The sequence below is a fragment of the Eretmochelys imbricata genome, chromosome 9, assembly GCF_965152235.1.
Source record: "Eretmochelys imbricata isolate rEreImb1 chromosome 9, rEreImb1.hap1, whole genome shotgun sequence".
Taxonomy (NCBI): Eukaryota; Metazoa; Chordata; order Testudines; family Cheloniidae; genus Eretmochelys; species Eretmochelys imbricata.
The window spans coordinates 53,819,377-53,963,096 of record NC_135580.1 but is presented as its reverse complement, the minus strand read 5'-3'; the positions used below and the strand labels follow the sequence as shown (position 1 = coordinate 53,963,096).

General features: G+C 48.4%; 1 protein-coding gene across 1 annotated transcript; it reads left to right on the top strand.

The window, feature by feature from the left end:
- The first annotated feature begins 68,185 nt into the window (after positions 1-68,185).
- On the top strand, positions 68,186-142,446 carry LOC144269736 (ovotransferrin-like). Its single transcript, XM_077825534.1, has 25 exons — positions 68,186-68,316; positions 72,436-72,599; positions 72,859-72,967; positions 80,380-80,565; positions 81,165-81,294; positions 83,452-83,507; positions 84,599-84,771; positions 84,915-85,086; positions 87,319-87,479; positions 87,885-87,978; positions 88,835-88,873; positions 91,025-91,183; positions 92,218-92,368; positions 94,004-94,068; positions 95,206-95,390; positions 97,603-97,789; positions 98,781-98,804; positions 104,095-104,156; positions 104,960-105,092; positions 106,133-106,227; positions 108,166-108,243; positions 110,310-110,392; positions 123,436-123,572; positions 124,965-125,019; positions 135,942-142,446. The coding sequence occupies exons 1-25, from the start codon at positions 68,274-68,276 to the stop codon at positions 136,156-136,158; spliced, it is 2,958 nt and encodes a 985-aa protein (XP_077681660.1). The 5' UTR covers positions 68,186-68,273; the 3' UTR covers positions 136,159-142,446.
- Positions 142,447-143,720: the final 1,274 nt, after the last annotated feature.

The following is a 143,720-nucleotide window of genomic DNA, read 5'->3' as shown; positions in this document are numbered from 1 at the left end:
CTCATCATCATAGCAAATCCCAAATTGTAGCATTCTTGTGCTCCGGGGTCAGTCCCATCATGTTGTGAGGGTGTTTCTATGCCATCCCATCTCCTGTGACAATCTGGTAAATTATCCTTGTAGCCGAAGGGTTTCTCTGGAGCTAAGGCAAAAATACTCAACAAAAACTTGCAAAAGAGCCATTCTGGTAACTGGCATGTTGGTGGCAAATGTCAAATTGGTGCTTGGAATGTTTGAACATTGTCCAAAACAACCCAAGATGTCCTCCTCGTCAAGCAGGGAAAACCCCAAATATTGATATCTTTACCTTCTGTAAAGTGCTTCGGGCAGGAAGCAGCGAACAGAAAGTTAAAGCCCATATATTTTCCGTTCTCAGGCTAACCTGACAGACTCCTTCAGCAAGGGGTGACCGTTGTATTTCACTCAGTGCCTGATGGGCATTGCAGGGTTGGCAGGTGGTTAATAAGTGGCTGATAAGTGTCTGCTTCCATACTGGCTGTGGCCATCTTATCATCATTGCACTGTATGGTCAGGATATGTGTCTGCAGACAATTTTTATCAGCAACTTCAATCAGTCCTTAATGAAGAGAAGTCACCATGATCCCCGGCAACTTTAATGTGCAGGTAGGAAAGGCTAATGACATCTGGGCAAATATGCTTGGGAAGTTTGGGAGTTGGGTAGAAGAACAGGAATGAGGAGAAACTGCTGGAATTTGTGGCTTCCAATGATATGGTGATTGCTGATTTGCTCTCCAGTCACCCACAAGCAGAGCTGGTTTGGCTCAGATATTTCACTAGGGCTGTTATTGATCATGTTCGCGGATGACACAAAGCCGGGGGGGGGGGGGAAGGTATATACGTTGAGGGTAGGGATAGGGTCCAGAGTGACTTAGACAAATTAGAGGACTGGGCCAAAAGAAATCTGATGAGGTTCAACAAGGACAAGTGAAGAGTCCTGCACTTAGGACGGAAGAATCCCACTCACCGCTACAGGGTAGGGACCGAATGGCTAAGCAGCAGTTCTGCAGAAAAGGACCTGGGAATTACAGTGGATGAGATGCTGAATATGAGTCAACAGTGTGCCCTTGTTGCCAAGAAGGCTAACGGCATACTGGGCTGTATTAGTAGGAGCGTTGCCAGCAGATTGAGGGAAGTGATTATTCCCCTCTATTCGGCACTGATGAGGCCACATCTGGAGTATTGCGTCCAGTTTTGGGCCCCCCACTACAGAAAGGATGTGGACAAATTAGAGAGAGTCCAGCGGAGGGCAACGAAAGTGATCAGGGGGTTGGGGCACATGACTTACGAGGAGTGGCTGAGGGAACTGGGCTTGTTTAGTCTGCAGAAGAGAAGAGTGAGGGGGGATTTGATAGCAGCCTTCAATTACCTGAAGGGGGGTTCCAAAGAGGATGGAGCTTGGCTGTTCTCAGTGGTGGCAGATGACAGAACAAAGACCAATGGTCTCAAGTTGATGTGGGGGAGGTCTAGGTTGGATATTAGGAAACACTATTTCACTAGGAGGGTGGTGAAGCACTGGAATGGGTTACCTAGGGAGGTGGTGGAATCTCCATCCTGAGAAGTTTTTAAGGCCTGGCTTGACAAAGCCATGGCTGGGATGATTTAGTTGGCGTTGGCCCTGCTTTAAGCAGGGGGTTGGACTAGATGACCTCCTGAGGACTCTTCCAACCCTAATCTTCTATGATTCTATGTCTCATTTACTGTTATTGGCAGCCAGCAGTCATGAATATGAGTTTGAAGAAGGACTGAACTTGTTGCTGACCATTGGCTTCTGCTGACAAAAGTGCACTTCCAATTTTAAAGACAGACAGTTAATGGGCCAAAATTAGCCCAATTCAACCAGAGACTCTGATTGCAACCACACTGTCCGATGGCTTTCTGTTCTGAACTGCTGAAGGCAATCAGTGCATTAGAGACAGAAGTCTCACTCCTTCTGTCATCTGATGAGGAATGGTAGTATTTCACCAGTGCTGAGCACTGTCAGCTCAGTGCTGGGGCCTCAGCCCTTTGAACCCCATCCATGGATCACTGAGATGTTCCCAGCAGTTGGAGCTAAGTAGAAAGAGACGCTACAATATGAATCTTCAGACATGTTGGTTGAGAGCAAAAGCAAAAGGTAAACGGGTTTGACTGCACTGAGTCATTGTGTAAAGAAGATAAGGAATCCTGGTGGTCACCTTGGGCGGCCAGTTGAGAACATGCTGCCACCAGGCACGATCTGCACAGCCTCTACTCAACTTTGTGGTGCTTGAGAGGAAAGATGGCACCAGCTGGTCCAATAAAGAATTGGGATGACAGCTTCTGTCAGAGGCTGCAGGACCAGTTGCATCTATGGGATGATCATTTTCATCATCATCATGGCAAGGATCTCTGGCAAGGAGCTTACGGCAGCCTGGTTGTATATTCAGTTTGTCCATCACTAGCAAGCTTGTCGCACCTCCAAATCTTTTGACACCGATGTGATCACCAGCCATACAGCAGCATTCCTTGGTACACATGCTTCTGAGTTTGTTGATCTTCCATTCTAATATGTCTACACCAAGAAAGCCACCGAAACTGAACCAGTGCTGATGGAGGTGGTTTCTGGACTCAGCTTCACATATTCTCATTTCTGGTCTTGTCCCTCTGCTTAATATGGAGCAGCTGATGAAGACTATGAGAATCGAAAATGTCAATCCAGTGCTCCTCAGCCTTCCTCAGTACCACGTTTCACTAACAGCAGAGTTAGTATAACTGTGGTTCTATAGAGCCACAGCTTCATAGCAGGCTTGATGTCTTGATGTCCCCACAGAGGCTGTTGAAGGGCCTGAAACATGGCAGCAGCTACTGCTATTTAAGCGTCCTCCAGCACTGTCTATGATCCTATCCAAATATTTGACAGCTGCCAGCTGCTTGACGTACCATCTGGACAGATTAATGGTGAGCTGGTTGTAATCTGAAGCTGGAGGCTACTTGATGGTGATGGTCAGGGCTTCATTTTATTGAGATTAAGAACCAGATTGATATTCTCAGCTTCTTGCCTGACCAGATCAGCCATCAGTTGCAGTGATTCACCAAACTGAGCCAAAAAGACCTCAGATGCACTGATGATGCTATCACAAAGCAGAATGGTGTTCAGCTCAATGCTACTGATAGCTGCCTCCTCACGCTTACCCATCAGCCAATCTGCTGGTATTGAACAGCGATGGTGACAGAACACAGCCTTGCCAAACTCTCATGGAGATAGGAAACCATGCCGTGTATCTGCCACATACTCGACCACAGCTTTCTGTTCCATTATAGAGCTCTTCCATCACTGAGCCTATCTTCCCAGGGACTCCTCATCAGATCCCACTCAAAACACCAAATCACAGAATCATACAATATCAGGGTTGGAAGGAATCTCTGGGGGTCATCTAGTCCAACCCCCTGCTCAAAGGAGGACCAATCCCCAACTAAATCAACCATCTTCTCAAAAAACTGTCTCTAGGTAAAGATCTGGTCAACAGTAGATGACCAGGTCTAAAGCCATACTGAGCATCCCAGTCTTTGCCACAAAGGGCAGTTGATTTAAGACATTAGCATGGAAGTGAAGGCTTCTCCAGGGACTGACAATAGCATAACACCTTTGCAGTTGTTACTCTGCCTTATCACCCCTTTTGAACAGAGGCAAAGTAACTCCCTTCTTCCAGTCATCTTGGATGGTATTTGTGCACCAGATTGTCTGGAAGAGCCTATGCTCAAAAAAGAGTGCCACAAAAAGTGGAAACTAGGTCTAATTACAAAGGATGAATGTAAACAAATAGCACAAGTATATAGGGACAAAATTAGAAAGGCCAAGGCACAAAATGAGATTAAATATCTAGAGACATAAAGGGTAACAAGAAAACACTCTACAAATACATTAGAAGCAAGAGGAAGTCCAAGGACAGGGTAGGCCCATTACTCCAAGGGGAAAAAACAATAATAGCAAATGTGGAAATGGCAGAAGTGCTAAGTGACTGATTTTTGTTTTGGTTTTCACCAAAAAGGTTAGTAGTGATTGGACTGCTAACATAGTGAATGCCAGTGAAAATGAGGTAGGATCAGAGACTAAAATAGGGAAAGAATGAGTTTAAAATTAGAAAAGTTATATGTCTTCAAGTCACCAAGACCTGATGAAGTGCATCCTAGAATACTCAAGGAGCTGACTGAGGAGATATCTGAGTTATTAGTGATTATCTGTGGAAAGTCATGGAAGACAGGAGAGATTCCAGAGGACTTGAAAAGGCCAAATACAGTGCCAATCTATAAAATGGGAAATAAGGACAACCCGGGGAATCACAGACCAGTCAGCTTAAATTCAGTACCCAGAAAGATAATAGAGCAAACAATTACACAATCAAGTTGCAAACACCTAGAAGATAAGGTGAAAAGTAACAGTCAGCTTGGATTTGTCAAGAACAAATCACGTCAAACCAACCCAATAGCTTTCTTTGACAGGGTACTGAGTCTGGTGGACAGGGGGAAGAGGTAGATGTGGTATATCTTGACTTTAGCAAGGCTTTTTATACTATCTCGCATGACCTTCTCATAAACTAGGGAAATACAACATAGATGAAGCTACTATGAGGTGGGTGCATAACTGATTGGAAAACCTTTCACAGAGAGTTATCGGTGGTTCACAGTCAAGCTGGAAGGGCATATCAAGCAGGGTCCCACAGGGATCAGTTCTGGGTGAAGTCCTGTTCAATATCTTCATCAATGATTTAGATAATGGCAGAGAGAGTACACTTATAAAGTTTGCAGATGATACCAAGCTGGGAGGGGTTGCAAGTGCTTCGGAGGATAGGATTAAAATTCAAAATGATCTGGACAAACTGGAGAAAAGATCTGAAGTAAGTAGGATGAAATTCAATAAGGACAAACGCAAAGTACTCCACTTAGGAAGGACCAATCAATTGCCCATATTCAAAATGAGAAATGACTGCCTAGGAAGGAATACTGCAGAACGGGATCTAGGGGTCACAGTGAATCACAAGGTAAATATGAGTCAACAGTTACAAAAAAAAAAAAAAAAAAGGGGGGGGGGGACATCATTCTGGGATGGATTAGCAGGAGTGTTGTAAGCGAGACATGAGAAGTAATTCTTCTGATCTATTCTGTGCTGATTAGGTCTCAGCTGGAGTATTGTGCCCGTTCTGGGAGCCACATTTCAGGAGGGCTGTGGACAAATTGGAGAAAGTCCAGAGAAGAGCAACAAAAATGATTAAAGGTCTAGAAAACATGACCTATGAGAGAAGATTGAAAAAACTGGGTTTGTTTAGTCTGGAGAAGAGAAGACAGAGGGAACATAACAGTTTTCAAGTACATAAAATGTTGTTACAAGGAGGAGGGAGAAAAACTGTTCTCTTTCACCTCTGGGGATAGACAAGAAACAATGGGATTAAATTGCAGCAAGGGTGGTTTAGGTTGGACATTAGGAAATGCTTCCTGTCGGGGGGGTTAAGCACTGGAATAAATTGCCCAGGGAGGTTGTGGAATCTCCATCACTGGAGATTTTTTAAGAGCTGGTTAGACAAACACCTGACAAGGATGGTCTAGATCAGGGGTGGGCAAACTTTTTGGCCCTAGGGCCACATCGGGTATAGAAATTGTATAGAGAGCTGGGTAGGGAAGGCTGGGGGAGACTATGCCTCCCAAAACAGTGAGGCGTGGCCTGGCCCCCACCCCCATTCCAGCCCCCCAGAACTCCCACCCCCATCCAACCCCCCCGCTCCACACCTCTGACTGCCCCCTGGGACTCCTGCATCCGATCCGAACACCCCTGCTCTCTGCCCTCTGACCATCCTGCAGGGACGCCTGTCCCCTATCCAATCTCCCCTGCTCCCCACCCCTGACTGCCCTCCTAGGGCAGCCCTGCCCCCATCCAACCCTCCCTGCTCTCCCCGCCCCACGTTACCTGTGGGGTGAGGGAAAGGGGCTCAGTCCTTTCCCTGTGCATTTCCCCTGCTCGTTTGGCTGCTCTCTCTGGCACTCAAGCAGGCCTCACTCCCTGTCTGGGCTTTGCTGCTGGGGACAGGGGCCAACCATGCTGGAGGTGGAGGGGGGCCCTGGCTTGCTCTGCCCCTGTCCCTGGCAGCAGGGCACAGTCCTCTTGACTGCCCTGCAACCCCCCCGTTCCTTGCCTCCTCCCCCCCTCCCCGAACTCCCCCTGACTGCGCCACCCTGGAGCACCAGGTCTGGCAGCGCTATAGCTGTGCTGCCCGGCCGGAGTTGCAGCCACGCTGCCCGGGTGTTGGGGGAACTGTGACTGAGAGGGAGGGAGGCAGAGAGGAAGGGGAGCAGAAGGAGAGGGGCCAGGGGCTAGCCTCTGCCCCACTCACCACGCTGCCGGGGAGTTGGGCTGGCTCCTCTGCAAGCCTGTCCTGACCCCGCTCTCTGGCAGGAGCTCGGGGGCCAGACGGAAGGGTCCTGCGGGCCAGCTGTGGCCTGTGGGCCATAGTTTGCCCCCCTCTGGTCTAGATAATACTTAGTCCTGACACTAGTGCAGAGGACTGGACTAAATGACCTCTCAAGGTCCCTTCCAGTCCTATGATTCCATGCAGCCTTGGTACAAGAATGCTCTGACTTGTCTTCAGCAACCCATGGGTGACGTTACAAACCCTGGTGCCTTCCCATACTTCAGCTTATGGACTGCTATCCAGGTCTTGTCTTGGTTGAAGGAAGGTGGCTCTACTGCAACTTCCTGTCCCTCTTCAGTCAGAAGAGGGGCTGCAGGTGACAGACAACTGAGCAGTATCTTGACATGGTCTTCCCATAGCTACTACTGATGCTGGTATCCCAATTCTTTACTGGACAAGCGGGTGCCACCTTCCCCAATCAACGCCTGAAGCTGAGTAGAGGCTATGGAGGTTGTATCTGGTGGCAGCTGTTATAAACGGCCACCGGAGTTGAACCACAAAGATTCCATATCTTCCTTACATGATGACTTGACGACACATTGAAGTTGAACCCATTTACCCTTTACTGTTTCTCTCAGCAAACATATCTTTGAAGCCTCAAACTGGAGCCTCACTTTGAGGCTCCAACTGCTGAGAGCATCTCCTCAGTGATCTACGGATGGGGTTTGAAGGGCTGAGGCCCCAGTACCGAGCTGACAGCAGTCAGCACTGATGAAATAACACCATTGCTGATTGCCACAAGCAGTTCCAAACAGAAAAGGTCTGATAGCTTGGTGATAATCAGAGTCTGATAATTGAACTAATTTCAGCCAATTAACTGTCTCTGAAATCAGAGGTGCAGATTTTTCAGCAGAAGCTGATGGTCAGTGTCAAGTTCAGCACCTCTTCAAACTCGTACATGCATGTCCACTGGCCCCCAATGACTGTTAATTAGGACTGTTCCTGACCATGTCCTTGTGAAATGTTCTGGGCTGTACCAGATCTCGTTGTGAAATCCTGGCTGACAGAAAAGTGAATCAGTGACCTCCAACTCATTGGCAGCCACAAATTCCAGCAGTTGCTCCCCATTCCTGTTTTTTGGCTTGATACCAAACTTCCCAATTGTGATTGCCCATGTAGTATTGTCCTTTCCCATCTAAGCATTAAAGTCACCCATGATTATGATGACATCTCTGTGATGGTGCCTCCCACCAGGCTTTATGGAAATATGCTTATTAATATATATCTGATATAAATGGAATATGTTTATTGCTACATCTGCCATATAACATATCTATGTAAAGGTTATGATCTATTAATCCTATTTGTATGCATGTATCATTTTTGTATTCAAAGTTATGAATATTGGCTGTGTACTGGCTTGATTTCTGAATAACCTTAGTAGAGCAGTTGGTCAGTTCCTTGAGAAAGGAATGTGCAAATTAGGCACCCAATCAAGAAACACTTGAAGGACAATGAATCTTGTAAGGCTGCAATCCACATAAGAAGTCTACCTGAGGACATTCAAGGAAGCATGTGAACCATGGCTGCCACCTCTAAGTTCTGAGTCATGCGTGGACTTGTGACTTGCCCATGTGACTCCAAAACTCCATTTTGGAGCTGGACTTTGCATAGGAGAGAGGGGGGGTCTCCACCCACAAGATAAAGTCTATTTAAGCCCCTGGGAGACCCCTCCATTTTGTGTTCAGCTGGCTAAACAGCAGTGTGCACACATGGCTACGGGTTGGTGATAATTTTATGGTACAGCGCCCCCTACTGTGTGAAGTTCTATCTGCATGTATCATTACACTCTAGGAGCGCTGCAAGGGAGAGGGGGCAGACACGTGAATAGCGTTTGGGGGTGGAACCAGCTGTGGGACCATCAAAGGGCAGTAAGAAGGACAAGGTGGACATGAGCTTCTGGTGTGGAAAAAAATAGCAAATTTCAGCAACACTGACTGAGGCTACTTACATGGTCTTCACCACCATAGCATGTGAGTACTTCAGAAATGCCTTCATGTCACTCCTGTGAGGCAAGGAGGTATCATCCTCCCTTTTACAGGCAGGGAACTAAGGCACAGAGAGAGTGTGGCTTGCCCAAGGTCACACACAGTCTGTGGCAGAGCTAGGAATTGAATCTAGGCCTCCTGAGTACTAATTGAGTGCCTTAACCACAAGGCCACCCGCTTGCCATGATCCCACCCCACAGCCCCTCCTCTTCTCACACAACACAACTCCATCCTTCAAGGTGTAGAGACCCCACCAGCTCCTGAGAATCAACCTGACCCCTCCCGAGCAAGTGCCTTAGGGCCCTGCCCCAGGCACTCCAGTGGGCATCAGCCCCTCTCCCTTTCTCAAGTGTGCAGAAATCTGCAAATGGTGCTTTCCTACACATCTTATTTTGGCCCAGAGCCCTGTAAACTCAAGGGCTGGCCCTGCTCCATCTAAAATATCTACCCATTAAAAATGGTAGTAAATCTCTGACCTTCATGTAGTTAATCCTACACTTCACTGCACTGGCTAGTGGTGACAGAGGTTCCCATTCTCCCAGGCTGGCTGCTTTTAAACCTTCAGCTCAGGTGGACACAGATTGCAGAAATGCAAACCAGCTCCTCTCTGACACAAGAGTATACACTGATTATTTTTATTGTTATCATAGAGCCTAGGCCTGGCCCAGGACCCCACTATGCTGGGTGCTGTACATACACAGAGCAAAAGGACAGTTCTTGCCCCAAAGAGCTTACAATCTAAGACAAGACACAACAGCTGGATACAGACAGGGGAGTACAAGGACACAATGAGACTATTCAGCAGCAGGACAGGTTGGCACGGCAGGCCAATTGAAGCTAAGCACAGGCAGTGAGAGATGAGAGGCAGGGTGGGAATTGACTGGGACGGGCCTTGCAAGTGAAGACAAGTAGCGTACGTTTGATGTGCTAGAGAGGGGGGAGCCAGTGGAGGGATGCAGAGAGAGGGTGATGTGGGCAAAGTGACGGGCTAGGCTGCTGCATTCTGAATGCCCTGTCCAGGCACTATACAGAGGACCCTGCTGTGGCTGTTGTGCTATAGCGCCACCTAGTGGGGGTCATTACTGTGCTTTTTCAAATGTAAAAAACCCTAAAAATTCAACTTCTCCCTTTGTAAAGTGTAGCGAGATCTGTGTGTTGCCAGCTGTTTATTCACTGTCATGAAACGTCACACCGAAAACACTGAACTGGCCAAGGAATGTCAGTGTAACAAACAAAAAATGCCAAGATGTAATTTCTGGATAAATGAGCGAGACCTCTCCCGTCAGGTCTAGATACCTGGACTCTCAGTGGGGACTGGAGGAACCCAAAGTTCCTTACTGGTAAAGTCCTCACATGCCTGCTGTCAGCAGCCTAGCCTGAGGTCTTTGTGTAGCTTCTCTTTCCTGCCAGGTGAGCTTATTGCTCTGAGTGCCAGCTAGACCTGAAGAGAGCCCAGGTAGCCATTAGCACCAAAGCCCACTGTACTGAGTGGGAAGATTTATTTTTGACTTCCATGGACTCTAGCTCAGATCCTTAGGATCGGCATAAAGTGTGATGTGATGTACTGAAACCAGGGCCATGTTAACAAAGGGGGGGTGCTGAATGAGACCGAAGCATTGCAATGCCGTTGGAGTGCCTCTCCACTTGGCCCTGTTCCCAGCAAGCCCACTTTTGCAGTTCACCCAGCATCGTGGCTTTCCAAGAACAGGTTTTACCCTCTGCTTCTGGAACCAAGAAGGGACAAGATCAGTCAGAAAAGTGTTACAAGTGATGGAGGTCTCTGCAAGGTGCACCAGGGAGACCCTCTGCAGGAGGGGAAGGGAGTGTGGGTAGAGCACCAGAAGTTGAGCTGTAAGAGCTCCTGGGGAGAGACTCCAGGTGCAGCATGGTGCAGACTCTTGGGGAAGGAAGAGTCATGTTGAGGTCCAGAGTTTCAAGAAGATGAGCATAGAGCAGTGTAGAGGCCAGCAATTCTAAATGTAACTTGTGTAACCCTTCTCCCAGTCAGAGTTGGCAGCAACAAGGGCCGGGTTCACTATCTAGGGGTTCTTTTTCAACAATACAACACAAAACCGGCTTGAGCACCCCCACCCAGGGACCTGGGACAATTACACACCAGCCCCTAGGCGCCTCTAAAGAGGCAATACTTCCCCTCTCGCAAGCACAGAGTCTGAGCATAGCAAAAAACTTTTAATAAAAGGAAGGAAGTAACTTGGCATTAATTTGGGAAAACACCGCAAACAGGGTTCATAAACATAAACCATGAGCAAAAGACCCACTCCCAAGTAAGTTGGGCAGTGCCCTTTTCCCCTCAGGTTCTTAAGTCCAGAAGTCCCTTTAATGTGCCCTTTAATGTGCCCATCCCTGCAACCCACTCACAGTTGCTGTCCTTGGTCAGTGCAGCCCCAGAGTTCAGAGGTGCACCTACAGAGGTCACCTCCCACCCTGGGTGGAGGGGGTGGTAAGGAGGCACCTTGCTCAGTCCGCTGTTCAGGCACTCACTCACTGCCCCTCTCTGCTAGCCTCCCTGCAGGGCTCTGCTCTGGCCGTCTCCACCAGCCATCCTACTGGCCGCTCCCCACATCTTTCCGCCAGCTACCCTGCTGGCTGCGCCTCTCCACCAGCTTGCGAAGATGTCTTCACGTTCCACCACTTAACACAGCTGTCAATGATTTCAGCTGTTAGTGGAAAAGCTTTGCTGCTAGTGCAGACTGGGCAGTCTCTTGCATCAGAGACATGGTTCTAAAGTAAATCTAATACTTAGACCTAGGCATCAGTGACTTCAGCTCTGCAGCATTTAACAAGACTCTCAATAGAGTCTAAGGGTATGGCTACACTACGAAATTTAGGTCGAATTTATAGAAGTTAAATTTTTAGAAAGCGATTTTATACCCCTGATTGTGTGTGTCCCCACTTAAAACCATTAAGACCATTAAGTCGTCAGAGCGCGTCCACAGTACCGAGGCTAGGGTTGACTTCTGGAGCATTGTACGGTGGGTGGCTATCCCACAGTTCCCGCAGTCTCCGCCACCCATTGGAATTCTGGGTTGAGATCCCAATACCTGATGGGGCAGAAAACATTGTTGTGGGTGGTTCTGGGTATATGTCATCAGGCCCCCCATTCCCTCCCTCCCTCCGTGAAAGCAACGGCAGACGATCGTTTCGCGCCTTTTTTCCTGGGTTACCCGTGCAGACACCATACCACGGCAAGCATGGAGCCCGCTCAGCTCACCGTCACCGTATGTCTCCTGGTTGCTGGCAGATGTGAGCCTGCACTGCTACACAGCAGCAGGTCATTGCTCTGTGGCAGCAGATGGTGCAGTATGACTGGTATCTGTCCTCATCGTCTCCTGGGTGCTCTAACTGGCCTTGGTCAGGTCGGTTGGGGTGCCTGGTCGGACATGGGTGCTCCTGGCAGACCTCGGTAAAGTCTGTCAGGGGCGCCTGCACATAAGTGGGAGTGACTCAGGTCATTCTCTTCTTTAAGCTTTGTCTAATGGAGATTCAGTCCTGCCTGGAATATTGGCAGAGGAATAGCTTTCCCAGCCAGCAGCACCATCTGCTACCAGCCTCCCTGCCCTCCCTCTGTGATAGCAATGGGCAACAATCTTTTCATGCCTTTTTCCATGTGGGTGCCATATTGCTGTCAGCATCATCATCCACCCGCCGCTTCCACTGCCACTCTGCTCTCCTGCTCACGCCATACCATGGCAAGCATGGAGCTCTCTCAGATCACTGCAGCAGTTGTGACTGTTCTAGACATCATGCGCATTATCATGCAGTATATGCAGAGCCAGAACCTGCAAAAGCAGGCGAGGAGGCGATGGCAGTGCGGTGAGGAGAGTGATGAGGACATGGACACAGACTTCTCTCAAAGTATGGGCCCCGGCAATTTGGACATCCTGGTGGCAATGGGGCAGGCTCATGCTGTGGAACGCCGATTCTGGGCCCAGGAAACAAGCACAGACTGGTGGGCCCACATAGTGTTGCAGGTCTGGGACAATTCCCATTGGCTGCGAAACTTTCATATGCGTAAGGGCACTTTCATGGAACTTTGTGACTTGCTTTCACCTGCTTTGAAGCACAAGAATACCAAGATGAGAGCAGCCCTCACAGTTCACAAGCGAGTGGCGATAGCCCTGTGGAAGCTTGCAACGCCAGACAGCTACTGGTCAGTTGGGAATCAATTTGGAGTGGGCAAATATACTGTGGCGGCTGCTGTGATCCAAGTAGCCGACACAGTCACTGAGCTGCTGCTATCAAGGGTAGTGACTCTGGGAAATGTGCAGGTCATAGTGGATGGCTTTGCTGCAATGGGATTCCCTAACTGTGGTGGGGCGATAGACGGAACGCATATCCTTACCTTGGGACCGGACCACCAAGGCCGCCAGTACATAAACCGAAAGGGATACTTTTCAATCATGCTGTAAGCACTGGTGGATCACAAGGGACGTTTCACCAACATCAACGTGGGATGGCCGGGAAAGGTACATGACGCTCGCATCTTTAGGAACTCTGGTCTGCAGGAACAGCTGCAGCAATCGACTTTCTTCCCAGACCAGAAAATAACCGTTGGGGATGTTGAAATGCCTATAGTTATCCTTGGGGACCCAGCCTACCTCTTAATGCCAGGGCAGTTAGAAGAGCACAGCAGGGCACGCTGCACATCAGAGAAGCTTTGAAAACCAGTTTCATGACTGGCCAGTGTGAAAGTTCTGTTTGTTTCTTGATGAAAACCCCCCCCTTGGTTCACTCTACTTCCCTGTAAGCCAACCGCCCTCCTGTCCTGCCTTTGATCACCTCTTGCAGAGGCAATAAAGTCATTGTTATTTCAAATTCATGCATTCTTTATTAATTCATCACACAAAAATGGGGGGATAACTGCCAAGGTAGCCCAGGAGGGGAGGGGGAAGAGGGAAGCACTGGGTGGGGTGGGGGAGGAGGGGAGGAAAGAAGGACAAGAACCAAAGAAGCACACTACACTTCAAAACTTATTGAATGCCAGCTTTCAGTTGCTTGGGCAGTCCTCTGAGGTGGAGTGGTTGAGTGCCCGGAGGCCCCCCCACCACATTCTTGGGCATCTGGGGGAGGAGGCTATGGAACTTGGGGAGGAGGGCGGTTGGTTACACAGGGGTTGTAGCGGCGGGCTGTGCTCCTGCTGCCTTTCCTGCACCTCAACCATAAGCCGGAGCATATCAGTTTGATCCTCCAGTAGGCTCAGCATTGCATCCTGCCTCCTTCTAATCACGCTGACGTCCCCTCTCCTCTCGCTCATCCCTCCACTCCTCTCGCTCCTCCCTCCTGTCCTCGTGTCATTTTGTGCTTTCCTGGACTCTGACATTGTCTCCCTCCACACATTGTGCTGGGCTCTTTCAGGGTAGGAGGCCTGCATGAGCTCAGAGAACTTTCATCGCAAGTGCATTTTTTTCGGCTTCTAATCTTTGATAGCCCCTGGGACGGAGATGATAGGGGGAGCGTTGAAACATTTGCAGCTGCGGGATGGAAAAAAAGGAGATTAGTCTTTAAAAAGAGACATTTTAGAGAACAATGGGTACACTCTTTCATGGTGAACCAAGCTGTTAACATTACATAGCACGTGTGGTTTCTTTAAAAATTCGCATTTTGCCTCTTATATCGAGGTATGGTGTGAGGGCCGGCAGGCAACAGAATTCGGCTTACAGGCAGACATGGTAAGCCACAGTCTTTTGGCTTCTTTAACCTATGTGATAGACCCAGGCCAGTTGGGTACAGCAGAGTAGCCATTTTGGGATCCAGAAAGTGGAACACTGCTAAAGGATCCCTCCCCAGCCTAAGGGGGGGGGGGGGTCCACAGGACATGGAAAACCAAATAATTAAGGGGGACAACTAATGAATAACAGGGACAGGAGTGCGGTCAAAGGGTCAAACGAAGGGAACCGGACGGGGGACACTGAGCAGAGAAACCCAGACAGCGCCCACTGCTCCTCAACGGCGTCAAGGGAGTCAGTGGATGCCGCCCAGAGGAACTCTGCCCAGAGACATGAATGGACGGAGGATCGGAAATAGGCCCCACAGTCACTGGAGACTCCATCGGCCAACCTCCTCACCCTGGTTTTATAGATGGCCACTTTAGCCAGGGCCAGGAGGAGGTTGACCAGGAGGTCCTGTGACTTAGTGGGGCCACGGACAGTGAGTGCATAGATAAGGAGGTGAGGGGAAAAGTGCAACCAAAACCTTAACAAAATATTCGTGAGGAGCCGGAATAGGGGCTGCAACCTGGCGCACTCCAGGTAGACGTGCGCCAGGGTTTCCCTCACACCGCAAAAGGGGCAGGTGTCCGGGATTGGGGTGAACTGTGCCAAGTACACGCCTGTGCTCACGGCCCCGTGAAGGAGCCGCCAACTGATATGCCCGGCAGGCCTCGGGACTAAGGTGGAATATAGGCTGGCCCACCGGGATTCCGCACCCTCTAGAGGTGGCAGAAGGTCCTGCCACTTTGTGTCAGGGCGGGGTGTGAGGGTGAGGACATGAAGGGTGTGGAGCACGAGTGTGTAGAGATGTTTCCTTGGCGCGGTCTGGAACCGGACCGGCTGCAGCTCGTGTAGCCGGCTCACGGTGAAGGGGCGGGGGGGGTCAGTTGGGTCCACGGGGCAGGGGACCGATGAAAAGGTCCGGAGGGCCTGGGGTGGAGGGTGGGCAGGGCATGCCCTCTCTTAGGACCCGGTCGAGGTAAACCCAAGCAGCGGGTGGCAAAGCGGCCCTCACCTCCTGAAGTACGCGCAGGGGAGTACGAGGTCTGGAGAGCCCCATGCGCTGAGCGAGTGTCAGGGGATCCAGCCAGTCTACCCCATCGTAGTCCAGGAGGTCTCTGACTCTGGTAACTTCTGCCAGGACCAACCTCTGGCGCACCGAGGGGGACTCTGCCACCTGCACACGAAGCTGGGGGTTGTGTAGCAGGGGCTCCACAAGGAGATCTTCTCCCACGGAGGCCACCACAGACCTGGTGGCTGTGAACAGTTTCCAGGTCTGGAGGAGGTCCTGGTAGAAGACCGGCAGCCCGGAGAGGTCTCGCAGAAGACCTCTCAGATGGAGGTAAAGGAGCTGCCGGTCATATCGGAGCCCTCGGAAGCGGAGCAGGAAGGCGTGTGCCAGTATGCTCCACGCCGGACTACCTGCACCATAAAGGAGCCTCTGCAGGTCCTGGAGGTGGAAGACATGGACCTGAGTGTGCAGACACTTCAGGCCCTACCCTCCCTCCTCCAGGGGTAGACGGAGAACCCCTGCAGAGACCCAGTGCAGTCCTGACCAGAAGAAGTCCAGAATCAACGTCCGGAGGTTGGCCAGGAAATCCGGGACCGGGACCAGGGTGTTGAGCCGGTACCAGAGCATGGACAGGACTAGCTGATTAAGCACCAGTGCCCTCCCTCGAAGGGAGAGACACTGGAGTAGTCCTGTCCATCTCCGGAGCCACTCTACCACCCTGCCCTCTAAACCATGCCATTTCTCCGGCGGAGATGGCTCCGTGGCAGAAAGGTAAACGCCGAGATGGAGCAGCGGACCCGCGCTCCACCGGATGGCTTGAAGCATGGGTGGGAGGGAGCTTGCCTGCCGCCAGTCCCCTACCACCAAGCCAGAGCTTTTGACCCAGTTGACCCGGGTGGAGGAGGCTGCCGAGTAAACGGCCCGGCAAGCCTCCACCCGCGCCAAGTCGCCCGGGTCCTGGACCACGAGGAGCACATCATCGGCGTATGCCGACAGCTCCAGCTCCCTTAGCGCCAACCCTGTGAACCTCCTGCTTAGGAGACAGAGGAAGGGCTCGATCGCCAGAGCGTATAGCTGGCTCGAGAGGGGACACCCCTGCTATACTCCTCACCCAAAACTGACCGGTTCAGTCAGGGTCCAGTTGAGCCTGACCAGACACTCTGCGGAGGTGTACAGCACCTGGACAAAATCCACAAACTGGGGTCCGAAGCCAAACGCTCACAGAGTGTTCAGGAGATACCCGTGATCCACCCTGTCGAACGCCTTCTCCTGATCCAGGGACAGGAAGGCGAATGACAGACCGTCCCTACACCTGAGTTCCAAGAGGTCCCGGACTAGATATAGGTTGTTGAATATGGTGCGGCCCGGGACGGTATAGGTCTGGTCTGGGTGGATCACATCTGCCAGCACGGACCCTAGCCGCAGCGAGATGGCTTTCGCTACGACCTTGTAGTCCGTGCTGAGGAGCAAGTCGGGACGCCAATTTCGTAAATCGCAGAGGTCCCCCTTCTTTGGCAATAAGGCGAGCACGGCTCACCTGCACGAAAGAGGGAGGACCCCGCTCTGCAAAGACTCGACCCAGACGGTGACTAGGTCTGGGCTGAGGACGTCCCAGAACACGTGGTAGAACTCCATGGTCAGCCCGTCCATGCCCAGAGATTTATTGGTGGGCATGCGGCGGAGGGCTTCCAAGAACTCGGCCAGAGTGAGTCTCGGTCTCGGTCGCTCGTGCTGATCGTCGGGAGTTCGTCCCAGAGCACTCTGCAAGCGTTAGGATCGGTCGGATCTGGGGAGAAAAGGCCTGCGTAGAAGGCCCTGGCCCTCCCGCACATCTCCACCGGATCCATGAGGGGGGTGCCATCCTCTGCGAGGAGGCAGGTGATGTGCTTCTTGGCCCCCCTCTTTATCTCCAGGGCATAGAAGAAGCGGGAGCCGCAATCCATCTCCCGAAGGAGGCAGACGCGGGATCGAACAAAAGCACCCTGGGCCCGATGGTCCTCGAGGGCCCGGAGCTCCTCCCGCTTCTCCCGGCACACCCCGCAGAGGGATGGATCCTCGGGGCTGGCAGCCAGACACCTCTCCAGCTCTAAGACCTCCCGTTCCAACTGCCCTATCGCCACATCCCTCCGTCGGCTCGCGCCCCGGGTGTAGTCATGGCAGAAGAGCCGGGTGCGCACCTTCCCCAGGTCCCACCACCACCGCACTGAGGGAAAGGTACGCCGCTGCCCTCGCCAGGCCAGCCAGAACTCCCGGAAGGACGCCACGAAGCCCACATCCTCCAACAAGCTGTTATTAAAATGCCAATAGGCCGGCCCTGGCCTCTCTGCGCAGAGAGAGACCGTCACGGTGGCTAAGTGATGATCAGAGAATGGGGCCGGCCAGATGCTGGAGTAGTGGGCCTGTGAAAGATGGAAACATGATAAATAGATGCGGTCCAACCGGGAGTGGCACGACCGATGGGCCTCCACCCGGACAAAAGTGAACATCGAGACGTCATCCGGGTGGTGGTCGTGCCAGACGTCCACCAGGGAGTGATGGTCGACTATCTCCTGGAGGATGTCTGTGGCGGCCGGGCACTGCTCGGTCCCCGAGCGGTCCTGCTCCTCGAGGGTTGTATTAAAGTCCCGGCCCAGGACCAGGCACTCGCGAGGATCCAAGGTGCCGAGGAAGGCGGACGTCTGCTGAAAGAAACACAGCCGCTCCGGGCCCAATGTTGGGGCATAGACATTGATGAGATTGACCATGAGCCCCTCCATACGGATCCGGAGGTGCAGCAGGCAGCCTGGCACAGCCTCGGCGACCCCCAGCACCTCGGGCCGTAGGTCGGGGGAGAACAGGGTCGCCACTCCAGCCGTACAAACTGTAAGGTGGCTAAAGTAGACCCTGTCCCCCTGTTCCAGCTGCCAGCTATCTTCGGTGGCCGGATCCGTATGGGTCTCCTGCAGGAAAACCACATAGTACCGCCCCCTCCCGAAGGAAGCAGAGCACCTGGCACCTGCGGAGACCCATCCAACAGCCCCGGGTGTTTAACGTGGTGATGGTGAGACGTGCCATGAGGAGGGCTGGGGGGGATCCTCGCCTGCAGGGATGCTCGCGGTTCACAACGGGCCGCGCAACAATCTGTGACCTACCCCGTAGGTAAGTAGGGAGTCACGGAAGAGGTGGACCTGCTGCTAGGCCGCGGTGGCCTGCTTCCCGGTCCTTTTACCCTCCCCTATGAGGGCCCTCATGGCCCGGAGGATTTGATGGAAGTCCCCCCGTCACTGCAGGGCAAGCTGCACCTTGTTACAGGAACCCCAGACATCCTCAAGGAACTCCCGCAGCTCCTCTTGCAGCGTATGCGGGGCTGGGGTCACTAGCCCCAGGCACACAGCCCCATGGCCACCGAAACAGGCAGGCAAGGGGCAGACCCCCGACGTGGAGCCCGATGGGCTGGCACCACGCAGCCCCCCGCAAACCCTGGCTTGATTGGGGGCGGCGGAGGGAAGGTAGCAGCTCCTAGTGAGTTGGGACTGGGAAATACAGAAGCCGCTCCCTGGGGGCTATCCTCTAAGAACGAGGAGATGACGGCCCCAGGGGCAGCAATGATATCACGGGAGGTGGAGGGGGCAGGGGCAGGGTTGACATCAGGGGCAGGGCAGGCACCCAGAGTAGGAGTAAGGCAGGGGTTGGGTGCAGAGTCAGGGAGAAGGGCAAAGGCAGGATCCTGGGCCCCAGGAGCCAAGCCTTTGGGAAATGGCCCCTCTCGATCGGGCTCTGGGAGCTGGGGGCAGGGCAGGGGGCCCTCCGTGACGCTGGGCTCTGGCACCACGGCTGGCATAATAGCCACAGCATCTTCAGTGGGGTCCCCACCCGGGAAGGAGGTCGATCGCCCCATGCCCTCGAGGGGCAGCCTGTGGGGCTCAGGTCCCAGCCACACAGCACCGGCGGTCGCCTCGCTGGGCTCGGCGGCCAACAGCACAGTGCCACCTGCAGCCGGGCAGATGGAGGAGCCTGGGGAACCCTCGGAGGCGGGAGCAGAAACAGCGGTTAGGGGAAAGGAGCATGGGGAAGGCGGGGCCAGGGTGAGGCCTCTCAGATCGAGGCCTGCTAGCAGAGGGTCATCCTCCCCCTGGGTGACTGGGGTCAGACCCAGAGCCTTGATCTCCTTGTAAATGGAGGGGAGCTCTCCTTCCGCCACCCCGGAGGTCTCCCTGCCAGTGCCGAAGCGACGCTTGTCCCGGGGCTCACGGGGGTTCTGGATGGTAACAGGGCAGGTGGGGCTCCATCAGGGGCCTTGGAGGGAAGGGACTCCAACGGTGGGACGGTACTGCCCTCCCGTGCTGCCACGTTTTCCCCAGCCAGCACCAGGGGGTGGCACGCGCCTGCGGGCAAGGCAGAGGGCTCGTCATCAGTGCCCCCCTTTCTGGTCTTCTGGGGGGCTTCCGCATCGGTGGAAAGGAGTGGAGCTCGAGCCCTCCACTTGCCCTGCTTCCCCTGAACTAGGGCCCAGCTCTCCATGGCATCATCGGGGGGTCGGCTAACAGGGGTCGGGTCAGGGGGCAAGGACGATGGCTCAAGGACCGTGGGAGGTAGTGGTGGGGTGGAATGAGGGAGGGAAGATTCCCCCTGGAGCGGGCCCTCTCCCATGCTCGGCGATATCCCTGCCACACCCTCCTCTAGGGGCCCCGCCGGATTGTAGGCAGCAGAGGCGGGGCTTTCCCGCTCGTCTGGGCTATTGCCACTCGCTTCTCAACTGTGAGGGCTGCTCTCATCTTGGTCTTCGTGCGCCTCAGGGCAGGGGAAAGCAAGTCACAAAGTTCCATGAAAGTGCCCTTAAGCATGTGAAAGTTTCGCAACCACTGGGAATCATCCCAGACCTGCAACACTATGCGGTCCCACCAGTCTGTGCTTGTTTCCCAAGCCCAGAATCGGCGTTCCACCGCATGAACCTGGCCCATTAGCACCATGATGCCCACATTGCCAGGGCCCCTGCTTTGAGAGAAGTCTGTGTCCATGTCCTCATCACTCACATTACCACGCTGCCGTCGCCTACTTTCCTGGTATCGCTTTGCCATGTTCCAGTGCTGCATATACTGTTGGATAATGCGCGTGGTGTTTAATGTGCTCCTAAATGTCAAAGTGATCTGAGCCGGCTCCATGCTTGCCGTGGTATGGCGTCTGCACAGAAAAAAGGCGCGGAACGATTGTCTGCCGTTGCCCTGATGGAGGGAGGGGCGACTGACGACATGGCTTACCGGGTTGGCTTACAGGGAATTAAAATCAACAAAGGGGGTGGCTTTGTGAGAAACTGAATGTCCCCCTCAAGGATAGAACTCAAAACTTCAAGGATAGAACTCAAAACTGGGTTTGGCAGGCCGTTGATTTCACAGAGGGAAGGAGGAGAAAATGAATACAAAACAAATCTGGTCTATTTCTTGTTTTGAGCCACTTCATCTACCTTTATACATCTTGCTGGCAGCAGACTGTGCAGTACGACTGCTAGCCGTCATCATCTCCTGGGTGCTCGGCAGAAGATGGTGTAGTATGACGACTAGCCATCTTCTTCTGCTGGCTGGAGGTTAAAAAACAGTGCACTGCCAGTAGGACTGAATTGCTACAAGACGAAACTTAAAAGGGAAATGACCTGGCTGAGTCACTCCCATGTTTGCCCAGGTGCCCGATTAAAAGAGCACCCAGGACTACGTCGATGATGGTTACCAGTCATACTGCACTGTCTGCTGCCAAAAGGCAATTAACTGCTGCTGTCTAGCAATGCAGTACCACGTCTGCCAGCACCAGGAGACATACGGTGACGGTTAGCTGAGCGGGCTCCATGCTTGCCGTGGTATGGCGTCTGCACAGGTAACTCAAGAAAAAAGGCACAAAATGATTTTCTGCCCTTGCTTTCATGGAAGGAAGGAGGGAAGGGGGGCCTGATGATATGTACCCAGAACCACCCGCGACAATGTTTTAGCCCCATCAGGCACTGGGATTTCTACCCAGAATTCAAATGGGCGGCGGAGACTGCGGGAACTGTGGGATAGCTACCCATAGTGCAATGCTCTGGAAGTCGACGGTTGCCTCGGTACTGTGGACACACTCCACCCACTACATGCACTTAGAGCACTTGTGTGGGGACACACACAATCAACGGTATAAAACCGCTTTCTACAAAACCGACTTCTATAAATTCGACCTAATTTCATAGTGTAGACATACCCAGAGACTGTGGGAATTCTCTCAGCAACCTCCATTGCTGGCTTATGATGAAAAGGGCTCAGTAGACTGTATCCCTGCCCTTAGACAGAGAAGGGCTAGGTGGAGGGTTGCAGTGAGCCTCTGAAGCTAGCATAAACCACCTGGAAGTGCGGGACCCAGGGGGACAAGGTCGGAGCTCTGCCACAACTGGTGTCAGCAGTCGGATATAGGTGGAGGGTTGCAGTGAGCCTCTGAAGCTAGCATAAACCGCCTGGAAGTGCGGGACCCATGGGGACAAGGTTGGAGCTCTGCCACAACTGGTGTCAGCAGTCGGATACATGATTGTTCACAGCGTGGCGGAACAAAGAGGTTTTTTAAAAAAAGTGCGCTAGGGTTTTTGGTGTTGGGTTTTTGTTTGTACCACAATGGAGGAGGTGGTGAGAGCGCTGGTGCAAGCCATGGCAGCCCAGCAGGAGGCAACCCGGGCTCAGGCGATGGCGCAACGGGAGTGCATGAGGCTACAGCAGGAAACCAACCAATTATTAATGAGCCAGGCGACCCAAGATCGAGCCCTCCTGCGTGAGGTAATGGACCAGCTGAAGATCCTCACCACCCAGGCCAGGGAGCCTATGGGACCGAACCCTGAGGGCCACCAGTTGTCTGCCAAAGATGACAGCAGAGGATGACGTAGAGGCATATCTCCTCTAATTTGAAAGGTCTGCTCAGCGTGAGGCATGGCCCCATGAGCAGTGGACCAGCATTCTTGCCCCTTTTTTGTGAGGAGAGGCCCAGAAAGCCTACTTTGATCTGCCCACCGAGGATGCCGCTGATTATTCCTGGCTGAGGGCAGAGATCCTAGCATGATCAGGGGTGACAGCAGTGGTATGGGCCCAGAGGTTAAAGGAGTGGAAATACAGGGAGAATAAATCTCTGAGGTCCCAACTATTCGACCTCATACACCTCGTTTGGAAGTGGCTACGGCCCGAGGCATGCAGCCCAGAGGAGATTTTGGAGACTTTGGTAATGGACCATTACATGCGGGGACTGCCTCCAGATCTCCGCAAATGGGTATGCCAGAATGATCCATCCACTTACAATGAAATGATCACATTGGTGGAAAGACGGATGACAGCCAGGGAATTGACCCAACTCCCCAAGGAAGGCCCCTCATGAAGCAGACACTCGACCCTGACCCTGGAGGGTTGGGCGACTAAATCCCCAGGGAGTCCTAGGTGGAAGAAGAGGGGGACCGAAAACCAGCAGGGAACCCAGAAGGAAGGAAAAGGCCTGAGTGGGGGGGGAACCTGGGACTAAACCTCCTAACCCATGTGATAAGGGAGTGACTAGAAGTTATTATAAGTGTTACGGGTGCGGGGAGTTGGGGCACATAGCGGCCCAGTGCCCCAATGTCGTAGAGCCCATGCAGTGTAATCTTGGGGACAGGGCAGACCCATGCAGTGTACTCAATATTGTAGGGTTGCAGTTACCCCACATAAATATACAAGGCACGTAAAGTTGAATGGGGTAGAAACCATGGCACTTGTAGACTCGGGGAGTGCTATCACCCTAATTTCGGGTAAATTAGTGAAGAGTAGCCAATTAATGCAGACTACGCATATGGGGGTAACCTGTGTCCATGGGACTGTTAGTTATTTACCCATCATACCAGTGAAAATTGAAATTCAGGGAAATGTCACTGGGTGAAAGCAGGGGTACTCCCAAACCTCCCAGACCCCGTGCTCATAGGTAGAGATTTCCCTGTGTTTGGAAACTTGCTCCCACTGGAGGAATTGGAGGGAGAGGAGCTCCCTGAACTTCAGGAGGCTTCCACAGCAGAATGTCACCTCCCATTTTTCGCGGAAATGTCCCAGGAGCTATTTCCTGTCCCGGGGAAAGGCAGGAAGACCAAGAGAGAAAGAAGGGCAGCCAAGGCCTTGGGTACACGAATCCTGATACAAGGACAGGGGCCACCTGTGTAGGCAGACGTACACGGGCAACCGAAGGGGAGGGCCCCGAGACGGAGGAGGGGTCAGAGGCCGCTTCCAATCCCCAATCTCACGGAGCCAGCTGAGAGGGCAGAGACGGATCCCTCAGAGTTCGGACTGATAAGCCCCGGGAGAGAGACTTTTGGATGGGACCAGGTGGAAGACCCAAGGTATGAGAATGCCAGGAAGGAGGTGGCTGAGATAGATGGGGTACCTATAGAGGGAAAGGCCTGGGGCCCAGGGCCTTATTTTGTGATCAAGAGGAATCTCCTATACTGGGTCGTGCAAATGCAGGAGGAAGAGGTACACCAGCTCCTAGTACCCCGGAAACACCAGAAGACAATATTAAGCCTCGCTCACAGTCACCTTTTTAGAGGGCACCTGGGACTGGAGAAAACCCAGGTGCAAATCTTATGCAGGTTCTTCTGGCCGGAGGTACATGAAGATGTCTGGCAGTACTGTGCCTCTTGCCCTGAATGCCAACTGCACAGTCCTCGTCCACATCTAAGAGCTCCTTTGGTACCCTTGCCAATCATCAAAGTTCCTTTTGAATGGATTGCCCTGGATCTTGTGGGGCCGCTAGAGAAAACATTCCGAGGCCACCAGTATGTGCTTGTCATCCTAGACTATGCAACCTGGTACCCAGAAGCTGTCCCCTTAAGAAACACAGCTTCCAAGAGCATTGCCAAAGAATTAGTGGCAATCTTTGCCCAGGTAGGGCTACCAAAAGAAATCCTCACAGACCAGGGAACACCATTCACGTCCAAGTTGATGAAGGACCTGTGTTCCCTGCTCCATGTCCAGACCCTGCGGACCTCGGTTTACCATCCAGAAACCGATGGTCTGGTGGAAAGATTTAACCGGACCCTCAAGACCATGATAAGAAAGGTGGCAAGCAAGGATGGGAAAGATTGGGACAACCTACTATTGTATCTCGTGTTCGCCATCCGTGAGGTTCCCCCAAGCTTCCACCGGATTCTCCCCCTTTGAGCTGTGTATGGACGCAACCCCTGAGGCATCCTGGACATAGCCAAGGAAATTTGGGAGGAGGAACCCAGTGAGGGGAAGAACGTAATAGATCATGTGCTATGGATGAGGGACCGGATAGCCCGGGTCACTCCCATAGTGAGGGAGCACCTAGAGAAGGCCCAAGAGTCCCAGAGAACCTATTACAACCATCAAGCCAAGGTTTGTCAGTTTCAACCCGGTGACCGAGTAATGGTACAAAATAGTCGAACCTGTAGGGGAAGTAAATTACAAGGTGCGACAACTGGGATGTCGAAAACTAGAGCAGAGGGTGTCTCCTTATCTAACGACAGCCCAGAAGAAAGAGGTAACTGAGATGATCGCCCAATATCAAGACGTATTCTTGACACAGCCGGGTCGCACAACTGGGACATATCACCACATCATCACGAACCCCACTACTGTATTAATGTAGACACAAGAACTCATCAGCACAAACCCAACTAACCTCCCCGCTCACACACACCCAATTCTCTGGGATGATCGCTTCACCCCTTCCCCCACCACATGGGTAACAGCAGGAAAGATTTCTGTTCAGCCACAGGCAAACAGCCCAGCAGGAACGGCCACCTCTGATTGTCCCCTTAATAAAATTCCCCTATTTCAACCAGGTGATCATGAATGATATCACTCTCTTGAGGATAATACAGAGAGATAAAGAATGGGTGTTGCTTGAATGCCAGCAAACACTGGGACCATACGCTGCCATGCTTTATTATGCAATGATTCCAGACTACGTGCTGCTAGCCTGCCGCAGTAAAGTGTCCTACCATGGAGGACAGAATAAGGCTGCCCTCCCCAGAAACCTTTTGCAAAGGCTTTGGGAGTACATCCAGAAGAGCTTCACTGAGATGTCCCTGGAGGATTTCCGCTCCATCCCCAGACACGTTAACAGACTTTTCCAGTAGCTGTACTGGCCGCAAATGCATCCCAAGTCTTCAGGGCTAATTAATCATTAAACACACTTGCTTTTAAACTGTGTATTATATTTACAAAGGTACACTCACCAGAAGTCCCTTCTCTGCCTTCTAGGTCCAGGAGCCCATCTTCGGTGGGTTGGGAGGGTACTAGATCCAGGGTGAGAAACAGTTCCTCTCTGTTGGGGAAAACGCTTTCTCCGCTTGCTTGCTGTGCTTCAACCTCCTCCTCCTCTTCCTCATCCCCAAAATCTGCAGTCCTGCTGCGTGAGAGTCCATGATGGTAGTTGTAGGGGCACCCCCTAGAATGGCATGCAGCTCATCACAGAAGCAGCATGTCTGGAGCTCTGACCTGGAGCGGTCATTTGCCTCTCTGGTTTTTTGGTAGGCTTGCTTGAGCTCCTTAAGTTTCATGCAGCACTGCTGCGAGTCCCTGTTATAGCCTCTGTCCTTCATGCCCTTGGAGATTTTTTCAAATATTTTGGCATTTCGTCTTTTGGAATGGAGTTCTGACAGCACAGATTCACCTTCCCATTCAGCAATTAGATCCAGTACCTCCCGTTCGGTCCATGCTGGAGCTTTTTTGTGATTCTGGGACTGCATGGTCACTCTGCTGATGAGCTCTGCATGGTCACCTGTGCTGATCAGCTCACCACGGTAGCCAAACAGGAAACGAAATTCAAAAGTTCACAGGGCTTTTCCTGTCTACCTGACCAATGCATCTGAGTTGAGAGTGCTGTCCAGAGCAGTCATAATGGAGCACTCTGGGATAGCTCCCAGAGGCCAATACCGTCGAATTGCGTCCACACTACTACAAACTTGACCTAGTGAGGTCGATTTCAGTGCTAATCCACTTGTTGGGGAGGAGTACAGAAACCAGTTTTTAGAGCCCTTAAAGTCAGAAAAAATGGCTTCATAGTGTGGACGCGTGCAGGGCTAAACCAATCTAACACTGCTAAATCCAACCTAAACTCATTGCATAGACCAAGGCTGTCAAGGTTCCTCCCCCACTCTGAACTCTAGGGTACAGATGTGGGGACCTGCATGAAAAACCTCCTAAGCTTATCTTTACCAGCTTAGGTCAAAAACTTCCCCAAGGTACAAAATATTCCCCCCGTTGTCCTTGGACTGGCCGCTACCACCACCAAACTAATACTGGTTACTGGGGAAGAGCTGTTTGGACATGTCCTTCCCCCCAAAATACTTCCCAAAACCTTGCACCCCACTTCCTGGACAAGGTTTGGTAAAAAGCCTCACCAATTTGCCTAGGTGACTACAGACCCAGACCCTTGGATCTTAAGAACAATGAACAATCCTCCCAACACTTGCACCCCTCCTTTCCTGGGAAATGTTGGATAAAAAGCCTCACCAATTTGCATAGGTGACCACAGACCCAAACCCTTGGATCTGAGAACAATGAAAAAGCATTCAGTTTTTTACAAGAAGACTTTTAATAAAAAATAGAAGTAAATAGAAATAAAGAATCCCCCCTGTAAAATCAGGATGGTAGATATCTTACAGGGTAATTAGATTCAAAAACATAGAGAACCCCTCTAGGCAAAACCTTAAGTTACAAAAAAGATACACAGACAGAAATAGTTATTCTATTCAGCACAATTCTTTTCTCAGCCATTTAAAGAAATCATAATCTAAGACATACCTAGCTAGATTACTTACTAAAAGTTCTAAGACTCCATTCCTGTTCTGTCCCTGGCAAAAGCAGCATACAGACAGACACAGACCCTTTGTTTCTCTCCCTCCTCCCAGCTTTTGAAAGTATCTTGTCTCCTCATTGGTCATTTTGGTCAGATGCCAGCGAGGTTACCTTTAGCTTCTTAACCCTTTACAGGTGAGAGGAGCTTTCCCCTGGCCAGGAGGAATTTCAAAGGGGTTTACCCTTCCCTTTATATTTATGACAAAGGCTAAATTAGCTCTTTTATTACACTGGTGGTGAACAAGATAAAGGATCAAACAGTATTTACAGCCCTTAATCAGAGCCCACACAACCAGATGTAAACTATATAATTTTTTCACTTCAAGGTCTAAAAGACACAGACAAGGTTTTCATCTCAAGGCCAAAACACTTGATCACAGCCTTGGATAGACCAAGAGACTACTTACACTTGCTCTTAGCCCACAGAGCCAAGATACCTATTCCCCCACCCTATCTCAGCCCACTAGGCCTCTGGAACCCATGTGCCCTGACTAGCGAGTGTCACCTACCTGAGGGCGAGTCCCTCCATCAGGGTATGCCAGGCACAGTTCCGCTGCCATCGATTCACACAGCAAGAACAACAACCATTCACTACTCCTGCCCAACAACAAGGAGACTGGGAATCCAACACCAGCCAGAAGTGATCATTTGTGCAAGCAATCCTATCATGCTGAGCATGTAGGCAGGGTGGGTGTGCCCATGCAAACGAGATCAGCTCCTGAAGTCCTCTTCCACAGCTCATCACTAGATGTCAGGGAAGAGCTCATTCAGACTCTGCTTATGCTTGTTTTAAGGCAGGCGTTCTCAACCTTTTTCTTTCTGAGGCCCCGCCCAACACCCTATAAAAACTCCACAGCCCTTTGTGCCATAACAACTGTTTTTCTGCATATAAAAGCCAGGGCCAGCATTGGAGGTAGCAAGCTGGGCAACTGCCTGGGGCCCCACGCCACAGAGGGCCCTATGTAGCTAAGTTGCTCAGGCTTCAGCTTCAGCCCAGGGTGGTGAGGCTAAGGGCCCTGGGCTTCAGCCCCAGGCAGTGGGGCTTTGGCTTTCTGCCCTGGGCCCCAGCAAGTCTAATGCTGGCCATGCTTGGGGGACACCCTGAAACCTGCTCATGGCCCTGTCCGAGTGGCAGGTGAGAGACAAACTCAGCAGAGCTGGCCCCTTCCTCAGGTCCCTCACTGCTTAATGGTTTGGTGTACAGGTGTTTCTGATATGTACAGCAAACTTCTCTGGATGGAGTATGTTGGAAAATGGAACCCCCCAGAGAGGGAGACAATCAAGGGACCAAGGACAGAGCCTGGAGGGACCCAGAGGAAGAGCAGGGAGGATGAAGAGCCACCTAAGGGGGAAATGCAGGAGGAGAAATGTAGATGTGTTGACACTGGAACTCCACTCTGGGTGCACTAGCACCCCTTGCACATTTGAGCAGAGATTTCTCATAACGGTGTCTCTTCAGACAGTGCATGTGTTCTAGACAGCCTCAGGCCCCATGCCGTTGTTCTTCAGGTCCCTCTCAGCTGCCTTGGCCTGAGGCAGCTGTCCCCTGGAGATTGTCTCAGCTGTGTCCTGGTTTCTTAGTATTCGAGTAATTAGTTAGGAAGTAACAGTAACTTTAGCTTCCTAGTTTAAAAAATAAAATGCATTTTAAAAAGTCTGATATCTTATATTTAGACAGATATTAGTTAGTACATAGGTGAGTTCTTGTTCATGGGGAGGTTATGCCCAGTTCTCCCGGTTTCAAACAGTGTATCTCGTGCCGGGAGGCAATCCTGGTAAATGACAGGCACTCCCACTGCATCCGTTGCCTTGGGGAATCGCACATTGCACAGAAGTGTAACTTCTGTCTGGGGCTGAAATCTAGAGCCAGAAAAAACAGGCAGATCAAACTATGCCTGGCTTCTGACCCAGGTCAAAGGAAGCCCCTTTATACACCAGTCTGAGCAAATCTGCTGCTTTCCTTTAGGGGATCTAAGAGGAATATGCAAGATTCATCTCATAAGTCCTCCAATGACCGTGCCCCAAGTTCACTAGGTAGGGTGAAAAAAGCAGTTCTAGGATCTGGTCAAGAGAATTGCTGATTCCTTGCAGATCCCTCTCAAGGAGGTTAAAGAACCTCATTGTATGCTGCTTGATGTCCTGCCCCATCTGATGGGTCCAAACTGCTTGTGGATAGCACAGACTCCAGAGCTACTTTGTGTATTCTTGGGATCTATATGCCTGCCTACAATAGAAAGTTTAGCACACCCCAGATGGCTCAGAGATCTTGTCCTGTTCAATTCCTGACCTCACAGGGACCACATGAGTTGTATCAAAAGAGACAGAAATTCCAGAGAAGGAAACCGTCCACCTCTCAGCCTTCTACCTTCAAGCAGCAATTTTGACAGGCTGGCTGAGGGCTTGAATTACCATCCTCATCCTTACCAGCTGCACCAGTTCACCTGCCTTCCTCCCGTCAGTGACAGACTTTACCCCTTGGGAGTCGATTACTACAGACAGGTGGGGTTTTTGTAATTATCTCCATAGGGTACTCCATCTGCTTTACTATGCTTTTATTGACCAGCCCCACCTTCTTCATCCCTCTTAAGGGACCCCTCTCATGAGAGCTTGCTTCATCAAGAAATAGACTGTCCCCTAGGTGCAGTAGCATAGCACCAATAGGGACATACATCTCAAAGACCCACAGTTACTGCACAGGGTGAGTGACCATTTCTTTTTGTGGGAAAAGAAGGGTTTTGATTATTTTTTCCTACTCCAAAAGTTTTGAGAAAATGTAGAAATAGGCTATGTTTTCTTGTGACACTTTCTCAATGAAAAATTCTGGTTTTCTATTTCAAAACAACTTTTTGTTTAAGAGTTAAGTTAATTATAGTAAAAAATAAATAAAAAATGTTCAGAATTAAAATGAAATATTTAGATTGACCCAACCAAAAAGTAGTTAGAAATATTGGTTTATGAAAATTTTTGAGGCTTTGGCTTTTTGTCTTGAGAACTTTTACAGGACACGAAAACTGTTTGCTGCCCAGCTCCAGCCCTGGAAGCCAGCAGAGGAGCTGGAGTCACTTTTTGGGACATGTCAATAGCTCCCTCCGGTTCTAATGCAGACAGAAGACACTCCCTTTTCCTATGTACACACTGGTGTGTCCAGGCCTTGCTCCTCCCACATTCAGACCCCCTTCATCAGTCTTCTGCCCCAAAGGATTTTCCAGGAGAACCATAAAAAAGAAGAGCTCAGTTTAAAGCCCAGATTTTTCCTGACTGAAGCATCGCTCAGTGGTGACCACCCTAGGGAGCCATGACTTCACTTCTTATTAATATGGATGGAGGGAGCCAGAGACCAAAGTCTCCTGTTCTGCAGGGCTGGGACATGCGAGTTACAGAACAAGAACAAACAAATCCAAAATATAATTCTCCAAAAGCCAAATAGGATAAAAGCCTCACACCAATTGTCAGTTGTCAAAAGTTGTCCATGCAAACATTCATTGGATGACCCCAGAGTTGTACCTTGCAAAGGGAATTAAAACCAATAGTAAAAGGGTCTTTAGTCATACAAATAAAGAGAAAACAAGGAAAGAAGTGGTACTATTAAGCACTGAGGATGGGGTGGAGATTAAAGATAATCTAGGCATGGCCCAACACCTAAATAAATACTTTGCCTTGGTTTATAATAAGGAGCTAAGAGGTAGTGGCAGGGTGGCTAATGGAAATGAGGATTATGGAGGTAGAAATGACCACATCCGAAGTGGAAGTCAAACCCAAAAATTCAATGGGACTAAAGCGGGGGGTCCAGATAATCTCCATCCAAGAATATTCAAGGGACTGGCACATGAAATTGCAAGCCCAAAAGGATTTTTAATGAATCTGTAAACTCGAGGGTCATACCCTATGACTGGAGAATTGATAATATAGTTCCTATTTTTAAGAAATGGGGGGAAAGTGATCTGGGAAACTACAGGCCTGTTAGTTGGACCTCAGTTGTATGTAAGGTCTTTGAACAAATTTTGAAAGAGAAAGTAGGTAAGAGGTAAATGATAATTGGGATAAAATACAAGGTTTTGCAAAAAGTAGATCGCACCAAACCAACCTGATATTCTTCTTCTTTGAGAAGATAACTGATTTTTAAACAAAGGAAATGCAGTAGAATTAATCTTCCTGGATTTCAGTAAGGCATTTGATACAGTTCCACCTGGGAAACTATTAGTTAAATTGAAGAAGATGGGGATTAATAGGAGAATTGAAACATGGATAAGGAACTGGTTAAAGGGAAGACTACAATGAGGCATACTGAAAGGTGAACTGTCAGGCTGGAGGGAGGTTATTAGTGGAGTTCCTCAAGGATTGATCTGGGGACCAATCTTATTTAACATTTTTATTACGGATCTTGGCACAAAAAGTGAGTGTGGTAATAAAATTGGTGGATGACACAAAGTTGGAGTTATTGCCAAATACAAAGGAGGACCGGAATATCACACAAGAAGATACGAATGACCTTGTAAATTGGAGTAATAGAAATGGAATGAAATTTAACAGTGCAAAGTGCAAGGTCATGCATTTAGCGACTGACAAAAAGAATTTCTCTTGTAAGCTGGGGACTTATCAGTTGGGAGGAACAGACGAGGAGAAAGACGTGGGTTTATTGGTTGATCAAAGGATGACTATGAGCAGCCAATTTGATGCAGAAGTGAAAAAGGCTAGTGCAGACCTAGAATGTATCTGGAAAGATATTTCCAGTAGAGGCAGGGAAGTGTTAGTACCATTATATAAGGCACTGGTGAGACCTCATCTAGAATACTGTGTGCAATTCTGGTCACCCATGTGTAAGAAAGATTAATTCAAAATGGAACAGGTGCAGAGAAGGGCTACTAGGATGATGCGAGGAATGGAAAACCTACCTTACGAGAGGAGACTCAAAAAGCATGGCTTGTTTAGCCTAGCCAAAAGAAGGCTGAGGGGAGATATGATTGCTCTCTATAAATCCATCAGAAGAATAAATACCAGGGAGGGAGAGCAATTAAGTGCCAATGTTGACACAAGAACAAATGGATATAAACTGGCCACCCACAAGTTTAGACTTGAAATGAGATGAAGCTTTCTAAGCATCAGAGGAGTGAAGTTCTGGAACAGCTTTCCAAGGAGAGCAGAGGGGACAAAACCCTAACTTGGCTCAAGACTGAATTTGATAAGTTTATGGAGGGGAAATGGCATATGGCCCATCCGCGACTGCTTTTAACAAATATCGCCAATGGTGGGAGATGGGACACTAGATGGGGAGGACTCTGAGTTATTACAGAGAATTCGTTCCCAGGTGTCTAGCTGATGGGTCTTCCTGAAATGCTCAGGGTTCAATTGACCGCCATCTTTGGGGTTGGATTGGCAGAGACCCTGTGGGTTTTTCATTTTCCTCTCCAGCTTGGGGCACAGGTCACTTGCATGTGTAAATGGTGGATTCTCTGTAACGTGAAGTCTTTAAATGAAGATTTGAGGACTTCAGAAACTCAGCCAGAGGTTAGGGGGTCTATTACAGGAGTGGGTGGGTGAGGTTCCGTGGCCTGCGATGTGCAGAAGGTCAGACTAGATGATCATGATGGTCCCTTTTGGCCTTAGAGTCTATGAGACCTGAACGGAAACCGTTTTTAAAAAATGTTTTTGGTTCACCAAAAAGTTCAAAACAATTCAGTTTTAGGTCAACCTGAAATGAAAAAATCCATTATTCCCACAATGATCTTAGTGGAGGCTAGTCCCAAACGGTCACTGGTCTGCTCAGCTGAAATACAAGAGAAATCTGCCATGTTAAACCAAGCACAAAGTGGTGCAAACACTCCCAGAGTCCAGAAATGTCACAAAGGGCCCAGCACACAGCTTTAGAGTCACCTGCCCAATCCCTAGAGGTAGCGCCTCCTACTGGAGTGCTAGTGAATGCCCTCTTTCTAAATCATTGGGAGTAGGCTGAGCGACACCTGCTGAGCTCTCTGCCCTGATACCTTGGGTTCTGCTACTATCTATTTTGTGAATGAATCAGGGTCACATTTCACCAACATTCAGTGAAGTTTTGCAGTGCTGGTTAGAGGTGATTAGGGGCCAAAGCACCAGCTGAGTTACTCATAGTCGCCCACAGGCCTCAAGACCCAGATCCACAAAGGTCTTTAGGCTCCTAATTTCCATGGATTTCAATAAAGACAAGGTGGGTGAGGTAATATCTTTTATTGGACCACCTTCTGTTGCTGTAAGGGACAAGCTTTCAAGAATCAAGGAGCTCTTCTTCAGGTCTGGGAAAGGTGTCTGAGCTAAATATAAGTTGGGACATAAGGGGTTAACACATTAGGAATAACTGTTTCACTAGGAGGGTGGTGAAGAACTGGAATGGGTTACCTGGAGATGTGATGGAATCTCCATCCTTAGAGATTTTTAAGGCCCGGCTTGACAAAGCCCTGGCTGGGATGATTTAGTTGAGGTTGGTCCTGCTTTGAGCAGGGGATTGGACTAGATGACCTCCTGAGGTCTCTTCCAACTCTAATCTTCTATGATTCTATGCTGTAGGAGGCAGCAGGATGTGTTACAAATGTTGTAATGGGCTGTAAGACCAGTGCCTCTGTTTAATCCATGGGTTTTAGTCTTTAGCAGAATTATGAATTTAAGCTCCCAGGCTCATCTTCTGAAGGTGTTGTGCAGGTTTCCTTTGAGGACAAGGACTGATAAGTTAGATACGGAATGACTGCATTGTGAGAAGTTTTCACCCACAGGTGACAGGGTGTTTTTGTCTTTTGTTCTGTGTGAGTGCATTCGAGAGCATAGTGATTGTCTGCTTTCACCTACATAGTTGTTGTTGGGACATGTTGTGATAGGCATGTGTAGGCCCCATGGATCTTGAAAGGTGTGTTGTGAGGGTACCAATCATTGTAGCAGTGGAGATATGTCTGCAGGTTTTTCTGGAAGGGTCTGGTGCCGCTTTGAATTGGTGTGTCCTGGTCTGTGGGAACTTGCTTCTGATGATGAGTTTAGCGAGGTTGGGGGGTTGTTTGAATGCCAGAAGTGGGAGTTCAGGAAAGATTCCTTTCAGGATGTGATCCCCATGAAGTATGGGTTTGATGTTACCCTGTAGGGGTGACAGTTGGAGGGATAGGTGACAGCTAGGGTGTGCAGTCACTGGGGGGTTTTCCATTGAAATCAGAACGCAGGTTCTGATTTCAATGGATGACAGGAGCCCAAATACCTTTGTGGATCTGGGTGAGGATACTAGTCCCAGTAATGATTATTTGTCAGACCTACCTACCCCATCTGATTGCATTAATTTTCTTGAGTTTCATGTTGACCCCTCACTTATCACTTCCCTGCGTTGATGATTCACTAGGGGAGAAAAGCTAACAACTGGTCTTGTTCTGGAGGGCACCGGGAGAGGCAGAGAGAATTGGTTGCAAAATGAATGACTGTAGCCCTCTGTCATGAAACAATGAACAATGCTGCATGGGTGAGTTCCTGGGTGCCATCCCAGGGTCTGCAGGCACACAAAGCAACAGAGCATTTTGCAAATGAGATCTTTTGCTTCCTTTGCAGAGTGCCGCGCATGCGACAGAACAAACTCCGGCCATGGTGTTTGATCAAGGACTGTGCAAATGGCACTAAATCCTGGGTCAAGGCTGGGATTTCAGCCTACTGAGTGCAGCAGGTCAGCAGTTCAGAAGGAAACAGGACTGAGGTCCAAAGTACGTGCACACCAGCTATCTCTGGGGTGCACACCAGGGCTGCTGGCAGGCTGGGAACATAAAGGCCCCAGGGCCAGTGCTAAGCAGGGAGAGCATGAGGCTGGACCAGAGGGATGGGACTGGCAGAGGGTGAGGTAGGCTCTCAGGTGCCTCACTGAGGAAGGAGAGTGAGCTAGTCAAAACCCTGCACATCAAACCCTGACTCCAATGGCACCATGGTGACTTATAGCAGCTGGGGATCTGGCCCATTGACTCCAATTTTTTCCAGGATGTGTTGACAAAAATCTGCCCAAGCAACACTCAGAAATCTGGCCCAAAATAGCAGCTGTTAATTGGACGCTCCCCCTGGAAAAACAATAATCACAACCAATGAGAGTGCTTGGAGCAAATCATTGAACCTCTCTGCCCAGGTAGGCAGACTCACACTAGTTTAGCATGCTAAAAATAGCAGTGTGAATGCTGAGGCATGGCCAAGCCCACCCAACCCCGTGGGTTCGAGCTTGAGTGGCTGGCCCGAGCCGCCACCCAGGCTGCAATAGCCACACTGCTACTTTTAGCTTGCTAGCTCAGGAGAAGTTAGCATGTCTGTCTACCCCAGCTGGCAGGCAGCTCCCAGCTGCAGTATGTACAGTCCCTGTTTGGCCTCCAGCGTTGTGACCCTAGACTCAGAGCCCAAAGCTCTGGATTACATATTTCTATGGTTCTATAGATGCAGGTGACAGCAACCCCAAACCCCACAACTCACCTAAACTTGCCCAAATAGCAGCTCTGCACAGCTGCTTCAGCAGCCCACCTCCTTTTAGGGTTACCAAAGTATGCCCAGGGCTGTGGGAAGCTCAGGGCCATGGCAGCTGTGTTTGCTTAGCAAGCAGCCAGCTGTTTGCAGAGCGGGGGATTGATTCAGTTGCATTTTAATTGACCTTTGCTCTCGGGAATTTGCAATGTAATTCATCCTCCTGCTACATCTGCCTCAGAACCCTTTCTGTGCAGGGGTCTATGTGTTAAATCAACCAGTCCCACTCCTTACCATTTCCTGGTTTTGCCTCTTCCACTGGGATACAAATCTCTTCTTGCTTCTTCTACGTCTGTCCAGCCCCTGGGCTGTTGGCAGGACACAGGGCTCTGGGCGAACTATGCCTTACCAGCATATGTTCTCCTCACAGGGTAGTGTGAGGAGTCAGGTCTCTGATGTTCTTAGCTCATCACCCCTTCTGTTGAGGTCAGGGCACAAGGTTCAGATGTCCCTGGCTCACTCCAGCCCTACCTGGGTGCAGGGCTGATGTCAGCACATAACCCTCAACCGTCTGACAGGGGTGTAAGGACACAGGACTTCTCTGCACTGTAGGACTGTCAGGACTCAGGCCTTTCTGAGGGTAACATGGGGGCTCAAACCAGTGTTGATGTTGAGGTACAGGCCTCTGTGAGCTCTATGTCCCACGCACCCCTAAGGTACTGCAAGGCAGAGGTCATGCTATAAGTTTCTGAGAGTTGCTTCCTTCTGAGCTAGTGTCTATTTCCTGCCTTAGCTGATCCTATTCTGCAACTCTGGATAGACTGTTATCCACAATGTGCGTGATTCTCTCAACTTTCCCTGTCTGATGTCAGAACGCTGGCCCCTGACATTTCTTCCTCACTTGCCTCTGCCTTTCTGGAAAACTGATGTGAAGGCAGAACTCTGTGAGGGCCCAACCTCATGCCCCTATCCATAGCCACAGAGGAAATGAAGCAGGAAGAAGGTGGTGGTGAGAGTATGGTTAAATGGCAAAGCTCAAGAAGCCAAATATGTATACTCCAGAAATGGAAATCCAGTCAACAGAGAGTAAAGTCAATAGAAAAAGCACATAGGATGGGGCATGGGAAGTGAAAGCTGGAAGTTATGAAGGGTAAGAAAGAACATGAAGAGGACCAGAGGGTATCAAATATTGTACCTGGCCGTCAGAGGTGCTTAGACCAGCTGCTGAAGCAGTAATTAGCACTGGAATTACCAAACTCCTAAAGCATATAACACATTTGTACTTTCAGAGAGCTTTGGATAAAGTTCCTCTTAAGATGCTGTTAAAGGAAACTGAATAGCTCAGGTGTTACACAAATTGCTGCCATGGATCAGGACCTGGGCAAGAGAGAGAAACAAGGGGGAGGAGTAAGTCGTCCGTGTTCAGCACGGCAAAGGTTTAACAGCAGGGTGCCCCGAAGTTCCATACCAAAACCAGGATTTAACTAATCAATTTTAGGGAGGAGAAATGGTGATCAGTGAGGTGCTAAACTTGTAGAAAACAATGTTTAGGTTGGTCAAAAACTAGAGAAGCCTGTGAGGAACTTCAGAGGGATGCATGCATGGGCAACGCGGCGTTGTCTGTGACGTTTACTGTACACATACAGCAAATGGGGTGAGGTGGTACAAGGATAAATTATGCCTTCCCCCTCCCCCACCCCATCCCCTTGCACAGGCTGAACTCAGTCGCAGTGCTGGCTCTCCCGTGAGCACATGGCTAGCATGGCTAACCCATCACAAAGGCAGCAGGCAGGGATAAGGAGAAAGGCAAGCTGTGGCCCTGCACCCATAGCCAGCTAGTAGAATTGGCCATTCATAGGAAGGAGCTCAGGCATTCAGGGCCAGAAGCTCAGCTGGTGTAAAGCAACATACATTGACATCAGTGGAGCTGTTTACATCTGCTGACTACCTGGCTCCAGACATACATCACACATTCCCTTTGGCATAAGCTTCTTCACCATAGCTGCGAGATGAGGCAGCTGCCCAAGTCTTTCCCCGGAGCAGATGAAGTGATCATGGAATCCACGAAGGTGCCCAAGTAGTTCTAATTATTCCTTCTTAGGTGCAGAACTTGCATTTCTCAGTGCTGAACGTCATCTACCATCATGCTGCCCTCTCATCTAGCTTTGCTGCATCACAAGGGCCCCATGACCCTGTCTTCATTCCCTTCTCTGTACAGCCCGGCCTGGTGAAGGCAGAAGACTTTATTTCACAAGACTGTGTCAAGGCACCCAGCCTTTGTGCTGCCTGCCAGAGCGTTCAGTCTTCATTGCAGCCAGGTGACTTGGAATGCCTTGGTAAACACAGAACTAGGAAGTTGCACTGCGCCAACAACAGCCTGTTGCACAAGGATGGGCTATTGATACATATGTTTTTATTTAAAGACGAGAACTCACCGGGGCAGCTCCTGGGCCCTGCCTGAGCTCTTCTCTTCACAGCTGTGGAGGGTGTCAATGCACAGGTGACTTTAAGCCACTTTTACACACCCTTCAATCTTAGCCCATCTCACTGCTGGATCAATCTCTGGGTCTTATCTAGAGCCTCTGGGGAGGCTCTAAATTGCATGTGGTTGCTCATGGCCTAATCCTGAAGCTGAGGATTGCAGGGGTGCTGTGGCCAGGCATTCAGGTGGGGCAGGGTGGTATGATGGTGTAGGTGTAGCTATGTTGGACCTGCACCACCCAGGCGTTCTCCTTATGCAATTGGCTTGCTGGCATGGGGGACAGCATGAGTGAAGCTGAGAGTGGAAGGGACGAAAGAAGCAGTAAGGTGAGAGGGTTGGGAAGATCAGAGGTAGTGAGAAGGGGAGCACGGCAGGAGGAAACGAAGGCAGAGAGGTGGGTGGGGAAAGATAACGTAGGGCCATGTGGAGCTTTCATTTCACGTGGTGAGAGATGGGCAGCCAATGAAGGAATTTCTGGTGTGGGGCACAGGGCCGTGCTCAGAGCACTGGGAGAAGATGAGATCAGAGGCCGCATTTGGACAGGCTGTCAGGGAAGGAGTAGTTGTGGGAGCAGAGGGAGAACAGATGCACACAATGTGCTTCAGCAAAAATCTAGAGAAGGACCTCTGACCCAGAAGTCCCTCAGTTTATGACGGTTCTCCTTCTTCCCCCAACCCGTAGAGCAGCCTGCTCCTCTCCAGGAAATGGAGGACTAAGAACTCGGTCTTTAACTTCATGGAAGTGAGAAGCAGGTAGGCCAGAAAATAATAAATAATAATAATGAATAGTATAATAAATACTTAAATCACCTGCAGCTCTCAGAGGAGAACACTACTAAAGCCAAGACAAAAGAGGACTGAGGGGTGGTCAAGGGCTCTAGCCGTGGGGACTGGAAGAAAAGGGCAAGTTTGGGAGATGCTATAGGGGAGGAAGGTTAAGGATGGAGGTCCCAGTCCTGCAGTGGGCTCCTCATAGGTGAGCCTCCCATGCAGGCTTAAGGGTCCATCTCTCCTGGAGCCCACAGCAGGACTGGTGCCTTAATGAGAGACTGGATGGAAGGGGAGGGGGGGGAGAGAGTGAGAAGAATCAAAGGTGACACTGAGGGTGAGAAAAATAGTGGCTCTGTCCCTGGAAACATCGGTGAGTTCAGGAGGAAATATGGGGAGTTAGTCTATGGAGACTGATCTTGAGATGGAAGCTGGACATCCAGGAGATGTTTGAAATGCAGCTGGAGATGCCAAAGTTGGGAGGAGATGGGCAGATGTGTTTATCCGTCATAGGAAGGCTGTAAGTGAACCATAGATGTAGCAGCAGAAGCTGGTGCAGGTCAGGAATGTGTTGTACTGTAAGAGCTGTTTGATACAGGCTCACAGCCCCTATGCCAGCTCTCCTGGTTTTAGGCAACACTGCCAGTCCCTCTGTGTCATGAGCACAGAAATTCATCCCAAACTCAACTTAAAATAACATGGAAATTCCTCTCCACAGCAGAAGCAGCTCAAAGGGGACACAGGCTCCCTCTCCCCAGATTTCATAGAGTGCTTTATATAAAATGGAGCCCAGTTCTTTAGATTCCCCACAGTCACAATACCCACCTCTCTGATTAGACTAGAATAAATACATACTGAAATGAGAAACAGTCCAAAGCTGCTAACCGGAACTTCTCTCCTGAGGACATAGTTTATAACTCAGCAGGCCCTTCGTTAAGAAGCTAATTTACTTGTGTAACTTGCACTGAAGAAATCAGATCAATCCTCCTGTTGACTGACTGATTCCAGGACTGGTTTAACATAAAGCTGCCCCAGAGAAGTGAAGTCTCTTCTGGATTTTGCCGCAGCAATGGGTTGTGATCTGAATCATATCTTAACTGAGTGGAATGGAGCTGTGTTGTACCTTCGTTTAGGAGATGGAATCAATAATGCTGGGCCTTCAAAAGTATAGCTGCTAGCTACCATCTTTTTGTGCTCTGTTTGTACAGCACCTAACACAATAAGTGATAGACTTTTATAGTGATAGACTCTAAGAGCTCAAACTATTTAACTTAACAAAGAGAAGCTTAAGGGATGACATGATCTGTAAGTAGCTACATGGAGAACAAATATTTAACAATGGAATCTTCTATCTAGCAGAGAAAGGGTTAACGCGACCCAAGGGCTGGAAGTTGAAGCTAGACACATTCAGACTGGGAATAAGGTGTACGATTTTAACAGTGAGAGTGGTTAACCACTGGAACAACTTACCAAGGGTTGTGGGGGATTCTCCATCACTGACAACTTTTAATTTAGGTTGGATGTTTTTCTGAAAGCTCTGCTTTATGAATTATTGTGGGGGAGTTATCTGGCCTGTGTTATACAGGATGTCAGACTAGATGATCACGATGGCCCCTTCTGGCCTATGAATCTGTGAAACAACAGAGTCCTGGTCTGTAGCTAGGGCTCCTGGGCCCTACACGAACACAAATAATAATAATAATAGTGCCAATCTACAACATGGCAATGGGCTGCTGCTTAGGAATTGTCACAGCACCAGAGAGTCTGGAGCAAGATGGCCAATGGGAGGGGAGGTTAACAGCACAAGTAAGTGAGGGACCTGGTTCGCTGTCCCACCTTCTGATTTCAGCATCCTACGCTGAGTCGCCAATGCATGAACATGCCTGATAGATTCTGACAGCTTTGATAGGTACAATTTCCAGGGTCCTCCCCCAGTCTCAGGAACCCATCACTCTGTATCTCAGAGCTTCAGAAACCCCTCCCAGGGTCAATACAATTCAGACTCACTCTGCTCCTTCCTTCGAGTAAGCTCTTGCATTGGACTAGAATTCATGCATTCAGACTCTGCCAAGTACATTCTATGTGATCTGAATCTCTGCCTGTTTCAGTTCTCAGTGTGTAAAATAGGGACTGCAATATTTTGTGTGATTTGTGAATCTTCAGTCTCTGTTGGGTCCTCTAGCTGCTACTGAAATACCAATAATCATTCATATTTTATGTGTATCTCTGAAAAATGAGTTTAATGAGCTCTGTTCTGGATTGAAACATGTAACTGATGATTGCTAAGATTCTTGCATATGCCTAAAGGTGCTTATCTCTGTATCCAACACATCTCTCCCGTCCTGGATGATGGAGCCAGGACCGGAGATGTGCTTTGGCCAAAGAGAGATGTTTGCACTATGATTCTTGCAGTTTCTCCCTACTGACCACGAGAGCGCTTTATCATCACACACAAATCGTACACTGCTGGCTGGAGGGCAAAACTGTTCTGTTGCTGTAGATTTCCCATTCAAACGGAATGTACTAAAGGAGAGACGTTCTGTTTGTATTAAGATTACTGGATCTAAAATACATCCTTCCCATCATCTCTTGCATACCTATCTATATATAGCAAGTTTATTGGCTATGATAATGGGGCCCACGCTGTGCTGCAGGGCAACATGGTGGAGTTCTTTTAAGAGTGAGCTCTCATAAGGCACCACAATAGAGACATGTTGTACCAATTACAAGGGAGGTATTTATTGCTCCATGTAATATACTATACAGATGAGTAAACTGAGCTGTGACCAGATTCAGGTATTTTACCCATGGCCCACGAGTGAGTCAGTGGCAGTCTCCTGATACCTGTTCTAATTACTAGACAACACTCAGCATTGCTACTCACCACTTGGCATTTCCGGATATCTGTAATTTACAGCACTGGAAAATGAGCTAACAGCAAGGCTCGTCTCAGGTGCTAGTAAGTTTGGTTTAAAATGATGGGTGCTCCTGGTAATGAGGTACAGTTGATAGGGGTGATCAACTGAATTTTAAAGCCCTCAGATCAAGGGACAGTACTGTGCAAATTTAGTGAGCAGAACCTCGGTCGGGGATGGGAAATCCTGCAGACTGTGTGTTCAGGGATCACCCAGCTTTTCAGAGGCTTTTATTCACTGCTCAGGTACCTGAGCTAGCTAGATTAAAGCTAGCTTAGGTACGTCTACATGAGCAGCAATCACACCCCATGACTGCAGTGTTAGCCAGATCCTATGTCTAGGAAGCTCAGCCCTTAAAGGCACAGTCCCTGGTACCATATGGACTTCTGTTGCAAAAGAAATAATCAAATGAAAGATGGAGGAGACTGGATCCCTAATGAGCCATTAGAACAATGCCTGCTTACTTGCAATACAAATGCAATACAAACAAACAAGGCTCCTCAGTATCCACTAGAACACAAATGAGGCCGGTGCAGTTAGAAGATGAGTGGCATAGAGCCATTTTCTCTCCACCAAGAATACAATTTTCCCTCTGTAACATGCTCCAATCACACCACACACGGGACGAAAACAAGCTCACTCTCCTTGCATCATTTTTTGTAAGGTATCTGAGGCAAGAAACTCTTTTGTTCCTTCCTTATTTGTATGACACAACTCGTTTTCAGAAGCTAGTTCAGGCCATGTCAGATGATACCGGAGCTTTCTTTAAATCCCTCTCTCATGCTGAGAAGCAAAGCACATGGCTTCCCTTGTTGCAAGATGTGCTACAGAACTATGTGGTTGAAAATGGCAGCCGTTTTCTGCAAAAGAAAACCAAAGGAAAAGAAACAATTTTTGTTTCATTTTAAAATTTTTGCTGAATTTTTCTTCAAAGCAAAAATGGCTATTTTGATTCAAATCAAAATGAATTTTGTTTTGGTTTGTCCACCTTCTGCCCCGCCACTTAAAGAGAAAGGGAGGGACAAACAAAAATGCATTTTGATTCAAATCAAATAGTTTCTACTATGTTTTTTAATTCAAATGGAATTGAACTGATTTTTGTTGTTTTGAATTGAATCTAAGCACTATTTTTCATTGTCACATTGATGCTTCCATGGGTTTAGTGCTCTTGTTGCTTGGGCTAGCCAGATCACAGCCAGCTTGGGTGTGACTACCCAGGCTGCAGTCACACCTCCAGCTTGCTGTGTCGACAGACCCCCAGCCAGGAAGGGCCCAACGTAAAGCACAGCAGTGCCAGTGGGCAGTGTCTAGTCATCTGAGCAGAGGTGGGAAGATTAAAAATAAAAGAGAGAGAAGGGAGGGCCATGGGAATGCTCTCAGAGGTGGTCAGTGGGTCAGACCACTGTAGGGGACAGGATATACCACTCCCAGAGCCTCACCCTTCGCTGGAATTCAAAACCTTCAGCAAATGCTGCCCTTCCCCTAGAATCTCCTTTCTTTCCCTTGCTCCCCATGCAGAGCCAGTGCATGCTTAGAGTTCCCTCCTGGGGCTGTGCGTCTTGGGCCCCAGTCAGCTTCAAGGTCAGTCTTCCTCCATGAACGGATCCATTGCTGTAGGGGGATAGCCGGTGCCACTGCAGCTGTGCTGAGCAGGGCTGCCTCAGGGAGGGGAACATGGTGCTGGCCCGGCTCAGCGCTCTTTGTTCGAGCAACAGCTCCCACCAACTGAACTTGGGGCTTGGCCCAGCTAAGGAGAGAGCAGCTGGGAAGAAGGGCCCCAGCCAATTCCCACTGCCTCCAGTGGGAGCCAGGTCAGCCCTCACAGACTTTTTTAAAGTGACCATTAAATCAGGTTGACTGACCTCCTGCATATCACAGGCCATTAAACTTTAGCCCTGTGTGGAGCCCAAGGACTCTACAGAGACTAAAGCATTTCAGCCCTCAGGGAACTAAGCTGTTCTGTGTCACTTGCAGAGGACAGGCAGGACTAAAGTACTACCCATGCCCGAGGCCTCTGCAAGAGCAGGGAATTGTTAGGGGGACATGCCCAGATTATCCTCCCTGGTGATCCACGCTGCAGAGAAAGGTGAGCTCCCCCATGCTCCCTCAGTCCCTGCCAATCAGACATGGGGAAAAATTCCTCCTTAACCCCAAATCTGGCAATGAATTTGACCCTCAACATGTGAACAAGAGACACCAACCCAACAGCTAAGAGGATTCTCTGGACCACCTCAGAGCATTGGTCCACTCTGTCTGGTATCCTGTCTCCAGTTGCAGCCAATCTCTGATGCATCAGAGGAAGACAAAAAAGACCTTAGACTACATCTGGCCAATTGTACATCAGGGGAAAAGAATTCCTTCCTGACCCGTGGAGGCAGCTGGCTGAAGCCCTGAAGCATGAGATTTGATTATAGTCATTGTTTGAATGCAGAGCTGCAAGTGTTAAGAGCATGCTGAGGGCAATGAAGAGCTTCCTGTTTTCCCCATGGCCCAGGAAAGAAGGGGCTGAACAGAGGAATTCATAGATTCACTGATTCCAAGGCCAGAAGGGACCACCAGGACCATCCATCCTGGCCCCGTGCCCACACAGGCCATAGAATTTCTCCCAGAAGCTGAATTAAAGTGTGTTTTCCACAACACCTTCGAATCAATGTTCTAATGGAATCTTGGCGTGTTGTGCTGAACCCTAGATGGCTGCTTGGCCTGCATAATGCACACCCTTTTCATCTATTATTTCTGCTTAGTCATCCTTACAGAGGGAATCGTCAAGAAGATTAAAAAGATATGGAAAAATGAAAGCCTCAGGCAGGGATCTTCTGTCCTTTGCTAGCACCCCTTGGGCCATGAATGTTATCTGATGGCTGAGACTTATTTCCTCCATTGCAAAACAGCAGTTCTGGAAGGCAGGAGGAAATTTTACAGGCAGTGCCAGCAGCAGCTGCAGAGCTGTGCCAAACTGGTGCGCACAAGAGGGCAAGAGTGAGCCAAACGTGGGGATTTGTTTTCTTTCCTTCCTTGCATCCTGCAGGCATTAGGGTTTGTCATCTCTGTGTGGGTGAAGTCTGATTGACAGCCCTGGAAAGTGAATTCCTGATTGTTTATGGGACTCTTGTCCTGCTGCTGCCAGCGCTGTGTTTGTTCTGTGCAGAGGGGGCTCTACAGCCTTCTACAAATAAACCGGTACCACGAATCAACATCTTAAATGGCAAATGAAAGAATCCCACATTCTCTGCCCTGCCTAATGAAAAGTTCCGGGCCCACATATGTAGTGAGTGATGCACCAGTTACATAGGACTAACCTACTAACTACTAACTCTTTAAAATAATGGTCACATGTAAGGCTGTGTTTTGGTTTTTTAGATATTAGATTTACCAGTGACCAAACATTTTCATGGCAGAGCCCCTGTGAGAGTTGCCATCTGGGCTGACACACCAGTGAAATGCGTGAGCTGGTACAGCTAAAGGGCCAGCTTCTGTAGCTAAAACTGTAACAGTCTCATCCTCTGCAGGCTGGGCATAGAGGGGGACCTGTAACACACACTCACCAGGACCTTGTAAACTGGAGTAACAGAAATGGGATGAAATCAAATAGCGCAAAGTGCAAGGTCATGCATTCAGGGACTAACCAGAAGAATTTTTGCTATAAACTGGGGACTTATCAGTTGGAAGTAGCAAAAGAGGTGAAAGACCTCGGTGTATTGGTTGATCAAAGGATGACTATGAACCACCAATGTGATGCAGCTGCAAAAAAGGCTAATGCAGTCTTAGGATGCATCCGGTGAGGTATTTCCAGCAGACAGGGAAGTGTTAGTACCATTATACAAGGTACTGGTGAGACCTCATATGGAATAGTGTGTGCAGTTCTGCTCTCCCATGTTTAAGAAAGATGAATTCAAACTGGAACAAGTGCAGAGAAAGGCTACTAGGATAGTCTGAGGAATGGAAAACCTACCTCAGAGTTTGGCTTGTTTAGCCTAACGAAACAAAGGCTGAGGGGAGATATGATTGCACTCTATACTCACATCAGAGAGATAAATACCAGGGAGGGAGATGAATTATTTAAGTTAAGAGCCAATGTGGACACAAGAACAAATGGCTATAAACGCGCCAGCAACAAGTTTAGGCTCAAAATTAGGTGAAGGTTTCTAATCATCAGAGGAGTGAAGTTTTGGAAGTCCGAGGGGAGCAATGGGGGTAAAAACCCAAACTGGCTTCAAGACTGAGCCTGATAAGTTTATGAAGGGGATGGTAAGATGGGAATGCCTACCATGGCATGTCGCTGATCTGTGACTGCTAGCAGCAAATAGCTCCAACGGGTGGTGATGGGACAGTAGATGGGGAGGACTCTGACTTACTACAGAGAATTCTTTCCCTGGTGTCTGGCTGGTGGGTCTCACCCACATGCTCAGGGTCTAGGTGATCACCATATTTGGGGTTGGGAAGGAGAATTTCTCCCCAGGTCAGATTCGCAGAGACCCTAGGGGTTTTCTCTGCAGCCTGGGGCATGGTTCACTTGCAGGTTTAAGTTAGTGTAAATGGTGGATTCTCTGTAACTTGAAGTCTTTAAATCAAGATTTGAGGACTCCAGCCAGAGGTTAGGGGTCTATCACAGGAGTGGGTGGGAGGTTTTGTGGCCTGGGATGTGCAGGAGGTCAGACTAGGTGATCATGATGGTCCCTTCTGGCCTTAAAGTCTGTGAGCCTGTGCTAGGTAGTGCAGCGTACTTTATGGTACCAGTGCCACTGCACAGGAAGTCCTGCCAACTGAACGTGTTTCCTATTCCACAGGGTCCCACTGCATATCACACCGAGCTCCTGTGAAAAGCACTGGGTGCAATCCTGCCCCATTTAGTGCAGCAGGAGTTTTGCCATTGACTTCAGTGGGGTCAGGATTTCACCCATTCACCCCTTTCCTGTAGGTCAGGTGGACTATCTAGGCACCCCCCTCTTCAATCCCTTCGCATCAATCTCGTCTGCAAGCAGCCACTTCAACAAAAGAATATTAATTAATGCTAACTCATAGGGAAGTTGCTCTGATCCATGGGAGATAGGTGGGACCATTCACAGAGTAAGGCACTGCTCAGCATGAGTGAGGGAGGCAGAAGATGGTCCACAAAGTGCAGCACATGCTGTTTCTCAGTTGCCCTGGGCTCAGTTTTGCCACCTTTGCTTAGATGAGTACTCTACTAAGCAATTTCATTCCAATGGGTCCAACTCAATGGGAGTAAGAGTGGTGGAATCCAGCCCTCAGCACATGGACAAAACAGTGAGACACCAATCTCTCTCCTTCAGCTGAGATATTAAACCACAGTTTCTCCTGCTGAACGCCCAGAGACTGCTGGCTGAGTGGACGGTAAAACTCTCCTGAAAAGAAAAGGAGTACTTGTGGCACCGTAGAGACTAACCAATTTATTTGAGCATGAGCTTTCGTGAGCTACAGCTCACTTCATCGTATGCATCCGATGAAGTGAGCTGTAGCTCACGAAAGCTCATGCTCAAATAAATTGGTTAGTCTCTGAGGTGCCACAAGTACTCCTTTTCTTTTTGCGAATACAGACTAACACGGCTGTTACTCTGAAACCTAAAACTCTCCTGGCATTCTTTCAATAGAATTCAGGGGAACATGGTGACCGGCCAACATTCCCTGTCGCAATATAATTAATGGCCACAGCTATGTTTCAGCTATGACTGAATGTAGCTGCCATGTTTACCTGCACAGTCACTGCCCCAGGATATTCTAGCTCATTCATTTGGAAATGTGTATACAATGGTGCCAAGGAAAACTAAATTCTCTCCTCTGCTCTTCTTTCTCTTCACAAAGCAGGAGGGGTTGCAATTTGGATTCATTAGTGGCAATGGTGAGTAACATGCCGATTTGTTGGAAAAGTGTACAGCCAAATAGCAAATGGCTGCTGGCTTTCCACCATGGCTTCACGTGTTGTAACTGGAATCAGGCCACTGTGAGAGAGGAAGACCTCCATGGAGGTGTGTGCAAAAGATATTTTTGGCTGATGAATACATGCATTGTTTGCAAATAATGTAAGAGATCATTTGACTCCCTCAGCGAACTGATGGGCAAGATCCCCTGGGAGAATAACATGAGGGGGAAAGGAGTCCAGGAGAGCTGGCTGTATTTTAAAGAATCCTTATTGAGGTTACAGGGACAAGCCATCCCGATGTGTAGAAAGAATAGTAAATATGGCAGGTGACCAGCTTGGCTTAACAGTGAAATCCTTGCTGATCTTAAACACAAAAAAGAGGCTTACAAGAAGTGGAAGATTGGACAAATGACCACGGATGAGTATATAAATATTGCTTGGGCATGTAGGAATGGAATCAGGAAGGCTAAATCACACCTGGAGTTGCAGCTAGCGAGGGATGTTAAGAGTAACAAGAAGGGTTTCTATAGGTATGTTGGCAATAAGAAGAAAGCCAAGGAAAGTGTGGGCCCCTTACTAAATGAGGGAGGCAACCTAGTGACAGAGGATGTGGAAAAAGCTAATGTACTCAATACTTTTTTTGCCTCTGTCTTCACGAACAAGGTCAGCTCCCAGACTACTGCACTGGGCAGCACAGCATGGGGAGGAGGTGACCAGCCCTCTGTGAAGGAAGAAGTGGTTTGGGACTATTTAGAAAAACTGGACATACACAAGTCCATGGGGCCAGATGCGTTGTATCCGAGAGTGCTAAAGGAATTGGCGGATGTGATTGCAGAGCCATTGGCCATTATCTTTGAAAACCCATGGTGATCGGGGGAAGTCCCAGAAGACTGGAAAAAGGCTAATGTAGTGCCCATCTTTAAAAAAGGCAAGAAGGATGATCCTGGGAACTACAGGCCGGTCAGCCTCACCTCAGTCCCCTGAAAAATCATGGAGCATGTCCTCAAGGAATCATTTTTGAAGCACTTAGATGAGAGGAAAGTGATCAGGAACAGTCAGCATGGATTCACCAAGGGAAAGTCATGCCTGACTAATCTAATTGCCTTCTATGATGAGATAACTGGTTCTGTGGATGAAGGGAAAGCATTGGACGTGTTATTCCTCAACTTTAGCAAAGCTTTTGACACGTCTCCCACAGTATTCTTGTCAGTAAGTTAAAGAAGTATGGGCTGGATGGATACACTACAAGGTGGGTAGAAAGTTGGCTAGATTGTCGCGCTCAACGGGTAGTGATCAATGGCGCCATGTCTAGTTGGCAGCCGGTATCTAGCGGAGTGCCCCAAGGGTCGGTCCTTGGGCCAGTTTTGTTCAATATCTTCATTAATGATCTGGAGGATGGTGTGGATTGCACCCTCAGCAAGTTTGCGGATGACACTAAACTGGGAGGAGTGGTAGATACACTGGGATACAGAGGGACCTAGACAAATTGGAGGATTGGGCCAAAAGAAATCTGATGAGGTTCAACAGGACAACTGCAGAGTCCTGCACTTAGGATGGAAGAATCCAATGCACCGCTACAGACTAGGGACCGAATGGCTAGGCAGCAGTTCTGCAGAGAAAGACCTAGGGGTGACAGTGGACAAGAAGCTGGATATGAGTCGACAGTGTGCCCTTGTTGCCAAGAAAGCCAATGGCATTTTGGGGTGTATAAGTAGGGGCATTGCCAGCAAATCGAGGGATGTGATCATTCCCCTCTATTCGACATTGGTGAGGCCTCATCTGGAGTACTGTGTCCAGTTTTGGGCCCCACACTACAAGAAGGATGTGGATAAATTGGAGAGAGTCCAGCGAAGGGCAACAAAAATGATTAGGGGCCTGGAACACATGACTTATGAGGAGAGGCTGAGGGAACTGGGATTGTTTAGTCTACGGAAGAGAAGAATGAGGGGGGATTTGATAACTGCTTTTAACTACCTGAAAGGTGGATCCAAAGAGGATGGATCTAGACTATTCTCAGTGATAGCAGATGACAGGACAAGGAGTAATGGTCTCAAGTTACAGTGGGAGAGGTTTAGGTTGGATATTAGGAAAAGCTTTTTCACTAGGAGGGTGGTGAAACACTGGAATGCGTTACCTAGTGTGGTGGTGGAATCCCCTTCCTTAGAAGTTTTTAAGGTTAGGCTTGACAAAGCCCTGGCTGGGATGATTTAGTTGGGATTGGTCCTGCTCTGGGCAGGGGGTTGGACTAGATGGCCTCCAGAGGTCCCTTCCAACTCTGTTATTCTATGATTCTATGACTCTATGGAATGCCATACTACAATCTGTGTCTGTCCATGCCAATTCCCGTAACCAATTATAATAATAACTAGGCATTTGCTCACATGCCTCGATTTTCAGGACGTCTTGGGTGGTAGACAGTTTTAATTGTACAATGAGTTCCCTCAAGGGCTGCTGTTATATGTCAGAGTCCTAGAAAAACTCTAAACTCCCTTTTCATAATGTTCTACAGTGTGTGTTCAGTGCATTGAGGCATTTTATATAAACTAAATAATGCCACACATGACCCAACAATTCATCTGTGGATATAAAAAAATAAGATGGATGTTTTTTAGATCCTGTGACCCATTGTGAGTTCAATCCTTGAGGGGGCCATTTGGGATCTGGGGCAAAAATTGGGGATTGGTCCTGCTTTGAGCAGGGGGTTGGACTAGATGACCTCCTGAGGTCCCTTCCAACCCTGGTATTCTATGAAGGTCATTTTCTACTAATATGCTAGAATGACTCTATTTTCTCAATATTCTGAGTGTGACAAAAATCCTGGATAAAGGAGGCCCAATTGAGATAACTGATTTGAACTATCATAAAGACTTTATCCATCACAAAGGAAATTACATAGTTGTGGGGCCAGAGGTGAAGTGCTCTCATGGATCAGAAAGTGTCTAAAAGATGGAAAACAAAGAGTTAAAATATCTAGCCAATTTTTTGTCATAGCAATACAGTAGAACCTCAGAATTACAGACACTTTGGAAATGGAAGTTGTTCGTAACTCTGAAATGTTCGTAACTCTGAACAAAATATTATGGTTGTTCTTTCGAAAGTTTACAACTGAACATTGACTTAATACAGCTTTGAAACTTTACTATGCAGAAGAAAAATGCTGCTTTCCCTTTATTGTTTTAGTAATTTATGTTTAACTCAGTATTGTTCTATATTTTTTGTGTGTGTGTGTCTCTGCTGCTGTCTGACTGCATACTTCCCGTTCCAAATGAGGTGTGTGGTTGACTGGTAAATTCTTAACTCTGGTGTTCATAACTCTGAGATTCTACTGTAGCTTAACAAACAGATGCCACAAGGTTCTACACTAGGACCAGGGATGTTTGATATTAATTGGACATCTTGGAGACTATCCATCAGTTGACTACCATATTCAGGGGAAAAGAATCCAGAGATTGCCTCCAAAAGAGGGCTCCCTGGCACAACATGACCACTGGCAGGCTTTGGGAAGAGAAGAGAAGAGTCAACCAGCCCAGCAATTATACTGGAAATAGTAAGAGCTCTAGGAGTCAGTGTCCAAGGAGGAAGTCAAAGCTCCTCCATTTATAAGTGTCTGTGCTATTTGGTACTTCTCCATGCAACATCTTTGAGGGTCACTCTATGCTGCAGGATCAGCTGGCCTAAGACAGCTAGGAGTTATTAGCTGACTGGTGCTTTGGTTGTCCCAAAGGCAGACCTTTTCGCTAAAGCTGGCTGTGAGTTCCAGGAAATGTGCCCCATTAACTTATCAGCAGGTGCCTGTCATTTGGACCATTCTGCTGAGGATGGAGAATTGTTTCTCTTCTTTCTGTCCCTGGTATGGCAGGGTTATATTGCTACTCCTGGCATGTACCCATTATGTCTCTCTTTGTAAACATCCTTTTTGGTTCTCTCATTTTTTCTTCTATGAATGAATGACTATTCAAATACTGATTCATTTCACTGGGGACCAGGACTCCCTGTCTTTGAGTACTCAAGAGATATGATTGCCTGGGGCAGAAAGGTGGAAGGGGCCTTCACAGGAGCAAGTGAGCCATGGACTAGTTTGGTATCCATTACTTTGGTCACTATAGGTGTAAAACAGTCACTAATCACAGGTACTGTCTATGTTTTTAACTTCTTCAAGGCAGAACCCCAGGCTTCTGGATTTGTCAATGCCAGTATGTCATAAGTCAATGACGTATCTTTGAACATTGTATTCTCTATCTGCCCACCGAACAGCAAGCAGAGAAGGTACTTCTAGTGGCATCTTTTCTTTGAATGCAACTGTAAAGCTGTTTTTGAGAGTTAAAATCCCTGTTAAAACACTCCCTTCTCTGAACCCTATGGTGCTTTGGGTCTGTCTTCACTGCAGAGTTAACTCGAATTGTCTACACTCTGGTTACTCCTCTCAAGTTAGACTAGCTCAAGTGAGAGTGGCCACTTTGTGAAATTACCATAACACTCGAGTTCCTGGTCCACATGGGTGCTGCATTCCACTTGTGTGTGGCGGTAAGGCTTCTGGGAGCAGATCCCAAGTTCTTAGCAGTGCAGAGAGTTGAACCACATGAATTCTTTCCCAGTGAATTGTAGAAGAACTTGTCTGTCTTTTCTGGGCACAAGCAGGGAGCTGTAGGGAGGCACTGGAGGACTGACTGCGTTTCAGTGGAGCTAACCTGCACCTGCTCTTCAGAGTGATCACACTAGCAGCTGATGAGTTGTGCTCACTTGAGTTTTAGTGCATACCCTCTCTTGGGCCAGCCATCTTGAGTTAAAAGCATCGTTGCACTCCCATTTAGGGTTTTTGTGTTTTGATGGGACTTGATTTAGGGACAACACTCGAATTAATTCTGCAGAGAAGACAAGCCCTTGGGTACCAAGGTGACAGGTGCCTTATACATGGTACAGCTAGTGGAAAATAGCTAGAGATGAGACTCAGCCTCACTGGGGCCTCACTCAAATTGACAGCAAAGGCAGATCCCCTTGCTGAAATAAAGCAGTTTGATGTTCAGTGTATAAACAGAGAGATTGGGACAGCCTTCCCCACCCTTATTAGGTTTCAGATCAAATCCTTGGGGGGATGGTGGTTACTACTTGTTGTCCTATAACTGACTGACCACAGCTGTCATCTCTCACAGCTGGTAAAGAGCCTTGCGCTTCAACCCCAACAGGTGGGCTTTAGGAACTGCCAGTTCTTTTCTTTCAAACTCTAACAGGCTCAGCCTTACTCTGTTGGATCCTTCTTCCTAAATGCTGATAATTGCTCCAGCAAGGATAAGGTACATTTCTTACCCTGACAGCCCCTGCTGCTCTAATGCCCTCTTCTGCTCCCTCGGAAGGGCACAGGAAATTTCACTTTGAAATTATTTAAATGCTACTGATATTTTCAGATAATTCCACGGATTAGGCAAATAGTTGAGACCTTTCCCACTGTCTGTGCCAAATTGTGGGATATATCTGCAACCAGCAGTATCCAGGCTGCTCCGTGGTGAACTGTGCACCTTAATTTCCTATGGGCAATTAATGAAACACACAGAATTTGGGTTGATTTTTCTAACACAATATGTTGTCACTTGTCATAATGGTATGATGTTGTCCCTGTTATAACAGTGTCACTGGCATTGTATGTGTGTGTGTGTGTGTCTGTTTGTGTGTAGCAATCAGATTTTAACACACACATCCAGGTCCTAAACACCCGGCAGTTCTTTATACTTACTCTGTCCTATAAATATTGTGAGCAATGACCTTTATCTGAAATAAAATAAGATTCCTGGCAATGCTTTTTTATTTCAATCAACCAAACTTTAACATATCAAATCAAATATCAATGTAGTGAATCATAGAATCATAGAACTGGAAGGGACCTCGAGAGGTCATCTAGTCCAGTCCACTGCATTCAAGGCAGGACTAAGTATTAGCGAGACCATCCCTGACAGGTATTTGTCCAACCTGCTCTTAAAAATCCCCAATGATGGAGATTCCACTACCTCTCTAGGCAATTTATTCCAGTGCTTAATCACTCTGACAGTTAGGAAGTTCCTTTTTGAGTTTAAGCTCACCGAAGATTTCACTGTTAAGCCAAGCTGGGTCACCTGCCATATTTGCTATTCTTTCTGCACATCAGGATGGTTTGTTCCTGCGCCCTCAATAAGGCTCCTTTAAAATACAGCCAGCTTTCCTGGACTCCTTTCCCCCTCATATTAGCCTCCCAGGGAAACGCCCATCAGTTCCCTAAGGGAGTCAAAGTCTGCTTTTCTGAAGTCCAGGGTCCGTATTTTGCTACTCTCCTTTCTTCCTTTTGTGAGGATCCTGAACTCAACCAACCCATGGTCACTGCGGCCCAGGTTGCCACCCACTTCTGCTTCCCCTACCAATTCTTCCCTGTTTGTAAGCAGCAGGTCAAGAGGATCCTCCACCCTTGGATACTTACACACCTGGCTCCAAGGACTGGGGTAAATACAGCTCTGACCGGCAAGGGTCCTGTGGCTGTGTGGACACCTCCCCTCTGCCTATTGGGAGTCAGCACTCAATTGTTCATTTGAAAATCGGTCATTTCCTCAAGCCCCTGATCTCCTTTTCCCCGGACTGCCTTGCTCCAAACACAGTTTAGCATGGCCAGGTGGCTGAGCATTTTGTGGTGAATATTCTTATTATTCATATGTAAGTACACTGGTGCTCACAAAACAACTCCTATTCGCCGATATGCTCACAAACAGCTCCCCAGACATCTGTGCAAATGAAAAGAGGTGCTTGGGAAATGCAGCAAAACAAAGTCCAGCTGCAGCTACATGGAATCTGGAGTCAGATTTAGTGGTCGTGTTCGTAAATACCTTTCCTCAGCACTGAAAATATTTTTCAGTGCTCTCCTCCAGAAATATCCATTGCACCCTTTGAGAATATAGAAATCCTGTACTAGCTGGGGTTATGTTTACCCAATAATCCTGTTAATTTTGTGTTAATTATCCAACCTGTATACATCATTAAAAGGCATTTCACTAATTAAATATCCAGAGGAGTTAGGGAATTTCACATTAACCTCTGACTGTGACCAAGCAGAAATGAATCTTTGAGCAGGGGGGGTTGGACTAGATGACCTCCTGAGGTTCCTTCGAACCCTGATATTCTATGATTCTGTGAATCACTGACTTTAGCTGTGGGACTGGAAATTTAGCAGGGATGTTTAGAGCCACACACAAGATGAAATGAAAGACAGCACTGTTTCTCATTCACAACAATCTCGCTCACTCCACTTGCATATTACCAGCTGGTAAAGGTACAGTGTACATCTCGGAAGTAGGGGAAATGGCCATTTTTTCACAGCTGCAGAGGGTACGCAGGACAGTTGAATTATTGGTATCAGGCTAAATAGTGGGTCCCAGGTACCAGACAATCCAAAGCTTCAGATGTCAGTTCCAGCAACATGCCAGATCCAACAGATTAAGCAACTTCAGACAAGGCCACAGCCTGTAGCAGGGGTTAGTGCTGAGTGCAGGAAGGAGCTGATTCAGACACAGGCTCCTTTGTTTGCTGTATGCGATTTATCAATTGGGCAATATTTAGCAACAAATATTGATTCAGAGACCACTAGCTCCTCCCACTCGGTCAGCCAGTTTGACTCATTCCGTCAAGGAGCAAACAATGTATTGCAACACTTGAATAATTTGTCACAGAGTGTTACTCAGATCGGGTTGGGGAATCAGCTGATGGCATTGCTTTCAAATCAAATAACCGCAAGCCACAAATCAGGAGCTTAAGTGAGGTCCCCCAAACCGTGTAGACCTCAAGCACCTTTCTGGAAATGTTCCCACAGCGCACAAAAGCTCTGAGTAGCCGGAGAGAGCCACGGAGTGGGCCCCATAGCTCTAATGTGCCTCTTGCACTGTGCATGTAAAATGCCTGAGTGGCCGTGTAGCTATGGATCCACCAGCTGTGCACTTTTCCCCTCCTGACCAGTGTGGTGGCACTGGGCTCCCCTCTGTGCAGGGGTGCAGAGCCTGCTCCCAGATCCTGACCTGCCTGTGTGCAGAGAAAGCAAACCAGTTCCATGCCCAGGGGATCCCTCACCATGCCCCCACTGTCCCCTCTGCACATGGGATCCAAGCAAAGGTCAGTCCTGATGAAGTCAACAGACCGCCCCATTCTGGGGCCACCAGTGCTCCCTCTTTCTCTGCATCCGTTACCTGGACACTGTCCTACCCACCTCTCCTTACGGATATTTTCTCCTAGGAGTGTAGGAGAGGGAGGCACTTTCCAAGCTTGTTCCCTGAACTGGCCTCCAGAGAGCAAGCAAGCAAATAAAATGGAGGGCAAAGAAGCAGAGAATCATAGAATATCAGAGTTGGAAGGGACCTCAGGAGGTCATCTAGTCCAATCCCCTGCTCAAAGCAGGACCAGTCCCCAACTAAATTATCCCAGCCAGGGCTTTGTCAAGCCTGACCTTAAAAACCTCTAAGGAAGGAGATTCCACCGCCTCCGTAGGTAACACATTCCAGTGTTTCACCACCATCCTAATGAAAAAGTTTTTCCTAATATCCAACCTAAAACTCCCCCACTGTAACTTGAGACCATTGCTCCTTGTTCTGTCATCTGCTACCACTGAGAATAGTCTAGAACCATCCTCTCTGGAACCACCTCTCAGGTAGTTGAAAGCAGCTATCAAATCCCCCCTCATTCTTCTCTTCCGCAGACTAAACAATCCCAGTTCCCTCAGCCTCTCCTCATAAATCATGTGTTCCAGTCCCTTAATCATTTTTGTTGCCCTCAGCTGGACACTTTCCAATTTTTCTACATCCTTCTTGTAGCGTGGGGCCCAAAACTGGACACAATACTCCGGATGAGGCCTCACCAATGTCGAATGATCACATCCCTCGATCTGCTGGCAGTCGGCCTTCTCACTGGGACTCCATTCTACTGTCATGAGACCCACAGGTGTGTGGGATAATGCCATGAGCATGCACTAAGTCACCTTGTGGGCTGAGTCTTGTTTCCCCTGGTATAAAGGTAACCACACTCTTTGCTTTGTTAATCTCGCTCTGCTTTGTGCCTGGCTGAATCTTGCATAAAATCCTCAGCCCTCGACAGATACCTGTTCTGCTCAGAACAACAAGCTGGGCAGTGCTGGGAATCTAGAGACAGATGGCAGATCAGACTGCCGGGTTGTGTTAATCACCAGCGCGCCTTTCAAGTCCACAGGACAGATCCCCAGTGGGCAGGATCTCCTGGGAGAATACCATGAGGGGGAAAAGGAGTCCAGGAGAGCTGGCTGTGTTTTAAAGAAGCTTTATTGAGGTTGCAGGAACAAACCATCCCAATGTGTAGAAAGAATAGTAAATATGGCAGGCGACCAGCTTGGCTTAACAGTGAAATCCTTGCTGATCTTAAACACAAAAAAGAAACTTACAAGAAGTGGAAAATTGGACAAATGACCAGGGAGGAGTATAAAAATATTGCTCAGGCATGCAGGAGTGAAATCAGGAAGGCCAAATCACACTTGGAGTTGCAGCTAGCAAGGGATGTTAAGAGTAACAAGAAGGGTTTCTATAGGTATGTTAGCAACAAAAAGAAGCTCAGGGAAAGTGTGGGCCCCTTACTGAATGGGGGAGGCAACCTAGTGACAGAGGATGTGGAAAAAGCTAATGTACACAATGCTTTTTTTGCCTCTGTCTTCATGAACAAGGTCAGCTCCCAGACTACTGCACTGGGCAGCACAGCATGGGAAGGAGGTGACCAGCCCTCTGTGGAGAAAGAAGTGGTTCAGGACTATTTAGAAAAGCTGGATGAGCACAAGTCCATTGGGCTGGATGCACTGCACCCGAGGGTGCTAAAAGAGTTGGAAGATGTGATTGCAAAGCCATTGGCCATTATCTTTGAAAACTCATGGCGATTGGGGGAGGTCCCTGATGACTGGAAAAAGGCTAATATAGTGCCCATCTTTAAAAAAGGGAAGGAGGAGGATCCAGGGAACCACAGGCCAGCCACCCTCACCTCAGTCCCTGGAAAAATCATGGAGCAGGTCCTCAAGGAATAATTTTGAAGCACTTAGAGAAGAAGAAAGTGATCAGGAACAGACAGCATGGATTCACCAAGGGCAAGTCATGGCTGACTAACCTAATTGCCTTCTATGATGAGATAACTATCTCTGTGGATGAGGGTAAAGCAGTGGACATGTTATTCCTTGATTTTAGCAAAGCTTTTGATATGGTCTCCTACAGTATTCTTGCCAGCAAGTTAAAGAAGTATGGGCTGGATGAATGAACTATAAGGTGGACAGAAAGCTGTCTAGATCATTGGGCTCAACGGGTAGTGATCAATGGTTCCATGTCTAGTTGGCAGCAGGTATCAAGCGGAGTGCCCCAAGGGTTGGTCCTGGGGCCAGTTTTGTTCAATATCTTCATTAATGATTTGTAGGATGGCGTGGATTGCACCCTCAGCAAGTTTGCAGATGACACTAAACTGGGAGGAGTGGTAGATATGTGCAGGGTAAGGATAGGATACAGATGGACCTAGACAAATTAGAGGATTGGGCCAAAAGAAATCTGATGAGCTTCAATAAGGACAACTGCAGAGTCCTGCACTTAGGACGGAAGAATCCCATGCACTACTACAGAATAGGGACCAAGCGGCTAGGAAGCAGTTCTGCAGAAAAGGACCTAGGGGTTACAGTGGACGAGAAGCTGGATATGAGCCAACAGTGTGCCCTTGTTGCCAAGAAGGCTAATGGCATGTTGGGCTGTATAAGTAGGGGCATTGCCAGCAGATCGAGGGACATGATCATTCACCTCTATTCGACATTGGTGAGGCCTCATCTGGAGTACTGTGTCCAGTTTTGGGCCCCACACTACAAGAAGGATGCCAAAAATTGGAAAGAATCCAGTGGAGGGCAATAAAAATGATTAGGGGGCTAGAGCTCATGACTTATGAGGAGAGGCTGAGAGAACTGGGATTATTTAGTCTGCAGAAGAGAAGAATGAGGGGGGATTTGATAGCTGCTTTCAACTACCTGAAAGGAGGTTCCAAAGAGGATGGATCTAGACTTTCTCAGTAGTAGCAGATGACAGAACAAGGAGTAATGGTATCAAGTTACAGTGGGGGAGGTTTAGATTGGATATTAGAAAAAACTTTTTTCACTAGGCGGGTGGGGAAGCACTGGAATGGGTTGCCTAGGGAGGTGGTGGAATCTCCTTCCTTAGAGGTTTTTAAGGTCAGGCTTGATAAAGCCCTGGCTGGGATGATTTAGTTGGGGATTGGTCCTGCTTTGAGCAGGGGGTAGGACTAGATGATCTCCTATGATTCTATGTAAATTAAGCAATGAAGTCAATAGAACTTTGCTGATTTACAATGAGGATCTGGCCTGTTTTGGCTTTTTGCTTCTGTTTGGGGTGATTTTTTTTTCTATTTTTTCCCCCTAAGATCTTATAAGTGAATTTGGGATTAGAGCAGGGCGAATTCTTGATTTTTTGGTTCCATGCCTGAACCAGACCAAACAAAAAATTCATTTCAGGTCAACCTTAAATGAACTGTTTCAGTTTTTTCAGTCAGATTAACTCCTTCCCCCCAATACATTGGGGTCAAATTTAAATATTTTGTTTGAGAGAAAATGAAAAAAATCATTTTTTTAACCTTTTACAATTGGGGGGGGGGCAATTTTCATAACAAAAATGCCATTTCAAAGACAGGCGAAACTTTCTGTTTAGAAAGGGCAGCAGTGAAATATTTAGACTTTTCAGAATTTATTTTTCCCCCTCACCCCCCTCCCATTTGCTGAAGTTGATCCAAACCCATGAATAGCTTTGGTGTCCCAGAAACTGCACTTTTTTTCTCTGAATTTCCAATTAGCAGAAGAAACTTTGCCCAGCTTTTGCTGGCACTCATGAAGATGATAGCTTGGGCTGGTGAGGAGCATTTTACCTGATGTCAAGGAAATGGTCACAATCTGTCATAATTCTTTGGTTAGATAAGTATTTCCTAATAAGAATATCACTATTGAAATCAATGCTCCAAAGGTTGGTTGAAATACCTGTCGCTGTTTCGGTATCTCTATTCGGAGTCGTCTCTCACAGGGTACAATTCATCTCTGCGCAAATAACTAGCACAAGAACAAAGCTCCAATTCAGCGTCAATTCAGCCCATAGGACTTAACTGTTGCATAGGCCTTGAGCTAGTTCTCTGCAGAGCATGAATTTCCTCTCAGTGAGTGCTAACATTTGAATAACACTGAATCATCACATGGATACTAACTTCCTCCCCCCCGTAATCTTCTCCCCCAGCCCCAAACACACACATAGTTAATAAACTATTCCCACTCGCAAATGAAGAAACAGGTTGTTGACTGACTTCTTCATTCTGAAGGCAAGTCGTGTTCCTTTTTTGGGGCCAGAAATGTTTATGCTGTGCTGATGGCCTGTGGTTGGTCAGGAAGATTTGTTAATTTGTATTTCCTCATGATTTCTGTAATTTTGCAGTCCCATCCTCTTTCTGAACACCTACTAGCAAGGTGGTGTAATGCAACGAACTCATGATGTGTAATATTTCATCTTATTTATGGCCGACTTACTGAGTCATGCTCAGTTGCAGTACAAGGAGAGGGCCCGATTCTCAGCTGGTTTACATTGGCAGAGATCCATTAATTTCTATTTACATCACCTGAAAATCTAGCCCAATGTTTTAAAAAACAATCAAAAGAACTCTCATGTTTACGTAATCAGCCCCTTCCTGTTTAAAGTGAAGCCACTCCAATGCATGTGCGAACATGTAAGCACCTTTGTAGCCTTCATTTTTGTGCATGCAAATAGTGAGTTATGTGTCTAACTAGCTACTTGTGCACAGTTACTTGACTTGCACATGCAACCTCGGTAACTGTGTGTGTGCAAATTAGGTGCACCAACATACATGCATTTTTGCAGGTAAAGTTTAAAAGCTCAGTCCTAACTAAACTAGCAGCTGAAAAATTGATTCTGCTTCTTGATTAATGAGCCATATTTACAGCCTTCTGGTTTCAGCATTTTTATCGAAAACCTCTGAAAAATTCCCAAGTTTTGAAAAATCCAGTATTCGGATTGTGTCTGATTTCTACCTGGGTTTTGTACTGGCTTGAACTCCCTGACCCAGCTCCCTGCTCAGAGACACTCTGGTGATGGCACAGTGTGCTTGTGTAGGGGTGGGTGACTGTCAGTTGGGGGCTGCTGCCAAGCCCTCTCAGAGGTCCAGAGAAGCCCAGGCCACTTCCACCTTTTGAAGCCCTTAGCCATAATGAAAATAAAAAATGATGACACATGAAAACAAAATAAGGCACCAAAAAAAGAGTTGAGACATAATTTGAATATGTTTATATTTAACAAATGCTTTTCTAGCCTTTTTCTGTGCAAATGCACTAATTATTGAGGAAAAATCTAGCTTTTGTGCAATGTCACTGTTGATATTAAGCATGGTGAGCCCATTCAAACTCTCTTGTCCCATAGTTGAACAGTGATAGTTCTTTACCTGCTTCAACATATTGACGGTGCATTCACCTGAAGCCATTGATGCAGGCAAACTGACAAAAATACTCAATGCCATTGTGATATTAGGAAACACCCCAGAGAGTCCAAGTGTGAGTATTTCTTGAGCAATTCCTTTGGCTTGCAATCCAATTGAAAGTTCATGGAATATATTCATTTGAGGAAGATAACCTCATCACAGATCTTTTGAGATTTCTTTGTTGTACTGTTGCTGAAATTATTCAGGCTGCAGAAAGTAGATCTTCATTACTCAGTCTGTTGAACTGCCAAAGAAACCCCAAAAAGGGTACAAATTAGTTGGTGACTCAAATCGATGTGTAAGACCTGATTGAATAGAGTCAATGATGAGAAGGAAGACATTGACCCTATAATGCTGCTTGGCATCGGATTCAGTAGGTAAATTGTGATTGGTGGAGAACTCAGATGAAATGCCAGTATTTGGAAACAAAAATGATTAGGGGTCTGGAACACATGACTTATGAGGAGAGGCTGAGGGAACTGGGATTGTTTAGTCTGCAGAAGAGAAGAATGAGGGGGGATTTGATAGCTGCTTTCAACTACCTGAGAGGTGGTTCCAGAGAGGATGGTTCTAGACTATTCTCAGTGGTAGAAGAGGACAGGACAAGGAGTAATGGTCTCAAGTTGCAGTGGGGGAGGTTTAGGTTGGATATTAGGAAAAACTTTTTCACTAGGAGGGTGGTGAAACACTGGAATGTGTTGCCTAGGGAGGTGGTGGAATCTTCTTCCTTATAAGTTTTTAAGGTCAGGCTTGACAAAGCCCTGGCTGGGATGATTTAATTGGGGATTGGTCCTGCTTTTGAGCAGGGGGTTGGACTAGATGACCTCCTGAGGTCCCTTCCAACCCTGATATTCTATGATTCTATGATTCTATTCTGTGCTACTAATTTGGACTCAGTCAGGATTGTGTCCCATTGTTCACGAATCTGTTGAATATCATTGATAAGACTTTCAGTGTTATTTCTCTCAACATCAAGTGTAGCACTGCGTGCTTCAATGACCAGATTAGTTTGGTGGATCATTGTAAGTAGTGTCACCCACAAAGATGACATCAGAATGCATTCAAATTTGGACATGTGCTTCTGAATAGATTGACGTTCAGTTTGAGCCTGTGCAGTGAGACTGAGAGATTCAAGCTCATTTAAAGCCTTTCTCACTGAATTTAAATGCTGTGCAACTGGTTGAACATCATCAATCCATGCAGACCATCTAGTTTTGGACATCCCATGCAGTGAAACAGGAAGATATTGCTTCAGAATTTCCCACCTTTGTCGGAAATTTTAAATGTTTAAAATGTTCTAGTGTTAATAAGTAGCCTTTACAACTTGAACTGTTCTGCTATAAATAAGTAGCTTATCCACACTTGAAATGCTCTACTATTAATAAGTAGCCTATTTACACCTGAAATGTTCTAAAGTAAATATGTAGCCTATCCACACTTGAAATATTCTGCTGTAAATAAGTAGCTTATCTACACTTGAAATCTTCTACTATAAACATGTACACAAATGCTGAAAAGACTTAAAACAAAGGAATACTAATTAAGAACACAAAATGAAACAGTCAGACAGGTTATTATCCTTATCACTGAATCAAAACTTAAGCACGCAAGGTATAATATAACAGGCTGAGCTGAAGACAAAGGGATGACATATATATAGTAAACACAGACACTGATACAGATAGAGGGATAATGTCCAAAAATTTCAAACATGTGACCACGCGACATTCACTGTACAAGATGGTCGTCACAAATTTTCACCTTGAATCTGGGCCTATAGGCTATGAAAGCCTATGATGATGGCTAAGCTACCAAGCTAGGGCTCAACCAACCAACCACTCACCTCTTTTAGCGACCATATAAAGATAATAATGATGAATTATCACACACAAATAATTTCTTAGTCAACTAGACGTAAAACTACGAAGACACTAAAATGTAAAAATTCTCTACCTTTCAACATGCACTTGATCCAGCACCAGCCACTAGCAGTGGTTTGTTTATATAATCAGCTGATCTGAGAGGACACGTTCATCACGGTCTAATCTTGTGCCATCAGAACCAATATATTTAATTAATATTTTTGGAACATTTTTAACTCTTTAATATGACAAAATCTATATCAGTTTACAAAAAAATTATGTCTTTTGCCAAATCACATCTCTTACTTGCTTAAATTTGCAGCTCTAAGCTGAAAGAGTGTGTCTCATTTTGGTCTGATAGGGATGCGCATAAAAACAAATTGTGAAACTTATCAAAAGCCAAAAAATTTAACAAGTGTCTAAATCTGAGGCCCCCTTTGAGCTTGAGGCCCAGGCCAAATGGCCCTCCTGGCCCCAGCTCTGATTGGCCCTGGCTGCTGCAGCTGTGCAGTGGGGGAGTGAGCTGGGCAAGGAACCTGCTGAGACCACTGCAGTGACAGAATGCAGGGAGCAGGGGCACTGGGCCCCCCCCAACTCCATCCCTTCAGCGCTGCCTTGGGGCATGCAAGCCCATCTGCTTCCCATTGTCCTCTCCAGTGCCAGGTACCCCCTGCCCCTTTCCCCCCATGGGGCACCTCCTCTTCCTGCCCCTGCCATGAGTGCCATGTACCCCTCCCTCTGTGAGTAGCTGGGCCAGGGCTTCTGTCACTGTCTGGAGCGGTGTCCCATGACACTGAGCTCCATCTGCTTCTCCCACCAGACAGAGCCCCTTCCTGCCCCCAGGCCAGGAACAGGACCTGCTGCTGGCGGGTCTGCATCTCTGTGACCGGATCTGCTCTCTCCTGGCACCAGTCCCTGTGTCCCCTCTCTGTGACAGGAGACATGATGATTTTAGGATGTGGGGTACTGTTGAAGTGCTGGTTCTTGTTTACTCTTTGGCATCCTTCAGGGGCTAGAAACCCATTTTCTGGTTGCTGGAGGAAGCCTTTTCTGAGCCAGCATGGAAAAGACACTTTTCAAGGACTGCTGTGAGCTTGTGCTGCACAGGCCTTTGGGAATTCACACTGAACCCCGTGATAGGAAGCGCAACTGCCCAAGTCGCCAACAGGAAACTGATTTTTGTTTGTTTTGTAATGGGGATTAGAGATAATGATTTCAACAAGCTTTCTTTTTTCTCTATTTGTTGCTTTTTTTCTGTCCCATTCCCCCTATTAATCCTGATGTATACCTGGGAATCTGTGAAGTTAATTTTTTACACTGATTTTCACCCATTTTTAATTTTTTTGAGAAATATTGATAAATTCCTGGGAAATTAAAAAAAAAAAAAAAAGGAAAATGGCACACTACAAGTTCATTAGTGTACTTTGATCTACTCCACTTTGAAATGGGAATAGATCAAAGTGCACTACTAGGGAATTAGCAGGGTCCATATGGCTAGTGCAAAGTAGATTTACAGCCCTGCTGACTGCCCAGCAGTCATCAAGACAAATCCCTGCTTCAGGGTTCCTTTTGGAGTAGTGCGGATGCTGTATGTAAAACAAAAACAACCACCACAGAAAATGCATAGCTTACATCAGGTTCTCACACACTCTAGTACATTGTATGGCATGAAGAAGAACACCAGATGCCTTAATCCACTTGAGAAGCATAGATGTTCAGTTGGATGATACTGTTTGAAGAGAGTAGTCCCTTTATCAATTGTTTTTTAAAAACAGGTTGGCATCAGCTAGCTAACCCTTTCATTGCTCAGTCACTACTTCTTTCTGTCTTTCATCTAATCTAGCTGTCTCTGTCCATTTAATCTAGCCTACACCTTCTTCCCCTCCCCCAGGCCTACGTGCTTGTTGCTGTAGTATCACACATTAAAAGATATCCTCTCAGTGAGTATGGCCCATCTCTACTTCCACAGGGTTGTATTTCTCAGGAGCATGTGAGGTGGGGGATCTCAAGGGGATTTGGGAGATGCTAAGTCTAGGCTCACCAGAGGGCAAGTATGAAAAATCGGGACAGGGGGTGGGGGGTAATAGGTGTCTATATAAGAAAAAGCCCCCCAAATTGGGACTGTCCCTATAAAATCAGGACATTTGGTCACCCTAACTAAGCCCCTCTGTATGTATCTTCATTTGGGCAAGGCCTCTGCAGCATGGTATGGCTTGCACTGACCTGCAAAAGAGACAAGACACATGCTCATCCTGAGCTCCAGGGGAAGATGTTTCCCAGGTGAACGCCCCGCAATCAGTAATACCCTGCCCCAGCATCTAGGGCTTTTCCCTTGGGTTCTGTCAGCTCCATTGACTAGGGCATTCTTAACACTTCAAATGTGGCCCACTGTAAAATGTTTTTTCCATTTGGTGGGGAAAGTTCTCCAGAATCTAAACATCTGGGTCTCTTTTTAAATCAACTATCTCATCACCAAGAATTCCAGGGGCATTATTTTTATAGGAGCAAAAGTTTTGTTCTCCCTCTACCAGGGAACAACAAACACTGCTTTCCTGATCTGTGCTGACATTGTCTCCAAGTCTGGAGCACACAATGCCATGTTCATCTCAAGGTTCATCAGAACTACAGAGCGAGAAAGCAATACCTGCTCAGTGGAAAGAAGAAGAAATCAGTTGCAGCAGAAAGGATATTTGCAACCCCCACAATCTAACTGCAATAAGACACTTGGCAACTGTTGATGTGAAGCCAGAGGAAATGACTGGATGAACGTCTCTCGTTGCTTTAAAGCATTATGAAAAAGCAAGTCTTGAGGATCTGGAGTTCTTTAAATGAGGAATATATAAGGTCCCATTTGAGCACATTAGGATACGGTCACTGTGGAATGAGTGCATCCGATTAAGTGAGCTGTAGCTCACGAAAGCTCATGCTCAAATAAATTGGTTAGTCTCTAAGGTGCCACAAGTACTCCTTTTCTTTTTGCGAATACAGACTAACACGGCTGTTACTCTGAAACCTGTGGAATGAGAGATGGCACAATCACCAGTTTTGGTAGGTCATGGGATCTCAATAGCCCCTGATTATTTCCAGACAGGAGCTTCTCACCAGCTCCCTCTGATTCAGCCAGTAAGTGGTAAACAACTCGTCTGCAGTGGTTATCCTCTCATGCTAAACCTCTCACCTTCTGGAATGTAACAAGTCCACATACTTCCACCCTTTATTTGCTCAACCAGCCCCTTTAGTCTATGTTCAGATGCCTGTTCCAAAAGAAGTTGTTAAAGGCCATGCAATGTGACAATCCCATGCTGGTGGGGTGATGGGGGAACCCCTCTGAAATACACATCCTTGTCCCATGCCATGCCTACAAGTGGGAGAATTTAAAGTAATTTCTGATCTAGCCAGATATTGGCGGTGTTAGGAACTCCAGGCTTGGAATGCCAGCATCTTGGACAGTAACCTCTGGGGAACTGGGCTGGCCTGGGGAGAACGGTGGTTGCTGCAGATTGTGGCAGCTCCTGAACCCCTCCCTCTTGGCGGTCCCTGACTGAATTTTCACTGTACTTTACTAATTCCCTTAGGGTGAAATTCACCCCTGTACAGAAGGCCAGCACAAAGCATCACTGAGGGGTTCTAGTGGTGGCTAGGCCTGGTTTAGCACAGGGGAGAATTTCATCCTTATTTTTTAATCCCAGACCGAGTGCTGGGTGCTGCTTGATACACAAATAAAGAAATGCGTGAGCATCCAAGGGCCAATCAAAGACTGGACAGGAATGTACTGGGAGGCCTAAAGAACAGTGATACCTCAGCATAGTTATGCTCCAGTCCTTGCTGTTGTTTTCTATGCATTAGGGTGGGACAGCAGTATACTGAAGTGGGTTAGTGTCTGTGGGCCTCGTGGAAGAATGGAGTGAGCAGGAGGGATTTGGATGGAGAAAGTGGCTATCTGGTGCATTGGGCTGGGGAAGGAACGCTGTGTATAGAGGATGGCGGGTCTTTCTTTTGGGAGAGTCGAGAGGCTGTAGATTAAAATTTGCCAAAACCACCTGCTCAGAATGGAATGTTCCCAACTTCTGAAACCTGTGGCTATTGCTAGATTGAATCACGTGGCCTAGGCAGAGGGCTCTGGGCAATGGAATAGCTCCTCCAGGAGAAGAATGAGCTGATTTCAATGGGTGTCAAGAACATCCTTAAAGTCAAGGATGTGCTTAAGTGCTGTGCTGAATCTGGGCCTTAACTCGGAAAGACCCAGGCAGCCAATGGAGGAATCTGAGGGTGGGGGTGGTGGAGCTGGCACCACTGGAGGAGTGGTGGGGGAAGAACACTTTAGCTGCCGCTTGTGTAGTTTGGAGAGGTGAGAGCCAGGTGGGCCGGAGAGGAAACTCAGTGACTGTAAGAGCTATGAGTGGTCTCAACCACCTGAACCGGTGGCCTGGCAGAGGAGGCACAGGAAGGAGCAGTTGTTAGAGGGAGCAGGGAGAGGATGTGGTGAGACCACTGTGGCTGTGCACTGTTAGCTCCAACGCTTCGCTCCAGAGGCTGTGTTCCTCGACATACTCTGGTCAGTTCACTCCGCGCTATCTCAGCTTCCCGCTGGAGAATCCCAACTGCAGAGCAAAAGTCCTTTTAAAAGGCACAAGGGGCTTTCAGGAGAACGCAGAGCCAGCATTGCCGCCAGAGCAGGTGGCCCTGATGAGGGAGGGGTGTAGCGAGGAAAGCTCAGGGATGTCCCAAAGGAAGTGAGTCACTCAGCAGGATAGTAAAGCATTTTGGATTCATTCCTTCTGGATGGAACATGCTCTGTGATTGCAAGGTTCCTCTTACTGACTCCTCTCCCTGCATTACAGTTATGGTATCAGGTGTTCTGGGAGCCATTGACTAATGTCCCAATTGCCAAGGCCTGGCATACAGGACGGGCAAAGACTCCTCGGTGAGAAGGAAAGGCAATAGTTAATGGGAAAGAAGACTACATAGTCTAGTTTGGATTTGATTCTCACAGTGGCTCTCTGAGATTAGCCTTTGTAAGGCAGGGGGTGGCTGGAACAAAAAAAATAGCCCTTCCCACTGTATTTCAGCCAAGCAGAAATTGAAATGACACAAAGTGGGACTTTCCCATTTTAAATCCCTTGGGTGAACAACATGCACCTGCCTTGCTCTCACTCATGCCTGCATGTGATTCAGTGCCAAAGTGAAATGCTGCCTGAAAATGGTCTGACTGGAATGGGGCAGGGGGGCGGGGTGAGGAAATTGAGGAGCTATTGGGAAACAAGGACAAACACTGCCAGTCATTGCTTCTGCTAACACAGCGAGCCCTGTCCCTCTATAAAAAGGCAAAGAGTAGCCTAGGAGCCATCACAGACTCAGAGGGGACAGTCTCTGAGTAAAGCTCCTGCAAGACCTGGCTGCCAAGCCCAGGAGAGAAGGATGAAGTTCGCTCTCCATGCCACGCTGTCCTTGGGGATATTGGGTAAGTGGCTGCAGAGCAGCAGTTTCGAGGTGTGGGTGTCACTGACATTCTCAGCAGCCCCCGCACTAGCCAGAGACTGAGAGGACGTTGCATAAGGGAGCCAGTTTAATTGCAGTGCACAGTAAATGCCAACAGTCACTGAACTGTGCAGGACAGAAACCAAAGGGAAAACAGCTGCTGGGTGCTGGACTGTGTCACTCGTTTGCCACGGATCTTGCAGCCTGGAGATAGCAATTTAATACTAATTACAGTAACTACCACCATTCCTATTTTGCTAAGGGCCTGATCCAAAGCCCAGTGACAACCACAGGAGTTTTTCCATTGACTTCGATGAGCTTTGGATCAGGCCCTAAAACAGTCTGAAGGGACAGGCTGCGGTTTCAGGTTTGCTCCTTATACGGAGCTCCTGCTGCAGGTATGGGTGGAGGTATGTCCCCCCGGTGGAGCACTGGTGTAGGAGAGAGTCACTGAAAGCCTTCCCTACAGAAGATGTACATGTATTTAGAGAAGCTTCTTAAAATAATATTAAGCAAAGAATCTTTAAGGTGAAAGTTACAAAAAAATTACTGCAGAACCTGTAGGCTCCTGTCTTTCTAACCTGTCCCATATTCTTCTCTGGGGGCGGGGGGGGGGTGTCCCTGCAGCTCAACTTTGGACGCCCTTCTTGTAAAGGGACATGCCCCTTCAAACCCCCCACCCCCACCCCCGACCTTGCCTGAGAGTCCAGGGCTTGGCTCTCCCCACAATACCCTGCATTGCTTGGGGTTATCTCAAAGAAGCTTCCCCAATGGTCTAGTGCCACCAATGACTGTACCCCTTCTCTTCTACCCCAGCCCTGCTCAGCAAGATGAGGCTGTGAGGAGCACCTCTCTTTTTTCTCCTGGGCCCAGAAAGGCCCACAAGTCTCCTTCCACTAGATGCGTCTGTACTCTGCCTTTGGAGCCCCTGCTCTTTCAGGCTCCTGGATTCCTTTGTGCAAAAGGCTGGCTGCGCTCATGACAAATCAGTCTCTCTGTCTCTCTCCTCTCCTGCCCAGACCCCTCTATGTGCTGATAATGAGGCCACCTCCCTGGCAGCATTACTCTCTTAGCCTGATCGTGGGACCCTTGACTTAAATGGGAGGCAGCAGGGGGAAGACATTTTAGAAATAGAACTATAAAAAGAAAAACAGGCAGAGATTTTTTTAAACCAATCAGTAAAAGTAGAGATTTGAAAATAGAAGCTGGGAGCGGGACAACAATTAGAAACAAACAGAAAAAGCACACAGACAATGGCAGAGTTTTACAGGTAAAACAAATGGAAGCAGGCACTGATTATTTATACAAACATTCTATTTTGCAGTAATTTGGCACAGGCAAGTTGTGCACACATTGCTGGCCTGTGTGACCACATAATCTTATTACTGTTACCCTTGTCCTCTTCCCACCTGGTTTTTGTTACGTTCCCTTAATGCTTCTCGTCTTAAATGAAGTGTCCTCTTCTTCTATGAATCTATCATAATTGGGACCCCCCAATCCCAATTCGGGCCTCTGGACACTAATGTTAGCTAAATAATCACCACCCACAACACTGCGACTGATCCAAACTCTCCATCAGCAGAAGAAGAGCATCTGTTTATAATGTTCTGTCCGCCCTTCTTAAGGCCCTGATCCTGCAAATGCTTAAGTGCATGTGTAACTTTATGTATATGAATAGTTGTCAATGGAACAACTCGTGCAGGCAGTGAAGCAAGGACACGTTTGCAGTACTGGGGCTTAAGTTATCTATCCTTATATCTTATATCTATTCATATATTCCCAAACAAAAAACATGGTGAATAAGAGATAAGAGTGCAAAGGTATTTTTACCCCTCTGTAACAAGCCACTGAAAGAAACCTTGTGGAAAAGAAACCACATGCATTTTCCGAAACAGAAAGCTTAGACTTTAGCAGTTCAATACTCTTCATGTGGGACCTAATGCAAAGCTCTGTGAAGTCAGAGGGATTCTTTCCATTGGCTTTAATGAGGTTTAGATGAGCCCCTTTTATACCCCAACCAGCTTCCACCCTCATTCAACCTCATTTTTGCCCATGATAATGTAAACAAGCAGAAAAGCATGACTACACACCAACACCTGCATTCAGAGCCCTGCATTCCTACATGGTGATGATGGTACCTAATACACAACTATTCAGTAAGTAATAGCCACGTGCTTTCAAACATTACCTTAGATTCCACAATGCACAGGCTCAGCATATTCCATTATCCTACACAAGCCTGTAATGTCACCCTGCATGTAACCGCTTTCTTGGCTTTTCCCAACAATTCAATCTTTACTAACAGTTAAACTATTCAGTGCACTGCTGTATCTTCAACCTGTCTTCCTTCTCCAATGGCACAAAAATCCTACCTGGCCCGTGAAATTGGAACTAAACTTTACACAGCAGATTTGTATTTACCACTGATTCCCAAGGGTGGACAGAGTTACCAATAGGTGGGTGATGTGGGCTGGTGGGCTTGTGAGTGATTGCGTAGGGAGGGATGGCAGAGGGAGACTGGCTGCATATCTTAACAGCCAATTTCCAAATTCTCCAGTGTGTAGGTTGGTGGAAGTGCTGGGCAGATCTTGAGCCTCACTACAGCTGCTTGGTTTAGCTCCAGTGACACACACAGCAGAGGAAAGCTGACTTAGCTGGCCACCAGAGAATCCTCCTGATGTGAGGAGATGCTTCGGGTGATTCCACCTCTCCCCATATCTGGGGCAAGGGGCATGCCAAGGGACATGGGTGTAACTAGGGTGTGTCTGAGCTCCAGCAATCCCCACCCGTGGGAATAGCCCTTTGGGCTTCTCTAGCTTACACCAAGGACTGGACCCTGGTCAGCCCCAGGATCAGCTGGGGAAAAGAGACATCAAGTCACCTTTTCTCACCCCCATGTCCGGTCCTGTACTGAGTGCAGTTTGGCCAGGTCAGAGAATGTGTTCCTGTGTGTTGTCTTTTGTGAGGGTGTCTTCTGGGGGCGTTCCAGAGAAGTGATGGCAACAGCCTTCACTTCTCTCTCACAAACTGTTTTGTCTGGGAACTTGCAAGTTTGTGGTGAGTCTGTAACAGAGAACATGCTGTGTTTCCACTTCCATTGACACTGTCAGGAACTCAAGTTGGTCAGCCTTCCACTGCAGGTTGCCCTTGCAGCATGAGAGGCCTGCAGCTGCAGAGCTCTCATTGTGCGCACTTCTTTGGGGTCTGCAGGGTAGGAATCCTCCTCCTGGACACTCCCTAAGGTGCACAGGACAGGCAGACTGGAGAGCAGCTCCCACCCCGCAGACCAGGAAGTCCATGACAGTGGAGCTGCCCGGCTATATACCTTAAAGTCTGCATGGTAGGAGCTCCCCTTCTGCACATCTCTTCAGGAGTGACCTCAGGACATTAGGGTAGAGCATGTCTCCTAAGGAATGAAGGAAAAGTGGGAGAGTAGTTCCCTGGCAGAGAAACACATGTAAATTTGGAGAGCTCTCTGACATAGAGGAGGAACCTGGAATAAGGTGTTTATTCAAGCCTTGACGTTTACCCTGCTCACCCTGATTTCAGTTTGTGGGCCAAGTCCTGCTCTCAGTTACACCACAAATCTGGAGTGACTCCACAGAGGTCAGTTACGCTGGAATTACAACAGGGTAACAGAAGGTTGCATTTGCTCTTATTTCTTCATCTTCCTCGAAAGAGGAATGACCGTCCCCTAAGAGCACAAACCCTAGGAATCATCCTGCATTTGGGCTGGGGCAAGGAGCTTTAGTAGAAATCTCCTGGTGATTTGAATCTCAGGCGGCCAATTAGTGAGAGCTGGAATATAAATATATCACACCCCCTACACTTTGGGCCAAATCCATCTGTGCAGTAACTCCACTAAGGTCACTGTGGTTACACCAGGGGTGAATTTAGCCCTTTGTATCCACTTGAATCTAGATCTAAGAAACCAGTAAACAGTGCCCCTAGGCACTGGGGTCCCGCTATTGGGAGCGGGCAGGGAAGGAGAGACCCATGGGTCTCATGGGAGACCTATGTCTGTAGGGAGGGATGCTAGTTCTTTCATCTAGGTCTGAGGTTCATGAAACAACCTCTTAGTCCTCTTTTGCTCTCTCCACAGTGCTCTGTCTTGCTGACCGCCCAGCCCAAAGTCCCATCCAATGGTGCACAATATCTGATGCAGAGCAGAGAAAATGTATGGAACTGAAGACGAAAATGTCCCCAACCCCTTCATTAGACTGTGTGAAGAAAACAACTCACCTTGACTGCATAAAAGCCATTGCGGTAGGTTGCCAGCAATGTATCAGGCCTGGGGCTGGGAGAAACAACTTGCCCTGATGGGTTCCATTTGCCTAATCTGGGATGAAAGCTTCACTATCCTCTTTAAGTCACTGATTTCCTTCCGTCATTGCCTGGCTCCATTGCTACAGCAGCACCCCAGCCAGGAAGGACCCCAAAGAGAGGCTCTGTTAATTAACGCTCAGTGTTTTCTAGCCCTGCTGATGCATCTGCCCACAATTGATGTAACCCTTTTGTGTTTCAGGCGAATGAAGCAGATGCCATTAGTCTGGATGGTGGACACATTTTCGAAGCACACCTTGCCCCATATAATCTGAAGCCTGTTGTGGCTGAGGTCTATGGCACAGGAAACGGTACATTTGCATGGAGGACACTGTTATTGACCATAAAGTTGTGGAACTTTGACCACCACGGTGCTAGCTGTCAGCACATTAGTAACACCATACTACTAAGGCAAACTGGGAAGGCACAAACCCCTGGGCAAGTCAGTGTGCTAACTCTGAGATTATGTACTTCTTCAGAGCTGGCCACAGACCAAGGGCCAGGGCCTTAGCTGGTATGCATGAGGACTGATCCACAGCCAGTGACCTCAACACAGCTGTGCCCATTTACACAAGCTGAGAATCGGGACCAAAGTGTCCCGGTGGAAAGCAGCAATGATCTGTACTCCTGCTCCCTGCCTTATTTTCCTAGCTGTCCAGGTGATCAAACTCTCCTTTGGAGCCATCAGCTTTAGTTCTATCACTCCACTCACCCTGATCTCCTCCCCTTCCCCCACAACCAGACCAGGCCTTTCCTAATCCTCTTGATTTCTGATTGGTTTGAGGGGTTTTTCCACTTCCATGAACCTTCTGGTTCTTGCTTCATTCCTTCCCAGTGACCCAAGGTGCTAGGGTAATTTTACCTGCAGACTGGGGAGCAATGCTAAAGCAACCAGTTACATGTTATTACAGGTGACATTGTCATTTTCACATGTCCTCCGCAACACCAGCAAGTGAGGTGACTATCGCTGTTGAGCCGGCATGGCATTTCCCCTCACCAGCCATGCTCACAAGCCCCCTTTGTGGTACCTGAAAGCTCTGAGCAGCAGCAACCTATGATGCACTTGGCTGTATGCGGGAAGTGTGCTGTGAACAGTAGCTTTTCCCTGACGTCTCTCTCCATGGCTGTTCATGCAGAGCTTAGCTCGTGCGTTGCTACCCTGAAGGGGATAGAGCAGGCTACAGGAGGTAGTGGTGGGGTTTCTATCCCGGAGCAACCTTTCCTCTCCACACAGCTCCTCTATATCATTTACATTGGGCAGCTGAAATTTGGCTCCCCGGCGGATCACAGAGGAGGAGCAGACCAGTCTATAGAAACAGTTCTTACTCCCACTGCATGTGGCAGTATCTAGGGAGGTGGTTGAATTTCCTTCCTTTAAAGTTTTTAAGGTCAGGCTTGCCAAAGCCCTGGCTGGGGTGATTTAGTTGGGGATTGATCCTGCTTTGAGCAGGGGGTTGGACTAGATGACCTCCTGAGGTCCCTTCCAACCTGGATATTCTATGATCACAAGGGCAGTAACTCTTTCTCAACAGAACTGGAGTAAATCCAGTGTGCTGCTATTGCTGTTCCCTCAGTGGAAGTTTACTGCTCACTGCAGTGGTGTTGCAATGGCTGGGGAAGGCTAATGCAATAGTGTGTCTGAAGAGTTTTGTAAGGTTAATTTGCCTCAGTAACTAACGGCCCCTGACAAAACACAGCAGGGGGACTAAGCTGAGCAAACCTCAAAGGTTTTCCGCTTTCAGGGACAAAACTGGAAAATAACTGGGCTAATCCAGGCACGTGAGACCCAAGCTACGAGTCAGCTGCAGTAACAGAGGTTAAAGAATGGCAACAACACAAACTTTGTAGTGTTGGGGTAGTCATGGTGGTCCAAAGATATTAGACACCCAAGGTGAGTGAGGGAATATCTTTTATTGGACCAATTTCTGTTGGTGAGAGAGACAAGCTTTTGAGCTATGCAGAGCTATTCTTCAGGTGTGTGTAGCTCAAAAGCTTGTCCCTTCCCCCAACAGAAGTTGGTCCAATAAAAGATATTACCTCACCTGCCTTGTCTCTCTAGCAACATGAGGGTCAATTGTTTCTTGGAGGACCAGGCTGAACTGAGCACACAGACGGGGCAGTGGATGAACAAGCCCAGTGAAGAGGGAAAGAAACAGAAAAGAAAGCTAAACGTTAAAGCTGCTGCTATCAGAGTTGCTGGGCCTCAGTGGAAGCTGTGATACAAACCCATTCTGTTCAGAATGAAGTCTATCGCTCAGTCTGCATCCCCAGTCTGTAGTTCTGTCTACTGCATTGCTGATGATTCTTGAAGGAAAATGACAGTACTTCTCCATTCCTGTCTCCATCGGCTCCTGCTTTCCAGATCCCACCCAAACTCCCAGCCTTCTCTTTCTATTATAATACAGGTCTCTGTTCGGAAAGTCAGGCTGTTTTTTTTTTTCCATAGATATTAAGGTCAGAAGGGACCATTATGATCATCTAGTCTGACCTCCTGCACAACGCAAGCCACAGAATCTCACCCACCCACTCCTGCAAAAAAACCTCTCACCTATGTCTGAGCTATTGAAGTCCTTAAATCGTGGTTTAAAGACTTCAAAGAGCAGAGAATCCTCAAGCAAGTGACCCATGCCCCAAGCTACAGAGGAAGGCAAAAAACCCCCAGGGCCTCTTCCAATCTGCCCTGGAAGAAAATTCCTTCCCGAACCCAAATATGGCGATCAGCTGAACCCTGAGTATATGGGCAAGATTCACCAGCCAGATACCCAGGAAAGAAATATCTGTAGTAACTCAGATCCCACCCCATCTAACATCCCATCACAGGCCATTGCACCTATTTACCATGAATAGTTAAAGATCAATTAATTGCCAAAATCATATTATCCCATCATACCATCTCCTCCATAAACTTATTGAGTTTAATCTTAAAGCCAGATAGGTCTTTTGCCCCCACTGCTTCCCTTGGAAGGCTATTCCAAAACTTCAGTCCTCTGATCGTTAGAAACCTTTGTCTAATTTCAAGTCTAAACTTTCCAATGACCAGTTTATATCCATTTGTTCTTGTGTCCACATTGGTACTGAGCTTAAATAATTCCTCTACCTCTCCGGTATTTATCCCTCTGATATATTTATAGAGAGCAATCATATCTCCCCTCAACCTTCTTTTAGTTAGGCTAAACAAGCCAAGCTCCTTGAGTCTCCTTTCAAAAGACAGGTTTTCCATTCCTCGGATCATCCTAGTAGCCCTTCTCTGTACCTGTTCCACTTTGAATTCATCCTTCTTAAACATGGGAGGCCAAACTGCACACAATATTCCAGGTGAGGTCTCACCAGTGCCTTGTATAACGGTACTAAAACCTCCTTATATCTACTGGAAATACCTCGCTTGATGCATCCCAAGACCGCATTAGCTTTTCTCACGGCCATATCACATTGGCGGCTCATAGTCATCCTATGGTCAACCAATACTCCAAGGTCCTTCTCCTCCTCCATTACTTCTAATTGATGCATCCCCAGTTTATAACTAAAATTCTTGTTATTAATCCCTAAATACATGACCTTACACTTCTCACTATTAAATTTCATCCTATTACTATTACTCCAGTTTACAAGGTCATCCAAATCTTCCTGTATGATATCCCGGTCTCTCTCTAAATTGGCAATACCTCCCAGCTTTGTATCATCCGCAGACTTTATTAGTCTCCCACTTTTTGTGCCGAGGTCAGTAATAAAAAGATTAAATAAGATTGGTCCCAAAACTGATCCTTGAGGAACTCCACTGGTAACTTCCCTCCAGCTTGACAGTTCACCTTTCAGTAGGACCCGCTGTAGTCTCCCTGAATGCAGCTGATGAAGTGAGCTGTAGCTCACGAAAGCTTATGCTCAAATAAATTTGTTAGTCTCTAAGGTGCCACAAGTACTCCTTTTCTTTTTGTAGTCTCCCTGTTAACCATTTCCTTATCCACCTTTCACTTTTCATATTGATTCCCATCTTTTCCAATTTAACTAATAATTCCCCATGTGGCACGGTATCAAACACATAACTGAAATCAAGGTAAATTAGATCCACTGCGTTTCCTTTGTCTAAAAAATTTGTTACTTTCCCAAAGAAGGAGATCAGGTTGGTTTGGCACGATCTACCTTTTGTAAAACCATGTTGTATTTTGTCCCATTTACCATTGACCTCAGTGTCCTTAACTACTTTCTCCTTCAACATTTTTTCCAAGACCTTGCATATTACAGATGTCAAACTAACAGGTCTGTAGTTACTTTTTTCCCCCTTTCTTAAAAATAGGAACTATGTTAGCAATTCTCTCGTCATATGGTACAACCCCTGAGTTTACAGATTCATTAAAAATTCTTGCTAATGGGCTTGCAATTTCATGTGCCAATTCCTTTAATATTCTTGGATGAAGATTATCTGGGCCCCCTGATTTAGTCCCATTAAGCTGTTCGAGTTTCGCTTCTACCTCAGATATGGTAATATCTACCTCCATATCCTCATTCCCATTTGTCATGCTACCATTATCCCTAAGATCCTCATTAGCCTTATTAAAGATTGAGGCAAAGTATTTGTTTAGATATTGGGCCATGCCTAGATTATCCTTGACCTCCATTCCATCCTCAGTGTTTAACGGTCCCACTTCTTTCTTTCTTTGTTTTCTTCTTCTTTATACGGCTATAGACCCTTTTACTATTGGTTTTAATTCCCTTTGCAAGGTCCAACTCTACTTGACTTTTAGCCTGTCTCACTTTATCCCTACATGACACGAAAGCTCATGCTCACAAGTACTCCTTTTCTTTTTGCGAATACAGACTAACACGGCTGTTACTCTGAAACCTGTCATTATTATTACTAACACTTGTCCTCCAGTCTATACCTGGGAAGTTAAAGTCTCCCATGATCATGCAGTTTCCATTAGTATTTACTTCATTAAAAACATTAAAGAGGGCTCTATCCATAACCAGATTAGATCCCAGCGGTCTATAGCACACCCCAAGCACTATCCCAGGGGAGGCTCTAGTAGTCTTCTTCCCCAATGTAATTTTTGCCCAGATGGACTCTGTCTTATCCATTCCATCGCTTCTTATTTCTTTACATTCTACCTCATCATTGATACAATGTTACTCCACCACCTTTACCTTTATTTCTGTCTTTCGTCAACAGCACATACCTTTCAATACCCATAGTCCAGTCATGACTACTATTCCACCATGTTTCTGTTATCCCTATAATATCTGGTTTCGCTTCCTGCACCAGTAGCTCTAGTTCCTCCATTTTGTTACCTAGGCTCCTCGCATTGGTGTACAAACATCTTAATTTTTGCTGTTTGGCCTCGCTCACATTCTGTACCCGATTAGGCACGGTCATTCTACAGCCAGTATAACCTATTAGACTGGTATCCACACTACCCTTCCTCCTTATATCCATTCTCCTACCCACGGCTGTATCCTCTTTTACTTTGTTTTCTTCCCTCTCAATGCTAAAATCCGGCATGGAGATTACCTGGACATCTCCCAACCATCTCCCCCAAATTCCTAGTTTAAAGCTCTCTTAATCAGTTGTGCCAGCCTCCATCCTAGCAGTCTATTTCTTTCCCTACTCAGATGAAGTCCATCCCGAGAGAACTGTCCTCTGTCCATGAATGCCTCCCAGTGGCCATACATCCCAAAGCCCTCCTTATAGCACCACTGCCTAAGCCATCTGTTGATAGTCATAATCTTGTCACACCTTTGTTGCCCTTCTCTAGGAAGAGGCAGAATCCCACTGAAGATCACCTGAGCCTCGATTTCCTTAAGCGTCTTCCCCAGTCTAGCATAGTCTCCCTTAATACTTTCCAGAGAGAACCTAGCCGTATCATTTGTTCCCACATGAAGGATAATTAGGGGATTCTTTCCCGCTCCCTTTCAGATCCTTTTCAACCTCAGGTCTACATCCCATATCTTAGCACCTGGAAGACAGCACACCCTTCTATTCTCTGGATCAGCTCTGGTTACAGGCCTGTCTATTCTTCTCAATAAAGAGTCCCTGATCACATAGACCTGCCTTTTCCTGGTGACTGTGCTATTCTCCAGTCTATCCCCTGTTCCCTCTGGCTGCAAGTTGTTTCCATTCCTATTCTCCCTTGTAATTCTCTTCAACCCATCCTGTATCCTCCTGGGGCTCATATTTGGTGTAGTCTCCATTGACTCTTCCCCTTTTCCTATAGGACTAGCCGCTCTTCTCTTCTTCCTTGCCCTTCCACCTTCAGTGACTAGCGGCTGAGCCCCTTCTTCATTTTCCAACTCCTCAAACCTATTCTTGAGCTCTATTTCTCCTTCACTAGCCCGTCTTTTCCTCTGCCTAGTTCTTTTAGTCATATGCTTCCACTGATCACTTTCCTCACCCAGCAGTCTCCCCTCAGAATTCCTCAGTCCTGCTTCCATCTGCAAGTCTGAGCTTTTCCCTTCAGATACCTGATGTCTTTGCTCCATAATCTGCTCGAACCCCTTTCTAAACTTAACCAGACTTTCCACCTGCATCTCCAAACCTCCGATCTTTTCCTCCATCAGCTCTATCAGACGGCATTTCATGCAGACAAAACTCTTACCAGGTGCCCCCTCCAGGATCATGTACATACCGCAGCTTCCACATCCAGTCATCTTCATTGTGTCTTCCACTACATGGGTCACCCCCACTGCTGCCTCTGTATCTGTCATAGCCTTCCCACCTAAATCCTGTTCATCTGGGAAACACAAACCACACCAAAACACCACCACCCACAGCAAACACAAACCCCAAACAAGCACCACAAACCAAACTCCGCTTTCAAACTCCCACTGAAACTCCCGTTTACAGCTCTCTTTGCTGGCTCCTGTGCTGCTACAGCTGTCTGATACTGTGTAGAGAGTTTGGGCTGAAGGCAACATTACAGAGTAATTTTCAGTGTTATGGCTGAGAATTAAAAGGTACCAAAGTCAGGAAATTCAAAGTAGTGGGTTTCTGCTGCCTCCAGAACTCAGTCCGTTTGCATAGATGTAATATTTGCCAGACAGTCTATGGAGAGAATTTTAACAGACCCAGTTTAGAGTCCAGTCCTGCAAGCCTTACTTACACAAATCATCTTTACTCATGTGAGAAGCTCTACTGCCCTCAAAAAGACTTATCACGAGGGTAAGAGCTATTAACAACAGCACACATATCAAATAAATGCAAAGACAAGACCATTTAACAAATGCTAGTAATACTAATTAGTAGGTTTCAGAGTAGCAGCCGTGTTAGTCTGTATCCGCAAAAAGAAACGGAGTACTTGTGGCACCTTAGAGACTAACAAATTTATTTGAGCATAAGCTTTCGTGAGCTACAGCTCACTTCATCGGATGCAAGTGAGCTGTAGCTCACGAAAGCTTATGCTCAAATAAATTTGTTAGTCTCTAAGGTGCCACAAGTACTCAGTTTCTTTTTACTAATTAGTAGAACATTTAACATTATGTCTATTACAACCATTATAATCAGATTGATATTGGCATGGCAACCCACTAATACTAAACAGGAGAAAGGGGTAGGGTGTCTTGCTACATTATTATGGGGTTGAAAATGTTGCACTTTGCTTCCTGTGCCCAGGATTTGTGTGACATGGGAGAAAACAATTGTGTGAACTGGAAGGGACGGTAAGCGACTTCCATTTCTGTTTTTGTGTTCCTTTGTTCCAATGCTTGCTTGCTTTCTCTCCTCCCTCCCTTACAGATTCGGTCACCAGCTACTATGCTGTGGCTGTGGTGAAGAAAGGAACTAACTTCGCAATAACGGAACTTGAAAGGAAGAAATCCTGCCACACCGGGTTGGACAGGTCTGCTGGCTGGTTCATTCCCATCGGGACCCTCTTGTACCATAAAATCCTATCCTGGGATAGAGCCACTCCCATAACCCACGGTAAGCTGGGAAAGAGCTAGGTGAGTAGGGAGTGCTAACATTAAGCTGGGGTTGAGGAGAACTGGGATTGATCAGTGTTAGGGAGAAGGAAGTAGATTTTCTGAGGAACTTTTGGGGAAACCAGCAAACCAACGGAACCATCCACATTTCCTAAATTTCTCTTCTTCCATCAATCAGGGCATTTCCATGACAGCAACAGCTTCCTTGCTTTGGAATCCATTATCTTCTACTCAGTCACACTCCAAAAACTCTGTTGTGCAATGGTTAAAGTTGCTACCGATGTAATACGCCATCCTGACACAAACCCAAGGAACTGGAAAGTTTAAGGCACCTCTACTCCTCCACACACAAACACCATGCACCACTGCCACGCACAGCAGACCACATGCCAGAACCTTCACTCTGCCCAGCTGGAGATGCCATCCTTCCAGCATCCCCTTTACCAAACCACCCCTTCCAAAGGCATCAGGTTACAGACACTCTCCCCCCACTACCTCCTCCAAACACCCCATACTACTATACCAAGCATCCACAGCTGGGAGAAGATAGTTTGCTAAAGGGTGAGTTTGCTATTAACTACTGCATGTGTTTTTCCATAGCTGTGGCCCAGTTTTTCACAGCCAGCTGCGTCCCTGGTGCCCCCGCAAATGAACCAAATCTGTGCCGCTTATGCCATGATCCGAAATGTTCCCGTACTGGGCCTTATTCTGGCTATTCTGGAGCCTTTAAGTAAGTGAAAGTTATTTTTATCTGGTAACTATCTGTTCCACACACATGTTTTCAGCTGCACTATAACTGGGTCTCCTGACATGGCTACACTTGTAGAGTAGTTGGGACCTAATTGTCTCATTGGTTTCTGTTGAGTAATGGGCCTCAATGGAATTAAAAAGGGCTCCAGAGGTGATCCCAGCAATTACAGACCTGTAAGCCTGACTTCAGTACCGGGCAAACTGGTTGAAACTATAATAAAGAACAATATTGTCAGACATGTAGAGGAACATAATTTGTTGAGGAAGTCAACATGGTTTTAGTAAAGGGAAATCATGCCTCACCAATCTACTAGAATTCTTTGAGGGGTCAACGAGCATGTGGACCAAGGGCATCCAGTGGATATAGTGTACTTAGATTTTCAGAAAGCCTTTGACAAGGGCCCTCACCAAAGGCTCTTATGCAAAGTAAGCTGCCACGGGATAAGAGGAAGGTGCTCTCATGGACTGGTAACTGGTTAAAAGATAGGAAACAAAGGGTAGGTATAAATGGTCAGTTTTCAGAATGGAGAGAGGTAAACAATGGTGTTCCCCAGGGGTCTGTTCTGGAACCAGTCCTATTCAACATATTCATAAATGATCTGGAAAAAGGGATAAACAGTGAGGTGGCAAAATTTGCCAATGGTACAAAATTACTAAAGATAGTTAAGACCCAGGCAGACTGCGAAGAGCTACAAAAGGACCTCTCAAAACTGGGTGACTGGGCAACAAAATGGCAGATGAAATTTAATGTTGATAAATGCAAAGTAATGCACACTGGAAAGCATAATCCCAACTATACATATAAAATGTTGGGGTCTAAATTGGCTGTTATCACTCAAGAAAGAGATCTTGGAGTCATTGTGGATAGTTCTCTGAAAACATCCACTCAGTGTGCCGTGGCAATCAAAAAAATGAACAGAATGCAGGGAATAATTAAGAAAGGGATAGATAATAGGATAGAAAATATCATGTTGCCTCTATATAAATCTATGGTATGCCCACATCTTGAATACTGTGTGCAGATGTGGTCGCCCCATCTCAAAAAATATATATTGGAATTGGAAAAGGTTCAGAAAAGGGCAACAAAAATTATTAGGGGTATGGAATGGCTTCCGTATGAGGAGAGATTAATAAGACTGGTTTCAGAGTAGCAGCCGTGTTAGTCTGTATTCGCAAAAAGAAAAGGAGTACTTGTGGCACCTTTACAGCTGTAGCTCACGAAAGCTTATGCTCATATAAATTTGTTAGTCTCTAAGGTGCCACAAGTACTCCTTTTCTTTTTATTAATAAGACTGGGACTTTTCAGCTTGGAAAAGAGATGGCTAAGGGGAGATATGATTTAGGTCCATAAAATCATGACTGGTGTAGAGAAAGTAGATAAGGAAGTGTTGTTTACTACTTCTCATAACACAAGAACTCAGGGTTACGAAATAAATCTATAGGCAGCAGGTTTAAAACAAATAAAAGGAAGTATTTCTTCCCACAATGCACAGTCAACCTGTGGAACTCCTTGCCAGAGGATGTTGTGAAGGCCAAGACCATAACAGGGTTAAGAAAAGAACTAGATAAATTCATGAAGGATAGGTCCATCAATGGCTATTAGCCAAGATGGGCAGGAATGGTGTCCCTAGCTTCTGTTTGCCAGAAGCTGGGAATGAGCGACAGGGGATGTATCACTTGATGATTACCTGTTCTGTTCATTCCCTCTGGGGCACCTGGCACTGGCCACTGTCAGAAGACAGGATATTGGGCTAGATGGACCTTTGTTCTGACCCAGTAGGGCCATTTTTATGTTCTTATGGAAGAAGCACCCCTACTCCAGGGTTGAGTATGTGGCCTACGATAGCTCCTAGCCTCTACAAGCAGTTAGTGAGTGACCGGAAATTGAGCTATAAATTGCACATGGCAGTACAGAGCATTATCATTGGGCTACTCCTGACGATTTGCATTATAAAATTCTTCCCTGCCATTGCATTTCTTTCTGCAGCCCGCATGGCTTTTTGTGAAGACAAACTGTCACGTATCTGAGGCTTGTTTCAAAGGTAGTTGTCTGAAATGTAGAGGGATGATATGAGATTAGCAACAAACACAGTATTTCAGTGTCCTCCTTTTCCTTCTGCTTTCTTTCCCCCTCCAGGTGTCTGAAAGATGGAGGTGGAGATGTAGCTTTTGTCAAACACACAACTGTTCTAGGTAGGCATGGGGGATCATTCCATTTCACCACTTTCTGGTCAGGCCTTTCACCGGGACTCTATCCTTGAATTCTGTCTATATTGCACCTGCCTTCATTTCTCTCCCCGTTTATCCTAAGCCTCTTTTCTCTTTGTCTCTGGGAGGAAATATGATTTGTATGCTGTGTTCCTGACTGCTAAATAATCAGCAGAGAGAGATTAGATTTCACCTCTTAGTCTAATGGCTCTTTCTTGTGGCTGAACAAGGCTACCAGAGTGGGGACCAGTTTGTATGTTGCTTCTTTGATGTGCACAGTGAAATCACACCAGCACATTGTTCTCTGAAAGATTAAATTTGGGAATGGGCTTCACCTCCACCAACATCATGACTGGAATCTACTAACATGACGCCAGCATAAGAGAAAGGATGGTCCTGTGGTAAAGCACTGGGACTCAGGAGACCTGGATTCTGTTTCCAGCTTTACCACTGACTACTTAGGCAAGTCATTTTGTGCCACATTCACAAAGGGTCTTGGGCGCCCTTTCCCTTCCCCCACTGTTTTGTGTGGAATTGCAAGAATGGATTTGATGCCTAAGGCCTCTGACTCCAGAAGCAGGGGGCCTGGTGGTGGATCGCAAGCAGAGGCCTGCCCCCAATTTCAGGAGAGGGGCAGAGTTTAGGACACATCCCTCTTGTCGGTATCTGCCATTGGCTAGCTTAGGGCACACGTGTCTTGTCGACTTCTCCAATTGGCTAGCTTAGCTGTCTCCCTGCTCAGCATGCTGGCTTTGTGAATCTCATTCTTAGGTGCCTGTGTCTCCCCACACACTGTACAGGGAGCCTAGCCACGGCTCTCAGGCTTTGTGGATTTCTAGATGTCTAAGTCCCTTTGTGGATCTGGGCCTTCATCTCTCTTGGCTTCAGATCTCTAGCTGTGAAATTGGGATGATAATAATACTTCCTGCAGGGAGGGAAGTTTGTCTCATGGAAGTTGTCACGCTTCTGGTTCTCATTCAGGGTCAAAAATCATTGGGGAGTTTCCTGAAGTGGGGTATTCAAAGCCCTTCTAAATATTGGTGTTGCTGTAACCTGTGGACTTCCATTCCTCCCAGAAAATGACCCAAGTGGGAAAGACAAGTATGAGCTGCTGTGTGAAGATGGTTCCCGGAAGCCTGTAGATAAATATCATGAGTGTCACTGGGCCAAAGTTGCTGCTCATGCTGTTGTGGCTCGAAGTGTTAATGGCCGGGCTGATGAGATCTGGAGCTTCCTCTCTCAGGCGGAGGTATTGCTTTCCTTCCCATTCTCTATCTTTCTCTCTGTTCCAGCCTTTCTTTTGCTATTATCCCTCTTTTGTTTGTTCTCTCCACTTTTTCAAAACTATCTCCTGCTCTTGGTATACACCTGATCATTTCTCCTCTGTGACAGGCAAAGTATGGCAAGAACACAAAAGAGAGCTTCAAACTCTTCAGCTCTCCTCATGGGAAGGATCTGCTTTTCAAGGACACTGCTTCCAATTTTAAGCGTGTCCCTCGACTGATGGATTCCCAGTTCTACCTGGGCTACCAGTACTGGGCTGCTATTCAGAGTCTCAGGCCAGGTAAGCAGAGATTGGGCTCCATGGCAGGTGGTCATGAAATTTTAAGCTGTGGGAGGGTCCATAAGGAAGCCATGGCCCAGATCCTGCTCATAAAGCAAAGCAACTACATTGACTTCATTCACTTTGAAATTAACACAGCTCTGAGCTGTATCAGGGTGTAAATGAGAGCTGGATCGAGCTGCATGGGTTGTGCTCTGCAGTGCGAGTTCAATATACAATTGGCATTGCCACGACTGGATCTGTTTGAATGCAAATTCTTGTGGCCCAGGGATCAGACTCCCAGGTGCCATTGAGCTGCATTGTCATTAACGAGCAGTAGTTTGGTGTCTCTCTGCTCTCGCAGCATTCTGGGTCCAGCACAAAACACCCCACTCGGAATATAGCACACAGCCCCAGAAACACCCAGAGGAAGAATCAGGCAGCAGGGAGACACATTTCTTTCTCTGTCCTCTCCCGCTTGTTCCAGGGGCTATTCACTGGCTATGGGCCCTGACCAAGCAGGCACCTCCCAACCCCCTTCCCGGAGCAGCTCAGCTGCGCGGCTTGGTGGGGTGGGGTGGGGGCAGGGGGGAGCCTTGGCGTCGCCCATTTCTCATCCCTCTCCTGCTAGCAGCCCAGCAATGGGGTCCAGGAACACAGCCCTTTGTCTCCCGAAGGGGCAGGATGCTGCTCAGCAACATGGGGGAGGGGGGTTCTCCCCCTCAGGCTCCTGTGCTGCCGTGTGCGCTGGGCCATAAGTGCCGTGTAACACAGGGCACACTGAGCACAGGGATCCCTGACCCTCCAGCAATGGGGTGAGGGTGGTGGGGGTCAATGTCCTAACTACCAGCCCAGCCATTTGTTCCTGGGGTCTCCTGTATCGTGGGGACACCCGCTGCCCTTTGGCTTTGCTTTGCCTACATCACCTTTCCCACCACACTGGGTCTCCCTTCCGCCCCTGTTAACGACGCTCCCTCACCAGTCAGTGGGGCTGCCGTAGAGCGACATGAGATCTCCCTGGGGCTGGCCACCCTGCCTCTGCACCGCGGCTGGGAGAACCATTCTGCACAGATTCAGGAGCGTCACCTCTGGGGCACTTTGTGCAATGGGCAGGTGATGGTTCCCATGACCTGCTCCTGAACTAGGGACACACCAAGAATCAGTCACGGAAACATTTGGAGAGTCGAAGAGTAAATCTGTTTGGGGGAATGAGGCAATTTTCTCACATTTATTTGCAATCCAGAATTATTTGTCAGATGTTTGCTGTCAATTGTTCCTGCTCTGTTGTTCGTTCAGGGACAGCTCATGGGGAATATCTCATAGTAAAATATTGGGCCATTTTGACTGGATGTCTGGATCACATGGGGCTAACTTTTTTTAGGGAAAATCAAAAATCAAACCAAAAGAAATCATTTCAGATTGAAACAAACCATTTCAATTCAAATTAAATGTAGTCTTTGAAATTTAGTTTTAAAAATGCCAAACAAAATATTTAGACTTCTCTGACACTTATTTATATTATTTTGGTGCGGGAGGTGAAACAATTAACCAAATTCGACCCATGTTCACAAATGCTTTCTGTCCACCCAAAACTGCTTTTTTTTTTAGCAAATAAACTACTCAGCCAAGAAACTTCGCCCAGCTCAACTCCCAACCTGGCTGGGCTGGGGAGTGAGAGGCTGGGGCTGTGCTGAGAAGAACATTGGTATCTCACATAGCAATGCACAGCACCACCAATGCTAAGTGACCCTGAGGTCATGAAGCCTGGGACCAGATTCTGAGCTGGCACAAATCAGTAGAGCTAAGTGAAGCTAAGGCAAGTGGTGGAGTGTCCATCTCTTGCTGTCTTCAGACCAAGACTGGTGGCCCCTCTGGAAGATGCTTTGGTCCAACACACATTATTGGTCTCAAGACAGGGGTAACTGGGTGAAATTCTCTGGCCAGGGCTACGTAGACAGGAGGTCAGACGAGATGACCTAATGGTCCCTTCTGGCCTTAAAATCTAAGCCTCTCTGTTGATTTTGAAGCATCCCCTGTCCAGTGAGAACCAGACCCAGCCAACTGACCTCCCTTTCCTGCATATTCTGCACTCCACTAGTCCAGCATTTGTCAAACAACAAGACTATTCTGAATGGAGCTGCAGGGAGCTTGTGTGCGCAATGACCTGCTGTCAGCAGCCCTGCTCTTCCTGCAATCAGTCAGTTGGTGGCTTTACATTTTAGATAAGCTTTTGGCTTATTCTTTCTGTGTCAGTTTCTTCCCTAGAAACTCCTGAAGCCCCTTTGAAAAAGGTGAAGTGGTGCACAATAAGTAAGGATGAGAAGGCCAAGTGTGATGAATGGAGTGCAGTGAGCGGAGGCAGACTGGACTGTGCGGTGGCAGAAACCACAGAGGACTGCATTGCCAAGATAACAGTATGGGCTTTTCGTTTTCCCACTGTTCTCTCCATGCATCTGCCAGCTCGGAGAACAATTTCCTCTCTCTGTCTTTGAGCTGCACTGGTCAGGAATGTTTCAATGAAACAATTTTTCATTGGAAAAGGCCAATTTGTTGAAACTGAAACTTTTTCCTGGAAAGGGTCAGTTCTGACGAATTTCTGAACTTGATTTTTTTTTTAAGTTTACAAATTGTCAGAACATTTTGATATTTTCTAAATTTTCATTTTCCGAGTCTACGTCAATCTTCATTGTAAAATGTAAGCTACTTATACTACCCGTCTCTTTCATGACAGCAATTTTTTTAAAGGCCTCATCTCTGGCAGGGGGAGCCTGCATGAGAAGTAGCTTCACTTCATATTTGATGAGTTACTTTCATTGCAGAAAGGTGATGCTGATGCCATAAGCTTGGATGGAGGTTATGTCTACACGGCTGGTAAATGTGGTTTGGTGCCAGTCATGGGAGAATACTACGGGGGTGAGTGAGGTGCAATCTGCCTTTTAGCTTGTTCTTGATGGGGAATTAATTGATATCAGAAGACTTTATTTTACATTGAACTATGATAAGTCAGTGGTCCTGATTCTGGTCACAATTAGCTTGATCCAGGAAATGAGTGGAGGTGTGGGGGCAAAGGGGCTTTAAATCACTGCACCACCTGGATGCCGAAGGAAGATTTGGACAGGAGTGGTTCTGGGCATAAGCTATAGCATTCCCTTAATGGCTGGAGCAGGGTTCTCTATCCGCACCCTTCCTGCTTCTGACACGCCCCTCCGTCCCCTGGAAAACCCCAGCCTTGGGGGCTGTGCGGAGGGGATGGCATGGGGCTGCTCCATTGGCTCTATCCCTCAGGGAACATCCGCCCTGTATCAAGGTATTCCTAGGTGGCCAGTTCCAGATGACGTAGGGCCCCTCCCTGCCAGCAATCCAAATGTGGAGAGGCTGTCTGGGATCCACAATAAAGGCCAATGACAGCTGGTTTTGCCTGTCTTGAACAACCCTTATTCACAGAATTCCTAACAGTCATTAAGTTATTGTCTTCTAGCCTCCAGCTCCAGTCTCCGTCTACTGAGTTGTTGCCCCAGAAGGGGAGTAGGGCAATGCTTTGTTCTGCTAATGTGCTAGATGTTAGACCAGCTACTCCTGTCCCCTTCTGTATTAAGGCTTCTGCAGAAAGTAACTTGCCAGCAGCCCCACAAAGAAACCACTGCTGTGAACAGAATCCTTACAGAGCTAGGTATATACACAGTGCCAGGACAACCTATTTTTAGCATTAACTGCACACTTGCTTTTCAAGAGTTCTCTATTTGAAATCTCCTCCTCTTTCCCATTTCAGATAACATTACACGATGCCAGAATGAAGGAGCACCCGGAGGTAATTACTGGTAACAGAGGGGCAGAAGATAAAATCCTGACCTAGAGTAAACTGGAAAAAAAAATTGGTCAAGAAACAGAAAGCTAAGGGTTAGAAATAAATGGCCAACGTTCACCACAAAGATGGCTATGGGGACCTTTGTGTCCAGTGTATTTAGTAATGATCTGGTATGCAGATCCAGTAGTAAAGGGGAAAGTTTGCTAATGGCCCTCAATTATTTAGATTAAGGAGCACAGAGAGGAACGACATAAGGACCTACCCAAACTAGTCAATTTGACAACATGATCTCAGATAAAATACAACAGAAAAGCAAGGTCAAGGTAGTACATACTGAAGGGAACAAGTTAAATTATCCAAAGAATGTAAAGAAATGGGGTCAGGAAGAGATTTACCCCTTGATATAATATTGCCCAACTGGCCAGGTGGATTATGCAGGATTTTTGTTGTCTTCCTCTGAAACATCTTGTACTAGCCTGGATCAGAGACTGGAGCAGACTAGATGATCTGTTCTAGGATGGCAATTCCTGTGTTCAAATGAACATTTGTGGTAACCACTGTTCAGAGTGTATTACACATCCCCGCGTCCCCCACCCCACACACTGGCTGATCCATAGGGGGTTTTGAACCTACATCTGGTTAGTCCGTTAGCTCGAGTTGTAGAGGTTCAGACTTTTAACACTGAAGGTCTTGGGTTCAAACATTGCTGCTGGCCCAAGGAGAGGTGAATGAGGGGGAAATCTTTAGAGGAGCCTCATATACAGAAAAGAACCCAAGTTCTCTTATGATATCTAGAAAGTCTGATTTCATGTTATTCAACAAAAACCCCTCTAGGGGAACTGAATATCTCCAGGAATTGCTAATGGGATATAGTGCTTGCTACCGGTAGGTCACTGATCAAATCACATCAGTAGCACAGATGGTGTTATTGTCTGCTACCTGTTCACTGAGCTACATGACATGGGTTTGCCAGGTTCAGACCAGTTCCTAGTGGCCTGGCAGGGAAGCATTCACTGCAGCAGCTTGTGCAGTGCCAGTTCTCAGGATAAGCAGGGACTTTAGATCCAGAGCTGTCAGGAGCACTGAATAAACATGATGTTGGCTTTTAAGGAACACATCAACCTTTCCTCTGTCTTATTGTGGACCATGGGCCATTTGTCCTTAAGGGAGCAGGAGAGGAAAAACCTTTTCCACAGGCTTCAAACCTGGAAAGGGAGGGGAGCCCCCACTCAAATACCAGTTTCTGGGGTCTCCTCAACACAGACACATCACGGCTAGTTCCTGAACCCTTCCCACCATGGGAGCAGGTGGCCTGAAAGGGATCAGAAATAGAAGGCTCTGTAGTGGGAAATTGGGGTGTTCAGCCCTCGGAGAGCTCAGGCATTGGAGTCTAGGGTGACGAGATGTCCCAATTTTATAGGGACAGTCCCGATTTTGGGGTCTTTTTCTTATATAGGCTCCTATTACCCCCCACCCCATCCCGATTTTTCACACTTGCTGTCTGGTCACCCTACTGGAGTCTGTCTGCTCCAGTATATTGCTGAGTTGTACTCAGCTGGATCTTCATTGTTAGCAGAATGGTGGATGTGTGGCCAGCTGGATCTGTGACTACATGGATCCACCAGCTGATCCCACTGCAAAGTGTGGAAGAGTGTCAGAGAGACAGTCTATGTGAAGCACCAATATGCCAACACATTACACCAGGATCTACCACAGGGACAGAAGGCCTGGGATACAGTACTAGAAAATAGGCTTTAGTCGAAATATTCCCCCAAACAGAGAGGCAGGATGGTCTTGTAGTCAAGGGGCAGGATTGGAAATCAGAAGGCATATGCTATATCCCTGGCCCTGACACAGACTTCCTGTGTGACTGTGGGCAAATCATTTAATGACCTAGTGCCTCAATTTCTGTGGGGAGAAAAATAATGGGGATACTACCAGAGGGGAATTGTGGGGCTAAATGCATCACACATGCAAAGCCCTCTGTATCCTGGGGTGGATAGGCTGTAGGAGGACACAGTATTCTTGTTGTTCCCATTTGTAGATCCTCTCTATGAATAGGAAGGATGAAAAGAATTCTGGAACCTTGGATGTCCATTCTGGTTCAGGTTTGACTCTCCTGATTTACTTCCTTTTCCTTCTGCTCTGTGACAGAAACATATTACGCCGTGGCTGTGGTGAAGAAATCCAACCCCAATATCACCTGGAAGACCCTGCGTGGTAAGAAGTCCTGTCATACAGCTGTTGGGAGAACTGCCGGCTGGAACGTCCCCATGGGCTTGATTCACAGTAAAACCGGGAGCTGCGACTTTGGTGAGTCAACTTGTGTATCAACTTCTCACAGCGACTGTGTGTATCCATGTCCCCAGTACAGACATCAGGTAGGCCAGTGCTGGAGAGCAAGAGCCTCATCCCACAGCTCTTGTCTGGCCTTCAAGTCTCTGGTGGCTCCCAGATGCTGGTTGGGCACTAGCACATGGGAAATGCTGCTTTGTTAAAGGTTTCAAGGAGCCACATTTCCCTGAGATGGACTTGAGTATTTCTTACCCTGATGGAGCAGCAGTTGGACGTGGCATGTCAGTCTGTTTCTTTAGCAGATGTTATTGAACATGAAACAAGCAATGGTCATTTGTAGGGATAACAAGCCCATCTAGAGTTCTAATAGCCAGGATGAAAAAGACAAGGGCTTGGCAGAAATTGGGTTTCTTGCACTTTCTTCTAGAACAGCTGGTACCAGCTATGGTTGGAGACAGGCTGCTGGACTAGATAGAGCCCCGGTCTGGACCAAAGTAGCAAAATCTGTCTTCCTGCTGTGAAGGTTGTTAGATCAAACCCTGACCCATATTGACAGTGATCCCAGTTCACAATGTTTCCCTTATGCAGCCTCTGCCATTTCTTAGGTTGAAGATATTGCCTAGATTGTAAACTCTTTGGGGGCAGGGACTGTCTTTTTGCTCAGTGTCTGTACAGCACCTAGATCAGTGGGGTCCTGGGCCACGACTGCAAAACAAATAATACTTATTTCCAAATTTCCTGTCATTGGCTTTGAGTCTCATGCTGAAAAACTGGTGCACACGATTTGCTGCCCACAGCAGAGATGTGCCTGTTTCTTATTGTGAGTTTCTCTGTCCATAACTTCACTTTGTACACGTGCAGCACAGGAACTGATGGTTTCTAAGGAAATGCCTCCTCAGTCTTTTAAAGAGGTTTTAGTTTTCTTTTCAACTAATTTAAATTACTTCAAGGCCTAATAATGATGAATCATATGAAGATTCTCACTAAGGGACAGAGAAAAGCAAGAGCCAGAGAGGAAATATACAACAGGTGTTCTATATTTCTCCTGGCAGATAAGTTCTTCAGTGAAGGCTGTGCTCCTGGATCTCCACTTACCTCACCACTCTGCAACTTGTGTGTGGGCTCAGGCAGCAGCCTCCCACCAAATTACAAGTGTGCCGCCAACAGCAATGAGAGATACTATGGATACAGCGGGGCCTTCCGGTAGGTGACTCCAATATAATACTAGGTACTCCTTGGGCGGTGATGGACTGAGAGCCCTGCCCCTGCTGACAGAGCCCTGAGAATCCTACCTCTTTCCCCTCACTCTAATTTCCTCTTCCCTCCAGGCCCCTCAATGCAGACACCATCTTTCTCCTCATAACTCTCTGCAAAGCCCATCAGTGCTGCTCCTTCAGGAGCAGGAGGAGCGATAACAGATGGGGCTGGAACTTTAGACTTCCCACAGGGCAGGGTCACTAGATCTTACCCTTTAACTGAAAGGGAGAACAGGAGCGCATCTGTAAAATCTTCCCTTGAACTCTGTTGAATGATCCCAAAGGAGAACCTAGGGGGCCAGCTCCTTGGCACCCCTCCAACAGCTCAGGACTAAGTAGCTTGTGCTGATATGAGCCTTGCCGGGCAATTAATAGTGTTTCACTCCCTGCTGGTAAAGAAATGACCCAATGCAGCAGTGCTTCACGGCTCGCAGTAGTTTTGGTGTAAGATCCACCTTTCACAGGCTATTGCTATTGAAATGTACAGCCAGGATCCTCGCTGACAGAAATTACAAGGATTTTGAGGGTAGCAAATTGAGTCATGCAACAAGAAAATAAATAAAATAAATAATAATAATTAACAACAGCCAGGGACAGCAGGTTTGTAGAAATTTTGGTGGTGCCCAGAATGCCCAGAGCCCGCCCCTCCCAAACACTGCCCCCCACCTGCCTAAGGCTCTGGGAGGGAGTTTGGATGGTGGGGAGGAGGTCTGGGGTGCAGGCCCTGGGCTGGAGCAGAGGATTGGGGTGCAGGACGGGTGAGAGGTTGAGCTCTGGGAGTGAGTTTGGGTGGGGGAGGGGGTCTGGGGTGCAGGTTCGGGGAGGGAGTTTGGGGGTGGGAGGGGGTATGTCGGAAAGGGGTGGGGGTGCAGGCTCTGGGAGGGAGTTTGGGGGCAGGAGGGGTGTGTGGGAAGGGGGTGGGGGTGCAGGCTCTGGGACGGAGTTTGGGGGCAGCCTCTGGGCTGGGGGTGGGGGTGCAGGCTCTGGGAGGGAGTTTGGCTGCAGTGGCGCTTGGGGCAGAACACAGATCCACCCTGCCCAGGGGCCGCAGGGAGGGGCCGGCAGCCACATGGAGTGAGCAGGTAGGAAGCTGCTCAGCTCCGCTGCGCTGCCAATGGTGAGTGGGGGCCCCGGGCTGTTTTAAATCACCTGGGGGATGCGCTGGGGTGGGGTGGGGGACGCCCAGGGACAGAAGGCAGGGCCGAGGGAGAGACCATTGCTGGAGCTGGGCCTGTGGTGCCTGGGAAGGAGGAATATGCCTGGGGCCCAGGCACCATGGGCCCATAGAACTCGCCGCCCATGACAACAGCACACAAGCTTCTTATTCATTGAATAAGCTTACATTTTCTGTTAAATTAAAAAGGGTCAGTGGTGAAATGCACACTGGACTCCGCACATTGCTGGTGGTAAAAGGTTACATTTTAACTGTCCTTGTCAATTCTGTGTCAGTTCTAACAGAGCTAAAAATGCTCACAGATTCAGGTTACAAAAGATGACAAGTATCAACAGCAGATGTGCAGGGAAGGCAACGATTCACAAACACCTGTAACTCCTGATTGTCTTCTCTCTCGGTATTTGTTAGGTGTCTGGTTGAGAAGGGAGACGTGGCCTTTGTTAAGCACACAATTGTCAGTGAGAACACCGATGGTATGCAATTATTTCACCTTGACATTAAACTCCATAAATGACTAGACTGGATATTCATGAAACCTATGGTACAGGCAGGCTGGCTGTAAAGGTCTAGGCACTAGATCTGTCAGTAAGCACAGAGAATAGAAAGGGCTGTGGAGAAGGGGAGCATTTCATCATGCTGATGGGAATACCCCATGCTGACTTAGCTGCTGATGAAGCACATGGTCTAGTAGCGTTGCTTCCCCTCATCGCCATCCCACTGTGCTCTCAGGGCTTGCGCCAAAGCCAGCTGAAGTCAATAGGAGTCTTTCCATCACCTTCAATGGGCTTCGGATCAGGTCATAGAAGGGCAAAGCCTCATTATCTGCTCCGGGATAGAAATTTGCAGATTTGGGTGGGCACACACACTAGTGCTAGCTTCAGACTCCAGTGGCTGGTCACTGCAGTCTATGGCCCAAGTCCTGCTCACCTTACTCTGGTGTCAGGGAGCAGATGGCATGCTCACCCTGCTCCAGATAAAGCCTGCCTGTTCTATCTGAGGTCAGTCTTACCCCTTTCCTGGGGTATGACTTTACTGGTAACTCAAACAACAACCATAGAACAGAAACTCCAGTCCAGGCTTTCTCCCCAAGAGTGTTTGGTCCCAGGGCTTCCTGCAGGGACAGGCTGTCTCTGTCCCTAGTTCTCTGACCACAGGCTCATCCCCCTTCTCTTCGTTCCTTGTGGAATTAAAAAGCCACACCTGCCCCAGTCAGCTCAACTCCCACTCAACAGCTTCATGCAGGGTTCTTGCTCCTGCCAGCCTGTCAAAGAGTCTGCCAGTCACTGTCTCTACACCTGAGAGTTCAATACCCATTTTCACAAGTCCTGGCTATGGTCTTCAAGCCAGCCTAGGGGATTTAGACACATCCTCTAGTAGAATGAATATTAATAGAAGATGTCTGAATAAATCCTCCAGATTTCCCTGACAGTCTCCCCCACACCAGCCGCTCCCTGCTGAGCTCTAGTCAGTACATCTCCTAGACACGTGCATGTATCCAAGTACAAGCACACACAGACATTCCCAGTGATACCCCCCGTGGGCAGCCACACTCAGAGTAAAGCCTGGTGCTGTCAAACAGCTCTAGAGCCTCCATCTAATTCTCTTTCAAGGACATAATACTGCTGAGTGGGCAAAGGGGCTGAAAAGCGATCAATTCGAGTTGCTGTGCCTGGATGGAAGTCGCGCCCGTCCTACTGAATATGAGAAATGCCACCTGGCTCAAGTTCCTGCCCATGCTGTGGTCACACGTCCAGACAGAGCAGCTGCTGTCCGTCAGATGCTGATAAACCAACAGGTCAGTACTGGGGCAGAAATCTATTTAGCTTGTTTTTATATTCCACTCTTAGCACTTAGAGTGAACCAATAACAGGTCATGCATAAGTGACACAAACCAGTGTTAGAAACTCTTATCAGCACGTCCAACTCCCTGTTCAAATCCAGACAGTTGGCTGTATCAGTGTTTGGATTCATGAGAGTGGATGACTGTCCTGCTACAAATTAAATAGAAGAGGGGCAGTCTATCACACTGAATTTTTTCATCCAAACAGCCCACTGCATTTAATGAAAGGTCTCCCATTGACTTTGGTGTGCATTGGTGCCAGTCCCATAGGATGCCATAAGTCAGATATTTTATGGCATCACAAACCATATAAACTTTTCACGCAGTTGCAGCTTGTTTCCATATTCTGTCTCATCTACTGGAAATCTAAATGCACAAATAGTTTTCATACCATTGCAAGAAAAGTAGAGGCGATCAGGACCTTCCTCTTTTGCTGGCAGAGATTCCTGCTGTGACGGGTTGGGTCATAGAAACCACCTTAGGACTGCCACCTGATGTGTTGAGACTACCCCGAGCCTATTTCCCCTGGCAGCTTGGGACTTCGGTACACTGCCTAGTTTCGGTACACTGCCCGGCTTCGGTACACGCTAGCCTGCTACAAACACAGACCCAGGTCTGAACCACGTCCCCTAAAAACTGCAGGCTTAACTGAAAACAGCTTAAGAAGTGCTCCTGTCTCCAGCATCCAGATACCCAGCTCTCAATGGGGTCCAAACCCCAAACAAATCCATTTTACTCTGTATAAAGCTTATAGAGGGTAAACTAATAAATTGCCCGCCCTCTATAACACTGATAGAGAGATATGCACAGCTGTTTGCTCCCCCAGGTATTAATACTTGCTCTGGGTTAATTAATAAGTAAAATGTGATTTTATTAAATATAAAAAGTAGGATTTACGTGGTTCCAAGTAATAACAGACAGAACGAAGTAAATTACCAAGCAAAATAAAACAAAAACATGCAAGTCTAAGCCTAATACGGTAGGAAAATAAATGCAGGTAAATCTCATCCTCAGAGATGTTCCAATAAGCTTCTTTAACAGACTTGCTCCTAGTCTAGGTCCAGCAATCACTCACAACCCCGTAGTTACTGTCCTATGTTCCAGTTTCTTTCAGGCATCTCTTTGGGGTGGAGAGGCTATCCATTGAGCCAGCTGAAGACAAAATGGAGGGGTTTCCCAGGGCCTTATATAGTCTCTCTCTTGTGGATGGAAACCCCTAGTGTTCTCCTGTGAAGAATCACAGCTACAAGATGGCGTTTTGGAGTCACATGGGCAAGTCACATGTCCATGCACAACTCAGTTCTTTACAGGCCGACGCCATTGTTTACACGTTAATTTGAACATTCCCAGGAAAGCTCAGATGTGGACTGATGTCTCTCCAGGTCCATTGTTAGCTAAATACTCCCAATTACTTGAGCAACCCCTTCACACTATGTTGACCAAATCTGCCTTATGTGCGTCCTACAGCAAACACTTTAAATACAAGCACAGAGCCAACGCTTATAACTTCAGATATAAAAATGATACATGCATACAAATAGGATGAATACATTCAGTAGAACATAACCTTTGCAAAGATATGTTACATGGCATATCTAGCATAAAACATATTCCTGTTATGTCATATTTACACTCATAAGCATATTTCTATAAAGCATTATGGGGTGCAACGTCACACCTGGTATACAAGAGGAATTGTCCTATGGGAAGCTCTGGCCACCTTAAGTTGAGCCTCAAAGTGAACTTGTGAGACCGGAGAATCCAACCCTCTGCATGAGGAAAATATGTATTTTGAGATCTTTCACTATTTCTATAGGACCAAAACTGATTAAGATCAGTCATGTAGTGGTACACTGCTTCATACTGCAGTCCCTGCTCTCTGTATTCGGGTTTTCTACCTTGCCCAACACTGTGGTATCTGAGCTCTTTCCAGGTAAATCTGCATGGTGAAGCCCCTACTGGATTTTGTGGATTCTTCTGCTCTCCTCCCATCCTTGTAGAAGGAAGTTCTTTTGGGAGTGTATGCAAACATTTTTTTTTACATTGTTCTGTTGATGGTGAGAGAACTTTTTCTCCAGCTTTGCACCCTACAGATGATCTGACTTTGCATGAGGCTGAGTCTTTGCTTTCATCTATGTCCATTTACCCATTCACTCCTGTATTTCAGGCATTGTATGGAAGCAATGGATCTCAGAGAAATATCTTCCAGATGTTTCAGTCTAAAACCAAGGACCTTTTATTCAAGGATTCCACCACGTGCCTGATTCAACTCCCCAGTGGAACAACCTATGAGCAGTACCTGGGAAAAGAATACTTTGATTCTGTCTCTAGTCTCAATCAGTGCTCACCATCAGGTAACTGTAACAAACCCAGATGAGAAATAGATGAACTGCATCTCTCTGCTACACAGACATGAAGATCATGGGGAGTTGGGGCTCGAGGGAGTTATGTCTGTCACTGCCCAGTCCAGTTTTCCAAGCAAAATGAAAGCAACAACTTATGAAGATATCAATAGATCTTTTTTTCGGGTAAAAATGTTTAGTTGAACCATGCTGGATTGGTATCACCAGACACCAAGGTCTGTTATTTATCTCTAGTATAGGTACAGTATGAGAAGTGGTGATGCAACCTTCCCTGCCCTGCCAATGTGCTCAATCCTGTTCTGTAGAAACTATGTCTTAGGAGAAGAGACGACGAGTTCCTTTTTCACGTCCATTCAGTACTTGGCCTCTCCTCTGAGATTGCCAACAAAAAGGGAAATTAGAGGAGAAGCCAAGAAAGGAAGGTAGCTTTTGTGATGTGGACTCGTGTCCACTAAGAATCTAGCCTGAGATCACCAGTTCGTTTCACACAGTCCACTGTCCGCTCAGTGAATGGTAGCGACTCTTGGCCCCTGCTGACCTGGCACAGATTTGAACCAGTGCCCAAGAATCCTCTTACAAGTCCCTTGAGCCCGTCCAGTCCACTGGCCACTTATTATGAAAAAGTTTATTCCCCAACTGGAACGGTTTTCCAGAGAGAGCTGGAAACAATATATTGCTGTGAGCTCTCCAGCCAGCCTGTGCTCCTGCCCCATTTCCTATTGTGCTTCGTGCTTGGAGAACACATGGCCAGAGTAGCTCTGAGCAGCCTGCCCCTGATCCATTCCCAACAGTGAACTCCTGTCGGGACTGGGTTGGGAGAGCTCTTTGTAGCACTTTGTGCATGTAAACCTAGGGTATGTTTTCCACATAAGAGATTGTTACTGTAGTGTTATCTGTGCTGGTAGGATGTGAGACGTATTTATTTTCTGTTTAAGCAAGCTGCCAGCAATATCTGAATCTGCCTGTTCTCTTCCCCTTACAGAACTCCTCCAGGTCTGCAGCTTCAGTGACTTGAACTGATCAGATTAACGGGAGCTCCTCACCATGGGAGGAAAAATCTGGAAGCTTCATTCCTTGTAGCGTTCTCAGCACTGACCTCTAGCTAGCTGGGGTCCCACTGCTGCTGTTTCTTTCCCCCCTTTTAACTCACCACCAAAGAGGTGTCTAGCCTGTTCTCATGACATTTATGACTCCCTGATGTCACCAGAGCAAGAAATAAAATCTCAGAGTCTAACATTGGGCTTGCTGTGATTTAGTTTGAAGTTCTTCTTTGCATTTGCAGAATCTCAACTATTACAGAATGCTTTCAAACACAAACACGGCCTCACAGAAATGTACATATTTATTTTTCAGAGTGTGTGGTGTGCTATCATATTTCTTTGATAGCATGAACAAGGCATCTATACAGCTGCTCTGGTAACAAATAATACATACCCAGAATAACCCAAACCAATAGAGCTTATTCAGCACTAAACCTTAGATACCAAGTGGAACCAGTCAGAAATGTTGAGCTGCAATTTCCATTAATGCTTCATGACCAGCATTTCTGATGCAATAGGTTGGCACCTGTAAGCAGCAAATAAACATAGTTCACTGCATGGAAAATTTTGATTGTGTGCTTTTCCAGAAGGTCAATTGTATCCAACCAGCTAAAATCTCCAAAGTATTGACATACCAACTCTCTCAGAGAATGCATGGTCTGACCAGCCTCTCATAGCTCCAGTCAAGTGCCCCTCTTGGCTACTCCCAGACTGCTGTGTGGGGATCTAGCAACCGAATCCCTGAGTGCTTTCAGCCTCCAGAGTTGGAACAGAGCCCAGGCACTGCCCCTATCTTCAGGTCCCTAGGCACACTCTTGAGATGCCGATCCTCTATCTAGCACCCCCTCCTGAGGGCCGAGACTGCACAGTCCAACTGCCCGGTGGGTACTGACCCCTCAGGCTCCTCAACAGCTTCAACCCGCTCTCTCCCAGAACTCCATCCAATGGTATGAGCCTTCTGGATTACAGTTTACTTCTTCAAGGGGCTACGTGAATAGTGCAATGCATGAAACACACAGACAGGACTCTTTGCTCCTTACTCAATCATACAAGAAATACACAGATCTATACAAAGTAAAGCCTACACACATTTCCCTACCTCAGTTTTCTCATCACTCCAGAGCTGGGAGCTAGAATCAGAGCCCACCACGGCCGTCCAGGATCCTTCTGCTGCAGTGCACTTCTCCACCCCAGGAGCTGACACTATTCTCGGGGGTAGGGGGGAAGAAGGGAACAGGAAGAACCCAGCCCGTTAGGGCCACTCCCTCCTCCCTACCCCCTGGGGGACTTGGAGGACAAGATTGATTTGGAGGTTGTGGGCAAGGTTAATTGTTGGGCAGATGTGTGGCGAGAGCATCTGCAGCAGAGCCCAGACTCCCTTCACCCAATGCAGATAGGAGATGGGGCAGCCCACCCTGGGGATGGGTGGGAGAAATTCACACACCAAAAGACAGACCAAAACCCAAAATCATCTTGTAAAAGAAATCTCATGATTTGGGGGCCAGTCTGGTGACTTTAGGGAGGGGGGTCTGACATGATTTTTGATCTCTTGAGGTTGGCACTGGCAGAACTGTGCTTACAGGGTGGCAGCGAAGTGGAGAGAGTGGAAAATTCCCCAACCAGACTACGACAGAGATGCAAAGCAGGAGTTTTAAAAGGACTCACAATGGAGGAAGAGTGGGGGAGACACAGAGGAGAGAGCAAGGGGATAAACTGACCCAAGTCAGAGTCGAGCTGTGGGGAGAAGGCTCCATCTAGGAAAGAGGGGGGCAAACTACAGCCCGCGATCCGGCCCACAGGACCCTTCCCTCTGGCCCCTCCCCTGCTGCTCCCTCCCTCCCTGCCTCCCTCGGAGTCACAGTTGCCCCAGTGCCTGGGCAGTGTGGTGCAGCTCCAGCTGCATGGCATGGCTATAGCGCCGCCAGACATGGTGCTCCTGGGTGGCGTGGTCAAGGGGCGGGGAGCAGGGGCAGTTGCAGGGGGGCGGTCAAGGGGCCTGGGCCCCGCTGCCGGGGACAGGGTCAGAGCAAGCCAGGGCCCCCCTCCACCCCCAGCATTCTTGGCCCCTGTCCCCAGCAGCCAAGCCCAGACAGGGAGCGAGGCCTGCTGAACTGCCAGGGAGAGCAGCCGAACGAACAGGGGAAACACATGGGGAAAGGACTGAGCCCCCTGTTCCGCCACCCCACAGCGTGTGGTGGAGAGAGCAGGGAGGGTTGGATAGGGGACGGGGGGGCCCACGGGGTGGTCAGGGGGTAGGGAGCAGGGGGGATTGGCTAGGGGACGGGTGTCCTGGGGGGATGGTCAGGAGGCAGAGAGCAGGGCTGTTTGGATAGGATGTGGGAGTCCCGGGGAGCAGTCGGGGGGGGGCTGGATGGGGGGGTTCCGGGGGGCTGGGTAGGGGGCAGGGGCCAGGCTATGCCTCACTGTTTAGGGAGGCATAGCCTCCCCCAGGCTTCTCTACCCAGCCCTCCACACAATTTCTGTACCCAATGTGGCCCTAGGGCCAAAAAGTTTGCCCACCCCAATCTAGGAGAACATTAGCCAACCCCTTCTTGCAGCAGCTCTGATTGGTTGTTCTGATGCATGGGCAACTGGGGCAGGCACCAATCACAGGGCTAAGATTTGCTAGGGTGCTGTGGCTTCTTAGCGTCAGACTGGGCCCAAGCCCTCCCAAAATCTGGTTCACTTGTGAAAAGTTGTGTGAGCTAGTAACACTGCAGACAAGTAGGAGGAAGTATCTTCTCCCAGCTCCAGCCAACCTGCTTAGCATATCTATTGGCCAGTCAGCATACAGCCATTAAATTTAAGGGTCATACCTGCTTAGGGTGACCTGAATTGGGTGGGACAGTCTCAAAATCCAGAGTTCAAGTCCTGGTCTGAATGACTCCAGGACAGTATTTGTCCCAGCTCTGCACCTGTCTAAGGCTCAGAGGCAGCACCAGTCTCACCCCTGCTCCTCCTCTTCCCCATAGGCCCCGCCCACTGGCCAGGCCAGAAGCTAGAGTGGGGCCATGGTAAGAGCCACCCAGGGAGACTGGGCCACTGTGGGGAGCCCTGGACCCTCCACCTGCCCTGGGTGGCACACTTGTTATTTCTAGTGCAGCCCAGCTTGCTTCAGGCTGAATCCTGAAGGGGCTTACAAAGTGCAGTCAGGTTAAGCTAACTTGCTGAGCAAGGATGCTGATCTGTAATTTATAGCAGTGCTCTTAAAGTACAGGATATTTGATTCAGGGGCTTCAGTTTCAGAGTTCCCTTTGGATTATTTAAACACTAGTTTGGGATTTTTTTAGGGATCTTATGTCCTGGTTGTCTCCACTGATCTGGGCCAGTGTTGCTAACGCTTGTGATTGGCTGGAGTTTTCCCCAAAGCCCAAACCGCTGCAGTCAAGAGTCTGTGTGAAGAGTAACCTCAACTTTCATTAACAAAAAAAGAAAATGTATAGGTCTGATGTTTGCAGAGAAAAACTTGAAAAAGCTTAGGTGTGCCTTTTAAAGCCTGTGCAAAAGAAGGCATAGAAAAAGAATCCATAATTTATTATTTAAAAAAACCTCAAGATTTTTAAGCCCATTCCATGATTTTTGGAGGGCCCTGCCTCATCATTTTTGAAAGCTTTGAGGTCAGTAATACTGAAATCAGACCATAAGTGGCCAGTTTTTACTTTGCAGAGTGACAGCATGTTTTCAGGCCTCTGTGTATTCTCAGACAGGCACTTTTTATCTTATTAGTAGCGCGTTATGCTTTAACTCAGAGGTGGGCAAACTACAGCCCGCGGGCCACATCCGGTCCAAGGGACCGTCCTGCCTGGCCCTTGAGCTCCTGGCCGGGGAGGCTAGCCCCCAGCCCCTCCCCTGCTGTCCCCTGTAGCTACGCCGCTGTGCGGGCAGTGTGGCTGGCTCCGTCTGGGCGGTGGGGCTGTGAGCTCCTGCTGCTCTGAGCGGCCTGGTAAGGGAACGGGGAGGAGGGGGGTTGGATAAGGAGCAGAGAGTCCCGGGGGACAGTCAGCAGGGGGCGGTTGGATGGGGCGGAGGTTCGGGGTGGGGGCGGTCACGGGACGGGGAATAGGGGGAGGGGCGTTGGATAGGGCGTGGGAGTCCCGGGCGGCCTGTCAGTGGGCAGTGGTGTGGACAGAGGTCGGGGCAGTCAGGGGACAGGGAGTAGTGGGGGTTGGATGGGTCTGGGGTTCTGAGGGGGGCAGTCAGGAGGCGGGAAGTGGGTGGGGGCCAGGCTGTTTGGGGAGGCACAGCCTTCCCTACCCAGCCCTCCATACAGTTTCGCACCCCATTGTGGCCCTCGGGCCAAAAAGTTTGCCCACCCCTGCTTTAACTGCATGGACCTCTCTCACTTGACTCAAGTACAGCAGTTGCTTGACTGGAAACGGAAGTAGGCTTGTAACTTTGACCCCTTGTTTGCTGTAGCTCTCCATGTACATATTTATTAAGAAAACTATTGGTTTGAATATGGAGAGAACAGGGGTTCGTGAGCTGGAGAGCAAACATGGGGAGTAGCCTCTGCTTTGCTAATTTACATCTTAGCCGTACTTAATGATTTTAGCTTCTATTAGCAGCAGCTTGCTGAGTTGTTATTTTTAGAGGAGCAAGCCCTATGTGTTAAAAAACAGTACCATCAAATGCGAGTAATTTCAAATGGATTATTTATATCCAAAAATTCATTACATATCTGGCAATTTAGTAGTGGCCCTGTGGAAAATATATTACTGTATATACTCATGTAATTAGAGACAATATAATGTACATACGCAAGGGGGCACAATTCAAGTTGCCAAGCAGCCTTAATCCTGACCTTTCCTAACCTTTGAGTACTTGGCTTTGCAACGCTAATAATTTTCTCTTAATGCCATTTTTTTGTATGGAATATACTATGTAATATGTAGAATTCAAGAACACAGCAGCAGGCGGATTCCTTTCTCCCATGGTGCTCCATATAACTGCCTGTTTAGCTGTGGAACTCATGCACGTCACTCTGGTGGTGATCCATGAACTGCTATCTTGTCAAGCCTTTGGGAAATGGCTCACTATGGTCTGGAACTATTTGGCGTTATAAATTGAAAAATCCTGATGTGGTGGCGATGCTGGTTGTCCTACATGGGAGCAGGAGGTAGGCATGACTGCCAGTGACCCTGGTACAAAAAGAGAAGTCGCTGTTAAAAGTTTTACAGACTGTCTGGCAGCAATTGCTTGCAGACTGCTGAGTGACTGCACTTAGCAAAGCCACCTATGGCGCTGGGCTCCTGGCAGAGTCGGACTACGGCCCCCAGTGCAACGAGCTCCATGGGAGGAGGGCTGGGCCCTCACGCCATGTAGGATTACCATATTTTAAGTTCCCAAATAGAGGACACTGCTGGGTGGAGGGGGAGTATAGTTTCTACTGTAGTTCCTTTCTAATTTGAATATCGAATATTTATAAATAACAAGTGTGATGACCTCAAAAACAAATGAAAATCAAATTTAAATGTACCTTTTCTCAGGCAGTCAATCCCGGCCCACAGCCGCTGCTCTCCAGCCGCCCAGTTCTGAAGGCAGTGCTGCCGCCAGCAGCAGCGCAGAAGTAAGGGCGGCCTCCGGTAAACACGCATGCTGGGATTTGCAGTTCTACCAGTACTGACCTTGGAAAAAGGAGGAGAAAGGAAAAATCACAGACGTGTATATTTCAAAAATCCACTAGGACAGAGATCAGAGGAGAGGCCGTGTGCAGGGAAACCCGGACGTCTGGTAACCCTGGCACCATGGGCGCTACAGTGAGGCTCCCGACACGGGCCCTGGGCTGCTCAGAGGAGTGGAAGTGGCCTGGAAAGATACCCTCTCTGCCTGTGACCTGCACAGGGGAATGTGGGGAGGTAAACTGGGTCAGGCCAGGCAACCGTAGAAGGGACCAACGCTCTGTGGGGCCCCGGCTCAGGGCACCGCCCTCCAGGCCAGGAGAGGGCTAAAAAGAGAACTCCCATGAGGCTCTCCAGAGAAGGCCCTAAAGGACCACAATTCCCGAGAGCCCTTGTGGAGAGACTGTCGGCGGTTGCGACCGGGAAACTACGTTTTCCATGATGCATCTGCACGGCGCGGCGCAGGCCATGACTAGGGACACGTGGCTCTCAGCGCGGGGCAGGGGATGGCGCTGGAGGGCGACCAGCGAAGCGGGCTGCAGCCCTACCTGGACTCGCTGCGGCGGGAGCTGCGGGTGCCGGACGCGACCTTGCTCTCGGTGCTACTGGCGCTGCTGGCCGTGGCCCTGACCCTGCGTGAGTGACCGCGGCCTGATACCCCGGCCCGGTTCCCCGACTCCCTACCCGGCCCGCCTTCCCCTGCCGGTACCCCGGACGTCCTGCGCGGCCCGGCCTGCCTTCCCCCTGCCGCCCCGACAGACCGCCTGGCCTACCTCCCCGGCCCGGTACCCCAACCCCCTAACTTACTGAAAGTACCAGTGTCACAGATTCAGTGCGCACAACCACCCCCTCCTGTGGTTTATTTTTGAATGCGCTTTTAATTTACAGCGGAACCCCATTTATCCGATCTAATTAGGACTGGGGCCAGATCAGATAATCAGAAATTGGGCTAATCGGGAGAATTGGCAAAGAGCTTTCTATCCCTTATTTTAAGATGAGGTGGGAGTTCAGGCAGTCAGCCCCTGGTGAGTGATGGCTCGCTTAATATGAAGAGCCAGATAAAGGAGGCGTGGATAAAAGGGGTTCTATTGTATATCAATAAAACGTGTTCAAACTGATACGTATATATATCGGCTCAGGAAACTAAAGTTCAGCGTTTCATTTTAATTGTGGAAAAACGCAGATTTTTGTTGTTTTTATTATTGGAGAATTTTGGGTTTTGTATCATGGAAAACTAGGATCCCTGGTCAACTTTGCTCTGTTGCAGCTGAATATTCTCAGATGTGGTCCATGAGTTTTCAGTGAAGTTTGGCTATATGGATAATTTAGAAAAGCTAGTATGAACCATTTGTTAGCTAGAGAGATTTAGAGAAAAAATGGTGGGACTTGCAAAATTAAAGGGAGTATTATTTAATTTTAACTCTAGCTAATTAATTGTTCATCTATAACAGGTAGTATTAAACCTCGTCAGTAAGAAACTCAAAGCCAGCTTACCTGTGAAGATGCTATGGCACCTCCATAATGCTCAGAGCAAGGTTAGACGAAAAGGGGTAAGATATCTGAGCTGTATCTAGACTAGTACTTCCACCAATGACGAATTACAGATCCAAAATTTGTTTGTACGGATGCACGCTTGGCCATATGCTGGTATCCTATAATTTTTCCTCTTTCCACAGTGGTTTGGAAACTTATCCAGGGCAGGAAGAGCAGCCGGAGGACAGTGCTTCTGGTAGGCCTTTGTGATTCAGGAAAAACACTGCTGTTTGTCCGAGTAAGTAAGGTCTTGTGTGTTTTATAGTACTTCTGCCACTGAGATTTTCAAAGCGAATGAAAGCTGAGTGGCTCATGCTCTTCATTTCAAACCTTTAATGGGCTGTTTGGGTGCATTTGTGGAAGGGGAGAATTCTCTTTAAATTAAAACTTGCAAGTACAGTATAGTAGATTCTGCTTAATAGAAACCTGGATGTTAACAACTTCCAGTTAATAACATCATTTTGTTGGGAATCAGCCCTGTTGCATTGACTTTAAGGTTACTGGGATTCAGATATTTATTAAGGACAATTTTTTAGGAGGAAGGCTCCAGCTGCAGGTAGGTTTGCAAGCTGCAGCCAGGGAAGGAAGTCCTGGAACGGGTCTTCTCTAGCTGCAGCCCAGCAAACCTGCCTGCAGCCCCTAGTGCTTCCTTCTGGGGCTGCAGCCCAGCAAGCCTGCCTGTGCACAGGGATTGCACAGGAGGTCAGGGGCTGAGGGCTGTGTGGGGAGGCTGGGGAAAGGAGCTGCAGCCAGGGGTGAAAGTAACTTAATGGACTTACCGGTACGCAGGGCGGCCGGGGTCCTGGGCAAGGTGGCGGGGGGGCTCGGGTGGAAGGGGCGGGGTTGGGGCTAGACTCCCCCAGCCAGCCCTTCGGTGCTGCCCAGCCTGCACTGGCCAGGGCCCTGGCCGCTGGCATGGGCCCCAGGACAGCTGCCCCTTTTGCCTCCCCTCGCCCCCCCCCCAAAATCAGTGGCCCTGCCGGCATGGTCAGCTATGTACCAGCAGCCATTTTCTTACCAGTACGCTGTGCCGTGCCGTACCGGCTTACTTTCACCTCTGGCTGCAGCCCAGGTGCCAGAGCTTCACAGTACCTCTCCTTGTGCTCCCCAGGCTGCACCAGGGAAGAAAGCACTGGCAATCCCTGGAGAGTTGAGGTACTGTGCTGCTCTGTGGATTCCCACTGCCTCTACTCACTGTAGAAGTCCCAGCATCTGGGCTGCAGCCCTGCTGCCTGCAGGCACATTTCCTTGGCTGCAGCCCTACAAGTCGCAGGCCAGCGTTTCCTACCCTGGTTGCAGCCCTGCAAACGTGCCTTCCACTTACTGGCAACTGCTGGATAATGGCAACTTTTTGCATGCCACTGAGGGGTTGCTAATAAGCAGGATCTGGTGCACTTTGTTTTATTCCCTCTTGTTTGCAAAATGCTCCTTGAAACATGAAGATTAGAAAACCTATTTTTTTTCTAATTGGTACATTATTTATTCAGTTTTGAAAAGAACTGGAAATGATGATGACTTTGTAAATGCCTTTTTAAAACATGTATTTAAATCTATCACACTTTCCCAATCAGTTTGATTATAAAGTGGGCCAAATATCAGACCTATGATATTTTATTCTTTTGTTAAAAGAAGTCTCAAAGCTAAGTTCATCTCTTTATATATTCCTGTATTTCCATTACCTTGTTCTAAATGTTGTTTCATCCCTGATTTTAGAAATCAGGCTGATTAAACAACTGGTTCATACATAAGTAAAAGTTAATTATAGCTCAACACGCTGCTTTTTGTTTGCTTGGGTAGTCTTCAGTGTCCCTATTCTGTTTCCAGTAAGGCTGCTGGGATACAAAGCAAAGAATGTTTAGTGTTTTCTTGAGAAGAAACTGCCTACAGCATTGTAATTGCATGTCATTCTGGACTGTGATTAAGCATTAATGGCAGCTTTGAATTAGGCTTGGTGTTGGAGCCATTCATTTGGGGGGATGGAAGTGTTCCATGGAGATGAAGCCAGCCAATGTTAATTGATTGGGCGGTTCCTGGAATGATAGGAAACAATCAGTGTAACATTTCCTAAAACAGACAATTCCATCATTTTGCTGAAATTTCACTGAGTAGAAAAACCATTTTCTCTGAAGCCTGGAAATAGGATTGATTTTCCTCTGTCTTGTTTTATTTTTAATAGCTGTTAACAGGCACTTACCGAAACACCCAGACCTCCATAACTGATAGCTCTGCTGTTTACAGAGTCAGTAATGACAAGGTAAGCAGACACTGGTTTGGATTTTGCATAAAACTCTTGGGATGTGATGAGTTTGGTTGTGAGTTGGTGGCCTTGGAATTTACAGCTGATTACAGTCAGATTCTGCAGAGAGAGGCACTAGTCTCTGCGGTAGTTAAATGGAAGCTATCAATCTGATTTGGTATCTCCTCCTCCAAGCTTTGCCAAAGCTGGAAACCAGTCTGCCTAAAATTTCACTCGGTTGGTCTTAACCTGGAGTAGAATCTTTCTAGAGGGGCTGGGACAAATCCGTGATGGAAGGGCAAAGAGGGAATGGAGGTGTGAGAAGCTCAAGTGGGTTTCATTCCATTGTCAGTTTATATTTTTAGTTTCTTTGGCTCATTGTATCTTCAGAGTAGCAGCCGTGTTAGTCTGTATTCGCAAAAAGAGAAGGAGTACTTGTGGCATCCGATGAAGTGAGCTGTAGCTCATGAAAGCTTATGCTCAAATAAATTTGTTAGTCTCTAAGGTGCCACAAGTACTCCTTTTCTTTTTGCGTATCTTCAAAGTGGCTTGATCTAGAAACTACAGATTTGTTCCAGTCTTTTAAGGAGGTTGGTTGAGGGATTATTTAGATATTAAGAGCTGTGTTCATAAGCTAAATAAAGTATGCATGGTGCTGATGGGGCGGGAGTCATGAGAATGGAACCACATGAGGAAAGGGGGCTGGTCCAGAAGAAGCCACAAAAATCTCCAGCAAAACTTTAACCGTGAGATCAAGGGACGCTCTCAACTTGAAGTCTAGTTATTTAAGTCTTACACCACCCTTACGCAGCTAATATTTGTAAACTTATATTTTTCTGTTTTTAGACATAGATATTTTTCTCCTTTTTGTGTGAAAGGCCTATACAAATTTTAGGGCAGAGGCCCCCAATCTGTGGGGCTTGCTCCCCTAGAGGGAAGCTGAGGAATATTTAGTGGTGCATGGTTGGGCCCAGGCCAGCCCTCACCGGGGCTAGGGAGGGAGCGGCACCCATCTCTGCCCCTGCCCGCCAGCCCCATGCCCACCCCCAGCCTCAGCCCCCAACCCCTGTCCGCGTTCCCCCTCCCCCTGGGAGCCAGGGAGGGTGGCAGTGCCGCCGTCGGTGGTGGTGGTGGTGGTGTGGGGGGCAGTGGCGGCACCGCGGGTAGTGGTGGCATTGCTGGCAGGCTTCCTACCTTGCTCGGTGCCTCCCTGGAAGTGGCGACATCCCTCAGCTCCTAGGCAGGGGGGGAGGCGCAGCCAGGCAGCTCTGCACGCTGCCTTTCCCCTAAGTGCCGGCTCCGCAGCTTCCATTGGCCGGGAACCGCAGCTAATGGGTGCTGTGGGGGCAGTGCCTGCAGGCGGAGGCAGTGCATAGAGTGGCCTGGCCCCTCTGCCTAGGAGCCAAGGGATGTTGCTGCTTCCGGGGAGCCTCCATGAGGTAAGAGCCGCCCAGAACCCTCTCCCGCACCCCAGCCCTGAGCCCCCTCCCACACCCAAACTCCTGCTGCTGCTGGGGAAGGGGGGTGCAGTGGCCTGAGACTGCCCCAGTAGCAGCTGGTACAGTTGGCCCAGGGGCTGCCCGAGCTGCTCAGATAGCCCCTGGGGCAGCCGCAGGAGGCACTGCAGAAGTCACGGAGGTCCTGGAAAGTCACAGAATCCATGACAAACTCTTAGCCTTACTTGTAACTAGTTGTAGCAACACAAAACATGACCATGCTTGAGAACGTATGAAGTGTGTGGGGAAAGGTTCAACTAGCAGTTTAAATCAGCCTGGAGCTTGGCCTAAGAGAGAGAGAATTGTGATGGTGGTATGGGGGCCTCTTACACTCATGTATAGAGGCTGCCTATCAACAGCAAATAAGTGGGAGATTTGGGACACACATGCTGTAGGAGAAATGATGATACCAAAAGGGGCTGGGGAACTACAAAGCAGTCTTGTTTGCCGTGTAGGCCATGTCTGGCTGTAGAAGATGAACTGTCGTGTGTCTTGTTGTTACATATTTTATTACCCAGGCCTGCATGATCATGCATATTTGTGGATTAAATATTGATGGAACTGTTACTGCTTCTGGTCCATTTACAGGGCTCTAGTGTGACACTGATTGACCTCCCAGGCCATGAGAGCTTGCGACTTCAGTTCTTGGAGAAGTTCAAAGCTGCAGCTAGGTAAGTGGTTGAAGAATGGAGGAGATGGATGCTTCAGTCTGTAAATGGAGAGAGGCAAAATTATGATATGAAGGCTGGGTTGAGGCGTGAGTTCAGAGAGATTCGAGCAAATCTAGAGCCCCTATAAAGTGGTTCTCTTGTGCCCTGTGTTATAAGGTCAAAAACCAACGTGCAGCCTCCTTCGTTTCCTCCACCCTTCCATCCCCCGGAACTGCTCTGCCATGTCGGGGTGGGGGTAGGGCACAGGAAGAGGGTGGTAGTAGGCAGTAGGAAATGTGCATGGAACTGGTGTGTGCATTTCTGGAGAGAGTAGAAGGAGGTTTCTCTCAACTCTGCACGTAGCAGGTGTTGCTTCATACCATGATACGCAAACATCACACTGGCATCCCTGGTAAGGCAGCACCCCCACCTGTCCAGCACACTGACCCATGCTGATTTGGACAGGGGTTCAGTGCTGCCTTTGAGCAGAAAGTCATCTTTGATACTAAATCAACAAGGTTGCTTGTGCAGCGCCTAGACTTTCCTTGGAGGCCTCCCACAGTGCTGTTCGTGTCAAACCCTGCAAAGCTTACAATGTGGCAGCCAGGATAGCATAGCTGCCTGGCCCCCATTGTACAGGCAGAGCATGCAGGTAGCATTTAGCAGAATTGCATTCCCAACATTTTATTCAATATAGTCCAAGCTTCTATGTAATGGAGCAAATCTTAGTTCAGGGGACTTGCCCCAGAGGCAGCATAGAGAGAGCTGAAGGCAGTTTTTTGCTGGATTTTTGATACCAGCTTTCTGAAATACCACCAGGAAAGTGAACCCATCAAGATATATATATATTTTTTTTTAGGGGAGGGGGCACAATTGAGCTTTAAGAGTGGATCTTCAGCACCCCAAGTTAGTACAATCCGTGCTCCTTGGACTTCTCTCCTTTTTTAAAATCTTTTCCGTGCTAGTTAAATCCTGTACTTCTCCCTGTGTCCTGCTCCACAGCCTCAGGTAGTGGCCTGGGTTCAGACTAAGGGTGCGTTGGGAAATGACTTACTCTTTTACATTTCAGAATTAATGTCCGTCACTGGGAGGGTTGTCGGGTTCTCTTTGGTGGGGTTGATATCAGCTGATAACTGGTGGGAGTTGCTGAGCCATCCATACCATAGTGTTAGCAGGAGGTTGGCTATGCACAGGGGAAGAGAGCTTGCCTATGCTGCATTCACGTTGCTAATCTGCCCTAGGTGTTCCAGACCTGAGCTTCTGCCAGTGCCCCTCAATCATGATCTGCAGCTTTCCAGTTCTGGTTAATTTCTGAGCAGATCACCAGATGTAGGAAGTGGTTTGCTGTTGTAAACAAAGGGCCTCCAGAGGTCAGGCCAAAAAGTGGCTTTGACTTGGGATGTGTTCGGAACACAAGAACCAATTGCTGATGCATTAAACCCTCTGCCCTTGATGGTATTTCTTAGAGGGCTTTCCCTTCACCCTCCCACTTCCCTGGTTCTTGTCATGCAGACAGTGTGACGAAGTGGGACTGTTCTTAATGTTTTCTCTGAATACTGTGTAGGTACCTCAGTTTCCCCTATGCATTTCTTAAGGATCTAGGTGGTGGGATAAGGGTGTGTGATTGTTGCAGAGCCCTAGAGGGCGGGGTGATGCGGTCTGCACAGAGAATGGCCAACACCCTGTCTCCTGGCAACTGATGGTCTGGGCCCCTCCCCTGCAAGGTGCCAACTGAAGGTGTTGGAGAACAAAGAGATCAGGTGGCCTCCTGGCCCTGGGAAAGAGACAAAGGCCAGAGAAGGGGCTGGAGGGAGTCTCAGTTTGGAGCTGGCTGTGGAAATGGAGGGAGGCCCAGCACTGGGGTCTGGGCTCCCTACCCTCCCAAGATGGACCTGAGTGAGGGGTCCTGTTTTCTGTACCTACAAGCTCTGTTTTGGACTGTGCTCCTGTCATCTAATAAACCTTCTGTTTTACTGGCTGGCTGAGAGTCACAGTGAATCGCAGGAAGTGGGGGGTGCCGGGCCCCAACTCCCCCACGCTCCATGACAGATGGCAAGCAGCAAAAGACCAGAAGTCTGAAATGCAGACAATGCAATGTTTATTGGGGTTAGTTTCCAAGCAAGCATATTCCAAAGCCCTTCACACCAGTCGGGTGTGTCTCTGATAGACTGTTCCCCAGTGTTCCATTCCCAGCTCTGATGCCACAGAGCATTTACCCCATGTAAATCTTAAACATAGCGGATCTTAAACATAAAAAAGAAGCTGACAAGAAGTGGAAGGTTGGACATATGACCAGGGAAGAGTATAAAAATATTGCTCGGGCATGTAGGAATGAAATCAGGAGGGCCAAATCGCACCTGGAGTTGCAGCTAGCGAGAGATGTTAAGAGTAACAAGAAGGGTTTCTTCAGGTATGTTGGCAACAAGAAGAAAGCCAAGGAAAGTGTGGGCCCCTTAATGAAGGAGGGAGGCAACCTAGTGACAGAGGATGTGGAAAAAGCTAATGTACTCAATGCTTTTTTTGCCTCTGTTTTCACTAACAAGGTCAGCTCCCAGACTGCTGCGCTGGGCATCACAACATGGGGAATAGATGGCCAGCCCTCTGTGGAGAAAGAGGTGGTTAGGGACTATTTAGAAAAGCTGGTCGTACACAAGTCCATGGAGCCGGACGAGCTGCATCCGAGAGTGCTAAAGGAACTGGCGGCTGTGATTGCAGAGCCATTGGCCATTATCTTTGAAAACTCGTGGCGAACGGGGGAAGTCCCGGATGACTGGAAAAAGGCTAATGTAGTGCCAATCTTTAAAAAAGGGAAGAAGGAGGATCCTGGGAACTACAGGCCAGTCAGCCTCACCTCATTCCCCGGAAAAATCATGGAGCAGGTCCTCAAAGAATCAATCCTGAAGCACTTAAATGAGAGGAAAGTGATCAGGAACAGTCAGCATGGATTCACCAAGGGAAGGTCATGCCTGACTAATCTAATCGCCTTCTATGATGAGATTACTGGTTCTGTGGATGAAGGGAAAGCAGTGGATGTATTGTTTCTTGACTTTAGCAAAGCTTTTGACACGGTCTCCCACAGTATTCTTGTCAGCAAGTTAAAGAAATGTGGGCTGGATGAATGCACTATAAGGTGGGTAGAAAGTTGGCTAGATTGTCGGGCTCAACGGATAGTGATCAATGGCTCCATGTCTAGTTGGCAGCCGGTGTCAAGTGGAGTGCCCCAGGGGTCGGTCCTGGGGCCAGTTTTGTTCAATATCTTCATAAATGATCTGGAGGATGGTGTGGATTGCACTCTCAGCAAATTTGCGGATGATACTAAACTGGGAGGAGTGATAGATACGCTGGAGGGCAGGGATAGGATACAGGACCTAGACAAATTGGAGGATTGGGCCAAAAGAAATCTGATGAGGTTCAATAAGGATAAGTGCAGGGTCCTGCACTTAGGACGGAAGAACCCAATGCACAGCTACAGACTAGGGACCAAATGGCTAGGCAGCAGCTCTGCGGAAAAGGACCTAGGGGTGACAGTGGACGAGAAGCTGGATATGAGTCAGCAGTGTGCCCTTGTTGCCAAGAAGGCCAATGGCATTTTGGGATGTATAAGTAGGGGCATAGCGAGCAGATCGAGGGACGTGATCGTTCCCCTCTATTCGACATTGGTGAGGCCTCATCTGGAGTACTGTGTCCAGTTTTGGGCCCCACACTACAAGAAGGATGTGGATAAATTGGAAAGAGTCTAGCGAAGGGCAACAAAAATGATTAGGGGTCTGGAACACATGAGTTATGAGGAGAGGCTGAGGGAACTGGGATTGTTTAGTCTGCAGAAGAGAAGAATGAGGGGGGATTTGATAGCTGCTTTCAACTACCTGTGAGGTTGTTCCAGAGAGGATGGTTCTAGACTATTCTCAGTGGTAGAAGAGGACAGGACAAGGAGTAATGGTCTCAAGTTGCAGTGGGGGAGGTTTAGGTTGGATATTAGGAAAAACTTTTTCACTAGGAGGGTGGTGAAAAACTGGAATGCGTTGCCTAAGGAGGTGGTGGAATCTCCTTCCTTAGAAGTTTTTAAGGGTCAGGCTTGACAAAGCCCTGGCTGGGATGATTTAATTGGGGATTGGTCCTGCTTTTGGGCAGGGGGCTGGACTAGATGACCTCCTGAGGTCCCTTCCAACCCTGATATTCTATGTCCCCCTTCCCAGCTCGGACGCTGCAGAGCCTTTCCTGTGTCCCTGTTCCCATTCCCCCACCTTAGCAAACATGATTCCAATTTCCCCTCCACTTCCTGTTTGACCCCAGTTTATATAGTAATATTCTCAGCTATACCTTAACCAATCATTTTACTGAAATTTAACTAACCAGTCCTAACATATTGTAACATAATTCTCTAACCAAATATATCCCACCACCCTAATTAACTTACACCTAGCAAAATTAATTATACAGCAGACAGAAACAATTAGAGAACCAGACAGATTAACAATAGAAAAGAGGGGGCCATAAAGAGAAAACCCTACGGAAATGACTGTTTCACAGCCACAACCATTGATAAATGATTTATTGCGAGACAGGATGCTATCAAACAGTTTTCTTTACTGTTTCTTCATCTGGTGGTGATGGGCACTGTCAGGACAGGATCGTCTTCCTAATAGCCCGATACCACCTTATTCAATGTGAAAGGTTTGGGATGTGAGGATGTGACTGTATGCTCCCCAGCTTTTAAGGTTGCCCCTGCTGCTTAGCCAAAGGCCTTAGCCTAAGAGCAAGGCCTCAGACTATCCTAGTGAGAGAAGGCCCTTACATAGGAGGACTGTGATTTTGATCCTTTGTTTTTATACCCCTGTAACTAGCTAAGTGATAAACATACGCCTAAGTTCTTGAAGTATAGGCCTTTGCAGGCAGGCCTGAATATCTATATTCTAACAGTACTGTCTGTTGCAGCCGTTCAGATAAGGAATTCTACTAGTCTGTCACCTCAGCCTGTCAAAATGTATTCTTACCTTCTTGGCTCCCTGGTGTTAAATGCAAGCTTGCTCAGACATGAGACGTGGTGGTGGGGGTAATTGTAATCCTAAACAGTGCTACCAAGAAAGAAATCTCATTCTTTCTGGTGTTCCACAGCCAGCCTGCAGGCCTACTTCTTCTCGAGCCCTGATCCCCAGCAGTAGCTAGGAGAAGCCCTTAATGAATGTACATTACTAGTTCTGTGGCTGACGTGAATGGCATAGTTGCTTGTTTGTAACTTTGGTTAAAATTTTTATTAAAGTGTCCAGGCCTCCTACCTCCTCTTCTATGAGGGGCTCGTGTTTCCCATTGTGCATAGTACAGAGACTGTCCTAGTAAGGGAGCATTTTTTTCTATCAATCCTCTGGGAAACCTGCTCTCAAAGACAAGATACTGAGTTAACGGCTAATGGCTTCTTGCTGGGTGGGATGTGTTTTAGTTATCCAAGTCTGAGTTTGTGGTCAAGAGTGGGATAATGCTTATTTAGAGAAATACAAGCTTTTGCTGGGACTGTGAGACTGGGAAACCCATAGACCACTTGTTGCAGTTTTATCTTCTGAAACCACCCTTGTAGATTCTGATGGAGAAAGATACCAAGAACTCAAGACCCTAATGACTCAGGAAGGTCACAAGTCCAAAAAGGAAGTTGTTTTCTCCTTTGACCCTTCTTATTCAGTGAAGGGGACGTGGTGATGTCAGCACTCAGGAGAACCTTTAGCCACAGAGCCCCACAGCTCAGCAAGGCGAAGAGCTAACTTGCATGTACTGAAATGCAAATTAGATGAGGAGTACTTGTGGCACCTTAGAGACTAACCAGTTTATTTGAGCATGAGCTTTCGTGAGCTACAGCTCACTTCATCAGATACATACCGTGGAAACTGCAGCAGACTTTATATATACACAGAGAATATGAAACAATACCTCCTCCCACCCCACTGTCCTGCTGGTAATAGCTTATCTAAAGTAATCGTCAGGTTAGGCCATTTCCAGCACAAATCCAGGTTTTCTCACCCTCCACCCCCCCACACAAATTCACTCTCCTGCTGGTGATAGCCCATCCAAAGTGACAACTCTTTACACAATGTGCATGATAATGAAGTTAGGCCATTTCCTGCACAAATCCAGGTTCTCTCACTCCCTCACCCCCCTCCAAAAACCCACCCCCATACACACACAGACTCACTCTCCTGCTGGTAATAGCTCGTCCAAACTGACCACTCTCCAAGTTTAAATCCAAGTTAAACCAGAACATCTGGGGGGGGGGGGGGGGGAGGAAAAAACAAGAGGAAATAGGCTACCTTGCATAATGACTTAGCCACTCCCAGTCTCTATTTAAGCCTAAATTAATAGTATCCAATTTGCAAATGAGTTCCAATTCAGCAGTTTCTCGCTGGAGTCTGGATTTGAAGTTTTTTTGTTTTAAGATAGCGACCTTCGTGTCTGTGATTGCGTGACCAGAGAGATTGAAGTGTTCTCCGACTGGTTTATGAATGTTATAATTCTTGACATCTGATTTGTGTCCATTTATTCTTTTACGTAGAGACTGTCCAGTTTGACCAATGTACATGGCAGAGGGGCATTGCTGGCACATGATGGCATAAATCACATTGGTGGATGTGCAGGTGAACGAGCCTCTGATAGTGTGGCTGATGTTATTAGGCCCTGTGATGGTGTCCCCTGAATAGATATGTGGGCACAATTGGCAACGGGCTTTGTTGCAAGGATAAGTTCCTGGGTTAGTGGTTCTGTTGTGTGGTATGTGGTTGTTGGTGAGTATTTGCTTCAGGTTGCGGGGCTGTCTGTAGGCAAGGACTGGCCTGTCTCCCAAGATTTGTGAGAGTGTTGGGTCATCCTTTAGGATAGGTTGTAGATCCTTAATAATGCGTTGGAGGGGTTTTAGTTGGGGGCTGAAGGTGACGGCTAGTGGCGTTCTGTTATTTTCTTTGTTAGGCCTGTCCTGTAGTAGGTAACTTCTGGGAACTCTTCTGGCTCTATCAATCTGTTTCTTTACTTCCGCAGGTGGGTATTGTAGTTGTAAGAAAGCTTGACAGAGATCTTGTAGGTGTTTGTCTCTGTCTGAGGGGTTGGAGCAAATGCGGTTGTATCGCAGAGCTTGGCTGTAGACGATGGATCGTGTGGTGTGGTCAGGGTGAAAGCTGGAGGCATGCAGGTAGGAATAGCGGTCAGTAGGTTTCCGGTATAGGGTGGTGTTTATGTGACCATTGTTTATTAGCACTGTAGTGTCCAGGAAGTGGATCTCTTGTGTGGACTGGACCAGGCTGAGGTTGATGGTGGGATGGAAATTGTTGAAATCATGGTGGAATTCCTCAAGGGCTTCTTTTCCATGGGTCCAGATGATGAAGATGTCATCAATATAGCGCAAGTAGAGTAGGGGCTTTAGGGGACGAGAGCTGAGGAAGCGTTGTTCTAAATCAGCCATAAAAATGTTGGCATACTGTGGGGCCATGCGGGTACCCATAGCAGTGCCGCTGATCTGAAGGTATACATTGTCCTTAAATAGAGACTGGGAGTGGCTAAGTCATTATGCAAGGTAGCCTATTTCCTCTTGTTTTTTCCTCCCCCCCCCCCCCCCCCCCCCCCAGATGTTCTGGTTTAACTTGGATTTAAACTTGGAGAGTGGTCAGTTTGGACGAGCTATTACCAGCAGGAGAGTGAGTCTGTGTGTGTATGGGGGTGGGTTTTTGGAGGGGGGTGAGGGAGTGAGAGAACCTGGATTTGTGCAGGAAATGGCCTAACTTCATTATCATGCACATTGTGTAAAGAGTTGTCACTTTGGATGGGCTATCACCAGCAGGAGAGTGAATTTGTGTGGGGGGGTGGAGGGTGAGAAAACCTGGATTTGTGCTGGAAATGGCCTAACCTGACGATTACTTTAGATAAGCTATTACCAGCAGGACAGTGGGGTGGGAGGAGGTATTGTTTCATATTCTCTGTGTATATATAAAGTCTGCTGCAGTTTCCACGGTATGTATCTGATGAAGTGAGCTGTAGCTCACGAAAGCTCATGCTCAAATAAACTGGTTAGTCTCTAAGGTGCCACAAGTACTCCTTTTCTTTTTGCGAATACAGACTAACACGGCTGTTACTCTGAAACCTACAAATTAGATGGTTGCTCTCTGTAACTAGGTTGTCTGGATGGTGCCCCCTTGTGGACTCTCTGGGCAAAGCTTGCCATACTTCAGGTCCTCGCAGCTATGGGGTCCTGGTGCCTTAGCCCTCAGGCTATGACATGTTCAAGTTCTATCCCCTTTCGGGGGTGTCAGTGTTCAGAACGAAAAGGAAAACATAAGACTTCAGAATGGGTGTGTTGGGAGCATCCTGCTTCTCTGCTCTGGGCTTGTCTCGGGGGGCTAGTCCCCTTGTCAGTCCCACCCACTACATGGCTCGTCTAGGCAGCAAGCTGCCTTATGCTTTTGGCTGGAGTCAGGCATCCCTCGTCCAGGAAGAAGCAGAGCCCCGAGTTGGGCTGGGTTGCCCCATTTTAATTCCCTTCTCCCAATCTGACATTGGCTGCAGGTAGAGCGGGGTGAAGTCCAGTGGATCCACAGGCTCTCCTGAACCCCATCATTGCCCTTGTGGCGCAGAGAGGCCCAGTCACGCTCTCTGTTTGCAGCAACCTTCTGCGGGTGGTAACAGGAATACGCTCATGTCTGCCCAGCTGTATGGGCCTGGCTCCAGCCTGAGGGGGAAGATGGGGTGGTCAGTTGATGCAGCAGCCTTTCACCTGGTCCTGGGTTCAACTGTGGCATGGTCAGGAGTGAAAACACATTTGATAATCTTATTCTCGTACCTGCTAGCACAGTAGGCAGCTTCTGCTGCGAAGTGGGCTGGATCGAATGGTCGGAAAGTATTACAGGGGACTATTCTGGAGAGTAAGGGAGGTGAATTTACCTTGGTGCCTCTCTCCATCTCTGGCTTGAGGACTTTTCCAGGAGAGCATCCAGCACAGCTCAAGAAGGACGCCTCAGTCCGGATTTGGGTGCATCCTGTGTGGGCCCCCATGGAAGTGACTGTGACGTTGCACTCCATATGTTTATGGAAATATGCTTATGAGTATAAATATAATGTAACTGGAATATGCCTTTTGCAAAAGGTCTCTTGTAAGGTATCATTACAAAGCTTATAATCTACTGAGTGTGTTCATCCTATTTGTATGAATGTATCATTCTGGTATCTGAAGCTAGAAATATGAAGTATTACTCTGAAGTCCTATTGTAACTATACAAAGTGTGGGCCATTAATGGTGGTTTGGAATCTTGATGGCTCCCATTAACAAGGACAATTGGTTGTAAATGGCTCTGTTTACTTATAAGCCTTCCTATGTTCCTGTGAGTCAGGTCGGGAAGAATGAAGGCTTGGGGACCCACAGGACATGTGACCATGTCACCTGGTACTGGAATCCATCTTAAATCTGGTGCTTTTCCATTTAGAATGAGGTATGGGAACTCGGAGAGAGACTAAGGGCATGGCCACACTTGCAGATGTAGAGCCCTTTGAGTTAAACCCGCCTTTGATGCGTGCAGTAGGGGAGGTGCTGCAGTCTGTCCACACTGACAGGAACAAGTGTACTGGCATGGCCACATTTGCAGCACTTGCAGCGGCATTGGGAGCGGTGCATTATGGGCAGCTATCCCACAGAGCACCTCTTCCCATTCTGGCGCTGTGGCTTGTGGGAAGGGGGCGGGGTATTCTGGGTCCTGTCCCAATGCCCCGTGATGCATCGGTTCGCATCCCAGCAATCCCTGTGCTTCCATCCATATTTGGCGCCGTCTTTCAACATTTTTTTTGTACTGCGTGCTCTGTCTTCCCTTTCAGTCTGTGGGAATGGAGTCCGAACTGCTGAGGAGTATGCTGACGAGTCTTGCCAGCACGTCACATTTGGCAGTCGAGTTATTCCTTATGATCCAAAGTGACAGTGAGGGTTCTGACGATGATATTGACTCGAGTAATGCATATGACATGAGTTTGCTTGTGGCATTCACGGACATGCTCACCACCATGGAATGCCGCTTTTGGGCTCAGGACACAAGTACTGAGTGGTGGGATCACATCATCATGCAAGTCTGGGATGATGAGCAGTGGGTGCAGAACTTTCGGATGAGAAAAGCCACTTCCATGGGATTATGTGAGGAGCTCGCCCCCACCTGCGGCGCAAAGACACAAGCTTGAGAGCTGCCCTGACTGTGTGGAGAAGTGGGTGGCTATTGCAATCTGGAAGCTGGGAACTCCAGACAGCTATCAATAGGTCGCTAAGCAGTTTGGAGTGGGGAAGTCGATCGTTGGAATCGTGTTGATGGAAGTTTGCAGGGCCATTAATCTCATCCTGCTCAGAAGAACCGTGACTCCGGGTAACATGCATGGTATTGTGGATGGCTTTGCACAAATGGGTTTCCCTAACTGCGGAGGGGTGATAGATGGGACGCATATTCCAATTCTGGCACCAGCCCACCTAGCCTCTGAGTACATTAATCGGAAGGGGTATTTCTTGATGGTTCTCCAGGCGCTTGTGGATCACCGTGGGCATTTCATTGATATTAACTCAGGCTGGTCCAGAAAGGTGCATGACGCACGCATCTTTTGGAACACTGGCCTGTTCAGGAAGCTGCAAGCCGGAACTTTTTTCCCAGACCAGAAGATCACCATATGGGAAGTGGAAATACCCATTGTGATCCTTGGATACTCCGCTTACCCTTTAATGCCATTGCTCATGAAACCCTACAAAGGGAGCCTTGACAGCAGCAAGGAGCAGTTCAACAACAGGCTGAGCCAGTGCAGAATGACTGTGGAGTGTGCTTTTGGCCGTTCAAAGGGCTACTGGCGCTCTCTGTATGGGAAGCTGGACCTGGCCGGTAACAGCATCTCAGCAGTTATATCCGCGTGCTGTACCATCCATATCATTTGTGAAGGGAAGGGTGAACGATTCACTCAGGTATGGAACTCGGAGGTTCAACACCTGGAGGCTGAATTTGAACAGCCAGAGAGCAGAGCTATTAGAGGGGCCCAGCGTGGGGCTGCAAGAATTAGGGATGCCTTGAGGGAGCAATTTGAGGCTGAAAGCCACCAGTAATGTCTGGTGCCCTGCATGGGAGTAAAGTGCAGTGGTTCCAATGTTAGTAGGAATCTGTGTTTTGCTAAGCTCACTTGCAGTGCCTGTTTCTTTCCTGGGCTAAGGTATCTTTTACTTTATGTAATAATAAAGAATTTTTTCAAAGCCAGAAAATTCATTTATTGAAAAGAAACACAACTGCTTGGGAAACAGGGCAAGGGGGTGGGGTGGGGAACGTACAATCACAGATTTGCGTATGTCCTGTTATCATACTCAGCCTTCGTGTCTGGAGTGCTGTGCAATGAGTGCTGCACTTCAGGATGGCTGTACTGCATGGTAATGGGGGTTGAGTGCAGTGGGTAAGGGTCATAGTTTTCAGGGCTAGGTGGTGAAACTACAGGTGTTTGGAGGTAGCTGGTGGCGGTAAGAACCCAGATGTTGGGGAAAGTGGGTTGGAGGGGACATGGGGGCACAAGGGAAAGAGTTTTGGGACAAGGGCTACAGGGGGGATCGGGACGGTAATTATGCAAAATATGGGCCATTAATGGTGATTTAGAATCTTGATGGCTTCCATTAACTAGGACAATTGGTTGTAAACAGCTCTGTTTACTTGTAAGCCTTCCTGTGAGTCAGGCCAGGAAGAATAGAGGCTTGGGGACTCACAGGACATGTGACCATGTCACCTGTTATTGGAATCCATCTTAAATCTGGTGCTTTTCCACTTAGAAGGAGGGATGGGAACTCGGAGAGAGACAAAGGATTCCCGTCTTGTGCCAAAGCTATAAAAGGGGGTGGAATAGAACAAAGGGGGCTGCCAAGAGCTGTACCAGGGGAAAGGATTGGGCCCAGACTAGGAAGGAGTCAAGTCTGTAAAAGAAGCTTATTGGAACATCTCTAAGGGTAAGATTTTATCTGTAATCAGTTTCTTAATGTATTAGGCTTAGACTTGTGTGTTTTATTTTGCTTGGTAACTTACTTTGTTCTGTCTATTACTTGAAACCACTTAAATCCTACTTTTTATACTTAATAAAATCACTTTTGTTTTTTAATTAACCCAGAGTAAGTGATTAATACTTGAGGGAGCAAACAGCTGTGCATATCTCTCTATCAGTGTTATAGAGGCCTGACAATTTGAGTTTACCCTTTATAAGCTTTATACAGAGTAAAATGGATTTATTTGGGGCTTGGATGCCATTGGGTGCTGGAGATAGGTAACTTGCTGAGCAGTTTTTGGTGAAAGTCTGCAGCTTTGGAGGCGTGGACCAGACCTGGGTCTGTGTTGCAACAGACTAGTGTGTCTGGCTCAACAAGACAGGGTTCTGGAGTCCCAAGCTGACAGGGAAAATGGGCTCAGAGATAGTTTCAGCACATCAGGTAACAGACCCAAGTGGGTCTCTGTGACCAAACCCATCACAGTGACGATGCTGCAGGTCAGGACTAGAGCTGGGCGTAACTTTTTGATGGAAATTTTTCTGGCAAAAATTGCAGATTCAGCAGCCCTGGGGTGCAGTGACAGTCTGGGTCCAGTGCGCCCAATTGTTTCGATCAGGAGGTGGGGGATCTAAATGAAATGATGTGATTTGAACAAAAAAAACTATTCTGGTTTTGTTCCAGTTTGCAGTTTTCTTTCACTTTATGTTTAGAACCTCATAATGTGAACTGAGCCAGCTGAGAGGCTTTGTTCCAGCTGAAATGATCTTTTTTTTTTTTTTTTTAAACTTTTCCTGCATTGCCAGTGAACAGAAAAGTCCGTTGATCACCCAGCCCTGGTCAGGGCTCGAGTGAATTGACAGAACTGTGTGGGAAGGCTTGGCCTGTGCTGGCCCCTTCCTTCGTCAGGAGCGCTCTGAACGACTCCAAAATAAAAGCGTCCTGAGTGATCATGTGACAATCCACTGGGGGAAATCCCCCCTGGGGATGAGGACTTGAGGTGTGGGCTGCATGGCAGTCTGAGCCTGCCAGCCACTTGGCTATGTTGTGTTCACTCCCTTTCGCACAGAGCGATCGTGTTTGTCGTGGACAGCGTAGCGTTCCAGCGGGAGGTGAAGGACGTGGCAGAGTTCCTGTACCAGGTCCTGACTGACTGCACCGTGCTGAAAAACGCTCTGCCACTAGTGATAGCCTGCAACAAGCAAGGTACTGTTCATTGATCGGGAAACTACAGCCACTGGGGGCTGGATGTTGAATAGGCCAGGTCTTTCTGGGTTAGCTCACAGAGTCTGTGGTGTTCTGCAACCTCTTTTCTTGGCTGACATGGGTGTTGGGTGGGCAAAAAGAGGTTAGGGGACCTGTCAAAAGACGACTGGCTCTTTAAGTGGGACTGGGTCCACTGCCCCTGCTGCCCAGTTGAGCTAAGAGAAGGCACCTGGGCCTTATAAAGGGGGAAATAGCAGCAGATGGGTTGGCAGGTGTCTGCAGACAGTGCAGGGAGTAAGAAGGCTCCTGAGTTAGAACAGAAGGCTTCTGGAAAAGGCCAAACTCCAGGCAAGCGGTGCTGGAAGAGCAGGAAGACAGACCCTCAGGGAGGGGAGGCTGGGCCCAACTTTGGACTAGGGCAAAGGCTGTGTAAGTTTGAGTTCTTTATTGAAAGACCTTTGTGCCGGACTTAATAAATTGGAACCTAGGACAGGAATGTTTTGAATATCTGGCTTGTGTGGATGTTTTAAGAAGCCTTGAGTGAAGGGGAAACTGAGGCAGGCCTCAGTGGGAGCACGAAAGGGCAGGCATGCCCTTTGACAGGACCACATAGAAAAACCTGGTGTGTCCTGTCCAAGTCTGGGCCCCACCAAAGTAAGGGGGGAAACTAATTCCAGAGTCAAAGAGCTCTAGGCAAGAATGCTACCACCAGCCCTGCTTCTCCAGGTTATGTAGGGGCTCTGGTGCTTCGATGATCCCAGCTGCACAGGAGTTACCCGGGGAGAGGCAGCTTATTAGTGAGCCATTGAGATAAAGATAATTTTCCAAAAGTGAACAGAGTGCACCCTGCAGAGTTGTCTTCCTGAATCTGCAATCAGCATAATACAGTAGCCCCGAGAACAGGGTCAGCTGCCTGTGTGCATTTTGCAGTGTTGCCTCTGAAACCGAGAAGCAATTTGAATGTCAGCATTAGCTATGCTGCAAAGTTACGTCTCCAATAGACAGACGCCTGCAGCACACTGAAAGCTCAAGCAATGTGAAGTCAGTGTAATTTAATATCAAAATAACACAAGGGAATCTGTCCTGGCTGTGGTGTTCACTTTCATATGTAATTCAGACAAACACTTCCATTCTGTAATCTACCTGAGGCAGCTGCAGAATTCCCAGTTTGCCACACTGGACTGCCACAGAAAGTAGGGGGTCTTGCTGTTGACTGTAACTCCAGCCAGCCTTAATTCACATGGGGCCCTGGTTAAAATACCAGGTGATAGTATTATAGCGATGGGGTCTCGTCACTGAGCGTTCATCCCCACACGGAGCCCACTTTTCCATGTCTTGGAAAGAAAATGATGATGATCCAAGTGTAATTTTTTTAAACCACTTTTTTTCTAGATATCACAATGGCAAAATCGGCCAAGCTTATTCAGCAGCAGCTGGAGAAAGAACTGTAAGTGTGGAGTGGATTTTGTTAGACATCTCAGTGCCCCTCTCCCTATTTTACCCTCACTGATCTCCTCTCTTGTCAAGCAAAAGTCCCCTTTTGTGCATGTGTGTGGCCATTTCACAGTGAAGAAAGGAGCCAATACATAAATATGTAAAATCACAGCAGCCCTGTCAGGTGGGGATTTTCTGAAGGAAAACACTGATGTAAAAAGTGGGCGTGCACACAGGCTCCTAATCTACTGGGGAGGGAATCTCGGACCTTAACTACATGGCAGGAGCAGTGACAGAGCTCTCCTGTGTTCCAGCGGGTTACGTGTTCACAACACGCTGCAGAGTTCACTTACAAGGAAGGTGATGCAGCTGCTATTGATTGTATTATCCAATTCTGCCCTTTAAGTGTTTAAAAAAATAGAAAGTGGGAGGGCAGAGGAGAGGGAACCTCTCTACTTGTCTGCTAAGACCACACTCAGATTAAAGTGATGAGGATTTAATCAATCATGGAGTCATCAGCTCATCAGCCCTTCTTGGGACAGTCAGTGTGGCACCTGATTTCTAGGAGAAATGAAAATCGGAACCTATTCGATACAGTCGGTCTTGCTCCCCATGATTGTAACCAGACTGAGTCTGCTCTGGTCGGCCCATTAAATCACTTCTGCACTTTGTCCAGTAGATGGCAGTGGTGTTATTTAAATGGAGCCTGTTCCAGCCTGAATGCATGCCCCTCCCTTTCATAAACAGAATTAGATCCGCATTATGGCGCTCGGAGGGGAAAGAGGCTGAAGGGTAATTTTCTGCTGTTCCAATGTAAGGTGTTTGCAAGTTGTTTGTGTCCTGAGACTGGGTTTCTGCTTAGAACTCACTGGCTAGCGTGCCAGCACTGAACAGGGCCTTGCGATTCCCACGGTGTTTGCCTCCTGCTATACAGTCCCCTCAAAACACTACACTGGCTCTTCTTGGCATGGCAGGTTCTTTTCCAGCCAAGCCTGACCGGCAACGGATCCGCTGTGTTGTCCATAAAACGAGGTCTCTGCTGCATTGGTGGGTTCAAATAACAAAAGCTGATAGGCCTGGCTGAGAGAGAGAGGACTTGGGCAAATAGTTCAGGCATAAGAAGGGCTGTGGATTTGTAACAATAATGGAATGAAATGATTCAACAGTCTCATCCTGCCGGCTTTTCTAGATGCCCAGAGGCCTCAGTTACTATTTGCATCAGAGCCCGGCTTGGGCCTGACAGTCTAAACTCCTTTAGGACCAGCTCTGCTCTCCTCTTCGGCCTTTCAGAGGCAACTCAAGCACACAGTGTAGGCTTTCTTGGAGCGCTTCCCTCCCACCTGTCCCCCTTTCTGTTAACTTCAGGCCCCCTGGTGTGGCAGAGGAAGGAGAAGGGGGATAAACAAAATCAAAGGCTAACAAGGAGGGTTCCCCCCACTCCAGGGCAGTGCGGAGAGACGGGGGACTGTGATTAAGGGGGAGAAACAGGGCAACAGAAATCTCTGACACGTTGCTTTCATTCATGTGTGTGTCCCCTAGAGCAGTGGTTCTCAAAGCCAGTCCGCCGCTTGTGCGGGGAAAGCCCCTAGCACGCTGGACCGGTTTGTTTACCTGCTGCATCCATAAGTTCGGCCGATTGCAGCTCCCACTGGCCGCGGTTCGCCGCTCCAGGCCAGTGGGGGCTGCGGGAAGCAGCACGGGCCGGTGAAGGGGCTTGGAATATTTTGGGGAAACAGGAACTCCAAGTGGTCCTTTTCCTGAATCTTTGTCTAACTCACTTGGTGGTGGCAGCAGTACTCATTCAAGGACAAGGAAGGATTTGTACCTTGGGGAAGTTTTTAACCTAAGTTGGTAGAAATAAGCTTAGGGGGTCTTTCATGCGGGTCTCCACATCTGTACCCTAGAGTTCAGAGTGGGGAGGGAACCCTGACACTGGTCTAGCTGCTTTTGTAATGTGGAATTCTGTATGGTTTGATGTATGCTAGGTCAGGTTTCCCCTCTAATTTGAGCTCTATGATGGGATATCCTAACCATAAACGTTCAGTTTGTCCCTGTATTAGCCAGGACTCCTCATGCCCGCACTTTCCTGCACCAGGCCTGACTCTTTCCAGATGGCGTTCTGCACCTTTATTGCTTTTCATTAATTTTCCAAGCAGTGCAGATTGTTGGGAGGGAATGTCCTTGAAAATTTTCACTTTCGCTTGCGAACTGTTACCGATTTCTGAAGTCTCGCTTCCCTTAGGAAGTGAGCAGAAGCATCTTCCCGCGGATAGAGTCTAGGGCCAGGAGTTGAGCGATGGAGGGTTTTCTTCTCAGCTCTGCCACTGACCCATACTCTGTGGTCTTGGGCAAGTCACTTACCCTTTCTGTGTCAGTTTTTCCTCTGCAGAATGTAGAATACCTTGTGCTCTGTAGGTGACAAGTGCAGTGTAGGTGCTAAGTAATGTTCTCTACTGACACATTTGGTTTTCATCGATGAAAGAGTAATGTGGCAACTGTCCAGTTTAGAATTAATCGACTCCATTGTTGGTCTGAGTTTTCTTCTGCTTCAGAAGTGTCTGCAGGTGGAGATCCCAGTATGCCATGGGCAGGTATACCTCAGGGACCAGACCACAGTGCTCCAGAAATCTTGGCTGGCTGCTCCAAGTTCCCTCATTTTGCTTTAAACCACAGCACCTAGCATCCCCAATGAGGTAAAGCCCTGTTCTTTTGCAAGTGATTGCTCATGTGTATTCCACAATAGGTGTTTTTGCTCATCACGTGCACCGGTGCCGGAAGTATTTCCCCTAGCAGCACCCATGGGGGGGGAGCGCCCCCTGCGACCCCTGGAGTGGCGCCTGCCTGGTGCAGTATGTGGGGAGCTGTCCACTCCCCCACCCTCAGTTCCTTCTTGCCGCCAGTGAAGGTGCGTTGGAACTGCTCTGCTCCAGCTTTGCTGTAGCTCGTCCCCAGAAAAGTTTGTTCGGTCAGCGTTAGTACCTGTAGTTAGCTGTTTCGTTAGTCAGTGATCCCAGGCCGGGGCATGCCCCGCGCCCCGGGGTTTAAGTCATGTGGCTCTTCTAGGCGTTCTATGCCAAGAAGTGACCCTCATGCAGAATGTTTGTGCTGTTTGGGAAATACCCATATCAGCAAAAGGTGCAAGATTTGCAAGTCATTTAAGCCTCGGACCAAAAGAGAAAGGGACATTAGGCTCCGGGCCATCCTGATGAATGCTGACCCTGACTTGGGCACACTGCTCCGAACCGGTACCCGGCACCGCAGCGTCAGTACATGGCGACCCTCCGGTTCCATCGACCAGTCGGCACCGCTCCCCATCCAGAAAGTCTCCCTCTTCACAGTGGCACCGAGGGAAGTCTGGGACAGAGGCTAGGCCCATGTCAGGCAGTCCTCAATCCCCACTGGGCCCCAGGCCTCCAACTCATGTTGAGCGGACTAGCCCGGCCCCTTCGGAACAGGCCTCTCTGGATGTCCGGAGGCCGTCCACACCTGAAACCCTCCAGGCGGCCCGGGACGTTATGTCCATGCTGGTGCCTGGAGCGCCACCGATGTCAGCCCCATGCTCCAGAGGCAAGCCTCCGCTGGGATCTCCACAGTCACCTCCAGCCCAGTGCCGGTCTCAGTCGAGGGAACATTCCCGACACCGTTCGCTGCCCAGCCACCGTTCAGGGCAGAGTCCATGTGGATCGTCCTCGACACCGACCAGACTGTCTGGCTGGGTTCTGTCCGGCCAGGACTCTTGGCACCGCTCGTCCTCAAGGAGCGAATATCGATGGGACTGCAGCAGGCATCGCCAACGGTCCTCATCTCGGAGGCGGTACTGCAGTCGGTCACGGCATGGTCGTCGACGCCGTTCCCACTTGGACTCCAGCTCCAAGTCTCTGCCAAGACATTGCAGTCCCAGGCGTCGATCACTGGCGTCTCGCTGTCGTGGGTCTGCCCGTTGAGGAGCAGCTGTTACCATTGGTACCGGTCCTCCACATTGAGATCGTGGTCCTGTGGCTGATGTAGATCTCGGCACTGCCACTCCTTCCGGTCCAGAGACAGCAGCAGATCTTACCCCAGCCTGGCCTCCATTTGTAGCCATCCTTCGATGAGCTAGGCCAGTCCACCCGAACAGCTGTCCCTGCCGGTGCCACAGCAGGTGCAGTGGCACCGAGGGTTGCGGCTGGCCCTATGGTACCAGTAGGCACCGTGGCCTCCCGCACGGCCCCCAGTGGGAGCTCACTCAGTGGCCAGAGCTTCAGAAACACAGTCGGCCTCCCTCTCCAGACGCCCCGAGAAAGGAGTCAGTGGGACGTACGTCCTCGGAACCATGCCCGGAGTGCAACCAGGTGGTGGACCCACCGGTGCCGGCCGATACCCAGAGCACCGCACTGGCCTCTTCACCCCCACTCCTCCCTGAAGGAGGCAATTGCGGCCCTGCCCCCTCCGCCCCACAGGAGGACTTCAGGGTCCAACAGGAACTCTTAAAGAGGGTGGCAGCAAGCCTCCACCTCCAGGCAGAGGAGAAGGAGGAGCCCTCTAACTCCCTGTGAAACATGCTGTCCCTGTTGGCACCAGGTAGGGTAGCCTTGCCCCTCCATGAAGGGGTGGCTAAGATTTCAAGTGCCCTGTGGCAAACACCGGCCTCGGCCTCCATCTCTAAGTTGCAGAATGCAAGTACTTTATACCCACGAAGGGGCATGAGTACTTGTATGCCCACCCAGCGCCCAACTCCCTGGTGGTTGAGTTGGTCAACCACAGGGAACGGTAGAGTCAGCCCGCCCGGACCCCGAAGAACAAAGACTCTCAGAGACTGGACTCTTTCGGAAGGAAAATTTATTAGTCTTTGAGCTTCCAGTCACGAGTGGCAAACCATCAGGCTCTCCTGGGCTGGTACAAATTCAGTCTGTGGGGCTCCTTGCCCAAGTTTGAGGACTCCCTCCAGGAGCACAATAAGGAGTTCAAGGCGCTAGTGGAGGAAGGGGCAGCAGCTGCTCAGGCATCCTTGCAGGCAGCCTTGGATGCTGTGGATGCGGCCGAATGATCCATGGCCTCCGCAGTGTCCATGAGACAGGCATCATGGCTCCTGCTCTCTGGGCTGTCCAGCAAGGCACAGTCTTCCACGCAGGATCTCCCATTTGACCAGAAAGCTCTGTTTGCGGAGGAAACAGACACAAGGCTGCATGGAGTGAAAGACTCCTGCACTACGCTACAGACTCTGGGCCTCTGTCCCGGCTCCGGCAAAACCTAAGTTCAAGCCACAGTGGACTCCCACCCAGGCCGCCCTCCCGTAGTATGAGGCTGCTCATAAGAAGCACCGGGACTATAAGAGATGCCTTCAGAGGCAGTCTCGGCCTGCCCCCACAGCCTGGGTCCTCCAAGGGCAAGCAGGCAGGGAAAAGGCATTTTTGATGGGATGCTTGGGGGCACCCCGCCAGTCCTTATCAGGGATCCACCCCAAATAAAGCTCCCCTTCTCCAACCGATTTGTGTGCTTTCCTCCCAGAATGGTCGCAGCTAACCTTGGACCGATGGTTCCTCAACACCATCTCCCTGGGTTAGACCCTCCAGTTTACTTCCTCCCCGCCCAACCACCTCTCTCCCTCTTGGGGGACCCCTCGCACGAAGCTCTGCTCGAGCAGGAGGTGGGGCGGCTCCTAGGACTAGGAGCGATAGAGGTGGTGCTTGAGGAGTTCATGGGCAAGGGGTATTACTCCCGTTTATTCCTTATTCCGAAGGCCAAAGGGGGCTCAGGCCCATCCTGGACCTGCGAGGTCTGAACCAGTACATGGTGAAACTCAAGTTCCATATGGTCTCCCTGGCCTGCTCCCTGGATCCCAGGGACTGGTACGCTGCCCTCGATCTACAGGACGCATACTTCCACATCCACATATTCGAGGGGCATAGGCGCTTCCTCCGTTTCATGATGGAACAGAATCACTACCAATTCACGGTCCTCCCGTTTGGTCTGTCCACTGCCCCCAGGGTGTTTACAAAATGTTTGTCGGTGGTAGCAGCCTACCTCAGACAGCGGGGGGTCCAGATATTTCCCTATTTGGACGATTGGCTTGTCAAAGGCACCTTCCTGTCGCAGGTGAGGGATCACATGGCACTCCTCCTGTCCACATGCACTGCCTTGGGCCTGTTGATAAACAACACCAAGTCCACGTTAAACTCTTATGCGTTGGACCAGAACTATCAGGCACTCCTGGACGCAGCGTTGGCCAGGGCCTCTCTCCTGCCAGACAGATTCGAGACCCTGAAAGGTCTCATCGACTCGGTCACAAGGTTCCTGGTGACGACAGCCAGGGTTTGCCTGCAGCTCTTGGGTCACATGTCGGCATGCACACATGTGGTCCGTCATGCCAGACTCAGGATGAGGCCCCTCCAGCTCTGGTTGGCGTCGAAGTTCTCCCAGGCCACTGGCATGGTGAGGACCTTGTCCATCCTGTCTGACTCTGTGATCACCTCCCTACGGTGGTGATCTGCCCCAAACAACATGCTCCAAGGGGTCCCGTTCAGGGACAGGGCCCCGTCGTTGGAGCTGGTGTCCGATGCGTCAGACCTGGGTTGGAGGGCCCATGTGGGGAACTTTCAGACCGAATGCCTGTGGCCAGCTCAAGATCTGACCCTACATATAAACGTCGAGGAGCTCAAGGCAGTATGGCTGGCATGCAAGGCCTTCCGCTTGCACCTAGAGGTCAAGATAGTCAGGGTCCTCACGGACAGCACGGCCTCTGTTCTATATCAACAGGCGAGGCAGGGCCCGATCCTCTGCCACGAAGACCTCAAGCTGTGGGACTTCTGTGTAGCCCACGACATCCACCTGAAGGTCTTCCACCTACCAGGCGCCCAGAACAAGAGGGCGAATCGCTTGAGCAGGGACTTTTCCTCTCAGCACAAGTGGTCCCTCCACCCGGAAATGGCTCACCGGCTCTGCCGAAGGTGGGGAACTCCCCAGGTGGACCTATTTGTGACTCGGCAGAACCAGTGATGCCCCCAGTTCTGCTCCAGGGGGTGCCTGGGGAGGGGTGCTATCTCCAATGCCTTTATCCTGTCCTGGTCAGGCCGGCTTCTCTGCACCTTTCCCCCATTCCCTCCAGTCAGCAGAGTCCTGGAGAAGATAAAGACGGACAAGGCCCGGGTCCTTCTGATTGCCCCGGCATGACCCAGGCAGCATTGGTATGGGACCCTCAAGGGCCTGGCGGTAGCTCCGCCGTGGCCGTTGCCGCTTGCCTGCTCTCTCAGGACCAGGGCTGCCTCCTCCATCCCAACCTAGCGGCTCTTCACCTCATGGCTGTGGCTGCTCACTGGTTAGGTGGAGAGGAAAGGTCGTGCTCAGAACAGGTTCAGCGCGTCCTCCTCGAAAGTAGACAGCTCTTCTCGCTGCGCTTATTTGGTGAAGTAGTCCCGGTTTTCTAGGTGGGTGGCGGACCAGGGTGCCTCCCCTGTGGCCACCCCGATCCAGTTTATCCTTGATTACCTTCTCCTCCTGAGGGCCCAGGGCCTGGTGCCCTCGTCAGTCAAGGTGCACCTGGCAGCCATATCGGCCTTCCATCCGCCGGTGCAAAGGCACACGGTATTTTCCCATGCTATGACTGGACGGTTCCTTAAGGGTTTGGACTGTCTTTTTCCATATTCTAGACCCCCCCCCCTCGGTCCATGGGACCTAAACCTGGCATTGGCTCGTCTCACGGGGGGCCCCCATTTGAACCACTGGCCACGTGCTCCTGGTCTCACCTCTCATGGAAGGTGGCCTTCCTGGTTGCAATCACGTCGGTCAGGCGAGTCTCGGAGCTCAGGGCCCTGACCTCCAAGCCTCCGTACACTGTCTTCTATGAGGACAAGGTCCAGCTCCGCCCACACCCTGCATTCCTCCCTAAGGTGGTCTCCACCTACCACATGGGTCAGGACATTTTTTCTACCCATCCTCTGCCCCAAGCCTCACGCGTCCAGTGAGGAGCACCATCTCCACACGCTCTGTGTGCGGTGGGCTCTGGTTTTCTACCTCGAGCGGACCAAGCCATTCAGAAGGTTCTTGCAACTGTTCGTTGCCTTGGCTGAGTGCGCAAGGGGCCAGCCAATTTCCACTCAACGGCTTTCCAATCGGATCACTTTGTGCATCCGTTCCTGTTATGAGCTGGCGGGTGTCCCCCCCGCCACCCATTGTGAGGGCACACTTGACTTGGGCGCAGGCCTTGTTGGCTGCCTTCGTGGCCCACATCCCCATCTAGGACATTTGTAGGGCCACCACGTGGTCTTCGGTTCACACGTTTACCTCGCACTATGCTATCATCCCCCCAAACCAGGGATGATGCCGGGTTTGGCAGGGCTGTCCTCCGTCCTGGGAACTTGTGAACGCCTACCCACCTCCAACAAGATATAGCTTGGAATCACCTATTGTGGAATACACGTGAGCAATCACTCGAAGAAAAGACAATTACCTTTTCCATAACTGGTGTTCTTCGAGATATGTTGCTCATGTCTATTCCACATCCCACCCTCCTTTGCCTCTGTCGGAGTTGTCCGGCAAAAAGGAACTGAGGGTGGGGGGAGCGGGCAGCTCCCCTTATACTGCTCCAGGCAGGCACCACTCCAGGGGTTGTGGGAGGCCCTCCCCCCCACAGGTACTGCTAGGGGGAAAACTTCCGGCACCGGTGCACGTGGCGAGCACGCACACCTATTGTGGAATAGACATGAGCAACGTATCTCGAACACCAGTTACGGAAAAGGTCTTTTGTGCCAGGTGCTGTATCTGCATGAAGCAAGAGACAGTCCCTGCTCCAAAGAGATTATAGCCTAAGTAGGCAATGCAGGCACACAAGGTCAGAGGAAACAAGAATTGTCCTCTCAGTGTTACAGGTGGGGAACTGAGGCATGGGGTGGTTAAGTGACTAGCCCAAGGTCACCCAGGCAGACTGTGTCAGAGGCAGGAACAACACCCTCCAGCCCTTAGCTCATCCATTTTTTTTACAGTGTTGCTGCAGTAATTTTTCAGAGAGTCCCAGATATGCAGCATGTCAAGCAGTGTGGTTGTGGTGCTCTACTGTTTTGGCCAGGTGTACTATCTTTCTGCCCTACTCTGGTGTCGTCTTTGTATTTCTCTCTCTGTCCATCCTTCCCCTCTCTCCAGCTTTTCATGTGAGTCTGGATTTTATTTTTTTTTAGCGCTGGAATTAAATCCAGCACCATCTGCAGAACTCACTAGGTTCCTTATTTGCATTAGATTAGCATATTTTTGCTGAGGAATGATCAGACCTCTGAATGGCTGACTCTGCTAATCCACATCTGAATAAGGGCAGGGGTAATTCCACTCCCCTAATTATCCCTTGGTAATCTTCTTAGTTAGTATCAGGCTCTGCTCTTGGCAGGCTAATTGCATTGCTGGATAACGAGATTTGTGTTACACGGGGCTGGCAGCGGGGCTTTTTAAAGCGATATCGCTTCTCCTACCAGAAGGATGGGGAGGTGCACTGAAGCATGGAGCAAGGCTAGTGAGGAAATCATGGCTTCCCAGGAGAAGGTGCTTTAGAAGGTGTTGCCAGTTTCTGGAGTTGGAACGGGTAGGTCATTTGCATCCTGCCTGGTGCTATTGCTGTGTTCTAAAGGCAGCGTTGCCTGTGGCCTCGAAGCACACTGGTGTCAGGGCTTTTGCCAAGGCCGCTGAATTCTTGGGCCAGGCAGGCTCTGGGGAGCTAAGTGCAATTCCTTTGTTCAAAAATACTTTAAAAACCTTCGTTTTCTCCAGGTGCTTGTAGCGTGAGGGGGAAGGGAAATAGTATGAACCTGGCTGGTGCTGTCAGAGCCGAAGTCTACGGGCACATAAATTATTAACCCCTGTCCATTCTCGACACTTTGCCCGGGGCTGTCTAAATGTGAAATCGCATCAGGCTTTTTCTTGTTCACTCCCCGTCTCCTGTAGGAGAATCCCAGTTTATGGGGGGAAGTTTAAATTCAGCTTCCTTTTGAATCTCACGCTTTCAAACAAAGGTTGCCAAATACTGGCTGCGGTAAATTTTGAATTTGATAATTATAACAAGGGGGCCAGGCTTTCTCCTCGGCTGCAGGCGAAGGACTCCCACATCAGAATAAATGCTCTGTACACAGACTGGGAAGGGTGCAGCAAGACATACTCTGCTGAAGGGCAGATTTTCACAGAAGAGAGGGAGGTAATTTCAGGAATTGGGGACTTTGCAAATTGAAACTGTACAAGTTTCACCCAGAATCCCTGATGGGGGCAGCTGGCGTGTGAATGGCTTACTGTTCACTAGTATGTGCTGCCTGAGAGATCGCTTTCCCCGACTTTGTCACTGGTTTTAAAAGGAACCATAATGTTCATGCAATGTGATAGTCGTGTGAAGGGAATCAGTCCACACGGCGGGTATGGCAAGCTCCCCAGCAGTGCTCCTCCATGAAGCTCCACGCTGCTTTGGAGGGATCCCCTCTGCCAATCAATGGGCAGGCCATTTCTCAGGCCTCTTCAGGCCAGCTAGGAACTAGCTAGAGCCCAATAGTTCATTGCACTCGCTGAACTGCCATTAAACGGGACCTTTTGGTCCCTGCCAGCCTAGGCTGGAGGTTAGCCAGTAGCATCAGCTTAAAAGCTCCATGTCCCATTTTCACACCCCTGTAGACCCCCAGTGCCCCGAAGAGACTATTCTGTGGCATGAGCATCATAACAGGTGGGCAGAGTAGCTGGATGCTAGACACACACTCTCCCTGCCTACCTGCTCCTTTTGACTTCTTGTTAAACCCGTGCACATGTGGGGGTTTTCTTGTTCACCAGACTAGCTGGTAGCTCAGTACTAAATGCACCACTCCGCAAGCTGCATTGTTGGGTGAGGAAGGTTTGTCAGCGCTGGTGTTTACTGTTCCACTGGTAGACCCGTTGCATGAAGGAGGCTCGGTCTCTCCCCAGTTTATAATGTTTTCTATTTTCTCTCCTGCAAAACAGCAACACCTTGCGAGTGACTCGCTCAGCTGCCCCCAGCACCTTGGACGGCTCGACCTCCAGTGGGACTGCTCAGCTGGGGAAGAAGGGCAAGGAGTTTGACTTCTCACAGCTGCCCATGAAGGTGGAGCTGGTGGAATGCAGCGCCAGGGGCAGCAAGGCAGAGGAAGGCAGTGCTGACATTGATGACTTGGAGAAATGGCTGGCCAGGATTGCCTGAAAGCAGAGGGGGTTAGGGGTGGACGCAGAAACTAGCAAAGGGGAAACTAATGGTAAAGGCACTTAGCATCTGATGGGAAAGTACCGATGGGAAGGGGTGGGGCCCAAAATGTAATCTTGCTGTGGAAAGAACTTCAGGTATGCGCTGGCAGTAAATCCACTGTTACCTGCACTGGGTTTTAATCAACCTATGAACATATTTGCCACTGTGATTTCAGTCAGTTGCAGTCCTTCCTATTCCTATCCCATGCTCCCCTTCTGGGAGGCTGCCCCTAGTGCTTGAGCTGCAGAGAGTTGGGGTAAGGAGCCTCTGGTTGTCCCGGCAGCCTCCAAAAGATGGGAAGGTTATGTTTGGATAGCAGAAATTATTTCAAGATTGGACTGTGCAGCTGCTCCTGCTTTACCTTGGCATCTCGGCCCTCGTGCTCATGGTCGTTACTAACCTCCCTACTCATGGCATCTGATTTCTTCTCCCATTCCTGTCCTCTGATTTGGGCACAGTGAGTTTGTGATCTTTGTGCTGCCACAGCTAAAATGTCCAATTGCACATGCTACTGGGAAATCCCTGCCTGCTATGGAACGTACTAAAGCTGCTTTCATGGGTGTTGGCCAGCATCCTGCTATTTCCCCCCTTCCCACCTCCTTTTCAAAAGGAACACACAGCCAGATTGTCAGATGTGCTCAGCACCCCTAAGCACCGATATGGAAGTGACCAGATTGTCAGATATGCATAGTAGGGGCTGGAGGGTGCTGAGCACGTCTCATGATCTGGCCACTTTCATCTGGATGCTTAAGTGGGTGCTGAACTCTTGGAAAATCTGGCCCGGATAGTAAAGGTGGTTGATGATCGTTGTGTAAATGGGGGTTGCTGTTCTGTTTGGCTCTCGCCCAGTCTTTGGTGCTGATTCGCTTCTGCAGAGTGCACAATGCTAAGAAAACTCATGCATTCCTGTACATGGCTTCTCAGTGGTGTACCGTTCTATAATGTGATCTTCATAAATGCACACAATAGTATTTGTAACACAAATGGTCGGTCGAGGTTAAACTTCTGGGAGGCCTGTATGCCTGGGTCTGAATATAACCCAGTTCTCCTTCCCCCGTGGGGCTCCAGCCTGAGTGCTGGATTCACCTCTCTCCACGTAGACATGCCCCAGCTTCGGCTCCGTTTTTTCTTGAGACAGAACAGCAGCTTGCTGGTGCTCAGGTTGTGCTCTGGAGCCACCTGTGCCTTTAGCATCAGGAGTGCAGCACCCATACTGGGGGAACGGAAACCAGAGCAATTGGAAGTGAACCTGACTAGCTAGATGGTGTGTCTCATATAGAGCCTTGGCTGCCTATCTTATGTGATGGTGCCCTAATCTCCTGGTGAAATTCTGGCTCCTTTTGAAGTCAGTGGGAGCTTTGCCATTGACTTCATGGGCCAGGAGTTCACCCTTGATCTTTAACTGGGGCAGGGTCTAGAATTGCAGCGGTCTCGCACAACGAATATGTATTAAAACCCCATTCAGGTGCATGTTTCGCCTGTGTTTTGTCTCCCAGTCTTTCGGTTAGGCCCTCTTCTTGCAAACGTGCCCGAGTGGGCTCACTCAGTTCAGCACATTAGTAAGAGGTTTGAAGAACAGAACTGTCCCTATGTGGGATCTACATGCCCCTCTGACTCAGTGATGTCGTAAGCAGAGTTTGACATCAGGATTGTCCTAGAATGAATTGTGTTGTGACTTCAGTTGGACAAGGCCATAAAAAGAGAGAGGTGGGGGTTGACTTTTAAAGGCGTTTTTTCTTGCTTACAGATAGACAGTGATTGTCATAGGAGCCAGGAATACCTGCACAGAGGGCCTAAGAAGATCAGTTTACTGACCTGAGTGGGAGCAGTCATTCCAGTATAGGTGTTTCTGATGAAGGTTCTTGATGACAAAGGGGAAAGCATTGAAAGTTTCCCAGCACTTGTTACATGTTTGTCCCCTGTAATGTTTAAAGCCAAGGGATCTGTTGTGGTTCCCAGATGCGGTGCCCTGTTGTGTGTTACATGTATTATGCTTAATTTTGCAAAGGAACAATTCTGTAGCAGTCCGCTTCTTCCTGCGGACGTACTCAGCCCATTGGGGTCTGGTCCAGGACCTGTCGGAGTCCTACTTTAGCACATGTTGGATCTGGTCTAAGAGCTCTTTCCAAAGGTGGAAAGAGTGAACTGACTGACCTTGGGAGTGATTCCGCAAACAAGCCAGCAGGGTGTTAGCAGCAGAAGGGGATGGGGGAGGAAGTGGTGGTTTTAGTGGGCTGGCTGAGGAGATAACACATCCTCTTGGTGACCTTTTCCAACAGTTTCCTTCACTCCCAGTGGGGGCTCTGGCAGTGAGCATTGTCTGTGCCTCCAGTGGAGTCTTCCCACAGAGCTCACTGAGGGAATCCTTTGTGTTGCTGGACTGCTCATCCTGCCTCTGCTTCCTTAATAGGAATCTTCTCTGCAAAGAGGTGCTCGCTGACCAGAGGCCACCTGCTGCTTTTTTGTCTCCCAGGCAATAGGCTTGTGGTCTGCTGATTATTTCCTCCACACTGTATCTGCTGAAGAGAGCAGCTGCTGGTACCCAGGAAATGCTGTTGCTGCGTTTTTTTTGTGGCCGGATTTGGCATTATCTATAACCCAGCCGCTCTCTTGGTCTAGAGGGTGGGAGGGAGGTGGTGGCTGGTCTTCTTCTTGGCTATGTTGATAAGAATTCAGTATTTGAACTTTGCTCCTGGTAAATCTTGTTCCCTCCCCTCCTTTCAGCCTGATGTTCTCTGTGGGCCCCTTCTTGCCATGTCAAGCAATACACCATGGCGTATCTTCTATCAAAGGTTACATTCTGTATCCACATATTCTTCTCTCTGACATCTGTACACTCTGCTGTCCTTAGCACTAATGCGTGTATAAAGCTATGCAGCAAGAGCAGATTGACTTGTGCTACTCCCGTCAATTGGAGCCAGGTGTTTGTTTGCAAACAGCATCTTTTCTTGAAGAGAAGTGAATGTCTGAGCTGGTCTTTGCATCCAAAACTGCCAAACCTGTGGGACTAGATGAATCTCTCTTAAAACTGTGTGACCAGCCCTGTTCACTGTAGCAGCAGTTGGGAGGATTAAATATACTGCTAACGCTTAGTGTAAGTGGAGGAGTGAGGGGGTGGCATGCTGAACTACCCCTCCTTTGCTTCCCAAACACCCTCCTACCCCTTCCCACGGCTCCCTCTTTGAGTTGGGAATGCTAAGACAGTATACTTTCCAACGCCTCTTTGGGAGACAGGTCCTTCCCAGGCTGCTCTGATTTTAAAACCTGTCCCTGGGCCTAGAGAGAAGCGAAGCAGGATGGTCATGTCACAAGCCCAAAGGCTCACAAATGATTTTTGTGTTAAGTATGTTGCACTCTTCAATTTCCAAGCATAAACTTTTCAGCAGCAGAATGTTGCTAGAGGTACTGGTCACCAGTCACATTTTGAATTTAGTTAGCCAGGGCAAGGGTCTGATCTGGTCAGTCTGTACCTGCGATGCTGAAGCAAGGAATGAAGAACTTATGCTTTTTTTCCCCTTTGCTACTAGCAGCCTTCCTCTTGGGAAGCCCCAGGACCTAGGAGCCTGTGTTTGCTTTTAAATTATTCTCGGTAAATGTGGTCACTTAAATAAAGAAGTTTGGCTCTATGTTCTCAGTCCTCATTCAGTGCTGGAAGCAGCCATCTGTTGCTGTCCTTTCCTGGCTTCTCTTTTCACCAGGCCCACCAACTGGCCTAAGCCAGGCAGAATGTGGCAGCTCCGTAATAATAGGGCACTAAATAGCCCTTGAGCCAGGGGCATTTCTCTGAATGTCGGTTATTGGAAGGGTTGTTGCCCTCACAACAAATTTCACAAGATTTGTTCTGGCTCAGTGTTGTGAAACCGGGGCAAACCTGGCTCCTATTGATTGAGCTGAATTCAGTAAGAAATCAACTTACGCTAAATCATTAAGTGAGGCTTAAATCAAATTCGGTGTGTTTCCATGCACTTCATGTCTGTCCGTCCACTGCTTAACTGGCATTATTAAACTGCTTTTGGTCACACCAGCTTAACCTCCCTAGAGATACGGCCTTACTTGTGTCTCTGAGCCCTGGTGCCTTAGCAGTGGCCTTACAGCTGCCTCTGTGCCGTGGCACATCCCAGCCCCGTGACTTCGTTCCACTGAGCCAGCACAGGGAACCTGCTGTTGCTGCTCAGTTTCCTGTCGTGTCCTGCAGAGACACCTGCCCTGCCTCCTGCCGGTCTGGGAGTAGAGATGTTCCTTAGTTTGGTGCCCTCCATAGACCCTTCCACCCATAAGGCTGGTGCACCGCTCTGTGATCACAGGCAGGAGGGACTGGAGGGGTGCTGCTTCAGTAAAGATAAGCAAGCTCCTGCCCTTCTCTCCCCAACTGCAGCCTCACTTTGGCTCCCTTCAAATCAGCTGCACTTAGTGCACATTTAAGGCAAACTTTCCCTGGGCATCCTAAGGTTGGGACTCTTCGGTTTCTGTCAGTGTGGCCGTACTTCCATGAGTGGCCTGCTTAATTAAAGCAGGGGCTATGACAGACTTCTCCTGGGGCTGCTAATTGGTCTCTTCCTCCTCCATAGTGCATTACTTGCTAACTAATTACTTTTCTAAGTCTGTGGTGCAGGGAGGAATTGGTTCTGGAAGAGGGACGGCCCAGCAGCCAGGCAGCGGTTTAACATCATCACGTCTTCCCCTGCATCAGGCTGGAGAAAGTTCTCCTTTCCCCAGGGCTGAGGTATGGGGAAAGTCTCCTCTGGCCTGCCAGGAATGAAGGGGCATAGGGTGTATCAGTAATGACCCTCACCACAGACCATCAGCAGGGCTACACCCCGCAGCTCCCAAAAAGCAAGTCTCTGCTGTCAGCAGTAGTAGGCTATTATGTGAACTAGCTGCTTAGGGGAACGCTGCAAACTTAACTAGTGGGTTACCCCTCCTCCATGCTAGAAGCCAGGAAGTGCTATAAGAGACAATGGAAAGCCCTGTTCCCTGACTAGCCAGCAGATGAGATTCAGGGGATGGAGACCATGGCTTGGCATTTTCCCAGTGCAGTCACCTTTAATGCTATTCCCAAGCCCCACCCAGCTGTTGGGGGAAAAGGGCACTGCACTCACTTTGTCCCTGTCGAGCTGGCTGGAAGAGGTGGTTTCAAATCACGACTGCTTTCAGGAGATGGACAAGATGGGCTCAGGGTGTCCTGGGAATTTATACTGCTGGTCCTTGGGCAGTTCACCTAGCTGAGCAGCAGACAGGGTGAAGATGGAAAGAAATGCCACAAATTTCCATTCTGTTTTTAATAACCAGGCTAATTGCTTGGATTAAGCAACTGCCCATGAAGTGTGTGATTTAGGGGGGAGCGCAGTGTGTGCAGAACTCTGCTACGACCAGGAGGGCAAAAGCCCTGTAGATGCTCAGAGCGTGTAGCTCCTAGCCAAGCCGTGATGTGTCTTTCCATCCTGCTGGCACTATCCATGAGTGCTGCTGTCAGAGAGAAGCTATTTTCATTCGGTCTTAGCCATATGGGTGAGCTGTGATGTGTAGGAGAGCTGTACAGTGGTGCAAAATGGCCAATGGGAGCTACGGGGGCAGTGCCTGTGGGCAGCAGTGTGTGGAGATCCTACTCCCCCCGCCCGCCTAGGAGCTGCTGCCAGACAGGTTTGCGGGTTGCTTTCAGTGGTCAACCGTGGTAAGCACCTCACCCCCTCCTGCACCCCAATGCCCTTGCCCCAGCCCAGAGCCTACAGCCACCACCCAAACTCCCTCCCAGAGCCTTAGGCAGGTGGGGGGCGAGGAGGGGTGGGACTTGGACCCGTTCTGGGCACCACCAAAAATTATACAAACCTGCTACCCCTGCCCAATATCAAGTGGTACCAAAATATCCCGATATCAAGGATGGTACAAAAACATTTCCCAAGGGTAATAGAAACACACTAACCTCTCCTAAAAGATAAGGTCAGGATAACAGTGTGTAATAGAGATGTTTTAATCAAACCAACATGTACAAGGTGGGTAATAACTAGCCACGTCAGGGGGCAGTAACTATGTCAGAGGTGCAGTACATAACTTGTTTGTATGGGGGTATAAAAATGTATCTCAGAGGAAGCGTCTTTGTCTAGCCTAGGGAGGAACGGAAAGTCCCGCCGGTCACTGAGCTGGTCCATTGTTCTGGGCATACATGTATTAGAGATCCAGTAGAGTCTGCGGGATATTACTAGCGTGCTTTGTCGACAATAAACCTGGCGTGGTGCCTTCGTACCCTGACATCTTGTGGTCATTGGGCAGTTTGCTCGAAGTCTGCTATGCCACCTGTCTGCTCAGAGCAGGGGCAGCACACAGGAAGAACACAAAAAACACACACACACACAGCCGAACATCTAACCACATAGCTGTCAACCTCAAGTTCTGTAACCCTCCCCCCTGGGTTCCCCCAGCGAAATTCCCTTCTCTTCAAATTCCCCCCAGGCAGATCTCCATCAGCCCCTGTCAAAACTTAGTTCGCTCTGAGTCCGTAATTACTTAAATTAAGCCTGTTAAAGCTTAAAATAAAATCCTATGAAAAGCAGAAATTTGCATGTAGGGGCAACACCCGAGTCAGAGCCCAGCTTAACTGTGCAGGGAAGACAGACCTGTAGGTTTTGTCTACCCTTAACACGCTACAGTGGTGCTGCTGCAGTGCTTCAGCGGAGACAGTACAACAACGGGAGGGGTTTTCCCATCACTGCAGCTAATCCACCTCCCCGAGAGGCAGTAGCTAGGGTGATGGAAGAAATCTTCCAGTGGGGTTAGGGCACCTTACTTCGGTCTCTCGAGGTGCGGATCTTTCACATCCCCGAGAGACGCAGCCATGCTGATGTAAGTTTTCAGTGTGGACCAGCCCGTTGATCTTACAACTGAAACAGACAAAAAATGGGAGGAGAAATAGGAGCCCAGGGAGGTCAAGTGACCAGCCTGAAGTCACCCAGCAGGCCAGTACAAGACTGTTTATTACTCATTTTGGACAATGAGTTTTCTTCCAAATGCCTCCAGCGCTCCCTTTCTCCCCACCCCACCCCACCCCCTCCACCGCCCCAAGCCTCTCAGATTGTGTTGCGGCTGCTCCACAGGAAGTCAAACCTTTCCCCAACATTAACATCCATTGTAAAAAACAACTGCAGCAGCACAAAAGGATAACTGCACATACCTAGACAGCATGGAAATCTACAAAATGCCATAGCTATATATCAATTACAACACCCAGGCTGTCATCTGCATTGAGGATTATGGTGGGAGGCAGGGAATGGAGGGAGATGCTAAATGGATGGCTAAATAATGTTACACAAACTGACAAAAGCCAGGAACTTCAATGTTAATTCTTCAGTGCCAAAAGCCGAAACTTCCTGGTGGAACTGTCTCTGTTGGAAAATGTGAAACTGATGATGACAGACCTACAGTTAAAGGGACAGAACTTAATAATCAGGCTGCTGTCTGATTTCCCCCCTCCCCCTTCCTTACTATGGTTACAAGTCTCCTCTTAAAGTCCTAGACATGAAAGAGAT

What these genes read in the sequence shown, in the direction of transcription:
- LOC144269736 (XM_077825534.1), top strand. Translation starts at nt 68,274, where the DNA reads ATGAAGTTCGCTCTCCATGCCACGCTGTCCTTGGGGATATTGG. An exon ending in GGATACAGCGGGGCCTTCCG is followed by an intron (nt 92,369 to 94,003) that starts GTAGGTGACTCC and finishes GGTATTTGTTAG; the next exon opens with GTGTCTGGTTGAGAAGGGAG. An exon ending in TGTCAGTGAGAACACCGATG is followed by an intron (nt 94,069 to 95,205) that starts GTATGCAATTAT and finishes TTCTCTTTCAAG; the next exon opens with GACATAATACTGCTGAGTGG.